Here is a 136116-nt window from a genome sequence, read left to right on the forward strand (position 1 = left end):
TGATTACAGTTTCAAATTCATTACTTGTGATTGGTCTGTTTATATTTTCTAATTCTTCCTGGGTCAGTCTTGGAAAGTTGTACCTTTCCAAGAATTTGTCCATTTCTTCCAGGTTGTCTGTTTTATTGGCATATAGTTGCTTGCAGTAATCTCTCATGATCCTTTGTAGTTCTGCAGTGTCAGTTGTTACTTCTCCTTTTTCATTTCTAATTCTGTTGGTTTGAGTCTTCTCCCTTTTTTTCTTAATGAGTCTGGCTAAAGGTTTATAAATTTTGTTTATCTTTTCAAAGAAACAACTTTTAGTTTTATTGATCTTTGCTATTGTTTTCTTCATTTCTATTTCATTTAGTTCTGCTCTGATCTTTATGATTTCTTTCCTTCTACTAACTTTGGGGGGTTTTTTTTTGTTCTTCTTCTTTCTCTAGTTGCTTTAGGTGTAAGGTTAGATTGTTTATTTGTGATTTTTCTTGTTTCTTGAGGTGAGATTGAATAGCTGTAAACTTCCCTCTTAGAACTGCTTTTGCTGCATCCCATAGGTTTTGGGTTGTTGTGTTTTCATTGTCATTTGTTTCTATGTATTTTTTTATTTCCTCTTTGATTTCTTCAGTGATCTCTTGGTTATTCAGCAATGCACTGTTTAGCCTCCATGTGTTTGTGTTTTTTACAGTTTTTTTTTTCCTGTAATTGATTTCTAATCTCATAGCATTGTGGTTGGAAAAGATGCTTGATATGATTTCAATTTTCCTAAATTTTCTGAGGCTTGATTTATGACCCAAGATGTAACCTATCCTGGAGAATGTTCTGTGTGCACTTGAGAAGAAAGTGTATTCTGCCACTTTTGGGTGGAATGTCCCATAAATATCAATTAAATCTATCTGGTCTATTGTGTCATTTAAAGCTTGTGTTTCCTTATTTATTTTCTGTCTGGATGATCTGTCCATTGGTTTAAGTAGGGTGTTAATTCCCCCACTATTATTGTGTTACTGTCGATTTCCCCTTTTATGGCTGTTAGCATTTGCCTTATGTATTGAGGTGCTCCTATGTTGGGTGCATAAATATTTATAATTATTATATCTTCTTCTGGGATTAATCCCTTGATCATTATGTAGTATCCTTCCTTATCTCTTGTAACAGTCTTTATTTTAAAATCTAGTTTATCTGATATGAGTATTGCTACTCCAGCTTTCTTTTGATTTCCATTTGCATGGAATATCTTTTTCCACCCCCTCACTTTCAGTCTGTATGTGTCCCTAGGTCTGAAGTGAGTCTCTTGTAGACAGCATATATACGGGTCTTGTTTTTGTATCCTTTCAGCCAGTCTCTGTCTTTTCATTGGAGCATTTCAATCATTTACATTAAAGGTAAGTATCAATATGTATGTTCCTATTACTATTTTCTTAATTGTTTTGGGTTTGTTTTTGTGGGTCTTTTTCTTCTCTTGTGTTTCCCACCTAGAGAAGTTCCTTTAGCGTTTGTTTTAAAGCTGGTTGGTGGTGCTGAATTCTCTTAGCTTTTGCTTGTCTGTAAAGCTTTTTGATTTCTCCATCGAATCTGAATGAGATCCTTGTTGGGTAGAGTAATCTTGGTTGTAGGTTTTTCCCTTTCATCACTTTAAGTATGTTCTGTCACTCCCTTCTGGCCTGTAGAGTTTCTGCTGAAAGATCAGCTGCTAACCGGGGATTCCCTTGTATGTTATTTGTTGCTTTTCCCTTGCTGCTTTTAATATTTTTTCTCTGAATTTAATTTTTGTTAGTTTGATTAATATGTGTCTGGGTGTGTTTCTCCTTGGGTTTATCCTGCCTGGGACTGTCTGTGCTTCCTGGACTTGGGTGGCTATTTCCTTTCCCATGTTAGGGAAGTTTTCGACTATAATCTCTTCAAATATTTTTTCAGACCCTTTCTCTTTCTCTTCTTCTTCTGGGACCCCTATAATTCAAATGTTGGTGTGTTTAGTGTTGTCCCAGAAGTCTCTGAGACTGTCCTCAATTCTTTTCATTCTTTTTTTCTTTAGTCTGCTCCTTGGCAGTTATTTCCACCATTCTAACTTCCAGCTCACTGATTCATTCTTCTGCCTCAGTTATTCTGCTTCTGATTCCGTCTAGTGTATTTTTCATTTCAGTTATTGTGTTGTTCATCTCTGTTTGTTTGTTCTTTAATTCTTCTAGGTCTTTGTTAAACATTTCTGGTATTTTCTCAGTCCGTGCCTCCATTCTATTTCCAAGATTTTGGATCATCTTTACTATCATTACTCTGAATTCTTTTTCAGGTAGGTTGTCTTTTTCCTCTTCATGTATTTGGTCTTGTAGGTTTTTACCTTGCTCCTTCATCTGTAAGATATTTTTTTGTCATCTCAGTTTTTTTGATGGGTGGGATTATGTTCCTGTCTTACTGGTTGTTTGACCTGAGGTGTCCAGCACTGGAGTTTCCAGGCGGTTGGGTAGAGATGGGTCTTGGTGCTGAGATGAGGACCTCTGGGAGACCTCACTCCGATTAATATTCCCTGGGGTCTGAGGTTCTCTGTTAGTCCAGCGGTTTGGACTCAACACTCCCACCACAGAACCTCAGGCCTGACTCCCAGCCTTAGGTTTTCAGACAAATCCACACGAAAATGTGTACAGCCTAAGTTCCAGTTTAGGCAGAAACCGTAGAGTAAAGTGAGCAGGCAAAGAGCCATTGTGTTTCACCCTGACACTGCTGACCAGGCTGCACCAGGTCCTCCTGGGTTTGGAGGTTGATGTCCATGCAGACTTAGCAGGAGCGACAAGAGTTCTTCCTGCCCTAGCCTCACCACGTCCAGCTCCTCCAGGCTTCACTTTCTCCAGCAGCCTTCCAGCCACACCTCGCCACCAGGTCCCAAGTCTCCCTCCTCTGGGTTGGGGGGGCACCAAGCTACCGGGGCTGCACTGCTGCAGCCACCGAGGGAGGGGGTAGGACCAGGGGCAGCAGGGGGCGGGAGGGGGAGCACTGTGCCAGCAGGCTCCAGAGGCAGCAGGGTGCGGGGGTGGCCATGGCTGGAGAGCCCATACTGGGCCGGATGCACCATAAATGTAATTTTTGAGTACTTGAGATGAAATTCATAGGCTTCCCTAGGAAAAAATCCATTATGGTTCTAGAACATGATCTGCCTATTGTTAGAATACAAGTTTGGGAAAATGTTGAGTGTGTCCTGAGCAGTTCTAAAATAATTAGTAAATTGACAACAAGGAAATGTTGACATAATTATCATTCCAATATTACCAACACTAAAATGAACATAGCTGCCTAACAGTTGTTTATAATTACTTATAATTTATAAATCCTGCCTACTTTCAAAAAGGCTTTGAGACTCTTTATGGCTACACACACACACACACACACACACACACACACACACATACATACAGCTGAGCAATTCAAAATTATACTAAAAAATTTTTTGATCAGAAACCAGCTAGAGAAAGAGCAGAAATGGAATTGAGGTCAAACTGAGTAACGCAGTTTAACACTAAATGTAAATTGAAATCACTGTTGGGGAAGTAAGATAGAAAACATCATGAAACCATGGTCCTTCTTGCCTTCCAAAAGAAGACTTGGCAATTTGTCATTAAAGGCAAAATTAATACGTTCTAAGCAGAATTTATCATAGGATTCTTCTAAATTACTGAGGAACCAAAAAACTTAACAACAGCAAAATTGTGGTTGGTCAGTATTTTCTTATTTTAAAAAGTGTTAAATAAGTTATCATTAATAGAATTTCTTCATTCTTCCTTCATCCTATCACCTTTCCCTTGTGCTGACTTTACTTCTTCCCCTGTAAGTTTTTATTGTATTTTAATATTTTATTGTATGTTTTTATTGGGTTTGAAGAATTTTTAGAGGCACTGAAGCTACCTTCAGGGTAGAAGAATGGTTTGAAAATAAGGAGATGCTTTGCCAATGCATTACCTTCCTTCACTTCTTCATATAGAGCAGGGTTAGCAAACTTTTTCTGTAAAGCCCCAGAGAATAAATATTTTAGGCTTTGAGGGACTTCCCTGGTGGTCCAGTGGGTAAGACTCCGTGCTCCCAATGCAGGGGCCCCGGGTTTGATCCCTGGTTGGGGAACTAGATCCAGCATGCATGCCACAACTAAGAAGTCTGCATGCTGCAACTAAGACCCAGTGTAGCCTAAATAAATAAATAAATAAATATTTTTTAAACAAATATTTTAGGCTTTGAAAATCATATATGTCTGTTGCAACTACTCAGTTGTGCTCTTGTAGCGTGAAAGTGAATGGGCGTGGCTGTGTACCAATAAAACTTTATTTATGACAGTGAGTCTCTCACAGCAGGGCTTAACACCCTTTCCTTTGGAACACAGCTGGTCTTTTAACTTCAGACATTCCCACTACTGCCTTACTTATGTGACAGATTTTAAAAATATATCTATTACTCTCAAGTTTGATGTTCTGTCTCTCCTTTGAAAAACATGAAGTACAAATCAAGGTTATTTTAAAGACTTTTCATGCATGTATCATGCTTAGAATCTAGGCTCAACTGTATCCACTCCACATAATCTGTGGCCTTATCTTTTCTTTTTTTTAATTGAAGATTCTCCATCTTTACAGCTGTACCATCACTTCTCACCTGTGTAAAATAAAAGAAGCTTATGGAAGAATCAAAGTATTTCATGATATGTCTGCCCTTACCTGCTAACGTTTTTCAGGAAAACAGAATTTCTAGCAGCAAAGACTTTGAAAACACACATAGTTAAATATGCCCAGAAATTTTCCCAGTTAAAATAACATATAAATTATTTTTTAATCTAGATGGAGATAGATAATCAAGGGGTAATTGCACATGAAATTTTGGCATCTTATACAAAAATAATACATTCTTGTATGCCAAACATCTCTGCCCTCTCCACCACCCTAAATAATGATAAAGTTAAAAAGTACAAGATTTTAAATATTTGTATTTTCTTGCTTGTTTGTATTATTTGTTTGTAATGCATTTAAACTTTTACCCGAGTAAAAGTTTTACTAATTGATACACTGCAGTCTACTTTCCTTCAGTCACTCAATGTATTATTAGAGAAGAATAAGTTGGATAACTCTGGAAGGAATATTCTCTCTTTTATGACTCACAAATATTTAATTGTATACACCCTGGTTTTATATGTACCACAGCAGTGTCAGATATGTTGATTTCTGCAGGACATGTGTCAGGACATTGCAGTGGCTTCTAGGTAGCTCATGTACTCCACAGGGTCCTTTCACAAACTACAGACAATGCCACACCCTTAGACTTGAGTCTCTGTAGAGAATATTTCATGCCAAGGAAGTAGTTGTGCAATGCCTTTGGCTGGGCTACCCAGACACTGAGATGAGGATTCATGTGGATGCGGAAGGTTAGGGGAGCAGGGAAGGCAGAATTGGGAAGGGAAGGAGGATAAGCTACAGTGCAACACTGACCTCACTCAACATCACCCAGAGGGTGACTGTCTCAGTCCCATTGCTGAAGATCATGCAGGTCAACTCAGAGTTGTTCTACATAGAGGTCAAGAGAACTTGAACACCATTCAGTGTTCAAGGTCTGCTTCCAGAGGAGATACAAATTACCTGGTACCTATGACTCTCTGGACACACAGACAAAGCAAACTCTAGCAGCCTGAAGGCAGTTCTCCAACAAGTGACACAGGGGCCAACTGTTGGATGGAAATGCACAGAGGATTTGAGGGGATGGGCAGAGCAAGACAGCATTTGATACATGCACCATGGATGGAAACATGCAGCAAACTTGAATCAGGTGATCTGAGTTTGAATCCTAGTTCTACTAGATGTGTGATTTTAGTCATATCACTCAATCTGAGATTTAGTTTTCTTGTCTCTAAAATTTGGAAACCTACCTCATGAAGGATGTTTAAAGGATTAAATATGATTGCATGGTGGCAAAATAGGGAAAGGATCCTGGGCAGAGGGAACAGCATAGAGGAAGTATGGAGTCTTAACACGAGTGCTTAAAGTTTGGGAGACAGTATAGCTGGAGGTAGGGCACATGTGCAGCAGGTATAGGGATAGAAATGGGCTCCTATGGAGACACTTAAGAGGGAGGCCTAATCTCTTTTTGGAAGGTCAAGGAAATGATATCTAAGCTGAGGTCTAAAGCAGAGGGGGAGGATATCTGGTCAATATTGTAGACTGAGCTGAAATGACAAATATCCCATCCCACTTCAAACATACAGTGATGTAGAAAAAAAATACAAGAAGGGTGTAATATGAAGCCAAACTCAAAGCAAGGAAGCTATGGTAGATTAAAGATGGTGACAAATTCTTTACTACTACCCATCTTGTTGAGAGGTGGTGACTATTTACTCTCCCCTTGAGCTGGGTTGCCTTGGTGACTAGCTTGACCAGTAGAAGGTGGCTGAACTAACAGTCTGGGACTTCTGAGGCTAGGTTGTAAGAAGTCTTGTAGCTTTGGCCCAAGACTCTTTGAAGACTTGTTCTTGGAGTCCTGAGGCACCATGTAAGAAGCCCAACTATCTTGAGGGAGAGACCATGTGAAGAAGCCCTGAGACTACATGGAAAGTGACAGTTGGATTAAAATTTGAAAATTCATCAATATAATTTACCATATTAACAGAATAAGGGAGGGGGGAAAAGCCATGATCATCTAAATAAATGCTGGAAGCATCTAACAAAATGCAAAATCCACCCATGATAAATATTCTCAGCAATGTAGGAATAGAAGAGAACTTCCTAAACCAAATAAAAGACTTCTATAAAAAAAACCTATAGTTAGCATCACAGTTAATGGTGAAAGACTGAATGATTTCCCTCTGTGATTAGGAACAAAGCAGGCAATCTGTTCTTATCACTGTAATTCTATATTGTACTAGAAGTCCAAACCAGTGCAATAAAGCAAGAAAAAGAAGTAAAAGACATACAGATTAGAGATGAAGAAGTAAAACTATCCTTTTTTTCCCCACAGATGACATGACTGTGTATGAGAAACTCCTAAGAATTACACCAAACAGTCACTAGACCTAACAAGTGAGTTTAGCAAGGTCTCAGGATATAAGTTCATCATAATACCAAAACCAATTGAATTTTTATATGTTGGCAACAAATAAACAAGAGATATATCATGTTCACTGATAGGTAGACTTAATATTAAGATAACAATTCTGCCAAAATTGATCTATAAGATTCAACACAATCATAGTGCCAGGATATATTTTTGTATAAATTGAAAAACTGATCCTAAAATTTATATGGAAATACCTAGGACCAGGAATATCCAAAACAATTTTGAAAAAGAGTAACAAAGTTGGAGGATTTATACTACAGTACTTGATTTTGAGACTTATTTTCAAGCAATGTAATCAAGACCATATGGTGTTGGTAAAAGGATAGATATACAAATCAACAGGACAGAATAGAGAGTCCAGAAATAGACCCACACATATATGGTCATTTGATTTCTGACAAAGGCCATTCAATGGGAGAGGACAGTTTTTTTTAAAGTAGTGCTAGAAGAACTGGCTATCCATATAGAACAAAATAAACTTCAACTTTTAATTCACCCAATACACAAAATTCACTCAAAATGGATTACAGATGCAACAGTAAATGATAAATCTATATTTCTAAACCACATAAAGAATATCTTTGCAACTCTGGGTAGATGAAGATTTTTTAGGTGGTCACAAAAGTATAAACCATAAAATAAAACACTGATAAGTTGAATTTCATCAAAACTAAAACCATCTGCTCTTCAAAAGACACCATTAAGAAATTGTAGAGGCAAAGGAGAGAATGGGAGAAAAATTTCAAAGTACATATACATGACAGAGGACTTGTTTCCAGAATAGATGAAGAATGCATACAACTTAATTAGATGGCAACCCAATAAATTATGGGCACATGATTTGAATAGACATTTCCTTAAAGAAGATACAAGAATGGCTGATAAGCATATGAAAAGTTGTACAATGTCATTAGTCATCAGAGAAATGCAAATTAAAACCACAATGGGATATGAGTACATATCCATTAGAATTGCTAAAATTAAAAAGACTGATACTACCAAGGGTTGGCAAAAATATGGAGCAACTAAGTAACTAGAACTCTCTTACATTGCTGATAGGAATGTAAAACCAATCACCTTGAAAAGCACTTAGTCAGTTGCTTGTAGAGCTAAACATATACCTACCATGTGATCCAACAATCTCACTACTAGGAATTTACCCAAGAGAAATGGACATGTGTTCCTTCACACAGACTTGTACAAGAATAGTTATAGCAGCGTTATTCACAGTAGCCAAAGTCTGGACATACCCCAAAAGCCAATCAACAAAGTGATGGATAAACACACTGTGGTATATGTATATATAATGTACTCCTATTCATTACTAGAAAGGAATGAATTACTGAGATATACAACAATATAAATTAATCTAAAAATTATTATGCTGAGCAAAAGAAGCCATGCATGTTAGAGTACATGCTGTATGATTCTATTTACATGAAACTCTAGAAAAGACACAATTAATCACAGTAAATCTAACCCCTCAGGTCCTAGCCATAGGGCCCTCTCACAATATGGCAGCTACTACTTCTTCAAGACCAGCAGAAGAATCATCACTCCAGGCTGCTCAGAGTCTTACATAACATAATGTAATCACAGGAATGATTCTCCCATCCAATTCACAAGGCTTGGTCACTTTGAAAAGGTGGGGATTATTCAGAGCATGTACACCAAGAAGTGGGAATATGGGGGATATTGAAGAATTCTGCTTACCACAGTTGGCCTTGTTCTACTGTCCAAAAGTTGAGATGGATATGTTTGCACTGGGCTCAATTTCTCTATTTCCTGCATATATAATATGAAATGCAAACTTTTGTCTCAACTGAGAGGTGCAAGATGTATAAGATACGTGGTTTACCAATGTGGGGAAATGACATATGAGCTTTGCTTGGTCATCACATAATGGGATCAGAAGTTTGAAATTCAACACTTCTCACTCAGTTCTAGTACTGGAGGCTGACTCTGCTCTGGTCTGTAAAATGGTGTTTGATACTGTTTGGAGCATTATAGAGACACTTAATTTTTTACAGTGAAAGATTTACCAAAGTCTGACTGCCAGCACATACATACATATAACAATGCTATCTATTGATTACAGAAACGATAGGCAATCAAAGAGTAAGTTCAACTGGGTCCATAATTCTTTATTTTCTAAAAAATATATATATATATCTGATGTGAATATGATAAAATGTTCCTATTTGTACTTTCTGGGTTCGTGGATGTTATTCTTTTTCCGTATTTACATAAAGAGTAAGTAAATCACTATGATGTAAACTTGCTGACATATTCTTCTTTGTAAAATATTCAAAATTTTCCTATAACTTCCTTAGGAATAGTAAGCCTTGAGTAGATACTCATGAGAAAACTAAGACACAAGCTCTTGCAGGGCTGTGTTTGTTTGAGAGAGTTCCTGAACCTACTAATTGGTTCCTCAGTGGTATACCATTACTTGGATATCTAGTTCCATCTTAACAGGCTTATCAGATCTTTCTGGGTCAGAGTAACTTCAGTGTTAAGTAAGGCTCTGAGGAAGGCTCTTGTACCTGTAGGGACTCCTATAGGGTAGATTACAATAGGCTTCTGTTAAAAGCCTCTCCCATTTACTGGGTGAAGAGGAGGTTAAGGGGTGGTGCTCATTCCCAGCTATAGAAAGTTGGATCAATTTATGATGTAGTGGCAAAGGATAATTTCTCATGACTCATCATCCTAGTCATTGTCTATCACAAGATTTCCCAAAGTATGTTCTCAAGAGCACAAACTCTGTGGAAAGCCCTCAGAAACTGAAAGAAAAACCAAAAACCCCAAACTAAAAGCTTCCATGGTCAAATACATTTAGGAAATATTAGATTAAACAAGTATAAACAGCTTTCTTTATCTCATCCAAGAAGAGATACAGTAGGAGTCTTTTCAAAATGTATTTATGTTTTAGAAATGTATTTGATCACAGTAGTGTCTTTTCACTCTTTTGAGAAACATGCTCTAACAAGATTATCTCTGATTTTTAAAATCCTTGAGCAGCCACAAAGCAAGCTGATCTTTCTAAAAAGTCATGCTGATAACTACAAGCAAGCTCTCCTTACCTTCCAATTCACTGGCTCTCAAAGGCTGCTCTGTTATCTCCAATTCCTCACTAGCTGTTTCTGGATGCTAAAACAGAAAAGAAATGCCTCCTATTTCTTTCTTCTCCTCTCTTTCCTCTTAATTCTTCAAAAAATTAGAGACAGATTATATAACCTTGGCCTTCCCCTGAGTATATTGCTGGAAATATTCAAAAGCACTCCTTAGTACCTTGTGAGGTACTTTAAACACTTAAAAATACAAAAGGCAACTCAAGAGGACTCCTTTAGGAATCTTTTTATAAGCTCAAGATGTGAATGATTCCTCAATAGAACAGGCTAGAAAGTCCAGAAATAAGCTCCAATACGTACAGGAATTTAGTATATGCTAAAGGTGGTATTTAAATCCATGGAGAAGAGATTCTTGAATAAACGGTGTTGAGACAACTCGGTAGAAAGCCAGAAAAAAATAAAGTTGAATCTACAACTCACACCTGACCCAAAATAAATTCCAGATGAATCAGAGTTTTAACATAAAAAATAAAACCGTGAAAAAGACTAAAAAAGAAAAACATTCCTATGGCCTGAGCTGACATAATACACGCTCACCACTGTCCTTGTGACAGGCCACAATGAAATTGAAACTTTGATAGGAAAAGCAGGATCCAACTCTTCACCTGAGGCTGGGAAATGGTTTGATTAGGCAGAAGAGAAAACAGCTAAAAGATGTTTGTCGTCATGACAATGAGAAGCTATTCAGTTAATCATGTAATCAAGTGTGGCATATCTGGGGGACAGTAGGAGCCCTGATGGAGATTAAAGGGAGAGATGTTTGGATATATAAGATGGGACCAGACTGTAGAGGATTTTGGATGCCCAGATGAAGAGTTTACCCTTGATTCTCTGGGGGTTGATGAGCTAGGGTGCAGGATTTCTCAATCTCAGGACTAGTGACATTTTTGACCAGATAATTTTTTGTTATAGGTGGCTGGGCCTGTGCATCACAGGATGTTTAGTAGCATCCTTGGCCCCTACCTACTAGATACTACTAGCATCTGCCCCTTTTCGAATTGTGACAACCAAAACTGTCTCCAGATATTGCCAGATGTTTCCTGGGGAACAAAATTACCACTGATTCAGAACGACTGAGTTCCAGAATGACAGAATAATTGATGTTTAAGAAGGACTGTCCAGCTGTGGTTGTAGAATGAACAGGAGACCGTTAAGGACAGGAGCCCAAGAGAATGTATTAGAGGCTAGGTATGGTATATTGTTATAGTAAGGGCCCCCGATAAAGTACATCTCCCTGTATCCATGACCTTGTATAATCCCCTCCCCCATTGACTTAGGGCTTGGCCATGTGACTTGCTTTGATCAATGGAATATCAACAAACATGACACAAGCTGAGGCTAGAGAAGCATTTGTGCATTGGGAGTTACACTCATGAGACACTGCCACCATATGACAAAGCCGGTGCTAGCCTCCTAAAGACATATCCAGCTATCAGCCAGCACCAAATTCAGACATATGAGTTAGACACTTAAGACCATGCAGCCACAATAAAGGTATCATGACTACATGATCCTAGGCAGGCCAGCAGAAAAACCACCTACTGGAGCCCTGCCCAAGCTGATGGCAATGAAATTATGAACAAATAAGATGGTTGATGTTTTAAATCACTAGGTGTTTGTTGTGTTGTTATGTAGTGATAGATAACTGTTACAGTAGGTCTGGAGCAGATTCACATCGGTGGAAATGAGATGTGTACACAAGACATGTGGAATAATCCATGTTTCTTGACGACTCTTCAATGAAGGGGCTTACAGAAAGGACAAAGCAGGTGAAAGAATATAAGAATTTACAATTGAATGCAAAGGTCAGAGTGAGTTAATGAAGGAAGTTGCATGAGCAGTCTTCAAAAAAAGCACTTCTGCCTAAGCAGTTAAAAATATTATTAACTGGGCTTCCCTGGTGGCGCAGTGGTTGAGAATCCGCCTGCCAATGCAGGGGACACGGGTTCGAGCCCTGGTCTGGGAAGATCCCACATGCCGCGGAGCAACTAGGCCCGTGAGCCACAATTACTGAGCCTGCGCGTCTGGAGCCTGTGCTCCGCAACAAGAGAGGCCACGGCAGTGAGAGGCCCGCGCACCGCAATGAGGAGTGACCCCCGCCCGCCGTAACTAGAGAAAGCCCTCGCACAGAAACGAAGACCCAACACAGCCATAAATAAATAAATAAATAAATAAATTTTAAAAAAAATTATTAACTCATCTATTTTGAAAAATACAGCTATTTATTAATCGCTAACAGAATAATGATAATATTTCAGAGATTCAGTTTAATAAGTAGATTTGTAAAGCTTTAAAGGCATTACCAAGCTAGCCATTTCTTCTTTTTTTTTAATAAATTATTTTATTTATTTATTTTTGGCTGCATTGGGTCTTTGTTGCGGTGCGCAGGCTTCTCATTGTGGTGGCTTCTCGTTGCGGAGCACAGGCTCTACGCACGCGGGCTTCAGTAGCTGTGGCTCACGGGCTCTAGAGCGCAGGCTCAGTAGTTGTGGCCCACGGGCTTTGTTGCTCCGTGGCATGTGGGATCTTCCAGGACCAGGGCTTGAACCCGTGTCCCCAGCGTTGGCAGGCAGATTCTTAACCACTGCGCCACCAGGGAAGCCCCATTTATTCTTTATATGGAAAAAAATCAACCTTTAGAATAAACAGGAAAGCACATAAACTCAAAAATCAGTAACAATTTATATTGCACTGATAATAAAATTCATTTCAATGTATTAGCTATCTACTTGTATAGTACTGTATTCACTTAGCCATTAGATTGCTAAGTCCAGGGCTTCTAATAGAACGCCTCTCATAATTTACCAGTTAAATTTACAGATGGCAATTATCAGTGGTATTTACAGCTTGACAAATGCTGTGAGTGTTGACTTTATTTATTGTACTATAAGAAGAAACAGTTCCTCAGTTGTTTAGCACTTAGCTTTCTGTTTAAGAACACGAGCTTGAGGAACTGTGTCAGTCAAATCCTCTATTTTTATTATATCGAAAACAAAGTAGTAAGCAATAAAGAGAATCCAGAATGAGAATAAGTGAAATACAGTCATAACTAAAAGAAATGGAAATAAATAAAATAAAATCTAAAAAGTGGAGGAAATTGACGTGAATAAAGTAAAAATAACCCAAATGCACTTTCACAGGCTATGAGAATCACCAAAGGGAACATATACATAAATCATATGACAGAGTGAGGGTCTCTTGGAAATAAGACAAGATTTTTTTAAAAGGATAAAAATGGATGAATTTTAAAGATCTTATACCCATGAAGCAGCCAATATTAAAGAAATAATAGCATTGTTGAAATAAATGTTTAAGATCAAAGGGTAACATACATCTGCATAATTTCCATAAGATTTGTTTAAAGGGAAAAAAAAGCTGCCTCAGTCCTTGTTTAAATATTGCTGCCTGCCAAGGATTTTGGTTATTAATTTTCTCTCAGGTTGAGGAGACAAGGACTGAGAAAAATTATTTGGATTTGAGGATCTGGAAGATCTATGTGATTCCTACTGTGCATTAACTAGTTGGACCTTAACGTTGGAGGGGCATGCATTAAAGAAAGCCAGTAAACTCAGAGAATGGGGTCTTCTGGTAAATCTCATACTTTGGTTTGTAAGAAAACTTGTATGCACGGAAGTTTACCAATTTTCCGGAATGAGAAAATAATAAAATACACATAACGTTAACCAATTTGGAATCCTACCCCTACCTTCCTTTCCCCTTTCTATCCAGTTAGTTAGCTTCTCATACCAGCTCTCGATTTACCCGAGCAAACACTGTTTATGCCGAAGGGCCTGGCAACGCTTCTGCCTCACCCCCAGTTCCGGCCGGGCTCCCCAACTCCAGGAGCCCCAAACACAGGTTCCAGAGGCCCGCACGAAAAGCACAGCCGGACTCTCGAAGGCGTGGGAACCGGAGCGGGGCGCTCCTCCTCCCAGGCTGGGCGGAGCCGGGCCTCGCTGGGCAAGTGCGTGAGGCCGCGCCGGGCGCTCAATCGCGGCGGGCGCTGCTGAGTGGTGCGCGGGGCTAGGGGTGCGCTCGCACCGCTCCGGGGTTGAGCCCGGCCAGGGTCCGCGCGCGGAGCCACGTCGGAGCGCGCCGTCCCGACCCACCCAGGCGCTTCGCCCCGCCCGGACGTTCCCGCCAGTGGCCTAACCTGCTTGACTCGCCGAACTTGCCGCAGCTCCCGGCGGCAGCAGGTGGCCTCGGACTCGCCGCCGTCACCGCTGCCCGAGCGGGCCGCGCGCCCCGGAGCCCTTTCGGTCGCCCCCGACCGGCGGGATGGAGCCGGACGGGGACCTGGAGGAGCTGGCCCGGCTGCGCTCTGTCTTCGCCGCCTGCGACGCGAACCGCTCGGGGCGCCTGGAGCGCGAGGAGTTCAGCGCGCTGTGCGCTGAGCTGCGCGTGCGGCCGGCCGACGCCGAGGCCGTGTTCCAGCGGCTCGACGCCGACCACGACGGCGCCATCACCTTCCAGGAGTTCGCGCGCGGCTTCCGCGGGGCCCACCGCGGGAGACGGCGCTGGGGCCGGGGGCCGCGGGAACCCGCGTTCACTGCGGCCCTGGTGGGGTCCGACCCCGGGGACAACCAGGAGGACGAGGGCGACGAGGACGCGGCGGCGGCGGCACTGGCCGCCCACTGGGACTCGGCGAGCCCGGGCCAGGCTTGGCAGGACTTCCAGGCGCGACTCGGGGACGAGGTCAAGTTCATCCCCAGGTGCGTGTGTGGTTTGCAGAGGGGAAGGTGGTGGTGGTGTTTCTGTCCTCCCTGGGACGCTGCCATCTCTCCCTCTTACACTCGGAGTGTGCAGACCCAGTGGACACTCTCTCTCTCTGTCTCTCTCTCTCGCTTTCCTCCATTCACCGACGCACTTTTAACTCTTCCAAGACGGGATACCCTAGAGTTAAGGAAAAGGAAAGCATTCCGAGTCACAGTTCGGGGAGAAAGTTTCACTTGCTTGTTTCTGAGTTTCATAAGCCAGAGTGAAATCCACAGCGTCCGGAGATTCTTCCGGGACGCTGGTTTAGGAGCGCTCCCCGAACCTCAGAGACTTGATTACATCACCTCCTACTCCTGGCCTCCAGGCTGCACCCGGAGCAGCAACGCTTGGTGACCCGGGCCGCTAGCCAATTTGCCATTCTCTATGGTAGTTTTTGTGTTTGTTGTTTTCCTGCTACTACGTAGAAAACAAGACATTGTTGCACATTTATATTGCTGCACACAAAGATTCACCGATGCCTACTATGTGCTAGGCATTTTACAGGTTAATTCGTTTAATACTCAGAATAACCTTGGGGGTGGACGTTCTTATCTGTGATTAATGGAGAAATTTAGACCTAAGGACGTTAAGGGACTTGCCCAGTTACTAAAAGAGCAGCATTTGATCCCAGATGTTGTGAATTTTAAAACTCTCACTTTTTATACCATAGAATAAAATCATACAGTAAACTCTCTACTCTTGTGTCTGTGACAGAAATAACATAGTATCAAGTTACTTAATTCTCAGGGGGAAAGGGGATGCCTGCAGGTTCGGGGCATGGTGGGAAAGATATTCAGGTTTTATTGAGATTAATTTGCATCTATCTCTGCCTAGAGTCATGGTATGTCTTGAGCTATTTTTACTTCTTCCTCAGGCGCTACAAACATCTTAATAGTATAAAATGTTTTTCTGCTCTCTGGATTTTCATTGAAATTTTATGTATCTCTGGTTGTCATTATTAGGAAGATCTGAACATTTTGGTCGGCAGTTCACATATCTGAGACATAAGACTCAGAAAAGGAAATAGCCCTGGAAGGCAGCAGCGGCCTGGCTCACCGATTCACCGCTTAGACCTGCAGGGCTGGAAGTCCTCACTTCCTCCTCCGCCCAACTTCTCCCTCCTGTTTGGAAAGTTCAGGGAATACTGGGCATGGAAGGTTACTCACTGCAGTATAAGAGGGATTGTGTAGAGAAAGTGGGCACGATACCCATCTTTTCTGTTATTTACAGATGAGTGAAAATGCAGTGTCTCCACCAGGGAAGTAGAAAAATTTAAACCTTGCTATAACCATATACTTTGAATCATCTTTCATCTGTAACTTGGTTTGGGTCCAGCTAGTTTTAAAAGGTAACAATATTAAGAATAAGAAAAGGTGAGACCACACCATATTTTATACACACACACATACACATACACACACACACACAGACACCGAACTACTTTTCAGAGTTGCTAAGTCTCAGCAGCCAATATTTGACACTTAACCTTTAAATGATGAAAATGACCTTCTTAGGATCAGCATACAACCAGGTCTTAATATTATTGGTGACATTATTATTATCACGATGCCTTTCCGACTCTTGAGATGTTATTAAATATAATGGCACCACTGTCACCTGGTAGTCTTGTGTCCTAAGCCCCACCCCGTCTTCTGCGAGATTAACAAGTACAATATTTGCCTTCCTGTACTCGTTCCAGTGGAAAAGAACTAAACTGAATTGCTTCACCTGATTGTTACTATGGCAGCCATTAGCTGTTTTGGTAAATTGGGTTGCTTCTATTCTACTTCCTCATACATGTTCATCTTCCCTTCCTCCCATTCAAATGTGATAAAAATCTTTCGTTATTGACAATGTCATTGCCATTATTTCAGCCAAATTAATTCTGCAAACATTGTTGAGTGCCTGTTTTGTGCCACTGTCTTAGGTACTGTCCTAGGTACTTGGAGACAAAGAGAAGGAGGAGATGTGGTTCATGCCCTCAAGAAGTTCATAGTGTGGGTGAAATATTTCTCAAAAATTTCCTCAGAGAACATGTAAAGGCAGGAGAGTTATTTGCAGGTAACCCCATGTATTGTGGACATAACCCAACAGACTGCCTGCAAGCAGGAACTTTCTTTGAATTCTTGAGTTTTTACCTTAAAAAAAAGAAGTCATGTTCACTTTATAATATACTGGGGCTTGGTTTAGCATAAAATATTATATATTCTTCCAGGGGGAAAATTGTCTCTCTGGGAAGGTGTGCCGTTTCATCTGGTGCCTTAGTTTCCCACCTGGCACTCCATCTTCCCCCAGGTGGCACCCTGTCCCATCCCTATCCTAGGGGGGTATTTGTGTACAGTTTAAGCAGAACAGATATCAGATATAGGAATGTTTCGTTCCTGCAAAGGCAAAACGTGGTAGTGATTTCCATTTCAAAGATCATTCAAACTCTTAGATCAAAATATTAAACAAATTTGGGTTAAAGTCCTCAGTCATCGATAATTGTGATATTAGAGAGAAAATAATATTGCACTGTGAAAGAATAAAACTGGTCTCTGGGTGATGTGTTAAATTCTCAAGTTGGTCTTCTCTTAGAAACTGAGGGACTTCTTTCCTTAAAGGTTGGGGAGGGGAGTGTCCCGCCATGTGACACTGTTAACCTGAGCTGGGCAGGTGTAAATGGTCCAGAGGGTCAGGATGGGCCGTTACCACTAGTTCCAGTAAGCTGGAACTAGGTCAGCCAGCAGGTGAAACCAGAATGGGCAAGGCAATGTAGTTACGTAAGAGAATTCCGGAAGGAGGATTGTATCAGGCCAAGAAAAATCCATGAAGTGGGAAGAGAATGTCTGGGGAGAAACAGAGAGCAGAGTTGTAATTACCTAGTGGAGCCAGTTTCTGGTGTCAGGGGCATTATCTTGGTGAAAGGGAGGTTTGTATCCAGTAGGTACTCAATAAATGTACTCAATAAATATTTGCTGAATGTTCTTTGATTCCCTGCTTCATATACTGAGAATGCAGTTAGTTCATGCTGCATGCATTCTCTTCATTTCTTTTGTTGGTTCCCTCCCTATATTTTCACATTCTGGTGAGAGCTGGTGTCTTCCAAGATTGGCAAGGAGAGAAGGATATAGGGTGTGTGTGTCTGTGTGTGTGTGCATTGAGCATTCGACTGAGGCGGGGTCATGACTGGAATTCACCTCTCTCCTCTAGTCAGAGCTGAAGCTTTTCAGTGTTCTCAATTCCATTTGTAGCGATTTTGAGTGTCATTTGTGGACTGATTCACTTTAACTTAGAACCCCACGTTCTCACAAACAGAAACGCGAGGGTCCAGCTGGCACCAGAACCACAATGGACTTGTGAATGGGCACCAGTTTTGCCACAATAGCCAGATTAGACCCAGGGTGGGTGGGTGCCTCTGGTGTAACAGGGGTTAGCATGATTGGTGACCTGCCAGACAGGGCTGGGGCGGGATTTGTTCAGGCACCAAAATCAGACCTGTGTGGTCAAGCTGTTTCACATGGTTTGTGCCCTTTCTACACACACAACGTTGAAGAAGAGTCTTCTGTTGAATAACTTAGAAACAAGAAATTTAATTGAGAAGAACCAAAACTACCCACGTGTGAACTGTTATATGGATTGTCAAAAAGGTTTACTTTGGCATGTCCGTGTAACTATGAAGATGATGACTAAAATGGAGAGGAAAAGCAACAGGTGACACCAATCCCACTTAACTAGGACGTTTTAAAAAACATGAAGCTACAAGTAGGCAGAGGCATAGTTTCATGGTCAGGGACTCCTTTACATTTCCCTTTCTTGGGGTCCACTTTAGGGCTTTTGCCTCTGATCGTCTTCTTTTGTAATAGTGCAGTTGCTTCATAAGCCCGCTTCACCTTCATGATATGGTGCTTGGCAGGATGGGAAAGGGAGAGGAGAGATGGACGCAAAGAGAGAGGTAAACACAGAGAGGGCTGGAGACACGGAGTGAGAGGGGGACAGGGTGAGAGGAGGCAGAAGACAAGCAGACAGAGAGACACTGATTGATTAGATAGTGCCTCAGTTTCCCCTCTCTTCCCACTCAGTGAGGGTATGGCCCTGAGACAGCTTGGGATGCGAGAGTTAAATAAGCTCTTCTCTGTTTGATCTCAGCTCTTGAGTATCTTCCACATGTGAGCATCTGGGTGCTTTGGACTGTGTTTTTAGTGTTTGAAGATAAGTATATTTTTTTCACCCATATTGCCAGTAATATCTGCTGCTCATCCAAGGAGATAAAGATTGGTTCCAGCCTTGAGGCACCATAGTGGGTTGGACTTCAGTCCTGGAAGAGGTTCAAAGATGCTTTTGACTGTGTGTGATGCTTACCTTTGGCACTGGCTTTGAGGCCTATCAGTGTGCTAGCCACAAGCTTTCCAGAGATTTCCTGCCTTTTCTGCATTCAGAACTGGGGATATATATATGTGTGTGTGTGTGCGTGTGTGTGTGTATATATATATATATATATATATATATATATATATATCTTTATATGTCTCTATCTCTCTATATAGATTATATATATCTTTGTTTTCTGTTTCTGGTCTGTTGCTTTTTGTTTTTCCTCTTCAGTATATCCTCTATCACAATTATGTGTCATTACACTACTGCTGAGGGGGAGAAACCTGTCCATTTGAAGCACAGCTCTTCCTTGAACCATCCAAACCTTGCTCCTGGGCCCAGCAGGAGTCTCTGTATGGCTTACTTTTTATGAGCTCTGCTTGCTGGTGGTGGCCCCTTCTGGTTCTGATATTTGAATTTCATCTCGAGGTAGTAATTTCTTTTTGGCCTCCTGGCCCCAGAAAGGTATTCTGGCCTCGCATCCTTAGAGGACTGCCAGTTTTGGCCATACAGACAGTGGCCTGCTCTGACCCTCAGATCTTGCTGATTGTTCAGAGCTCTGCTGGCAGGTTTTGGTGAGAGATTGTTTACTCAGCCCTTATGGTATGGGTAAAAAGAAAAAGGCTTAAGATGGGGTGTCATTGGAAGACTACCCTCCAAGGACCACAGACTCTTCTCTAGCTTGTCTTTTAGCCTGAAGTTTTCATTTACTTCTCTCCGGAATCACTGTTCAAATACACGGTCACTTGGAGCTTGTAAAACCTGTTTCTTGATTTCTTCCCAGGTTACATGATTTTATTTCATTTGTAAAATGGAAGTAGCTGAATCGGGCTAATCTGCCTTGAATGGAAGCTTAGAGGCTGATGACGGAGAAGAGAGCCTTTGATGATGGGGGAGGTTAGGATGCTGAGGTGATTCAAATGTCTGCTTTCTTCTCCTAAGAGGATATACAGTATACTTTCTTGCTTCATGTGTAGCTTGTGAAAGCTTAGTTGCACCTGACTGCAGTATATCGTTGGAGGGAAGAAATGGGAAGAGAGTATTTATCGTGGGTATTTGGGCTGCTCCTATCTGACTCTGTTAGTCTCATATCAGGTTGTAAAATGGAAAGTAAACACTGTTTCCCAGAGGAAAGCTGTAATGATGGAATGACACGTATGATTTCTTTGATATTAATTCCTCAAAAAAACAGTTTCACTGCTTCAACTGGTAAATATTTGGGGTCTTCCAAAGTATAATTGCTTTTGTCAGAGTAATTATAAAAAGAGAAAAGTGAATTTTAACCCTTAAGGCCTTAGTCTATATGTCTTATAAAAACAAGACATATAGATGCAGTAGCTCAGACATGTTTCTTTCATTCTTTCTCTAATTCCCTCGGTATTCATGTGCCTGCCAGTGTCCCAGGCACTAGAGAGACTCCTTCGTAGACCTGACCTTCAAGGAGCTCATTGTCTCACACTTTTAAATACCTAGGAGTTTCTGACATCTGAAGGACCTGAGATGCAGTATAATAAATGCAGAAAAATACCTCAGGACACATCTCCAGACTATGGACATTTCATGTCAAGAGTGTTTCTCAAATTGGGTGCCCTTTGGGTCTTTATGTGTATGCTTGGCAATCTTAGAAGACTAAACATTTATGTTTTCATTTTATGTTATCATTATATGATAATATAAAACAAATTAATCTGAGCACGTTTGGAATCACCTGGATGACTCTTACATGACAGATTTGGCTACACTGTTTCAAAACCTGCCTCTGTGTTTAAGATTGTATGGCATCCGTTCCTTGTCACGGGCTGATGAGGAAGGCACAACAGTGGACTTGGTGCAAATGATGTGTCCACGTAAATTGAAAGTGACCAACAACACACAGTGTTGGGTTGTCTGTGTCCTCAATGGAAAAGTGATCAGGGAGTGGGGTTTTGATCCTGTAAGTGTGGCTGGAAAGCGCAGCACACAAGCTGCCAGGACCATACTGACATTGGCTATGGGGGTGTAGTTTCAGTAGAAGTGCATCCCTTTCAGTTTAAATGAATGTTGCTAATTCTCATTCCACTGATTTTGCAAATGCGTGTTGGTCACATAAATGTTTGGGAGCTATAAGTATAAGGAGTTTATATCTGGTTTATGTTTGTTTATAGTTAAGTGACATGATATAAACAATATTTACATCAACTCTGGAATCCATAGGAGATATTTTCTTTTATAAGGTCTACATGTTTATCAAGTGTGAGAAATACTGTTCTAATAGGACTTGAAATCCTCAAGAACTGTATAAGATTGAAAACATTAGTTTCTCTAGTTTTCATTGTTTATCGATCTCGTCCGTCATTTAAATCGAGGGCATGATATTGTGGAAGAAGTTCATCTTAAATTGTTCCCAGTCTTAAGGATCATTTTTGTTATTTGCCCACAGAGGAAACTCTTCTTGCCTTTTTCCTATGTCATTCGTTCACTCCTTCATTTAAAAAACTTGGTTTTTAATCCATGTGCGCCTGGGACTGCACCAGGAATGGGGTGCTTTAAAATGATATCCAGTCAAAAATCAGAAGTTTCTTAGACAGTTTCTGTCTCTCCAGAGGTGATGGCACCAGTGAGCGTAATGAACAGGAAGAATCACAAGGTGGGTGGTCTGGGTCCAGCTCTCACCGGGGGTCAGAAATCAAGCAGACCAAATCGACAGATGAATGGATAAAGAAGATGTGGCACATATATACAATGGAATATTACTCAGCCATAAAAAGGAACGAAAGTGAGTTATTTGTAGTGAGGTGGGTGGACCTCGAGTCTATCATACAGAGTGAAGTAAATCAGAAAGAAAAACAAATACCGTATGCTAACACATATATACGGAATCTAAAAAAAAAAAATGGTTCTGATGAACCTAGGGGCAGGACAGGAATAAAGACGCAGACATAGGGAGTGGACTTAAGGACACGGGGGCGGGAAGGGTAAGCTGGGACGAAGTGAGAGAGTGGCATGGACATATATACACTACCAAATGTAAAATAGGTAGCTAGTGGGAAGCAGCCGCATAGCACAGGGAGATCAGCTCGGTGCTTTGTGACCACCTAGAGGGGTGGGATAGGGAGGGTGGGAGGGAGACACAAGAGGAAGGGGATATGGGGATATAAGTATACGTATAGCTGATTCACTTTGTTATACAGCAGAAACTAACACAACAATGTAAAGCAATTATACTCCAATAAAGATGTTTTAAAAATAATAATAAAGGCATTAATTTAAAGAAAAAGAAAAATCAAGTGACAAACTAAATTCAGGGAGTTTCTTCCTCTCTTCAGTAGAGCAGTTATCTCCATTTATCTTGTGTGGTGGTGTCACAGTTCCAGCAAGAGAGACTCTAGGCCCTGTCAAATTATCTCCACGTTCCCTCCTCTTACCACCCCGTGGGCTGTGACTAATGTAATGGAGCGGGGCTCACAAACTCTGAAGCCTCCGGGGCCAGGCAGGTAACATAGACCTGGTGGAGTGGAGTTGGGGCCCAGTAGCAGCCTCTGCTTCATATGCTGGGGGGACGGACAGATGCTGCCATGCAGAACATCGACCCAGTGTTGCCAGCGATGCCAACTTATAAAGGATGGTGAAAAATCCAGATTTTAAGTAGGAATCTCCAGTTTTGCATATTCCATGAAGGACAAAGCACAGAGGTGGGAAAGATACTTTTTCCAGTTTGCAACCCCTGTTTCCCACCTGAGAATGTGCCCTAGTAAATTGAAGTGTCAGGCGTGATCTTGCTTTGAAGATTCGTGTTGATGTGAACATGTGGTTCCCTGGTACCCTAACTTAGAGTTTTAATCATGCTACTTCTTCCCCTTCCAAGTTTGTGGGGTAGTATTTTGACCCAAAGGTAGTCTGTCTTTACTCTCTTTTTTGCTCTTGGGTGTTCTTGTAGTTTCCTGAGTTACCTTGTTCAGGCTTAACAGATGTTGCTGTACAGTATTTTCTGCCTCCAGGTTTGCTGCCCTGATGGTGTGTCCTTGGAGGAGGAGGGCTGAGCTCTGAAAGCATTGAGATGTCCAGAACACCTTTTACCCTGATGTCTTTCTTTCTCTTCATTTGAAGCTGAAAGTATTTGTCACAGTTTTAAGATATGTTAAAAAAAAAAAAAAAAAAAGAGGGACTTCCCTGGTGGCGCAGTGGTTAAGAATCCGCCTGCCAATGCAGGGGACACGGGTTCGAGCCCTGGTCCGGGAAGATCCCACATGCCGTGGAGCAATTAAAAAAAAAAAAAAGAAAAGAAAAAGGAATGAAATAAAAATAAGGGAATTTAGTGATGAGAGGTTATATTTTCTGGTACCACAGTGGTATTTCCTTTCATTATTGGAATATTTTGTCCTTCAGTCAAAAAACTTTTTATGGGGATGAAAATATGCTCATCACTAATCATCAGAGAAATGCAGATCAAAACCATAATGGAATATTGCCTCATACCTGTTAGGATGGCTGTTATCAAAAACACAGAAAGTAGCAAGTGCTAGTTAGAATGTGGAGAAATTGGGACCCTTGTACATTGTTAGTGGGAATGTAAATTGGTGCAGCCACTATGGAAAACGGTATGGAGGCTCCTCAAAAAATTAAAAATAGAATTATCATAGATCCAGCAATCCCACTTCTGCATGTATATCCAAACAAATGAAATCAGGATCTGGAAGAGATATCTGCACTCCTGTGATCATTGCAGCACTAGTCACAATAGCCAAGACGTGGAAACAGCTCAAGTGTCCATTGATAGATGAATGAATAAAGAAAATGTGGTATATACATACAATGGAATATTACTCAACTATACAAAAAGAAGGAATTTCTGTAGTATGTGACAACACAGATGGACCTGAGGACATTATGCTAAGTGAAATAAGCCAGTCACAGAAGGAAAAATAATGTATAATTCCACGTATATGGGGTAGCTAAAGTAGTCAACTCTTAGAAAGTTGAATGGTGGTTGCCAGGGGCTTGGGGATTGGGAAATGAAGAGTTGCAGTTCAGTGGGTTATAGAGCTTCAGTCGTTCAACATGAAAAAGCTCTAGAGATCTGCACAATAAGATGCATGTAAGCAACAATACCGTACACTTAAGAGTTTGTTAAGAATAGAGATTTCACGTTATATGCTTCTTAACCACAAGAAAAGCAAACATATGGAATACAAAATTTCTTTTTTACAGAGATAAGAAATTGGGATAGCTACAAAAGCTCTGTATCTCATATCTTTTTGGATCAGTCCCAAATACAGGTTCCGTCAAGGTTTGCCCCTTAAATGTACTCACACCTGTCGTTTTCAGGTGACCAAGCAGAAACACTCGAAATAATGACACATTCTGAGAGCTCCCTCCCACCACACACACACTGAGGGCAACCGCTCTCTTCAATTTCAGTTTTTGGGGGTCATTTTACGGGCATGTTCAGCCATGGTACCCCCTCGCGATCATTACAATTATGGAGCATGCTCAAGTGACCATTTTGTTATAATGGTATCTCTGACCTAGAGTGTTTTTTTTTTTAATGTCTGGATAGAAAACAAACAAGTGCAGATGAGTTATTCATTCTGAAATCTGGGTGCAGCGGTGGAAGTTTCACCTGCTGTGAGCCTCTTGTGGCTGCCTGGTCCAGAGGTGGAGGGGTGGTGGGAGGTTGAGGCAGCAGGCGCTGGCTTGTTGCCCATCTCCTTAGGCGTGGGGGTTGCACAGTGCATCCCCTGGCATGACCCAGTCACCTCGTAATTCTTGCTCCTGTAGAACAGTTACAGCCTGCTCTGGCTGAGGTGGACGAATTCCTGAGGAGTCAACCAACGTTTGCTTAGAAAATCCGTGTTTTAGGACGTTCATATGTCATGTTTTCTAATGGACATGCCATAAACTAGTGTTCATGTTTGTGATGCAAGTATGTTTTCTTTTCCTCCTTGGGGATCTGTTGGCAGAGCATGTACTTCAGTCTGGCAGAGATGGTTAGCCTGGGGATGTCAGTGAATGAATTACAGTGCATACATTTCTACTCTAACACAGCATGTGTATTCCAGACAAACCTAATGTTCTGCAAACACACAAAGGACATATGGGGAAAAAAAGTAGGGATGGGGCTGATCTCTCCATATCTGTATAGCTTTGCAACCAGCATACTCAAAAAACCAGTAACAATCTGAATAAGATATTAGCACAATAAAAAAGTCACATTAGATGCTTAATAGAAACATACGACAGTCCAGGGTACCAGTACAGAAAAACTGTAAATGTTTTAATGCAAGTATAGGATTTCGCACTTTGTTTTTTAAGGCGAAGGTAACTTGGTGGATGGAGGTGCATGGGTTGTGGCTGCTGAGTTACAGGAACAAGGACAGAATGCACAAAGACAACGCACGTGTACCGTCTGTGCTGGGAGGAAGCCCCCGGGGAATGGGCATTGTGTCCAGACTGTGTTCACCTGCAGCCGGCTGCCTTCAGCTGGGGTAATGGGCTTGCACTTGGTGGCTGTTACTTGGGCGCAGAGCATCGACATGCTGGGAAATGCAACTTCCACTTCTGCGTCATTCACCTGTTGACCTAAGGGATGGGCTAATTGATGCTATAGGAACATGCACTGTGTCCGAGCAGTCCTAGTCTTGAGTGAAAATGCATGGGAGGCTAAAGCAAGGCACAAAGCCAGAAATGAGGGTTAGATTGATTCTGTGTGTACAGGTGCGGAGGTTTTATATTGGTCTAAAAGGGATAGTGCATTGCCTGTCTCCTAAAAGATGACAGTGAATAAGCCGTCTTCAGGCTAATATCTGTCCACAAAAGTCCACAGATCTGTTGGATAGGCTGTTACAATCCTAATGAACCCTAGTGAGAATTATAATGTTACGTTGTAGGTGAGCATTTGGGCCATTAAAAAGTGACCTATTCTGTTGAATAATATTTTAAAGTTCTTATTTAGCAACTTAATAAGAATTCAGTTCTTACTGAATTCAGTTTATTCAACCAAGTAAGCTGAATAATCTTATTCAACTGTTTTAAGCAGTGCTAGCATATATTCATGGTGAAGCTGGTACATTTGTTCATGTGATTAACCCCAGGGAAAATACAATGATATAAGCCACTGTGTTAGTTAGTTAGAGAAATAGAGCCAATAAGATGTGAGCGTGTGTGTGTGTGTGTGTGTGTGTGTGTGTGTGTGTGTGTAGGCGAGGGGGCGTGGATTTATTTTAAGGAATAGGCTCACACGATTGTGGAGGCTGGCAAGTCTGTAATCTGCAGGGTGGGCCAGCAGGCTGGAGACCCAGGGAAATGCTGATACAGCAGTTTGAGCCCCAAGGCAGTGGGCTGGTAGAATTCCCTCTTCCTTAGGGGTGCTCAGTCTTCATTTAAAGGTCTTCAACTCACTGGATGAGGCCTGCCCACGTCCTGGAGGGTAATCTGCTTTACTCAAAGTCTAACCGATGGAAACGTTAATCTCATGTACAAAAGACCTTCACAGCAACATCCAGACACGTATGACCAAATATTTGAGCACTGCAGCCTAGCCAAGCTGACACATGACATTAACCATCGCAGCTACTAAAAAAAGTTTTCCAGATACTCTGTTTTTGAGATTCCCTATGTTATGCAAATCGGTTCTGGCGAGATCAGAGAGCATTTTTTATTGCTTCCAGCTTATAAAATATGCACCAGAAATTTTTCAAATATTTATTTGAATCTGGAAAAATCCTTATACATATATTATATTCCCCTTGTACCCCTTCCAAATGCCTAAACACTTCAAAACCACATATCAAATTTCAGGGGTGGTTTAAAGTTATTAACATTTTTCTGTCTGCCAAGAAGAGGCTTACCCTCCCTGTGTTCATGGCTCTGAGATGCCCCCTGGGAGAAGAGGGCTTCTTCACCCTGGTGTCCACCCCTCCATTCTCACCCTACAACCTCACTCATCCTCAGAATATCCATAACTCCACGCTGAGCCCCTCATGGAAGAGACATCTTGGATCTAAGCAGCCTCAGCCATCTGGCAAGTCACGCCGGCACTTTACATTGCTGCACTTTCCCAGGCAATCTAACTGCTTGCTTGCTCACTTCCTTTCTTCCTTTACCTCCTCTCCCTCCCTCCCTCCCTTCTGCAAATGCTGTGGAAAAAGCACTATGCTAAGAAGTCCAAAGGTGAAGGTTTAATGAGAAATTGTACAAAAATCCCTAGAGTAGGAACAGGTTCTTACTTTACTGTCCCCAACTGCTAGTTTTTTGTCCCTGAGTCGGTAGAGCTAACAGGGATGCAAATTAAGAGGCACAGGGAAGCCCAAAATGTTCCACCAGATACAGGTCCTAAAACTCAGCCATAAGGAAGCCGTGAGTTCCATGCTCAGTTTCCCAGGACGGGCATTATTCAGCTCCCAGGAGCTCAGCAGACACTGGTTTTAAATCACGTCTTTTCTCAGGCTCTGCAGCTCAGGGCCTTGGACCAGCAACACTGGCCACACCCGGGAGCTCTTCCAGCAGCGCAGACTGTAGGCCCCACCACAGACCTACTGAAGCATCTGCGTTTTAACAAGATCCCTGGGAGACTCGTGCATGTCTTCAGCTCGGCTGAGGAAATGAGAATTGAGGATGTGGAATGCAGCCACGTTTGGTTGGGAGCTGCTATTCAAAAGGTAGAAAAGCCCCAGAAAGAGAATATGGAACTGAGGTAGAAAAGATAAACATCACGTGCTTCAAATTTTGCCATGGGTTGCCTCTGAAATGAAATCCAAATTGTGAAGTGTTCATGATTGAATTTCCCGTGAAGATAAAAAATATATACTTCCTCGAGTATATTGTGTAATATTTTGTGAATGTGTTCTTCAGAGACAAATACACCTACAGAAGAGTGCAAGGAGCTTGGTGTACAGCCTGCTGACTCTTCACAGATAGGACACTCTCATATTCGGCATCCAGATCTAGAAACAGCATGCACCTAGAAGCCCCGTGCTCCCTTGCAATCACCGTAGCCCCTCCCTGACCCCCAGGCATGATTTCTTGGGTGTTTTTTCCCTTACTACATAGGTTTGGCTTCTTGCACTCACCGTTATGCTTGTGAGCCTGTAGTTGTAGATCTGTCATTTTCTCTACTGTATTCATTGTGTGAAGATATCACAATTTATCCATTTTACCTTTCATGGCCATTTGGGTCATTTCTACTTTGTGGCTATTACACAGTGTGCCACGATGGGCAGTCCATCTTTTGGTAAGCATATGGACTCACACAGTGCCTTGCTTTTAATAACTGTTTTCAAAATAACTTCAGCTTTCCTTGCTAACTCAGGGTCATCATTATGAAGCTGAGTTTCATCCTGGGCTGTGGTGTAGCATATCCCCAGGATTTGTGGGGATGGTAGTTCAGCTTGGCTTTTTGAGTTCCTGTGTGCATTTTCTGTTCTGGCTGTCAGGCTGCCAGGTGACGGTTTACTATTGTCAGTTCTTCCTTCCTTCCTGGGTACCTTCGTTTACTGAAGACGCAGAAAGCAAACTGGTCAGATGTATTAGAACTGTGTTCAGAACCCCTTTGAATGCATTAGTTATTCCTGTGCCAGGGAGGGAGCTCACAGGCTGCTCTTCATTCTCTCCTGACTTTGTCTGCTTTTGTATTCTTCTCAGGGCCAGATGCCTGAGCTTCAAAGGGCTGGAGTGCTGCCGTCATTTTGAAATTAATTTTTTGGGGGGCAGTTTTATTCCTTTTCCATTTTTATTTATATTTTAACTCCTTGCCCCCTTTCGTTCATCTTGAAAGTTCCCCAAGGTAGACACTGTAGTTCTAATTGTCTTTGTAGAAATTATCCCATGCAGAAGAGGTCCAAGAAGGAGGGGATATATGTGTACATATAGCTGATTCACTTCATTGTACAGCAGAAACTAACACAACATTGTAAAGCAATTATACTCCAATAAAAAAAAAAGAAAAGCACAAAACATGGATTTATATTATTATGAATACATGTGAGAAGTACGCACCTAGCCAAGAGTAGGCATGGTGTTATGCTGAGATAAATCCACAGAAGTCTGGCAAGTCTTGCACCTGGGTCTTGGGCCCCAGACCAATAGTTGGTTATTGAAATTATTTTTAATGCTCTTTTCTTTGAGTCTTGGGGAAATGCTACAAAAACTGTACATGGAGGTAAACAGATACTGCTGCTTTGTGAGGGTCTCCTTGTCCACTCAGGCCGATTATTGTAATAACCTATTACAGCTCCTTCTTTAGTACCACTTGTATTTAAAGCAACCATTCAGCTTTTATTTCCATTTTGTTTAGTAGCTTTTAGGCCAACTGTACACTCCAGAAGGGATGTTATCCACACAGGTGAGAGAGGGCAGCTCATACCTCAGGGAAGCAGAACTGGAAACGAGGGCAAAATAAAGGTTTCGGATGAAGAATGTAAACTGAAATCAATGTAAACGCACAGTTGACTGAAATTGCTTTTTCATTATCTGATGAACCAGAGAATTAAGATGATGACCCGAGAGAAGACCGGTTTCTCTTTTCTTGGCTCTCCAGAGGGGCTGAGATCAGATTCCTTCAGGAGATGGTGTTTGCAAATCTGCAGGTTGGCTGCTCTTCCAGTGGACTGTGGCTCTGGGAGCACAGAAGGGGACTAGTTTTCCGGGCAGCTGATCCTGGTATAATGTGGAAAAGTCAGATTTTAATAGCTTTTTTCGGCTACCTTCTTTTTTAAATCACATTCCAGAAAATCACCCTTTGGTTCTTCAGAAAATCACCCTTTGGTTCTTCAGAAAATCAAATGAAAAAGTAATTAAACTTCCCTGCAGGTTGCTAGGGAAGCAATGAAGTGCAAAGTTGATGAGCAGTGGAGTGTTATCTCAGGAAACTTCTGTCTTGTGGAAAATATACCCTAAGCATCGTTGAATGAGACCAAGAACCTCTCAAAGGGTTTTAACTGTTGAAATGTCAAAATTAAAGATGTCAACATTTTATTTTAGAGGGGAAGTGTGTTCAAGAAAATTTGTAAGAAAATCTCTACAACTAATTTTGCTTTATTTTGATATTTTTTCGTCCATCTCTGCATAAACAGAGAGACTGGAAAACCATTATTGGTTTTTGATGGTTAGGTAGCAAGGTAGGTAGGTAAAAGTCAATGATTCTTAAAAGTAGATTAAAATTTTTTCTGTAATATTTTTGTACAGTAACTAAACAAACACTACATGCATACAAATAGTTTTAAGATAGTTCAAAGATGTCATAGAAAAGAAATTCTCATTTAACTACATGATTATCAGGGCTAACTCTTATAACCTTTCAGAAAGATTTTTAAGAAGGCCAGAGCAGGTTGTGTACAATCTCCAACAGATTTCCTTGCCAGTATCATGTATACTCAAGCATAAGGTCGAGATTTAACTGTTGAAGACAATGTGACTGTAGCTTATGCACCTAACAGTTATCCTTTCGTGATATCAATAATAATTTAGAGTTAAATGCCAGTCATTCAATAGTAGCGGTTATTCAATATATATTAAATACGAATTCAAGAAGTAAGTTTACTTTAAAAACTAAAAATAGAACTACCATATGACCCAGCAATCCCACTACTGGGCATATACCCTGAGAAAACCGTAATTCAAAAAGAGTCATGTACCACAATGTTCACTGCAGCACTATATACAATAGCCAGGACACGGAAGCAACCTAAATGTCCATCAACAGATGAATGGATAAAGAAGATGTGGCACATATGTACAATGGAATATTACTCAGCCACAAAAAGAAACGAAATTGAGTTATTTGTAGTGAGGTGGATGGACCTAGAGTCTGTCATACAGAGTGAAGTAAGTCAGAAAGAGAAAAACAAATACCGTATGCTAACACATATATATGGAATCTAAAAAAAAAATGGTTCTGATGAACCTAGGGGCAGGACAGGAATAAAGACGCAGACGTAGAGAATGGACTTCAGGACACGGGGAGGGGGAAGGGTAAGCTGGGATGAAGTGAGAGAGTAGCATGGACATATATACACTACCAAATGTAAAATAGATAGCCAGTAGGAAGCAGCCGCATAGCACAGGGAGATCAGCTCGGTGCTTTGTGACCACCTAGAGGGGTGGGATAGGGAGGGTGGGAGGGAGACACAAAGGGGAGGAGATATGGGGATATATGTATACGTATAGCTGATTCACTTTGTTATACAGCAGAAACTAACACAACATTGTAAAGCAATTATACTCCAATAAAGAAGTTAAATTTAAAAAAAGTTTACTGCTGAGTGAACAGATAGAATGCACTTATATCCCAGAATATGCTAATTTTAGGAGAGAAAATGAGTTCTTTGCTGGTATTCATGTTTCCGTGGTATATAGTAAGAAGTCTTTGGGAGATTTTAGAAAGACAAGCAAATCTTTATCTTCTATAGAAGCTGGTGATGGGTTATCTATGTAATGCAATATTTTAATAAGTCCATGTTGATCTTCATAAAATCATGTGATTTAATTTGTTTTTGGAACTCACATATATAATAATATTTATAAACTTAAACATTATTTTGTTTAAAATGCATCCTAATTTATTATTGAAATATATTTAGGATTCACCATACTGTTTTAGCCATTTAGCTTGGATGGAGTTCTGATTTCAGCATCCTCAACCCACAAACACACAAATCTGAAGTGGAAGAAAATGAAGGGGTCTCTGTGTATCAGAAATATTAGTTAGAAATCCCCACAGGACATTTTCTCCAGTTGACGATTTTTGACTCTCTTCAGCTTTCTTAGTGTATGTTATATAGCAAATATTGGCTGCCTCCCTGTTGGAAACAATGTGAAAGGAGAAAGGGGAAAATTAAATCAAGGCAAAAGGCAGCCAGCAGGTTGAAGAGGAGTGTATGCCCTTGCATGTAGATTTTAGAGCAAATTCTGTGATAAGCTTAGGGCAGATTCTACTAAACAGAGGATATTCTCAATTTTTTTTTTTGGTACTGACATGTATGAATATCGACTTTTGTAAATATTTCAGCCCTTGATTGTCACAAGTTCTGTTTTTGCCTCCCTTCAAGTACTTTCTTTGACAAATACTTTGACAAGTTTCTTAGCTTTTATAAGACAAGACTTGTAAAATAAATTGTCTCCATTTATGACTCTTTTGAATGTTTTCCCATACTTAGATGCTTCAGAATTGTAGGCCTTTTCAACTCCATTTTATTTTGGTACAGAATATAAATTTAAAAGATGTAGATGCTGATGCTTCTTCAGGAGATTTGTATCTTCTGGTTCATGTGGTTAGTGATATCACTCTAATTCACTATAGTGGAGGATAAATGCTGACAAACTTTTTTTTAATAAGCCTATTTTTAAAGAATGTTTTCAGGTTTACAGAAAAATTGTGAAGATAGTACAGAGAGTTCCTATATAACCTGCACCCACTTTCCCTCATTTTTAACATCTTGCGCTGGTGTAGTAATTTGTTAAAATTAATGAAATGATATTGATACATTATTAGTAATTAAATTCCATACTTTATTCAGATTTCCTCAGTTTTTCCCTAATATCCTTTTTTTGGTTCCATCATTCCATCCAGGACACCACATTATACTTAGTTGTCATGTCTCCTGAGACTCCTCTTGGCTGTGACAGTTAAATATTTCAAGCAAGTTACACGGTTATCACCATCGTTCTTGAGGAAAGGAAATTTGGTACTGAACTTTTTATTAAGCATGCATCTTTGTTTGTCTTGCGGGGTCATTGCTGCTAAAAGGATTTACTGCAAAATGTAAAAGCATTACCATCCAGTAAAATAACTGGTTGTACATTTAAACCACACTAAAAATGGTTAAATCACAGGAGCGAAAACATTCTAGTTACTTTCTATTGCTCTGTGGCAGGACTCTCCAACTTGTGTTTTCTGTACCTATCTCCTGTACACTGTGCCTGTAATTTCCTAATTTCCCATTGATGTGGCCAAACGGCTGCCCGGCAGCACTGTGCATCTATCTGCGGGTAGCGGCACAACTGGCTGCTTTTCCAGGTGGCCCGCAGGTCAGACCCCTCCATCTTTCTCCATCACCATCGAGACCCATAGGAGTTATCTGTCTCCAGCTTCTCTTGTTCAAGCTTAATTTGTTTTATCAGTGAGTATTCCTGTTTCCGGCTCCTGAAAGGAAAGTCTTAGTTACATTGTGTCTAGAGAGAGTCAGGAAAGGAGAGATGGGTTTATCACTGATTGTCTTCTGATTTAGCAGCACATTAGTGAGAAGTCTTTTCACTGCACAAATGTCTCACGCTACCAGGTGAACGCTGAAGGTAAAAAGCGCACATCCACTAACTCACCCTGGCTTATTTTAATGCAGCTGTTAATAACTTTAATGCTTAAAAAAACCTTTAAAGTATAGTTAGTACACGGTTTAATAACAGTTACTACCTGTTAATGCAACTTTTTGATTACAGAAAAGGGGAAATTCTGGATAAATGCTAAAGGACAACAGGCTTAAATTGGAATTGTTCCTGGCAAACCTGGGAAGGTGACAGATGTTGTCTGAAGGGAAAATTTAGCATAGAAACTGATATGGCACTCTTTATTTTCTCCCCAACCCCTCTTTCCTGCCAAAATAGAAATTTTCAGTGAAAAATAACTATAATACACATAGTTGCACTAACATTACTAGATTATGCCTACATTTAACTTGACTCAAGGTAAATTGATAAAAGAGAAATATTGAGAGAGTGAATGTGCATTATAAGGTAAGAACTCTGAAATAAAGACACATATTCCCACATATACCTGCCCACTGTCTACATATATAAGCACATTGATAATGTGATGCCCATAAATGAAAATTTGATATGGACCTAGGGACAGGGTGAGAGCAAAGGCCTGTGTTCCTGGGTACAGAAGGGTTAGGTCTGCATTGCCCCATCCCCATTCCTGTGCTCAGGGCCTTATGCTAATGAACTATAACAGGGATCAAAGTAGGGCCCATTTGGCCCTCTGCCTGTTTGTGTAAATAGTTTTATTGGAGCACAACCAAGCTTATTCGTTGATTGTTGTCTATGGCTGCTTTCATGCTACAATGGCAGAGTTAAGTAGTTACAACAGAGGTGGTAAATATTTTATATCTGGTGCTTTAAAGAAAAGGTTTACTGACCCCTGGACTATATAAGCTTTGCACACTGACCTCGAGCGTGACCCAGCTCTCACTTTTCAGTTTCCCCTGCACTGGCCCCATAAGACAACATTTCAGTCCAAGGGGCTTCCACACCACACGGCTTTCTTCCTTTCAGCCCTTTTCCAATACACAACATAGAAGCAGACAGGAGATAACCACCTACTTCTCTTCTCTCCAACTCATTTGGGTAGAGGAGTCAAGAGGAAGCGTGACAATGGCTAATGTTTATCAATTACCTACAGCATGCCTTGCACTGTTGTCTGTGCTCCAGTTGGGTTAATCCTCACGTTTCGTGGTAGGTTCAAGTACTATACCCACTTTATAACTGAGGAAACTGGAGCTCAAGAGGTTAAGTGTTACGCCGTGGGTCACAAGGCCAGGATGTGCTGAGGAAGCATGTGAATTTAGCCAGGCCATTACACTTACCCCGTGCGCTCCTCCTTCCTGACTTCAGGAGCCCTCAGCTGTTTCGAGTGTGCCGTCCTTAAACCTTCAGCACGGTGCCTCTTGCTGGCTCTGTCTTCCTCCCTCCATTGGCAAACTCCCAGTAACTAAATTTCAGTGATTTTAAATAGGAAGCAATTTGCAATTTGAAATGTTTCTAGACTTTGCATAAATCTAGTTAACATGCTCACCTGCCAGGAAGTTTCCATTTTAAAACCTTTTGGGAAATGTTTCCCAAATAAGTACTTAGGCAAGTAAAATATTTTTTCAGGGTGACGTGAATCCAGGAGGAATTTTACCCACAGGAGATGTATTCGGGCTGGGGGTCCTGGAGTAGGCAACAGTGGTTGAATACCTGAACCAGATCATCCTCTGACTCAGCAGCAGCAAAACAGCTGAGAAAAGCCCAGGCCACTGGACTGGTTGTGTTTCCCAGTCTGTGGGGTAGTGGGACCAGGTTGAGTAAACCATCGTTTGTTTTCTCTAGAAGGGAGAGCCAGATCACCATTCTGTGACTGAGTTAATGAAGAGCAAAACCTGTTGTGAGAAAACAGACTGGAATCACTTCCAGTTACAGGCGGCCAGTGTGAGGCTGTTAGTGGGCAGAGGTACATCCTGTCTGGAAAGCAAGACTTGAATCTCCGAAAGAGAACTGATGCTGCCCTGTTCTAGCAGCACAGCTGGATTCTGGCTGTTAGAATTTATTTTCCAGTCAGTTGGGGTTTATTCTGAAAGTATGTGTACTATGGAATAAGAGCACATTTTGAAATCATTCATTTTCACTTAACTTGTAAGGGAGAAAGAGGCTAAGCCTTTCCCCTTCAACTGACTAAATGACAGTATGGTTTGTTCAGGGCAGCCAAAAAGATCAGTTGGTGTCACCTGAATAGGAATATACTCATTATCCTTATTCCCAAAGAGAAATGAACTATCAGATTTTAAAAAGACTTTATTATTTTTGGAGCAGTTTTAAGTTCACAGCAAAATTAAGAGGAAGGTACAGAGATTTCCCATACACCCCTGCTCCCACACATGCACAGCCTCCCCATTATCAACAGCTCCCACCAGAGTGGTACATTTGTTGCAATTGATGGACCTACATTTTCACATCATCACCCCAATTCCTTACTTTACGTTAGAGTTCACTCTTGCTGTTGTACATTCTGTGGATTTGGAGAAACGTACAGTGATATGTAGCCATCATTATAGTATCATACGAAGTATTTCACTGCCTTAAAAATCCTCTGTGCTCCGCCTCTTCATCCCTCCCCTCCAACCACCGGCAACCAATGATATTTTTACTGTCTCCAAGTGTTTCCTTTTCCAGAATGTCATGTAGTTGGAATCATAAAGTATGTAGTCTTTTCAGATTGGCTTCTTTTTCTTAGTAATATGCATTTAAAGTTCCTCCATGCCTTTTCATGGCTTGATAGCGTATTTCTTTCTAGTGCTGAAAAATACTCCATTGTCTGGATGCTGAATAATATTCCATTGTCTGGATGTACCACAGTTTATTAAAATCCATTCACCTACTAAGGGACATCTTGGTCACTTCCAAGTTTTGGTAATTATGAATAAATCTGTTATAAACATCTGTGTGGACGTAAGTTTTCATCTCCTTTGGGCAAATACCAAGGAACACAATTGCTGGATCATATGGTAAAAGAATGCTTAGTTTTATTAAAATTTGCCAAACTGTCTTCAAAGTGGCTTTACTATTTTGCATGCCCAGTAGCAATGAATGAGAGTTCCTGTCACTCCACATCCTCAGTAGCATTTAGTGTTGTCAGTGATCTGGATTTTCGCCATTGTAATAGGTGTGTAGTGATAGTTTGTTGTTGTTTTAATTTGTATTTCCCTGATGACATATGATGTAGAGTATCTTTTTTCATTAATTTTTACTGGAGTATAGTTGCTTTTTTAAATTAATTTTTATAGAGTATCTTTTTTTATGCTTACTTGCCATCTATATATCTTCTTTGGTGAGGTGTCAGTTAAGGTCTTCGACCAATTTTGTAATCAGGTTGTTTTTCTTATTGTTAAGTTTTAAGAGTTCTTTTTATATTTTGGATAACAGTCCTTTATCAGATGTGTCTTTTGCAAATATTTTCTCCCGGTCTATGGCTTATCCTCTCATTCTCTTGACATTGTCTTTTGCAGAGCAGTTTTTAATTTTAATGAAGACTAGGTTATCGATTATGTCTTTCATGGATCACGCCTTTGGTGTTGTATCTAATATGGCATCGCCCTATCTGAGGCCATCTAGGTTTTCTCCTAGGCTTATCTTCTAGGAGTATGATAACTTTGCATTTTACATTCAGATCTGTGATCCACTTTGAGTTAGTTTTTATGAAGGGTGTAAGATCTGTGTCTAGGTTCATTATTTTGCATGTGGATGTCCAGTTGTACCAGCACCATTTGTTGAAAGACTGTCTTTGCTTCATTGTGTTGTCCTTGCTCCTTTGTCAAAGTTCAGCTTACCATATTTATGTAGGTCTATTTCTGGGCTCTCTATTCTGTTTCATTGATCTGTCTGTATGATAAGATTTTAGTTGTCTATAATTTTATACATTCTATACTAAAGGAAAGTAGAACCTAGTGAAAACTCCTGAAGTCCCATATTTCTGGATTAAATTACAGTAGACTTAGATTTACCTTCCTATCTGCAAACCTGTTTCAAAATCCTTCGCTTAATTCTCTGCTTCAGCCAAAACTTTGAGAAGTTGAGAATGGTTAAGATGTACACTTGATCATGTTGTCTCTTCCTTTAAACCTTCCAGCGCCTTACCACCCTCTCAGAATAACTGCCCCTCTCCCATGTCTCTACCGTGCTTTCAGGCTCTGTGCAGTCACCTGGCTCTTGCTAACTTCTCCCCCAATCTGATGCTGCTGGTCCCTCCCCCACTCTAAGCTCTTCAGCCTCACCAGCTTCTTCCATTTGCAGGAACTGCTGCCGGCCCCTCCCCTGCCCCCAAACCCCTCAACCTATGGTTATTGGTTCCTGGAACAGGCCACCCCCACCCCACTTCTGCCTAGTTGGCATCTACTCATCTTTCAGGTCATCATACCGCAAGGCTTGGTCATGTTCACCTGCTCTATGCTATCAGAGCATCTTGTACTTAATCTTCATGGTGAGCCTAATGAGGGAAGGTACTCAGTATGTTTCTTAGCATTTTATTTCCAGGATCTAACATAGTGCCCTTTGGATTGCCTGGATATTTAATTTCCCGTGCTCAGATGTTAGGGTCATAGCGTCAGTTTTCTTCCAGCCATCCCTAGTGTAGGATGACGGTAGACATTGGCATTGAATACTGTTTGTTTTTGTCCACAGAGAACCATTTAGGGTTTTAGATCTATGTAACTTACAGTTTGAATAAATTGGTTAGCTCTCTATTTCAGTGCTTAAAGCAGCAAGCCTTTGAATCTAAGGGCCAATTTTCCTACCAACCTTACTGGGTCACTGTGTTCTTTAGCCTGGAATGATGTTGTCTGCACTTGACTATTTCCCAGGGGTGTCCTGAGACCAGAGGTGTCCAGGCATTCTAAATACTGGCCTTACTACATTACAAATGCATAAACATAGATAAATATGTGCTCTTCTAAGTAAAATGTAAATCCTTTGGAAGTGTGTGACATTTAAAATTTTTACCAATCTTAATTATACCTATTTTTTTCCTCCTAAATTCAGACAATTTATCTCTCAGCTTCAGTGGGAATATTTGCAATTTACAATGCTTATTTCCCAGGGATCATTTTAAAATTTTAAGTTGTGAATTTTTCATCAGCAGTTTGCCATTATCACTGTCTTTCATACAAACCGTCTTGTAATTTATTGAACAAAAAGATGAAAAGGCTCAGATCTTAAACATCTAAAACCAGTTGGTAATCCAGGCTGTGTCTTTCTCATTTCATTTGATCTCTTTCCTTAAGATATAAATTAGATTATTCTTAGCGTGAGTGGCTCTCTCCGAACAGAAGCAGAGACTGTTTTTCATCTTGGCTGACTAACGTGCATGACCTGACCCTTAATCTTTACCCAGTATTTGTCTAGTACACCTGTAAACAGGTTTGCATGGTATTTGTGAATCCAAGCATAGTTGTCTTATATGAGGCCGTGGACTTAATTAAGTCTTGTCACTACCGGGCACCCTTTTCAGCACCCAGAGGCACCACCCTGGGTGAGGGTCAGGAGAAAACAGAGCTGTGTATGCAGCATTGTGTGGTTTGCTTGTTTAACCTTTGACGTCAGGAGCAAGGACACTGGGAGAGACCGGTGACTCCTGTAGTCTCGGGAGCAGAACAAAAAGACTGTCTTGGTACCAAGTAATGGTACCCAGTCTGTTGAGCTGAAGAATCCATAGGTGTTTAGCTGCCTGTACAGGGCACAGCATTTAAATCTTACATAGAGGGACCACGTATTATCTTGTTAAGATAAAGTATTTTTTGTTTTTGTTTTGTTTTTTGCATCAGGTGTGAAAATCACCAAGTGCACTGCATTGCAGTCTCTAGGCATAATCCAGATGGTTCTCTAGTTTCACAGAATGAACCAAGCAGACAAAAGGAGGGGGAGAAGGGAGTGTGCCTCACTGTGTATGGTAGTGCTTTCCCCAAATAGCTTTAGGTAAATAAGAATTGATCAGATTATCTCATCTTAATCTTAGTTGTGCCTTCATTCGTTAAAGGAGTCCCTTTGTAACGTAGATGGTGCTTTAGCAATAATACCTATCCTCTAAAATAATTTTCAAAAAATCTTGGTACATCAAAGTTTTTTAAATGGAGACATGCACTTGGGACCCCTGAAAAGCAGATTAGCACTTACTTTTGGTATGAAGAGCTAGTTCCTCTGGAGCTAGATGGGCTGAATTGGAATCCTAGCTCCGATACCAGAATGATACTTACCTCTCTTGACCTCAGTTTCCTCTGTGGTAAAGAGGATACTAGTGATAACTTCTTCATAAGGCTGTTGTCAGGATTAAGTGAATAGTACATTTAAAAGCTGAGATCACTGCTGGGACTGCATATGTAAGGTGCTTAATAAATGTCTGCTTCACTATATGAATGCTTCAGAATAGTCTTTTATTCCCTTGAAAGAGAATGGATGGTGGCAGTAAAGACTCACCCTGGTCATAGAAGTTTTATTATTTATTTAATATGAAGCTATCAAGGAAGGAGGTAAGAAAGTAATTTAATCTGGAAGGTGATGATTTAAAAAAACAAATTAGGAAAGTATGACGCCAGCTTTCTAAGTTCAAGTTGACTTTTACAAAGAACTTCCAAGCCTTAGGCTCTACAAAATACAAACATTTCTTTCTCTCATATTGGGAAGATTGACGCGGTCAGGCATCCTTCCCGAGCAGTTTCCCTCCGTGTGGTGATCCAAACATATTTCATCACATGGTTTCGCCATATTGGAGTTTTTCACTTCAGCCATGAGGATGAGGAAATGAGGAGGGAGGCAGAGAAGGAGAGGGCTGGGGGGAGAGGGGAGAAAGAGAGAGAGGAAATAGATATGAGAGAGGGATAATGAGAATGCATAAGAGCTGAGGATCTTACAAAGGATTTTAGGGGCCAAACATGGAAGTGACAAACACATCATTTCTGCTCCCATTCCATTGGTCACACTAGTCACATGGCTCCAGCCTACCTGCCCAGGGTTCTGAGGAGTCATTTCTCCCCTGTGTGCCCTATAAAAAGAAGCAGCGTAGATGAGTATCCAGCTAGTCTCTGACACAACAGTTAACCATGTAACTTATTTCCTGCCAGTGGCAGACATTTTCTATAATTAATCCATTTGTACACTTCACTGTAAACTATTCCTGAAATTCTGTGTAATACCAGGACCAGCAAAGGACTCAAGAGAATTTGCAATCATTGTGTTCCTTTCTTATTTTAGAAATTTTCAGAAATTCAGGGAATTTTCGGAGACATCTACTTCTGAACATTTTATTGCTGTGCAGGTAGCCAAGAAACAAGGACTCTTGGTGACAGTATCTTAATGGCCATCCTTGACAGGCAGGTCCCTATTAACGAGAAAGTTTTTATGCTTCGTATACCGCTGATGGTCAGTAAATGACAAAAGGCAAGGAAGTTAATGATCCTGTTGTACGTTGAAATTACGTGGGACAATGTAAGAGTAGAGTTTTTTGTTTTGTTTTTTTTTGCTCCTCTTTAATAAATATGGCTCACTACCGTAGCCAATATTTGTACTCAGCTCTGACAGGAAGGATGATGGCAACTTTCTGTGTCTTATATCACCAAATAAAGTGACTTATTCCTGCAGGTTTATTAATAATATTTCAGTTGAGCAGTTCTTTTCAATCATAATTGGCCTCTGCACACATCGAGCAGTTTATTTTTAAGAGAAAAGCTGGGAGAGTTTATAGCTACGTGGACACACCTCAGGGCCATGCCTAAATAAGCTTTGGGTTAATATATACCTTACATTTTGAAGTGTTTCATAGTTCTGTGTAATGATTTTGAATCCCATTTCTTCTGCCAAGGTTCAGATATTTAACACCCCTGGGAAGCAATATAATGTAATGGTTGACCGTGTGATCTGCAGTATCAGACTGAGTTTGAATCCCAATTCTGCCACTCAGTCACTCTGTGACCTTGGAAATTTTCACTGTTTGCTATGGTTGCCTAGGTATTTCTGATAACAAATATCAGACTGGGTGGCTTAAACAACAGAGATTTATTTTCTCACAATTCTGGAGGCTGGAAGTTTGAGATCAAGGTATTGGCAGGGTTGGAGGTGAGAGCCTCTCTTCCTGGCTTGTCAACGGCGGTCTGACTGTGTCTTCACATGGCCTTGTCTCTGTATCACTCAGAACATCAGCTCCCAAACTTGAGTCAAGGACACCACCAGCCTCACTGACTTACTCCTTTATCCCCTAGCAGAACAGCTGCCCAGTCTTACCAGGTTTTCTTTTGAAATGACTCTGAAATATTTGTCTTTTATAAATGTTAATAATAACAAGTATGAGGATTCTCACATATAAATATAATATATATGAAATAATTTTTAACTGACTATAAAACAGTAGGTATATGTACTTTTATGATCATAAAGCCTGAAGTATGTCTTATAGGGATTGGTGGAACATATTATAAGTAATTAGTTTGCTACCTAACTTTTTTTCTGTAAATCTATTTAACTTTCTATGAAAGAAAAAAACCCAGCAGTGACAAAAAAATCCTTCCCTGTGCATGTCCACTGCCCTCACTGGCCTCCATCTTCTAATATTAAGTCATCACATTGTACACCTTAAAAAATCACGCTGTACAACCTAAATATGCACAATTTTTATTTGTCAGTCATATCTCAATAAAGCTGGGGGAAAAAATGAAGTTGCTGTTCCACTGTTAAAAATATAATAATAATATGAAGAATATAGTGCGATAGCATCTCTGACTGCTATCTTCCCTCCATTCTCGTCATTCTACTGTTACATTTTTCTTCCTTGGTTCTTATGTGTCTCTTTCCTAAAAAATATTCTGAAATTTTGACTTTTTTTACTCGGTTTTATTTAATTTTTAATCTAATTTTTTTGGCAGAAAAGAGCAAGTTAGTACCTTGTATCAAAACATCAACCTCGTGGAGCCAAGACTAATTCAGCCATATGAACATGTTATAAAGAACTTTATCCGTGAGATCAAACTTCAAAGCACAGAAATGGAAAACCTGGCCATTGCAGTGAAGAGGTATTGTAGTCTTTCCTGTCTAAGTGGCAGAAGGGGTCCTTTAACTGGCTCTCTGACCAAGTGGCACAAAGACGGAACTGCATTATCATATGGTATGGGGGGACGACCCGAACCTGAGGAATCTGGAGCTTTCTAAACTAAGCCAGCATGAGGGAAGCTGAGTCAGACAGTACTTTGTAGGGTCAGCCAGCAATCCATCAGCAGGTCCCCATGATCCTACCATATAAACCCTTCAAGCCCTGGGATTCCATATAGAACAGTTAGTTCAAAGAGATTCGTTATCTTATATCCAGCCACTTGAAACATACAGGATACTTTTCATCCAGAGAGGCAGGCAGACTCCATTTGAAGCCTGGCCTTGTCACTGACAAAAGAGTGACTTTGGGCAGGTTACTTAATCTCCCTGAGTCTCAGCTTCTGCATCTGCAAAATGAGGCTGTAAATATTCACATCCTCGGGGTGTGGAGACCTCATGGTGAGGCTTGGGTGAAGCCCTTAGCACTGGGCCTACCACATGGTGGGTGCTCAGCAGTGTTTCTTTCCCTCTCTCTAACCCTCCTCACCAGCTTGACCTGAAAGCCTAAAAACCGTTGAACCCTTACTCTCGTACAGTTTATATAAGCCACAGCTGACTTACATAGGATATCTTATTGGTTTTAACAGCAACCCAGTGCCAAAAAAGAATTTATATGTGTTGCAATCCAAACATCAGCCTCTTTGTTCCCTGGAAGACCACACTCCTTTGGCATATATTGGGAGAGAGGGCATTTTGTTTGTCACAATTCCTGGGCGTTCTGCCCCACAGATGCTCCTCACCTCCATGTGCTCTGCCACCAGCAGCTCCCAGTGTGCTGCACACCACACTGGTCTCTGCCCAGAACTTGTAAATGGCCCCTTTCATAGGATGCCCCCCATTTGCATGGGGGCAGGTGAAGGCTGTTCCTCTCTCTTTATTCTTTCCCTCCACATGATGATAAAACTATCTAGCTGACCCTGTGAAGTAATTAAAATATAGAAGAGAAAATGTTTTAAAACACTGATGCTAAATAGGACTGTTTTTATAGTCCTAGAATCATACAAGAGTTGAACTATTTACAGGGGGTTTTTAAGTGAACATTTTCAGTTCCTGACTCCGATGTTTTCCCTCAAGTTTGCCTGCTAGAGGCTTTCAGTGGGATCACAGGGCGGTCCTCAGATCATCAATTTCTGTAGAGCATTCTGGGGTGTGGATCAGAGCCCCAGATTTGGCCTCCTTTGAGGGGTGACCAGCAGACACACATACTGAGTTTGTAAAGAGTCCAGTGAATATCTGTGAAAACACACTAACTCCCCTGTACACACACAGGTGCGTATACACAGACCCACACACAGATACATGGGACACACACACACACACACATTCACACATAACCTCTAAGTATAGTCCTGTGTAAGCCCATGAGGGAAAAAAGAATGGCATTCTCTTCCCTCTGCTCTCATTCCCAGCGGGGCTGCTCTCTGCTGTGGACGGAGTGCGTCACGTGATGTGGAGCTGGTGGTGCTTCTCTCCTCCCAGCTTCTGTGCTCTGTGGGTGACAGCCAAAGTTGGGCTCCATCCTAAGCCCAAGGCCTCCTAAAGGCCGCTCTCTGAGCTGGCAGAGACTTTGCCGAGGTGTTTAAGTGACTACTGTAAATATTCCCTTACATCCTTAACTAAGGACCATGCGTCCCCACCTCTGTTTTTGGTTAGGGGAGGGCCTCAGTCTTTTTGCTCAGCACTTGCACCTGAAGAAGGGGTTCCCAGTGTCCTGGTAGGAGCCCTGGACTAAGGTTAAAGTGGACATTCCCAACATGGTAGACGCTTTACTGGGAATTGGGAATTGGCTGGGGCAAACAGTGTGTCATCATAGACTACCCTGATTTACCCCCCCAAAAAATAAAAAAGAAAGAAAAAAGAGTTGTTCAGAAGTGAAAAAGGCAGAAGGAACACATTCGGGAGAAGTCCCAGATGCCCAGATGTTTGGGACTGGATGTCTAGAAGGAATGGCTGGAAAAAAATGGTCATAACAAAAGGAGAAATGGATGTGTGGCTTAGCTATTCCCAGCCCCAGAGTTGACCACAAAACCCCAAAAGTTGCTGTGGAGATATATAATGCCTAGATTTCAAACATCAAGTGTTTGTAAACAAACTAGAACTAGCTGACTGTCCAAACTTGGTTAACATAACCTCGGGCAGGCTGTAAGGTGAAGAGGAAGTACACAGGAGCAGAAAATAGTGATAAATCACTCAGAATTTTACTGCCACGTCTTCCCTCCACCCATCAATGCTTGTTTGGAAGCTCATGTAGAAATTAAATTAATGCATGAACAAATTGTGTTGGGAGGGAGTAAATAAGTTGAAAACAGGTAGGATGGTATAGCAGAAGCTATCAGACTGGGAGACAGAGGCTTTCTACTGAGGTCCTGTTTCTGCTTTTATTAACACCATGTCATTGGGCCAAGTAAACTGACTCTAAATCTCACGGTGGCTGCTTTCAAGTCACTTACAATCTAGCTGAGTAGGCAAGACATATGCATGTGAAAACTTAGATAATTGGACACAGAGCTGAGAGAGAACAAAAAATAAATTTTTTAGGGCTTAATCTGAAGCTTCAGTCATTGTAAAGTGACAGTTGTCTCTATACTAGACAACTGCTAAATAAAACTATCTGGGTATCTTCTCAACGAAATTTTCTCATTTCTAACTTTTTGGCAGATCAGTATTCTCTGCCTCCACAGAAGTATGATTTATTGATTGTATTAATAAAAGAAACAGGAATTTTCTAAAGGGCAACTATATCTACATTCTAGAACTTTAGGGAACCAATCAGAAATAATTTTTGTGGGACTTCCCTGGTGGTCCAGTGGTTGAGAATCCGCCTTGCAATGCAGGGGATGAGGGTTCGATCCCTGGTCAGGGAACTAAGATCCCACATGCCGTGGGGCAACTAAGCCCACGTGCCACAACGAAAGATCCCGCGTGCCGCAATGAAGATCCCGCATACCTCAACTAAGACCCGATGCAGCCAAATAAATAAATAGATAAGACTTTACTTTAAATAAATAAATAAAGCTTAGAAATAATTTTTGAGAGCTCTTCTTTTTTTCCTTTCTAACTATGGCATTTAGCATTGTGTGTTTCATATGATAAAATTTCAGAATTGTATCTAACCATCTCTTTGCCATGGAGTTCTTTTCTTGTCTGGGATTGTAGCTCAGTCATCGCAGCAAAAAAGGTTTTCAGAAATTATTGAGAGCCTCCCAGCAATATGGTATCTTTCTCTGTTCTTTGCTACAATCTAGTTTAAGACCATTTAATCTACTCTATTCCACTTATTTAATATCTAGTTTTAATGTCCCTTTACACCCAACTGATCGAATTGCCAACATCATTTTATTATGTGGAAGGAACAGGGAATATTATTTTAAATGGTATGTTTCTCCTCATCTGTAAAATAGAGAGCTTGAAATAGATGAGGTCAGAGTTTTCTCTTCATGTTACAAGGCCAAGGGTATAACGAAAAGGTGTGCATCCTCTTAAATTTCAGAGCCCAGGACAAGGCAGCCATGCAGCTGAGTGAATTGGAAGAGGAAATGGATCAGAGGATTCAGGCTGCAGAACACAAGACGCGGAAAGACGTGAGTCTGTGGGATGGCCCCTTCATGCGACGAATCCTCAGAGCACCTTTTATGGACAGGGCACCGGGCATCCTCTGGGTGCAGCAAGTCCAGACTGCCACAGGCGCTCTCAACAAGGGCATTGTTAGTGCTGGTGGTTTTGTGGGGGGGTTGGGGGGGTAGAGTAAGGAGAGAGGGAGAGAGAGAGAGAGAGAGAGACAGTAAGTAAGTAATCAAATAAAGTGGCCAATTTCAGATGGCAGCGAGCACAGTAAAGAAACGGCATGTGTGATAGACAGGCTGCTTCGGGTTGGGAGGTCAGAGGCCTCTTTGAAGAGGGGACAGGAGAGCTGAGGCCTGAAGGAGAAGGCAGAGCCCGCCTTCGTAAAGGATGGTGGCTTCACCCTTAATACCACTGTCTTGCTGCCCACGTCCACCGTTACTTTAAATCTAGATTACAATGAAGTTAAAATGCTCTCTGCAAATTTTGGTGTTGTTTTACAATGGGACATACTTTTACTCATCAATATAGGAACTCTCATAGTTGAAAGTTGGGTGCTACCTTCAGTGATTTCCATAGGAGAAATAATTATCTTTTTCCCTTATGAAATATATTTGGGTGATTGATGTTTACTGAAAACAGAAAATAGACATATTTCTTTGAGTAGCTAACATCAGGTTGAACATTCCCTTTTTTTCTATTCATTTTCCCCATTAACTCTGAGAGGCAGAAAATTGAGTGAGAAGGGCCTGGGTGTTGGCATCCAATAGACCTTAGTTTGCCTCCTGGCTCTGCCCCATCTCAGTTAAGTGGCACTGGAAAAATAACATAACCTCTGAGCCTTTGTTGTTCCAACTTTAGATGGGATAATGCCACCTACCTGCTTTAAGGAGGGTCGAGCCTGGTGATCTGTATGCGTGCCTAGCGCAGTGCCTGAGGTATGGTAGGGGCACCGTGGCCATTGCTGTTCTGCTCTTTTCCGGTGCTCTGCGTACCTTGAGTCCTTTCAGATTCTTCACCTTCAATTGCTTTGCCACATGTGTGCCTTCAGGTCTCTTGGTTGTCTTATCTCTTAATAACACACTTAATAACTGTTTGGAAGTCATGTTCACAGAGTGAATGGCTCCAAGTCCATGGTCCAGCTTTATTGCAATGATTATCCCATTCTTTTTTTTTAATTATTATTAATGATACTCCATTTTTTTTTAATATTAATTAATTAATTTATTTAGGCTGTGTTGGGTCTTCGTTTCTGTGCGAGGGCCTTCTCCAGTTGCGGCAAGTGGGGGCCACTCTTCATCACGGTGCACGGGCCTCCCACCATCGCGGCCTCTCCTGTTGCGGAGCACAGGCTCCAGACGCGCAGGCTCAGTAATTGTGGCTCACGGGCCCAGCCACTCGGCGGCATGTGGGATCTTCCCAGACCAGGGCCCGAACCGGTGTCCCCCGCATCGGCAGGCAGATTCCCAACCACTGCGCCACTAGGGAAGCCCGATTATCCCATTCTTTTGTTAGCGCTTTATTTCTTCTAGTCTAGAAACAGTAACATCCTATTTTTTTCTGCCTTTTTCCCTCTCCATCCATTTAATCTGTGCATTCATTCATTCATCACACACTTATCAAGCATATGTGTTATTCTGTCATCAAATCTCTGCCTCTTCCAGCTAAGCACTTCCCAAACTGGTTGTTGGTGATGGACACCTGATGATGGCCCTACCCCTTATCACTTCATGTTTTGTTAATTATACCATCTTCCTCAGTTTCCTTGGCTCTGGTACAGGGGTGGTGAACACATGGCATCTTTCTCTGTTCCACAGCGATGGCATAAGTGGCTGGTGAGTCACTGCACAGATGTGGTCTCTGAAACCTCAGCACACTGCTGCCAATGGAGCAGCTTTGGCCCTGGGATGACACCTATGTGCCAGTCTGCCCCAGTCTCCTGGTCTCTCTGGAATAACACATCCACGCTGACTGAAGATTTTCCCTAACCCACCTCCACTAAGCGTGGCTCACCTTGGCTCCCCACACACAGTTCTTCACCCCGCAGCTCTGGCCTGGCTCATTGCTCTGCTCTCACTCCAGCTGTTTTTTTTTGCCTTGATAACTCCTCTCCACTTTCCTAAATTTTGCAAAGATCAGAGAAAGTCTCCCCTTCTCCCCAGTGCCCTCCACTAGTCCTCTAGCCACGTTCACCTCTTCCTGACCTTGACTCCTCTTGCACATATAGTGTTTATCCCATTGTTTCAGTTAGGGTTTTAAAACTATATTGTAACAGCTTTATTGAGGTATAATGGGCATGCAATAAACTGTACCTACTCAAAGTGTAGAATATGATAAGATTGGAAATGTGTATATACCGAGAAACCGTCACCACAATCAAGATAAAGGTACGTTCACATACTGTTGGTTTCCATGCCCCTGTGTCATGCCATCCTTCTTTGCCCCTCCTTGTCAGGCAACCATTTTACGTCTTCTTTGGTGAAGCGTCTGTTAAAATCTTTTGCTCACTTTTAAAACTAGGTTGTTTGTTTTCTTATTATTGAGTTTTGGGAGTCCTTTATATATTCTGATCTATAAATATTTCCTCCCAGGCTGTGACTTATCTTTTCATTCTCCTAACAGTGTCTTTTAAAGAGTAGAAATTTTTTATTTTTATGAAGTCCAATGCATCAGTTTTTTCTTTCATGGATATGTTTTTGATATTTAAGAAATCTTTGCGTAACCCAAGGTTGCAAAGATTTTCTCCTGTGTTTTTTCTATAAGTTTTATTGTTTTAGATTTCACATTTAGGATCTATTTTGTAAGGTATGGATCAAAGTTCATATTTTTTGCATATGCATATCTAATTGTTCCAGCCCATTTGTTGAAAATACTATCTGTTCTCTGCTGAATTGCCTTTGCACTTTGTCCAAAATCAGTCTTCTGTATTTGTGTTGGGTTTATTTCTGGGCTCTCCGTTCTGTTCCATTGATTGATTTGCCTATCTTTATGCTGGTATTACATTGTCTTGATGATTATTGCTTTATAATGTCTTGAATTAGTTCCATAATGAGTCTAGTATTAGTTCTTCAACTTTGTTCTTTTTCAAAGTTGTGTTGGTTATTTTAGGTCCTCAATTTCCATAGAATCAGCTTGTCAATTTTGAAAAAACAACAACAACAAAAACCCAAAACCTGCTGGGGGTTTGACTGGACTTCATTGCATCTATAGATCAACTGGGGGAGATTTGGCATCTTATTAATAATGAATAATCCACAAACCTGATACATTCTCCATTTATTTAGGTCTTATTACACTCAACTCCACTGGTTATAAACTTAAAACTTTATTTGAATACAGAACATAGGATATGAAATTCCATAATGTGTTAAGAGAAAAAGGAAACTGAAAGATATTTGGGCTCATGGGAGCTGCAGCCCCTGACCTCCTGGAGTGCCCTTTTGCCATTCTCTGCACCAGGGGTGACACACATGAGAAGTACCAGCCTATGGGGCAGCACTTTGCGTAGAAATTTGCAGGTGATGTGGTTTGAGTTTAGATAAGGTGTAAGCTCTTGGAAAAACAGTAAACCCATCAGGCCTTCCTGAGCCCTGATGACATGATAGGATTCAGGCAAGCACTGGGGCCCTTGATTGTGCCATAGCTTTTAATTAAACACAGCAGTATTTAATTAGCTAGTTAATTGATATGCTGCAGCCCTCTATCACAGTTGAGTAGTGGTCTTAGAGGTGTCACCCCAGGTTACGTGTGTATGTAGGTTGTGGGATTCCGCAGTTCTTTCAGTCTTGTAAGTTTCCATTCCGGAAGTGCTGGGCATCTAAAGTTTGGTTACTTCTGTTTTACCTTCTCACTGTCTCTGTGTAGGAGACTTGGGGTCAGCCTTAGTTTGACACAAAATGTTTCTCACCTACAGGATTTTGAAGAACCTATTTAAATCAATAAAATCTTTTTTTTTTATCTTTCAGGAAAAACGCAAAGCTGAAGAAGCCCTCAGTGACCTCAGGCGTCAGTATGAAACAGAAGTGGGAGATCTACAGGTGACAATAAAGAAACTCAAAAAGGTAGGTATGTGGCAGCTGGACTTTGAGGGATACTTTCAGTATCTCAATGCGTCTACATTTTTAGCAACTAAAAACACGCAGAATCATATTGAAGCAGTGGATAGATCAGATTTCAGAATCAAATTGGACTCCTTTGCAAGAATTCTTTTTAAAGGCCCGTAATTTCTGTTTCTAAGGGCAGCCTATCTTCTGCATAGATCTAATAAATATTTCTGGTCCCTTGAACAGTTGTCCATCAAACCTCAGTTTTCTTTCCTTGGTCTTTACCAAGTGCGCTCACGTCCCACGTGTCCAGTGGACTGTCTGCTTATGACAGCAGGGACACTGTCTTTCCTGGTCATGTAGCCCTACACTCAGCTTACTGCAAGGTATGTGTATTCAGTGAATATTTATTAAATGAAATGAATATTTCTCTTCTCTGTGGAAAGTTCCAGATCTAGAGGACCGCTGATCAGCAAGAAGTGGAAGAGAACCTGTTGACATGAAAGCAGAGGTGTGATTGGTTTTGGCCTCTGCTCTATTTGGTTTCTAATGATTAGGGTCCATTTCACTCAATGGTATGCTGGTAGATGTTTAACAACAGGCTCTGGAGAGGGAAGGAAGGGAGGAGGCATTTGTATCATTTGCCGATCTTCATGGTATAAATATTCCCACCATTACTGATTTCAAGCTACCAAGTTGACATCACTGAATGCAGAGTTTGGGAAGAAATGCTTAAAATAAATAGGCTCTCGCCTGCTGGTACACATTGGCTCCAGCATAATACTGGATTCACTTCCTGCATGTGGATGGTCTCCATAACTAATGGAAATAACCTTAGCTAAAATGAAAATGGGTACTTAAAAAATAATCGTCCCCGAAAGTGGCATTGTGAACTTAGGCACATCACTTTGCTTCTCTGGTTGTTCATATGATAACCTTTAATGCTCCTTCCAGTGTTTATACTGAATGAGATTAGGTGACAATTAACTGCATTTGTGGGTTACTGCAACTTACACCTCTGGAATTATTAAGAATTCTCCCCAGTATCCTTCTTGGAAAAGTATTATCAATGTCAACCTTATATCTGATTTCCAAAGGTCATTAGACCATAATACTATTCTTGTATTACAGAATTTGAATGGACCAATCCTTTGCTTAATGCTACAGTCACAGATTCTCCTAGTCACTTTCCTCAGTTATTTCTGTGTCATCCAAATCTTTAAACTAAGAGAATGTTTGCAAGAGGAGACACAGAGTTGTTTTTTCATATAGCATATGATGAAGACCAAATAGGCATTGAACAGTAAGAGTCAGGAGTGACGAGACCTGAGTCCTTATCAAGACTGTGCCAATTTCAGACTTCCCTGGTGGTGCAGTGGTTAAGAATCCACCTGACAATGCAGGGGACACAGGTTTGAGCCCTGGTCCGGGAAGATCCCACATGCCGCGGAGCTAACAACTAAACCCATGCGCCACAACTGCTGAGCCTGCGCTCTAGAGCCAGTGAGCCACAACTACTGAGCCCGCGTGCCACAACTACTGAAGCCCACGCACCTAGAGCCTGTGCTCCGCAACAAGAGAAGCCAGCAGTGAGAAGCCCGCACACCGCAATGGAGAGTAGCCCCCGCTCGCTGCAACTAGAGAGAAAGCCCGTGCATAGCAACAAAGACCCAACGCAGCCAAAAATAAAAAAAATTTTTAAATTTAGAGAAGACTGTGCCAATTTCTTCTGTAATACCCAGGACAATTGGCTTCATCGTTCTTTTTTTTTTTTTTAATATATTTATTTATTTATTTATTCATTTATTTATTTTTGGCTGCGTTGGGTCTTCGTTGTTGCACGCGGGGGGCTTTCTCTGGTTGTGGCAAGCGGGGGCTCTTCATTGCGGTGCACAGGCTTCTCACTGCGGTGGCTTCTCTTATTGCAGAACATGGGCTCTAGGTGCACGGGCTTCAGTAGTTGTGGCACACGGGCTCAGTAGTTGTGGCTCACGGGCTCTAGAGCGCAGGCTCAGTAGTTGTGGCTTACGGGCTTGGTTGCTCCGTGGCATGTGGTATCCTCCCGGAGCAGGGATTGAACCCATGTCCCCCGCATTGGCAGGCAGACTCTTAACCACTGCTCCACCAGGGAAGTCCGGCTTCATCATTCTGATCATTAGCTTCTCATCTGTAAGATGGGATTAATAATAAACTGTCCTGTCTAACCATAGTGACTGACATTTTATTGACTTTGTAGCTTATTAAGCTGTTCTTCATAATTTAAAAAAATCGAATTCTTAAACTGTCTCTGAGGAAAGTGCAAATTTCCCACTTTTACAGATGAGAACACTGAGTTCCAGGTTAAATAACTTGCACAAAGTCACTCAGCTAATAAGCAATGGGTTGTCTTTCTGTCTTTACACAGTTGGTGCTTTCTCACTTATACCAGACTTCCTGCCTGCCTGATAAGGTTGTTCTGCGAGAGAGTAAGAGATGATTTATGGGAGAGCATGTTAAAAGCTGTAAAGGAATATACAGAAGCTTACAGATTTAGTATAATTGCCAGCCATTTCCTTATGTCAGTGGTTCTGAGAAACTCATTTTTTTCCCCACAATTTTTCTTCTCTGAAATTGGCATGATCTTAAAATCAGTGGCTCTTTCGGCTTCAGCCACTTGAAAACCTTCCACTGATGCCATCTGGCAAGATGAAGAAAGTCTATCATCAAAGTACTTAGATTTTGATGAAATATCACATTCATTTTGATCAATGCATGCATATTCTATTAATGGACACCCACAAATCCCGACATTTCCCAAGGGTTGTAAGCTATGTGTAAGAAAGACATTTTTGTTGTCCATGTTAGGGATGCTTCTGAGCCAATCTAGTCTGGTAATACTCAGTAATCAACCAGGAAGTAAAGCTCATTTGTGTATTTATATAATTTTGTGTGTGTGTCTCTAACTTCATATCATACTTAAATTTTATTGACTTAAATCATTAAATAAGCATTTTTTGACATCACCATGAAGAAAACATAGTTGATTTTTGACACCAATTCTGCTCTTAAAAATCTTGGACTCTAGTAAGAGAGTTAAAACACTCATTAGTAATTATGATATAGAATAGAAAGTGTTAAATGCAGATAAAGTTTAAGAGAATATAAAGGTCCAGACTCATACGCAACATAACTGAAAAAGGGAGGACTGAGTTGCTTGATAGTTGAATGGTTTCCCCAAAACGGCTTTTCCATTGTTTCAAAGAAAAATATACACACTACTATGTATAAAATAGATAACCAACACGGACCTACTGTATAGCACAGGAAACTATACTCAGTATCTTATAATAACCTATAATGGAAGAGAATGTAAAAAAAGAATATATATATGTGTGTAATTGTACATAAGTACATATATATAATATGTACTTTACACCTGAAACTAACACACTGTAAATCAACTATGTTTCAATTTAAAAAAAAAGAAAAAAAAATGTACCTTGGCCAAAAAAAAGAAAATTCATGAAATAAGAAAACCCCTTTTTAAAATGTTTAAATTATTTAAAGCAAATTTTCAAGTCCTTCTGGATTCTATGTAGTTTAATGATTTATAAGGTTGTATAATGTTGAAAATTGGAGACTTCTAGAATTCCCATATCTATATGCAAATATATTCCTAAACTTAACCAAATCAATTCAAAATGAGTTTGTAAACGTCCAACTTTTATTTGCTTTTTCAGCTAGAAGAACACTCAAAACACATAAGTCAAAAGGAAGACGTGGCTGCATTAAAAAAACAAATTTATGATTTATCAATGGTAAGAATTAACTTTTCACTTACAGTAATATATTTCCTGTTAGACTACTGTTTCCTAAATAAAATCATGCTATGATTTCAATGTTCCAGGACTAAAAGCTTAAAGAGAAATTAACACTACAGTTAAAGTCTTTGAAATACCTCTGACTAAAGGTATTATATTTATGCAGGCTTTTTCCCTCAATGATACCTATTGTAAATGCTTTTTTTTTTTATTCAAAGCAATAATGGCATGGCCTTTAAATTTTAAATAGTTAACCCCTGCATTCTTATAACATCAACTTTTATCTGTTTCCCTGGCTTTTTAAGATGAGGTATTATTGCCCTGCCCTTCCTCCAACTTTTGTCTGTCCCTTTTCCATCTTCTGCTGACCATATCTTTAGTATTTCTGTTGCCAAAACTGATAACCTCTACATCTGTTATATTATCGTCATTTTCTTTATTTTGTTTTCAGGTTGACTCTAAAAGTTGAAAACCAATAATGAACATTTCCTTTATCGTGACTCTAAATATTCTCCCTGCAGAGCCAAGAAGTGAGCTAGAATTGCAGTTCTTTCTCTCCAGTCATTATCCTTGTGCCACTCAAAAGAGAAGGTCCCCCAGCTTTGTGGTCAGATAAATCCCCTTTATGCATTACCAGTTTCAGATTTTGCAACCTCTTAGTTGGTTTTATGCTTGGATCACAATGTTCTCGTGAGTTGCTTACTTCTCTTGGATTCTCTGGTGGAGTTTTTGGTTTCTTGTAAAAAGAACCTGCCATCTTCATGATATTACTGATACCTTGCAACTTCTTATTTATTCTTTCCAGTACATGGAATTTATTTTTTTCTCCTTGAAAATATTAATTTTGGAGTCCAGGAAATTTCAATTCTTATTGGACTGGCTGCTTTTTAAACTTGCTACCCAGATGTCATCTTGGAATTTCTGATCATTTTAGGTAGCTGTGGTAGGATTCCTGTACAACTAGGCAAACATCAGTTTAGCTCAAGGCCTCTCCCCTGAAAGATGGCCTTCCTCAGAGCTCTGTGTGTGCAGCTGGCTGTCAGACATAGGACCCCAATTACCAGATGCATGGGGCCTGGATGTTCAGAGAGAAGCCTTAGCTTTCCTTTTGGGAATCATTCAGTTATTTTTAAAAAGACGAGCCCCATCTTGTTGCCTTTGGAATCAACTCTGGCTTATCTGCTCTTCTTTCCTAGGGTAAGAGCAGGTAAAGGCTTGAGAGGCAGCATGTCTTAATGTACAGTTTTAATCTCTATTTCCAGTCCCCCTTCTCACTCTCTGGGGTTCTGCCTGACCAGTTGTCTCTTCTTTGTTCTACAGCAGAACCTTCAACACACATCTTCTGGACCTCCTTTTCCCCTACTCTCTTCCCTTTGTCAGCACATTGCCATCCAGTTTCCTTTTTCCAGCAATATGTTTAAATCACTTGACTGCTGATGGGCCCCTCTTCTATTTTAATTTTTATTGGTTTATTTCCTTTGGTATTTCATGTTAATGGGGTCTCAAAAGGGATAGAAGACAAATTCATGTGCCTAGTCCACCATATTGAACTGGAAGCCTCCAATGATTTATTTTCTTCTTTCTCTTTTTTTTTTGTTTTTGTGTTTGTTTTTTTGTTTTTAAGAAAAATATAGAAATTTCCTAACCACACTGGCTTATTTTCAAGTGCAAAATTTAAAATGTTAGGTGATAGGATTTATTGTGAAAAGCAGCCAGTCTACCTGGTAACAGGTATTGTTAATTCCACAGAATATCTATCAGTAGTTTCACAGCTCTCATTAAGTAAAACAGATGTTTAAGTGTTTGGTCTCCGTTAATTTGCCAATAACATGTTAAAGTACATCATGATAAACTCTTGACTGTTGTAGTTTCACACCAAAATGTCAAGTATTTTAAAAAAAGAGCTTTGAGGATTTAATTTTTGACACTTTAATACTTTATGAAAATTTCAAATTACCTTGAATTGATAATTAGTTCTTTGGACACCAAGATTTGAAGACTTGTGGAGGGGTGAGAGTGATGTGTGGAAGGTTACACTACACTTGACTTCACTTCACCCGGGTAAAAGAAACTCTGAGTCTAATGACCTGCACTGTGCCTTTCCTCTAGGAAAATCAGAAAGTTAAGAAAGATCTTTTAGAAGCACAGACAAACACAGCCTTTCTTCAGAGTGAATTAGATTCTTTGAAAAGTGATTATGCTGATCAGAGTCTGAATTCTGAAAGGTATGAAACTTCGCATTTTACTTTTCAGTTTGAGTGGAATGTTTATTTAGGTAACCATCCATGTGAATGAAGCTCAGCTATGTAGTAATAAAGGGTTATTTATTAACTTTACTAATATGTTCTTTGCTTTCCAAAGATTTTACTTTTAGTGTCAGATTTCCTAGTGATTTTTATGTTTTTAATTTTTTTAATTATTGGCTGCTCAGGAAAGTGCAGGGCTTAGTAATGTTTGAATTAACTGGCAGCAGAAGAATATACCTAAAGTGTCAGGAGGCAGTGCTAATTGAAGTGCTTTGACGGTAGGAATCCTGGCCCTACAACATAAAAAAAAATGGAAAACGAGACATCTTAGGCAAGTCATTTTATTTTGCTGTGCTTTAGTTTTGCAGTATGGTGTTAATAACATATGACCTAACACACATGTACACACAGAGGCATGTAATTATATATAAGGAAGATACAGATGTATATTTATATAAGGGTATTTAAATATAAAATGCATCTATATGCATTAGTATATGTGTGTATCCCCTAGTACATGTATACTTGAGAAAAACACCTTGTGTTTTATTTCTTGGTTTACAGACTTTAATCAGAATTAAGGTCCTGTAATGGAAAGCAGTGAAACATTTATTAAGTGCTTACTATATACAGGTCCCTGAGCTAGATAAGGAGTTATGAGTGTGGAATATATAAAAAAAGAAAAGACGTGGCCTCTGCTCTTTAAGAACTTCAAATTTAGTTGGGAAAAATTAAAAGTTAAAAGGGTTACGGAGTTAAACAGCATAAGAACTCAGCAATGTCAGAAACAATACCACTGCAATGTCACAGGTTGGGTTCATTGCCATGAGATGGTAGACAGAGTGTTCCTTTAATTCAGAAAGGTGGAGACTTTATTAAAGAAGAGACACTTGAGATAAGTTTGTCAGCAAGCAACACAGGCCACACTGACAATTGCCCGGCACTGTCTTTAGTACTTTACTAGCATTAACGCATTCATGGTTTCCTATGAGATAGGGACTTTCCTTATCCCCATTTCACAGATGGGAGAAGAGTCTCAGAGATGTTCCAGGTGAGGCAGAACCCAAAGCAGGGGCAAGGACATGGGGAAGGATAAGACTGCTTTGGGGAACAGTGGTCAGCCTGGTGGACAGAAAAAGATATTTGGAATGGAAAGGCAAACGTTTAAAAAAAGATTAAAAAGTTTAAAAGCTAGTTTAAGGCTATAATGTAAGGCCCCAGAATTTTTGGCTAAGGAACTTAAATTCCTACAGACAATTGGGAAACTTTTAGCCGTATCAAGAGAGCAAATGAACAGCTTATTACAGACAAAATTTGACAGCCTGAGGGTTTTTGGAAGCTAGTGATGGGGTTCTATCTGCTTAGAAATGGGGCAGGTGTGGGGTAGGGGCTGGAGGTAAGTGGCTGATGTTCTGAGTGGACCTTTTAAGGAGGAGGCCAGGGCTTCTCCATAATAAAGCAACGGAGGAATCGCTGAGCGTGAGTTTACAGTGAACAGGGAAAGCCTGGTCCTGTGGGTTCCTCTGTGGCTTAGGGTAAGGAAGGGAGGGCAAGCAGGACTGGGAGCACAGAGGCGAGAAGGACTCACAAGAAAGGAGAATACAGCTGGGGCTGAAGTTGCATACGGCTTGGAATGAGCAGAGAAGAGAGGTGAGAGAGTGGATTGGGCGGAAGGGACTGGTAATGCAAGTAGCTGGGGAGAGGGGACTTCGCAGAACGTCAGGGGGTTCAGTCCCAGTGAAGAACAGAGCCAGGTCAGTGGGCTGGGGTGGAGGAGCTGGTGGGTGCTGGGAGGGGGGTTGGGGGAGCAGAGCCTTGCGAGAGGAAGCAGGGGCGTGGGTGTGCTTGTGGGTCACAGGAGGAAAGGAGGCTGCTGATGTCTCAGAGGAACCGAGCAGCAGCAGAGAGAGAGAAGACCACGGTCAAGGACACAGGCCTTCGGAAAAGGCAGAAAGAGGTCTGGGAGGGTAGGTATCGGTAAGGCAGGACTGAACACCTAATCCGCATTCAAACGTAAAATATAATTTTACAGGGATCTGGAAATAATCCGAGAGTACACAGAAGATCGAAATAGTCTTGAGAGGCAAATTGAAATACTCCAGTAAGTTCTCATATAAAGTCCTCATCACATTTACATTTAACTTATATTTTGTTAGTAAAACAGGTGCCACATGTAACACGGCTTGCCATATATCAAAAGCTGGGTTCGCAGCTCCACGCGTGTCCCTTCTCGACACGGTGTGTTCAGCATGTCAGCTTAGCTTTCTGATGCTTCTAATCCTACATAAACTATTCAAATCCAGGGACTAGAGTATAATTCTCTAAAAGTCCTCGCAAGTCAGGTGATATGTCCGGCACGTCTTTATAATACCTTTATTTTACTGTAAAGGACAATGGCCCTGACCTCATCAGCTTTCTGTGCAGCTCAGCCCACTGAGAGGTTTCAGGCGTCTCACATAGCGCATGTCACATGACCAGGCATACACGATCATTCTTTGGCAATTTATTGTGTCTGGTTAGCAGTATATTTTTCTTTTCTTTTTTTTTTAACCTCTTGGAAATATTACACCTGCTCTGTCAAATTTGCAACTAAGTTTTAGGAATTCCATCCTCTGAGACCTTCCCCACAAAACCTCCCCCTTTCCCACTGCCTCTTTCTCTCTTTTTCACCCAGGCAGTATTTTCTTCTGGTTTTAGTTCCCCCAAATGATGTCAGGTCAGATTTGACAATTTTTTTTCACCATTATGAATGCTTATTACATCTCACCTGTGGCAATGATAGAGTTGATATATTACAAGAATCCTGTTAATTCATTTATTCATTCATTCAGCAGGTTTTCACTCAGCACCTTTTATGGTTCAGGTATGCCAGGAGCTGAGGATACAGTAGCAAGTAGGAGAAAAAGGTCTCTCTCCTTATGGGGCTAGTCTAGGGGAAGAGGATGGAACCTGATCAATACTTACAGATGTTAGATGCCAAAGGAGAGGCGGGGGCCAAGGGGAGCCGAGTGTCTCGTAAGGGCATCCTCCTAACCAGGAAGGTCCAGGAAGCTTCTGACTTCTGAAGGATGAATAAGCCTGAAGCAGGGAGATAGTAGCCAGTCTCTACGGCAGAGACTTCATTTGATAGAAGAGGTTGCTCAGTCTCTGATAGCTTAAATGGCTCCTGTAAGGCATATAGAAAGTAAGTGCCTGAGTTGGGGTTTGAACCCTGAGTCAACATTGGAGCCTTTAACTGGTATATAACGGTGCCTGGCGGTACAGCACCATGCCACAAGAAGGATGCAGGAGTAGCCAGGAGAAAGAAGTGTGACATAACACAGCAGATCTGTGCAGGGGGGATAGAGAGTAGGTGGGGCCGGCTGGCTTCAGGCCCTTAGGGAACAGAGACCTGCACCAAACCTATCCAAACAGTGGAGCTACCTGAAGGAGGAGTGGGTTCCACAGCATAGCTGACTCGCTCCTAAAATGCCTTGAGACCTCTAAAGAGAGGCGACACATTGTTAAGTTGCACTTCTAGTAATGAATTATGATCTCAGTTTATGAGGTTTGAAGGGAAGTGGTAGAAAGATACAAGCGGTGGTAATGCCACGTTCTGAATATCACAGCCTGAAAAGAAGTGGTGACTTTCACCCCGACTAATACTTTCCTTATCTGTTTATTTACTTCGTAGAACAGCTAACAGGAAACTGCATGACAGTAACGATGGCCTAAGGAGTGCCCTTGAAAACAGTTACAGCAAGTTCAACAGATCCTTGGTATGTGATAGAATTTTATAATGCATTTCATTCTTTCTCGTGGTAGAGTATTTTGATAAAAATCATGTATTTTCTTAGAAGAGAATTTATAATAATGAGAAACTATTTCATATAATAAAAGGAGACAACATTTTCCCAACTTAAAAAATATGCCACTCCTCTGCATAAATAAAGGTCTAGATGTTAGCCAACTCTTTGTTCAATGTTCCAGAAAACCAGAGAAAGATGTATAAGGTGTGACCTGGGTCCTGGAAGAGTTTATAGTATAGTAGGGAGTTAAGGTGTGCACAGATAGCAATAATAGAAGAAAAAGTGAGATGTCTCATGGAGGTTAAAATATGTATTGTCCAGTTGAGAGGAGAGAGAGGGTGCTTCTGGCTGAGGAGTTTATTTAGACCCATCGGTTTGTTCTTTCTGGGAGTGAGATCATCAGAGTGGAGGCCTTGGGCTTTAAACCCTCCTACAGAAACAAGCTAAGGCCCATTTGGAATTTTGAGGAACTTTCCCCAGACTACATGTGCCAGAAAGCCTCTTCCCCCACTTTTGGGGGTCACCTTCAAGGTTGGGGTTCCAGTGCCGCAGCTTTGGGTATGGATGAGTCAGTCACTAAGCCAAATGATGGTTTGAGAAGAGAGAAATCCACAGTCGGTATTGCAGGGTCCTGGCAAATCTGGGGAACCAGGATTCCCCTTTATGGCTTATATGGTAGGGTTTGGACTTAGGACATGATGAGGAGAGAGTACTATGGGCAGTTGTTGCAGTTTTTCCCTTGATTTCTGTGCTTTCGTTTTCTCATGTAGGATACCAAACTTTTAATTACATTAGTAAACTAGTGTGCTACAGTTTTTAAAAATGTACATAAAATTTTTACATGGAATAACAAAATATTATGTATTTTATGTATTACAGCGCATAAATAATATATCACCAGGGAATACAATTTCCAGAAGCAGTCCTAAATTTAATGCTCATTCTCCTCAACCTCTGGGCTATGACAGGTATGTTAACACATACTTACTTTTTGTTTAAATTCTGGAACAGAGTTAAAAGGAAAGTACATTTCCTTACAGGTGAATTAGAATAACAGAATATATTTGGGGCACTAATATCTGTTTTCTACTATCTTACTTTAAATTTCTGAAACATGAAACATGTAAAGATTAAAGTAAAAATGTTTTAGAGAGAGTAAAGTGATTTCTTTAAGATGTTATCGTGACTTGGTTTTATGTATGCTTACCCTTACCTCATGCCTATTAAGTCTTGTTTCTTAGAAGTGCCCTCAGTAAGAGGTGTTTCAGGGAAGCCAGTGGAACTACCATATGTGATGTTGTGATACACGCAGTATATGATGTTGAGACTCTTGGCACAATCTGTAAATGTTTAATAGCTCAGTATAATATTATGCAAGCTATGTTCAAGGAAAGGCAAACTTTCAAAACAAATAGAAATGTGGCAAGTAGATGTTTATGCGCTGATGTATTAAAGGAGTCACAGAGGCTTCCCAGAAGTGAAGATTTTGCTCTATTTTTAATCAAATGAAGTGAAATATTAGCCCTGCTATAACTTGAGATCTAGCAATAAAAACTGAAAGATTACATTTGTGTACACATGTGTATACATATATATGTCCAGTGTTGCTACTTAAAAGGCTAACTTGGAGTATGTCAAAGTTTGATGGTAGACGTGAGTGCATAAACTGCAGGTCTCTGGCTCTCCATTTCTGATGCCACTTTCATAATTTATGTTCCTTCCCTTTTCATTTGAGGACTTTTGGTCTAAAGAATAATGTACTTAGTATCTTGGCATTAGCAAAGTGGCCATATCCCCTTTCAGGAAGGTCTGTTTCCAAGGCTTAGTGGTAATCACTTTTAATAAAAATCTATCCAAGTATCAGATGTTTTTATTATTCACTGATTTGTTTAATAAAAAATTTGAATGGTTTATTTGTAGGCAATTGGCTTCTCTGTTTTTGAGAAATAGATATTACTTTTTATTTCTTTGAGTTTAAAAAGGTATTATTCTTTATTTTAAAAAATAGTGATAAAATATACATAATGTAAAACTTACCATCTTCACTATATTTAAGTGTACAGTTCAGTGGCATTAAGTACATTCACATTGTTTGTGCAACCATCACCACCACCCACCTCCAGAACGTTTTTCATTTTTCTTTCTTTTTTTTTTCCACACACATACACTGTATTTTGTTTTTACAAGAGATAAACTGACACCAAGCATTGTAAATGGATGACCACAACAAAAGCAACAATGATTGCAATTACCAAATACGAAACACACTCATACTATGTCATAATATTGACATTCAGTCCAGTAATCCTCCACTGTAACAGCTCCATTACTTTGCAGTGAAAATTGGTTTGTATATTTTTTGCCTCTGAGTCCTTGTGGGATTTTTTTTTTATTCAAACAGAAAGTCACAAAAATTATAATCATCCTCATCAGTTCACTCAGTCCCATGTAATTAATTTTTTTTTTATCTTGATCTTTTGTTAGCACTTTTATGAATTCATCAGTTTTCCATTAGAGTTCTGAAAATGCTTCTTCATTCAGTTCAGCAGTATAGTCAGTTACCAGAAACCTGTACTTGTCAGAGTCTTTTCCATGAATTTCTTGAAGATGAAACCCTTTTATAGAAACATTTTTGCAAAAGCATCAGAGTACACCCAGAACTGACGAAAGACTTAAAAATGACCACAGTTAAAGATTTGATGAAAGTTCATAATAATGCAATTGACAAGGAAATTTAGTTATTTCTGAGATATACATTTTAAAGTAATAACTAGGATTATGACTTATAACATTATACCAGAACATATAAGATTTTTAGAAATTTCATGTAATGCCTGAAACATTTATATTAACATATTTCCATACAAATAACCCAAAGAAAGTTTAGTATTAGTTGTTTTTTTTTTGTTTGTTGGTCTTTTTGTTTTTTTATACTGCAGGTTCTCATTAGTCATCAATTTATACACATCAGTGTATACATGTCAATCCCAATCGCCCAATTCAGCACACCACCATCCCCACCCCACCGCGGTTTTCCCCCCATGGTGTCCATACGTTTGTTCTCTACATCTGTGTCTCAACTTCTGCCCTGCAAACCAGTTCATCTGTACCATTTTTCTTCACTCCACATACATGCGTTAATAAACGATATTTGTTTTTCTCTTTCTGACTTACTTCACTCTGTATGACAGTCTTTAGATCCATCCACGTCTCAACAAATGACTCAATTTCGTTCCTTTTTATGGCTGAGTAATATTACATTGTACATATGTACCACAACTTCTTTATCCATTCGTCTGTCGATCAGCATTTAGGTTGCTTCCATGACCTGGCTGTTGTAAATAGTGCTGCAATGAACATTGGGGTGCATGTGTCTTTTTGAATTATGGTTTTCTCAGGGTATATGCCCAGTAGTGGGATTGCTGGATCATATGGTAATTCTGTTTTTAGTTTTTTAAGGAACCTCCATACTGTTCTCCATAGTGGCTGTTATCAATTTACATTCCCACCAACAGTGCAACAGGGTTCCCTTTTCTCCACACCCTCTCCAGCATTTGTTGTTTGTAGATTTTCTGATGATGCCCATTCTAACTGGTGTGAGGTGATACCTCATTGTAGTTTTGATTTGCATTTCTCTAATAATTAGTGATGTTGAGCAGCTTTTCATGTGCTTCTTGGCCATCTGTATGTCTTCTTTGGAGAAATGTCTGTTTAGGTCTTATGCCCATTTTTGGATTGGGTTGTTTGTTTCTTTAATATTGAGCTGAATGAGCTGTTTATATATTTTGGAGATTAATCCTTTGTCCGTTGATTTGTTTGCAAATATTTTCTCCCATTCTGAGGGTCGTCTTTTCGTCTTGTTTATGGTTTCCTTTGCTGTGCAAAAGCTTTTAAGTTTCATTAGGTCCCATTTGTTTATTTTTGTTTTTATTCCATTACTCTAGGAGGTGGGTCAAAAAAGATCTTGCTGTGATTTATGTCAAAGAGTGTTCTTCCTATGTTTTCCTCTAAGAGTTCCATAGTGTCCAGTCTTACATTTAGGTCTCGAGTCCATTTTGAGTTTATTTTTGTGTATGGTATTAGAGAGTGTTCTAATTTCATTCTTTTACATGTAGCTGTCCAGTTTTCCCAGCACCACTTATGGAAGAGACTGTCTTTTCTCCATTGTATATCTTTGCCTCCTTTGTCATAGATTAGTTGACCATAGGTGCGTGGGTTTATCTCTGGGCTTTCTATCTTGTTCCATTGATCTATATTTCTGTTTTTGTGCCAGTACCATATTGTCTTGATTACTGTAGCTTTGTAGTATAGTCCGAAGTCAGGGAGTCTGATTCCTCCAGCTCCGTTTTTTTCCTTCAAGACTGCTTTGGCTATTCAGGGTCTTTTGTGTCTCCATACAAATTTTTAAAATATGTGGGTGTGATGCCATTTTCCTGGACTGTTACTTAAGGTCAGTTCTAATCAAATAAGGGAAAAGATAGATAACTGAAAATTATTTCTTAAGGTCAGTTTTAATCAAATAAGGGAAAAGATAGATAACTGAAAATTATTTCAGAAAATTCACCATGATTCGTTTTTGAAAAGAGTGGACACCATGAATAAGGCTGGTAGTACTGGACAAAGAGCTCCTTGACAGTAGGACCAAGGGACAAAGTCATCATATCCCAGTGCTTCAGAGTGACAGGAACGTAGCTCTTGTGTGCTCATAACCTTGAACAGTCACTAGAGGGCCACTGTGGTCCAGACTGATGTTCCTTTTGGGGGGGACTCATTAGTCTGATATAAGAAGTTAATATTTTCTTTTCTTTTTGATGCTAATGTAAAAACTTAATAGTCTTCAGATCACAAGAGAAAAGAACAAAAGAAGGGGGAAAAAAAGACTACAAAAACAAGCCCAAAACATTTTTTTAAAATGGCAATAAGAACATACACATTGATAATTACCTTAAGTGTAAATGGACTGAATACTTCAACTAAAAGACATAGAGTGACTAAATGGATATAAAAACAAGACCCGTATATATGCTGCCTACAAGAGACTCACTTCAGATCTAGAGACACACACAGATTGAAAGTGAGGGGATGGAAAAAGGTATTCCATGCAAATGAAAATCAAAAGAAAGCTGGAATAGCAATACTTATATCAGACAAAATAGACTTTAAAATAAAGACTGTTTCGGGCTTCCCTGGTGGCGCAGTGGTTAAGAATCTGCCTGCCAATGCAGGGGACACGGGTTAGAGCCCTGGTCTGGGAAGATCCCACATGCCGCGGAGCAACTAGGCCCGCGAGCCACAGCTACTGAGCCTGCGCGTCTGGAGCCTGTGCTCCCAACAAGAGAGGCCGCGATAGTGAGAGAGGCCCGCGCACCGCGATGAAGAGTGGCCCATGAAGAGTGGCCCCCGCTTGACGCAACTAGAGAAAGCCCTCGCACAGAAACGAAGACCCAACACAGCCTAAATAAATAAATTTAAAAAAAAAAAAAAAAAAAAAAAAGACTGTTTCAAGAGACAAAAAAGGACACTACATAATGATCAAAGGATCAATCCAAGAAGAAGATATAACAATTGTAAATATATATAAACCCAACATAGGAGCACCTAAATATATAAGGCAAATATTAATGGACATAAAAGGAGAACTCAACAGTAAAGCAATAATAGTGGGGGACTTTAACTCACATCAATGGACAGATCATCCAGGTAGAAAATCAATAAGGAAACATAGGCCTTAAATGACACATTGGGCCAGATGGACTTAATTGATATAGCGAGAGCATTCCATCCAAAAGTAGCAGGATACACATTCTTTTCAAGTGTACATGGAATGTTTGCCAGGATAGATCACATGCTAGGCCACAAAACAAGCCTCAGTAAATTTAAGAAAACTGAAATCATATCAAGCATCTTTCCCAACCACAACACTATGAGACTAGAAATTAACTACAAGAAAAAAACTGCAAAACACACAAACACAGGGGAGACTAAACAATATGCTATGAAACAACCAACGGATCACTAAGGAAATCAAAGAGGAAATCAAAAAATACCTAGAGGCAAAAGAAAACTAAAACACAATGATCCAAAACCTGTGGGACACAGCAAAAGCAGTTCTAAGAGGGACGTTTATAGCAATACAAGCTTACCTCAGGAAACAAGAAAAATCGCAAGTAAACAACCCAACCTTACACCTAAAGCAATGAGAAATAAGAACAGACAAAACCCAAAGTTAGTAGAAGGAAAGAAATCATAAAGATCAGAGCAGAAATAAATGAAATAGAGTCTAAAAAAAATATAGAAAAGGTCAATGATACTAAGAGCTGGTTCTTTGAAAAGATAAACAAAATTGATAAACCTTTAGCCAGACTCATCAAGAAAAAAAGGGAGAGGGCCCAAATCAATAAAATCAGAAAAGAGAAAGGAAAAGTTACAGCCAACATGACAGAAATACAAAGGATTATTAGAGACTACTACAAACAACTATATGCCAATAAAATGGACAACCTAGAAGAAATGGACAAATTCTTAGAAAGGTACAATCTCCCAAGAATGAACCAGGAAGAAATAGAAAATATGAACAGACCAATTACCAGTAATGAAATTGAATCAGTAATTTTAAAACTCCCAACAAACAAAAGTCCAGGTCCAGATGGTTTCACAGGTGAATTCTACCAAACATTTAGAGAAGAGTTAACACCCATCCTTCTCAAACTAGTCCAAAAAATTGCAGAGGAAGGAACACTCCTGAACTCATTCTATGAGGTACCCATCACCCTGATACCAAAACCAGACAAAGATATCACAAAAGAAGAAAATTATAGGCCAGTACCACTTATGAATATAGATGCAAAAATCCTCAACAAAATATTAGCAAACCAAATCCAACAATACATTAAAAGGATCATACATCATGATCAAGTGGGATTTATCCCAGGGATGCAAGGATTTTTCAATATCAGTGTGATGCACCACATTAACAAACTGAAGAATAAAAACCATATGATCATCTCAGGAGATGCAGAAAAAGCCTTTGACAAAATTCAACATCCACTTATGATTTTAAAAACTCTCCAGAAAGTGGGCATAGAGGGAACATACCTCAACATAATAAAGGCCATATATGACAAACCCACAGCTAACATCATTTACTCAAAGGTGAAAAACTGAAAGCATTTCCTCTAAGATCAGGAACGAGACAAGGATGCCCACTCTTGCCACTTTTATTCAGCATAGTTTTGGAAGTCCTAGCCACATCAATCAGAGAAGAGAAAGAAACAGAAAGAATCCAAATTGGAAAGGAAAAAGTTAAACGGTCACTATTTGCAGATGGCATGATACTATACGTAGAAAATCCTAAAGATGCCACCAGAAGACTACTAGAGCTCATCAATGAATTTGGTAAAGTTGCAGGATACAAGATTAATATACAGAAATCTGTTGCATTTTTATACACTAACAGTGAACTACCAGAAAGAGAAATTAAGGAAACAGTCCCATTTACCACCTCATCAAAAAGAATAAAATACCTAGAAATAAACCTACCTAAGGAGGTAAAATACCTGTTCTTGGAAAACTATAAGACACTGAAGAAAGAAACTGAAGATGACACAAACATATGGAAAGATATACTGTGTTCTTGGATTGGAAGAATCAATATTGTTAAAATGACCATACTGCCCAAGGCAATCTACAGAGTCAATGCAATCCCTAACAATGTAATTGCTAACAAAATACCAAAGGCAGTTTTCTAGAACAAATAATTTTAAAATTTGTATGGAAACACACAAAGGACCCTGAATAGCCAAAATCATGTTGAGAAAGAAGAACAGAGCTGGAGGAATCAAGCTCCCTGACTTCGGACTATGTTACAAAGCTACAGTCATCAAAACAGTGTGGTGCTGACACAAAAACAGACACATAGATCATTGGAACAGGATAGAGAGTCCAGAAATAAACCCACACACTTATGGTCAATAAATCTATTACAAGGAGGCAAGAATATACAATGGAGAAAAGACAGTCTCTTCAGTAGCCAGTCCTGGGAAAACTAGACAGCTACATGTAAAAGAATGAAATTAGAACATTCTCTAACACTATATGCAAAAGTAAACTCAAAATGGATTAAAGACCTAAGTGTAAGATCGGATACCATAAAACACGTAGAGGAAAATGTAGGCAGAACACTCTTTAATATAAATCATAGGAATATTTTTTGGATCCATCTCCTAAAACAAAGGAAATAAAAGCAAAAATTAACAAATGGGGCCTAATTAAACTTATGAGCTTTTGCACAGCAAAGGAAATTATCAACAGATCAAAAAGACAACCCACTGAATGGCAGAAAATATTTGGAAATGTATGACCAACAAGGGGTTAATATCCAACATATATAAACAGCTTATATAACCCAACATCAAAAAAACAAACAGCCGAATTAAAAAATGGGCAGAAGAACTGAATAGACATTTCTCTAAAGAGGCTGCTGATGGCCAACAGGCACTTGAGAAGATGCTCAACATCGCTAATCATCAGGGAAATGCCAATCAAAACCACAATAAGATATCACCTCACACCTGTCAGGTGCTATCATCAAAAAGATGATATCAAAAAGAACACAAATAACAAATGTTGGCGAGGATGTGGAAAAAAGGGAACCCTCGTACACCGTTAGTGGGAATGTAAATTGGTGCAGCCACTGTGGAAAACAGTATGGAGGTTTCTCAAAAAACTAAAAATGGAACTACCATATGACCCAGCAATTCCACCTCTGGATATATATCTGAAAAAAACAAAAACACTAATTCTAAAAGATGCATGCAGCCCAGTGTTCATAGCAGCATTACAATAGCCAAGATATGGAAGCAACCTAAGTGTCCATCAACAGATGAATGGATAAAGAAGATGTAGTATATAAATACAATGAAATACAACTCAGCCATAAAAAAGAATGAAATTTTGCCATTTGCAGCAACATGGATGGACTTGGAGGGCATTATGCTAAATGAAATAAGTGAGACAGAGAAAGACAAATACTGTATGATATCTCTTATATGTGGACTCTAAAAAATACAACAAACTAGTGAATATAACAAAAAAGAAGCAGACTCACAGATACAGAGAACAAACTAGTAGTTACTAGTGGGGAGGGGAGGAAGGGTCAATATAGGGGTAGGGCAGTAAGAGGTGCAAACTATTAGGTATAAAATAAGCTACAAGGATATATTGTACAATGTGGGGAATATAACCAATATTTTATAATAACTGTAAATGGAGTATAACCTTTAAAAATTGTGAATCACTATATTGTATACCTATAATTTATATAATAGTGTACATCAACTATACTTCAATTAAAAATTTTTTTTAATTAAAAGCATCTTGTAAATTTAATTTTATTGCTTTTGTGGCCTTATTGGATTTTAAGTTGTATATTTGTTTTAGTTTTGAGTTTTTTCTAAGAACTCTAACAAAAACATAACTTGTTTTGTATTTTTACTTATTTAATTGTAATGAAAATATTCTTCAGGCAGATAAGAATAGTTTACTTTTAAAAAGGTATGTATATAAGTTGAGTTTGAGAAAGTCCGATCTATACCTATATTTTTTATTTAGATTCTGTATTTTCATGGAGGTGATTTTTCAATCAGGATTTTTTTCTCCTTCATTCCTTATCAAAAATATGAATAGGTTAAAAAAATAAAGTTCTGACTAATCATGACATGGAGCTGAATTTGTACTATATTATAATGAGAATGGTTTCTTTAGGTTCCTTACAGATTGACCTAAAATCAGTGTCAGAAGGAGAGTTTTATAAATGATGAGACAAACAGAAAAATGTACACAAAAATTCACACACAGCCAGCTAGGTAGATTGAGATGTGGTATGAAATTCCTGTCCCAGGAGACTTGATAATTGAGCAACATATTTAGAGAGAGTTAGGTGATTAAATTACCTTTTTAGTTAATTTTAAACATTTGATAATGGCAACAAAATATTTTTGACTTCTTAGATTTATATGGCTTATATTTGTATTTATATTAAGATTACCCTCTCTTTTCTAAGAACATTCATCTCATTATTTCTCACATCTGGAGACCTATATACCCTGCCCATTTCCTCTTTCTGATGACATCATGTATGCCAAGTGGCTAGGATGATGCCCAATGTGTAGTAGGAGCTAAGTAAGTTGTAACCCTTGTTTTATTTCAATATAAACTTAGATACTTATGGGAATCAAACGGAAAAGCAAAAGTAAATGAGGTAATTAACATTTATAAAATGTTGGAGTTTCCCAAGTGGAAAGATCCATAGAAGTCGGGCGTTCTAGCCTTTGTATGGGGCATCTCCCTATGAAACCTCTCCCATAGGAGTCTTTCCAGACATGTCCACACTTAGTGGCAGAAAATTCATCTCATATGCCAAACCATTCCAGGGCCACACATTTCTGATTGCCTGTCATTTTTCATCATGTTGATTAGAGATGTGACTCCCAGAAAAGTTTATCAGTTGGCCCTGAGAGAATATAATCTTCCTGTGTCAGCTCTTCAAATACTTGAGGAGAGAAACCATTACAACTTAAGCTGAGTGCACTGAAACATTTCTCAGACTGGAGGGTTTAAAGTCTCAGGTCATAACAGAGGTATTATCCAGAAATGGACATGCTGTTCAAAATATGGTCTGACCACATTAGAATAAAAAGGTTCACATGTTCTGTGTACATTTTTCTTAACACAACTTGAGATTGCATTTACATCCTGGGCATTCTAATTCTTTTTGTATCAGGAAATAAAGAAGGTGATTTTTTTTAAAAAAATAGCTTCCTTTATTAAATGTTTGATTTAAATGTCTTTATCTTAATTGATTGTTGCATAGAATGAACTATTGCTCTGAGCATTTTATTTCCCCTGTTGCTTAATCATGGAATACACTGCGGCTCTTGGCAAGAATGAGAGTATCGGTCTTCTTGATTCTGTTGCTGTCTGATTCCACTGCTGTGTCGTCTTGAGCATCGCCAGCCCTCAGGTACAGCGGTCCTCTCCTTTGTCACCAGGTCATCCCGCTCTTCCTACATGGATGAGGACTGTGACTCTCTGGCCCTCTGTGATCCCGTGCAGAGGATAAACTGTGACATTGACAGCCTGCCTGAGAGCTGCTTCGACAGCGGCTTGTCTACCCTGAGAGATTCCAATGAGTATGACTCGGAGGTGGAGTACAAGCACCAGAGGGGATTCCAGAGGTCACACGGCACGCAGGAGAGCTCTGGGGGTGATGCTTCAGACACAGACGTAAGCCCCAAAGTCATTTCTCTCCTAGGCCTGGTCTTCCATAGAAATACATATCTCACCCCGTTTGACCTTTATCTGTCATGGGCATTGTTTTAAAGGTTATACATGTGAAACATAGTTGGGAGAATGTTTCTCCCTATCAAGTTAGGGAAAACTCTCACAGATTTCCTTTTGCAGCCACTCTGTTCCATAATAGCATTGACTGTTGATTCAGCAGCATATTTTTCTTCTTTTTATTTCATGATGTATATGTGTAATGAGAGACTTTGTTTTTTAACGGCTGACTTTAAAAAAAAAAAAAACAGGTTCCTGATATAAGGGATGAAGAGACGTATGGCTCAGAAGGCGTGGCTTCCATCCTAGACTGGAAGCCGCAGGGGTCTGCTAGTGAAGGCAGCGGCATTAGCTCCTTGAGAAAGCCCATCTCAGCACTTGCACCACAGGTAGGTGGTTTCAGAGACACTTTTATTCATGAACACTGTTCATCTTCATGCCATATAACTTACTAGGCAGAAAGCCGGCACTACCTTTGTCACTCACTGTGGCTTCCTTCCCCTAGACAGACATGGTGGATGAAAACCATAAATCTTCCAGCTCACAGAAGGCTTACAAGATTGTGCTGGCTGGGGACGCTGCAGTAGGAAAGTCAAGTTTGCTCATGAGACTTTGCAAGAATGAATTTCGAGGAAACACAAGTGCCACCCTGGGTACAGTTCCTTTTTCAGTGGATAATGGGAAAATGACCTTCTTTAGGTTGATTCTATTTTCTTTAGGGATTATATACAGACACACAGATCTCTTTCTCTCTTTCTCTCTCTTTGTATAATAAATATGTATATAGGTAGAGGTGTGTGTTTGTGTGTGCACGCACACTTGCACACACACATGTCCTTCTCTATAGAATAGCCCTCTGTTTTGGCTAAGGCCTAAATTTGGGAGAGGAAGACTAGCAAAGGACTGAGGTATCTGCTTACCCAGTGAGATCAACCAAACAAAGTTTAGAGCCAGAGATGACAGATTCATTTATTCAGCAAGCATATCCCGAGTCCTGCTGTGAGCCACATACTGTTGTAGGCACTATGGATACACAATAAACAAAGGCGACTAAATCCCAGCCCACAATGAGGTAAATGGATGAAAAACACATTTTAAAAGATGAGGTTTGGGAGAGGTGCACTTTTACACAGGGTGCCCAGGGAAAGCCTTTCTGATCAGGTGTCATTTGATGTTGATAAAGTGAGTTTACCGATAGCCAGTTTGTCATTAAGGTCAAAATCATAGCTGGGTGTATGTTCCCTCCCCTCCTTCACAACGGAATACATGAGTAATACCTCTCAGAACAAGGAAAAAATAGTGTCCTCATTTCCCAAATTTGCATAGTAATCAGTAAAAGGAATTGAAGGAAGATATGCAAATTATCATTTACTTTTCTTCCTTATCTAAAGAGTTCTTACTTTGATAACCAGAAACCTTAGAACAGATTACCTTCTTCACAATGGATGTCTTTCTAAATTTATGGTTCTCTGTTATACCCTTCAAGATAACAAAGCTGAAGGTTCACTTCAATTTGATTCATAAAAAGCCTACAATATTTGGTTCGGTTCCTAGAGAGCCTGGCATATATACACATCATATACATGTACTTATATACATATACATACACACATGTATATACCTGTATATATACATATACATAGGCACATTTATGTGCATGCACACACACAGATATAACTGAGTCCATCTAATTATGTGGACACATAAAACAGAGATTTTCCTTTTGTCCATAGATTAAATCCTTCCCCAAGTCAGCCAACCTGCAATAAGCATCTGCACACACATGTGTGGTCTGACTTATAATTAGTATGTGAAGGTCACTTTCCTTGAAGGCCAGGTTCATTCCTCTCTGTCTTGCCGAACTTTGGCTTATTGGCTTTTGTCTCATCCTAAAGAGGGCTTGAAAGTAAAAACCAATGGAATTATTTACATCGTGTTCTCCATGTTCTCTTATATTCCTTTTCAGGAGTTGATTTTCAAATGAAAACTCTCATTGTAGATGGAGAGCGAACAGTACTGCAACTCTGGGATACCGCTGGCCAGGAGAGGCAAGTGCTTTCCATAATGCTTTGGATTCTGCTGAGTTGCACAGACAAGCCTTGTAGGATACTTGGTGGTTTTTGTACTCATATAATTCTGATAGAGTATGTTAGAATTTCAAGAATGCTTGTTTTTTCCCACATCCTTTCCTCCTTCGCTGATCCATCAGTCGTGTGAAGAGGATCTTTAAGCTTCCTTTGAATTGGTGAGCCACTGAGAAAAAGAGAATGCCCTATCCTAAGGAGAAAATTTCAGTGAGGCGGCATTCCTGGACATGGCAACAGTGTGAGGAGCTGCATAGCTGGGGCACCACAGAAGATGGAGAGGAGGACCTGTCTGTTCCCCGGTTCAAGGGCAGGGACACAGACCATTGATAAATAGCAGACTCGCATCTGACCACAGACAGTACCCTGTCTTTCTTTCACTGCTGATGGCCAGAGCATCAAGCATAGGTTTTAATCTTATCTAACTCTTAGGGAACAGACTGTATCCGATTGTGCAGCAAACAAGTATGGGGGGTACCTGCCGACCTCTGTAACCAGGCACCATTCAGGGTGTTCAGATTCAACAGTGAACAAGTGGACACAGACACCTGCCCACATGGAGCTCATATTTTCTAGCAGCATTTGAAAAATATGTGTGGTTAACATAGCTATTTAAGATCCTGTAAAATACTGCACTTGGTTTAGGACAGATAGGGTGAGGTGTGCTCTTCCCCTGGTGAGCCCCCGACACCCTGTGTGTGTGCCCTGTGGTGGTCCACATGGTTAGTTCTTCTACCAGCCACCCACAATACTCCCTACCCACCAGCCAAAAAATAATTTTTCTCTGATGTGCCTCTCCTTCCATCCTTCTGTGTGTCCCACAGCTGGGTTCTGGTAGCGTGTTGCTGAGGCTGAAATTTTTAGAAATTATGATCTCAACCTTGTCCTGGCTATGCTCTGGGGTTTGTAGACTTTCTTGGGATTATTTGGTGGAGAAAATGATTGGCTTTTCTAAATCACTAGCCCAGATTCTTATCCTGTTACCTTTCACCAGGTCATTCTAGGCCTCGGGGATGACTATTTCACAGTATTAGGTTGCCATTAGATTCTTCTCAATTGGGGCTTGTTTTAAAAGATGAGGGAAAAAAGTGAGCATAAAGGAGATGAAGAATGAGGCAGCACCAAACTGACTGACTGATTAGAACCATTACGTGCTATTCTCTTTTCCAGATTCAGAAGTATTGCCAAGTCTTACTTCAGAAGAGCAGATGGTGTTTTGCTGCTGTATGATGTTACGTGTGAGAAAAGCTTTCTTAATGTACGAGAATGGGTAGATATGATTGAGGTAAGAATTCAAAACAGAGAACCAAAAAATTACACAGGAGAGCTACAGCCTGTCTCGGGAAATGCTGTTTGTCTTCTTTGTCAAAACGAACTCAATTACAAGCCACTGATCCAGGCTCTCAGGAAGAACTGGATGTGAGAAGCGGGGTTCCCAATGGCACTTGGCAGTACTGGTCTCCTCCTCAGTAGCTGGGCAAGTTCCCACAGAGCTAAGGACACTACTAAAGTGAGCTTCTGGGGTGGGGAAGGGGGGGAAACTCCTGGGTTTTCTTATAGATATAATCAGAACCTGACTGGCAGCAAGTGAAAATTCAGGCAACCCAAAAAGGAGAAGTTAAAAAAAAAGGAGAAGTACCTTTCACAAACAAGGGGGTGATGGGGCTGGGTGTGTAGTGTGACTAGAGGTGTAACAGGGGCTTCCACATGTGCTAGAAGTATAGGTGAAACACCACCTGGCTGTGAGCTTGTGCCAGGTCCAATTTCTATAGGAACTGTGTTCTCAACCTTATTCTGGCAGTGATTTGGGTCTTTACACACCCCCAAGGTACTATCGAAATACCAACTGGTATTTTAAATGTGTGGTAACTATCTGTGCTTTCTTTTGGTCAAATGAGATGGTGTCTTTCATCTGAGCCGCTTTCATATCCTTTGTTTCATGGTAAATAATTTTTTAAAGTAGGAAGTGATTTTGCCCACACTTAGTGTGCTACCAACAGTCATTAATCACCATAAAACTACAGTTCGAGCCATGGTTCAGCATACTCTTGGAAAAACAAAACAAAACAAATCTAGTGGCTAATACAATTTTTCACGTACGTCTATGATCTATAATTTTTAACAGGCATTAAGTGCAGAGGTGGCTGAACAGAGAACATTGCTGTCTGATCTCAGGTTAGCCTCTAGTTTCTTGAGTTGGGCCTATTTCATACCCTATAAAACCCCAGAATGAATGTTCTCTTTCTGACTAAAGAAGTGATGCAAGAAATGACTGATTGAAATTGGCAATAAGACTCAATGATAAATATAAATGAGCATTTTGTTCAACTGAAATATCATGACTTCAAATTATTATAAATACATCAAAAGTGTGTTGACATTTATGTAGTATTTTTATTTCACAAAGTTTTCCACATGTTGTTTTCATTTCTGTAACATATCTGAGAAAGGAAGAAATGTAATGTTATTCTCACTTTTTATGAGAAACCTGAGGCAGAGAAAGTGTATGACACTGGCTTTTAGTTATTTAGAGGTTAGGAGTGGAAGAGGAATTGGACGTCCTGATTCAACACTGGTTGCTCCTTTGATTAAGCTCCAGAGTGAGCAGCAGGTTAAGAAAAAATCCTTTGATGTCAAGAAAGAATCTCCGAGGTAGTTAGTGCATAGAGGAGAGGGATCTACTCAAGGGAACAGATGAACCTCTCTGGGATAAGCTGGTGAGTTCAGAGAAGAACAAATAATCCCAACTAACTCATACCCACAGATATTTAAGATCTATAGCAAAACCTTTTATTGTTGAAACTGTTGGACTTGGTCTTCATTTTAAGACTTTGGATTATACTCAAGAAAAGGAGGCACAAAAGGCAGGGTCATCCATAGAGTTGAAATAGCCCTTAGTGACCAGCTGTGGCCTGTGCCAGGGGCCCTACTGCCATAATTTGCTAAATGATTAAGCACCTACATGTGGTAAGTGACCTTCTTAGCTACTCATGTTACCTTTCATAGGGTCTAAAAAGGAAGAAAACTGTATTCAAGATGAATTCTTGAATTTGTTATTGGAGAAAAAATTAGATACCACTGGGCATTTGACTTTCACTTATCACAATGAACCTTCACCATGGCTCACCTTTTCTAATTTGCGGAAATTCCATGGGGGCAATTTATATGGCCACTATAATATAGGTCGAAACTAACTGTGAGATTGTTGGGATAGGCAAGAGGATTGAGAAGCAGTAGAGTGTCAGGGGTGAATGAACGCTCTGAATTAATAATACACTTCAACTGAAAACCACTGGGTTGACTGGTTCAAGATGGTGGAGTAGAAGAACGTGCACTTACTCCCTCTTGTGAGAGCACCGGAAGCACAGGAAGACACTGGAACTCACCAAAAAAGATACCCACATCGAAAGACAAAGGAGAAGCTGCAACAAGACGATAGGAGGAGCACAATCACAATAAAATCAAATCCCATAACTGCTGGGTGGGTGACTCACAAACTGGAGAACAGTTATACCACAGAAGTCCACCCACTGGAGTGAAGGTTCTGAGCCCCACGTCAGGCTTCCCAACCTGGGGGTCCAGCAACGAGAGGAGGAATTCCCAGAGAATCATACTTTGAAGGCTAGCGGGATTTGATTGCAGGACTTCGACAGGACTGGGGGAAAGAGAGACTCCACTCTTGGAGGGCACACACAAAGTAGTGTGCGCATCGGGACCCAGGGGAAGGAGCAGTGACCCCAGGGGAGACTGAACCAGACCTACCTGCTAGTGTTGGAGGGTCTCCTGCAGAGGCAGGGGGTGGCTGTGGCTCACTGCAGGGACAAGGACACTGGCAGCAGAAGTTCTGGGAAATACTCCTTGGCATGAGCCCTCACGGAGTCCACCATTAGCCCCACCAAAGAGCCTCTAGGCTCCAGTGCTGGGTTGCCTCAGGCCAAACAACCAACAGGGAGGTAACCCAGCCCCACCCATCAGCAGACAAGCAGATTAAAGTTTTACTGAGCTCTGCCCTCCAGAGCAACACCCAGCTCTGCCCACCACCAGTCCCTCCCATCAGGAAACTTGCACAGGCCTCTTAGATAGCCTCATGCACCAGACGGCAGGCAGCAGAAGCAAGAAGAACTACAATCCTGCAGCCTGTGGAACGAAAACCACATTCAAAGAAAGGTGGACAAAATGAAAAGGCAGAGGACTATGTACCAGATGAAGGAACAAGATAAAACCCCAGAAAAACAACTAAATGAAGTGGAGATAGGCAACCTTCCAGAAAAAGAATTCAGAATAATGATAGTGAAGATGATCCAGGACCTCAGAAAAAGAATGGAGGCAAAGATAGAGAAGATGCAAGAAATGTTTAACAAAGACCTAGAAGAATTAAAGAATAAACACCTAGAAGAATTAAAGAACAAAGAAACAGAGATGAACAATACAATAACTGAAATGAAGAATACACTAGAAGGAATCAATAGCAGAATAACTGAGGCAGAAGAACGGATAAGTGACCTGGAAGACAGAATGGTGGAATTCACTGCTGCAGAACAGAATAAAGAAAACAGAATGGGGCTTCCCTGGTGGCGCAGTGGTTGAGAGTCTGCCTGCCAATGCAGGGGACACGGGTTTGAGCCTTGGTCTGGGAGGATCCCACATGCCGCAGAGCAGCTAAGCCCGTGAGCCACAACTACTGAGCCTGCACGTCTGGAGCCTGTGCCTCGCATCAAGAGAGGCCGCGACAGTGAGAGGCCCGCGCACAGCGATGAAGAGTGGCCCCCGCTCGCCGCAACTAGGGAAAGCCCTCGCACAGAAACGAAGACCCAACACACCCAAAAATAAATAAATTAATTAAAAAAAAAAAGACTACCTTCTTAAAAAAAAAAAAGAAAAGAAAACAGAATGAAAAGAAATGGAGACAGCCTAAGAGACCTCTGGGACAACATTAAATGCAACAACATTCGCATTATAGGGGTCCCAGAAGGAGAAGAGAGAGAGAAAGGACCCGAGAAATTATTTGAGGAGATTATAGTCAAAAAGTTCCCTAGGGCTTCCCTGGTGGCGCAGTGGTTGAGAATCTGCCTGCTAATGCAGGAGACACGGGTTCGAGCCCTGGTCTGGGAAGATCCCGCATGCCGCGGAGCAGCTGGGCCCGTGAGCCACAGCTGCTGAGCCTGCGCGTCTGGAGCCTGTGCCCCGCAACGGGAGGGGCCGCGATAGTGAAAGGCCCGCGCACCGCGATGAAGAGCGGTCCCCGCACCGCGATGAAGAGTGGCCCCCACTTGCCGCAACTGGAGAAAGCCCTCGCACGAACCGAAGACCCAGCACAGCCAAAAATAAATAAATAAATAAATAAATAAAATTAAAAAAAAAAAAGTGAAAAAAAAAAAAAAAAAAAAAAGTGAAAAAAAAAAAGTTCCCTAACATTGGAAAGGAAATAGCCACCAAAGTCCAGTAAGCGCAGACAGTCCCAGGCAGGATAAACCCAAGGAGAAACACGCCGAGACACACAGTAATCAAATTGACAAAAATTAAGGACAAAGAAAAATTATTGAAACCAACAAGGGAAAAACGACAAATAACATAAAAGGGAACCCCCATAAGGTTAGCAGCTGATTTCTCAGCAGAAACTCTACAAGCCAGAAGGGAGTGACACAATATATTTAAGGTGATGAAAGGGAAGAACCTACAACCAAGATTACGCTACCTGGCAAGGATCTCATTCAGATTTGATGGAGAAATCAAAAGCTTTACAAACAAGCAAAAGCTAAGCAAATTCAGCACCACCAAACCAGCTCTACAACAAATGCTAAAGGAACTTCTCTAGGCAGGAAACACAAGAGAAAGAAAAGGCCTACAATAACAAACCCAAAACAATTAAGAAAATGGTCATAGGAACATACATATCAATAATTACCTTAAATGTAAATGGATTAAATGCTCCAATCAAAAGACACAGGCTCACTGAATGGATACAAAAACAAGACCCATATATATCCTGTCTACAAATGACCCACTTCAGACCTAGGGACACATACAGACTGAAAGTGAGGGGATGGAAAAAGATATTCCATGCAAATGGAAATCAAAAAAAAGCTGGAGTAGCAATACTCATATCACATAAAATAGACTTTAAAATAAAGAATGTTACAAGAGACAAGGAAGGACACTACATAATGATCAAGGGATCAATCCAAGAAGAAGATATAACAATTATAAATATATATGCACCCAACCTAGGAGCACCTCAATACATAAGGCAAATGCTAACAGCTATAAAAGAGGAAATCGACAGTAACACAGTAATAGTGGGGGACTTTAACACCTTACTTACACCAATGGACATATCATCCAGACATAAAATTAATAAGGAAACACAAGCTTTAAGTGACACGATAGATCAGATAGATTTAATTAATATTTATAGGACATTCCATCTGAAAAGAGCAGATTACAATTTCTTCTCAAGTGCACACGGAACATTCTCCAGGATAGATCACAGCTTGGGTCACAGATCAAGCCTCAGTAAATTTAAGAAAACTGAAATCATATCAAGCATCTTTTCTGACCACAACGCTATGAGATTAGAAATAAATTACAGGGAAAAAAACGTAAAAAACACAAACACATGGAGGCTAAACAATACGTTACTAAATAACCAAGAGATCACTGAAGAAATCAAAGAGGATATCAAAAAATACCTGGAGACAAATGACAACGAAAACACGACGATCCAAAACCTATGGGATGCAGCAAAAGCAGTTCTAAGAGGGAAGTTTATAGCACTACAAGCCTACCTCAAGAAGCAAGAAAAATCTCAATCTAACCTTACATCTAAAGGAACTAGAGAAAGAAGAACAAACAAAACCCAAAGTTAGTAGCAGGAAACAAATCATAAGGATCGGAGCAGAAATAAATGAAATAGAAACAAAGAAAACAATAGCAAAGATCAATAAAACCAAAACCTGGTTCTTTGAGAGAATAAACAAAATTGATAAACCTTTAGCCAGACTTACCAAGAAAAAGAGGGAGCGGACTCAAATCAATAAAATTAGAAATGAAAAAGGAGAAGTTACAACAGACACTGCAGAAATACAAAGCATAATAAGAGACTACTATAAGCAACCCTATGCCAATAAAATGGAAAACCTGGAAGAAATGGACAAATTCTTAGAAAGGTATAACCTTCCAAGACTGAACCAGGAAGAAATAGAAAATATGAACAGACCAATCACAAGTAATGAAATTGAAACTGTGATTTAAAATTTCTAACAAACAAAAGTCCAGGACCAGATGGCTTCACAGGTGAATTCTATCAAACATTTAGAGAAGAGCTAACACCCATCCTTCTCAAACTCTTCCAAAAAATTGCAGAGGAAGGAACACTCCCAAACTCATTCTATGAGGCCACCATCACCCTGATACCAAAACCAGACAAAGATACTACAAAAAAAGAAAATAACAGACCAATATCACTGATGAATATAGATGCAAAATTCCTCAACAAAATACTAGCAAACAGAATCCAACAACAAATTAAAACGATCATATACCATAATCAAGTGGGATTTATCCCAGGGATGCAAGCATTCTTCAATATACTCAAATCAATCAGTGTGATACACCATATTAACAGATTGAAGAATTAAAACCATATGATCATCTCAATAGATGCAGAAAAAGCTTTTGAGAATATTCAACACCCATTTATGATAAAAACTCTCCAGATAATGGGCACAGAGGGAACCTACCTCAACATAATAAAGGCCATATATGACAAACCCACAGCAAACATCATTCTCAATGGTGAAAAACTGAAAGCATTTCCTCTAAGATCAGGATCAAGACAAGGATGTTCACTCTCACCACTATTATTCAACATAGTTTTGGAAGTCCTAGCCACAGCAACCAGAGAAGAAAAGGAAATAAAAGGAATACAAATTGGAAAAGAAGTAAAACTGTCACTGTTTGCAGATGACATAACACTTTACATAGATAATCCTAAAGATGCCACCACAAAACTACTAGAGCTAATCAGTGAATTTGGTAAAGTTTCAAGATACAAAATCAATGCACAGAAATCTCTTGCATTCCTATACACTAACAACGAAAGATCAGAAAGAGAAATTAAGGAAACAATCCCATTCACCATTGCAACAAAAAGAATAAAATACCTAGGAATAAACCTACCTAAGGAGGTAAAAGACCTGTACTCAGAAAACTATAAGACACTGATGAAAGAAATCAAAGATGACACAAACAGATGGAGAGATATACCATGTTCTTGGATGGCAAGAATCAACATTGTGAAAATGACTATACTACCCAAAGCAATCTACAGATTCAATACAATCCCTATCAAATTACCAATGGCATTTTTTACAGGACTAACTAGAACAAAAAAATCTTAAAATTTGTATGGAGACACAAAAGACCCCGAATAGTCAAAGCAGTCTTGAGGGAAAAAAACAGAGCTGGAGGAATCAGAGTCCCTGACTTCAGACTATACTACAAAGCTATAGTAATCAAGAAAATATGGTACTGGCACAAAAACAGAAATATAGCTCAATGGAAGAGGATAGAAAGCCCAGATAAACTCACCCACCTTTGGTCAACTAACATATGACAAAGGAGGCAAGGATATACAATGGAGAAAAGACGGTCTCTTCAGTAAGTGGTGCTGGGAAAACTGGACAGCTACGTGTAAAAGAATGAAATTAGAACACTCCCTAACACCATACACAAAAATAAACTTTATCAAAATGGATTAAAGACCTAAATGTAAGACCAGACAATATAAAACTCTTAAGAGGAAAACATAGGAAGAACACTCTGACATAAATCACAGCAAGATCTTTTTTGACCCACCTCTTAGAGTAATGGAAATAAAAACAAAAATAAACAAATGGGACCTAATGAAACTTAAAAGGTTTTGCACAGCAAAGGAAACTATATACAAGACAAAAAGACAACCCTCAGAATGGGAGAAAATATTTGCAAACGAGTCAATGGACAAAGGATTAATCTCCAAAATATATAAACAGCTCATGCAGCTCAGTATTTTTTTTAACTGACAGTTAAAAGGTATGACTTTTTTTTTTTAACATCTTTATTGGAGTATAATTGCTTTACATTGGTTTGTTAATTTCTGCTTTATACCAACAAAGTGAATCAGTTATACATATACGTATGTTCCCATATCTCTTCCCTCTTGCATCTCCCTCCATCCCACCCTCCCTATCCCACCCCTCTAGGTGGTCACAAAGCACCGAGCTGATCTCCCTGTGCTATGCGGCTGCTTCCCACTAGCTATCTATTTTACGTTTGGTAGTGTATATATGTCCATGCCACTTTCTCACTTTGTCCCAGCTTACCCTTCCCCCTCCCCATATCCTCAAGTCCATTCTCTACTAGGTCTGTGTCTTTATTCCTGTCTTGCCCCTAGGTTCTTCATGATCCTTTTTTTTTTTTTTTAGATTCCATATATATGTGTTAGCATACGGTATTTGTTTTTCTCTTTCTGACTTACATCACTCTGTATGACAGACTCTAGGTCCATCCACCTCACTACAAATAACTCAATTTCGTTTCCTTTTATGGCTGAGTAATATTCCTTTGTATATATGTGCCACATATTCTTTATCCATTCATCTGTCAGTGGACATTTAGGTTCCTTCCATGTCCTGGCTATTGTAAATAGAGCTGCAATGAACATTTTGGTACATGACTCCTTTTGAATTATGGTTTTCTCAGGGTATATGCCCAGTAGTGGGACTGCTGGGTCATATGGTAGTTGTATTTTTAGCTTTTTAAGGAACCTCCATACTGTTCTCTATAGTGGCTGTATCAATTTACATTCCCACCAACAGTGCAAGAGGGTTCCCTTTTCTCCACACCCTCTCCAGCATTTATTATTTGTAGATTTTTTGATGATGGCCATTCTGACCAGTGTGAGATGATATCTCCTTGTAGTTTTGATTTGCATTTCTCTAATGATTGATGTTGAGCATTCTTTCATGTGTTTATTGGCAATCAGTATATCTTCTTTGGAGAAATGTCTATTTAGGTCTTCTGGCCATTTTTGGATTGGGTTGTTTGTTTTTTTGATATTGAGCTGCACGAGCTGCTTGTAAATTTTGGAGATTAATCCTTTGTCAGTTGCTTCATTTGCAAATATTTTCTCCCATTCTGAGGGTTGTCTTTTCGTCTTGTTTATGGTTTCCTTTGCTGTGCAAAAGCTTTTAAGTTTCATTAGGTCCCATTTGTTTATTTTTGTTTTTATTTCCATTTCTCTAGGAGATGGGTCAAAAAGGATCTTGCTGTGATTTATGTCATAGAATGTTCTGCCTACATTTTCCTCTAAGAGTTTGATAGTGTCTGGCCTTACATTTAGGTCCTTAATCCATTTTGAGTTTATTTTTGTGTATGGTGTTAGGGAGTGTTCTAATTTCTTACTTTTACATGTACCTGTCCAGTTTTCCCAGCCCCACTTACTGAAGAGGCTGTCTTTTCTCCACTGTATATTCTTGCCTCCTTTATCAAAGATAAGGTGACCATATGTGCATGGGTTTATCTCTGGGCTTTCTATCCTGTTCCATTGATCTATATTTCTGTTTTTGTGCCAGTACCATACTGTCTTGATTAGTGTAGCTCTGTAGTATAGTCTGAAGTCAGGGAGTCTGAATTCTCCAGCTCCATTTTTCTTTCTCCAAGATTGCTTTGGCTATTCAGGGTCTTTTGTGTTTCCATACAAACTGTGAAATTCTCTGTTCTAGTTCTGTGAAAAATCTCAGTGGTAGTTTGATAGGGATTCCATTGAATCTGTAGATTGCTTTGGGTAGTACATTTTCACAATGTTGATTCTTCCAATCCAAGAACATGGTATATCTCTCCATCTGTTGGTATCATCTTTCATTTCTTTCATCAGCATCTTATAATTTTCTGCATACAGGTCTTTTGTCTCCTTAGGTAGGTTTATTCCTAGGTGTTTTATTCTTTTTGTTGCAATGATAAATGGGAGTGTTTCCTTAATTTCTCTTTCAGATTTTTCATCATTAGTGTATAGGAATGCAAGAGATTTCTGTGCATTAATTTTGTATCCTGCTACTTTACCAAATTCATTGATTAGCTCTAGTAGTTTTCTGGTAGCATCTTTAGGATTCTCTATGTATAGTATCATGTCATCTGCAAACAGTGGCAGCTTTACTTCTTCTTTTCCGATTTGGATTCCTTTTATTTCTTCTTCTTCTCTGATTGCTGTGGCTAACACTTCCAAAACTATGTTGAATAATAGTGGTGAGAGTGGGCAACCTTGTCTTGTTCCTGATCTTAGTGGAAATGGTTTCAGTTTTTCACCATTAAGGACAATGTTGGCTGTGGGTTTGTCATATATGGCCTTTATTATGTTGAGGTAAGTTCCCTCTGTGCCTGCTTTCTGGAGGGTTTTTATCATAAATGGGTGTTGAATTTTGTCGAAAGCTTTCTCTGCATCTATTGAGATGATCATATGATTTTTCTCCTTCAATTTGTTAATATGGTGTATCACAGTGATTGATTTGCATATATTGAAGAATCCTTGCATTCCTGGGGTAAACCCCACTTGATCATGGTGTATGACCCTTTTAATGTGCTGTTGGATTCTGTTTGCTAGTATTTTGTTGAGGATTTTTGCATCTATGTTCATCAGTGATATTGGCCTGTAGTTTTCTTTCTTTGTGACATCTTTGTCTGGTTTTGGTATCAGGGTGATGGTGGCCTCGTAGAATGAGTTTGGGAGTGTTCCTTCCTCTGCTATATTTTGGAAGAGTTTGAGAAGGATAGGTGTTAGCTCTTCTCTAAATGTTTGATAGAATTCGCCTGTGAAGCCATCTGGTCCTGGGCTTTTGTTTGCTGGAAGATTTTTAATCACAGTTTCAATTTCAGATGCAGTTCAATATTAAAAAAACAAACAACCCAATCAAAAAATGGGCAGAAGACCTAAATAGACATTTCTCCAAAGAAGACATACAGATGGCCAAGAGGCACATGAAAAGCTGCTCAACATCACTATTAGAGAAATGAAAATCAAAACTACAATGAGGTATCACTTCACACCAGTTAGAATGGGCATCATCAGAAAATCTACAAACAACAAATGCTGGAGAGGGTGTGGAGAAAAGGGAGCCCTCTTGCACTGTTGGTGGGAATGTAAATTGATAACAGCCACTATGGAAAACAGTATGGCGGTTCCTTAAAAAACTAAAAACAGAATTACCGTATGACCCAGCAATCGCACTACTGGGCATATACCCAGCAAAAAGCATAATTCAAAAAGACACATGCACCCCAATGTTCATTGCAGCACTATTTACAATAGCCAGCTCATGGAAGCAACCTAAATGCCCATCAACAGATGAATGGGTAAAGAAGATGTGGTACATATATACAATGGAATATTACTCAGCCATAAAAGGGAACGAAACTGGGTCATTTGTAGAGACGTGGATAGACCCAGAGACTGTCATACAGAGTGAAGTAAGTCAGAAAGAGAAAAACAAATATCGTATATTAACACATATATGTGGAATCTAGAAAATGGTACAGATGAACCAGTTTGCAAGGCAGAAATAGAGAAACAGATGTAGAGAACAAACTTATGGACACCAAGGGGGGAAAGCTGGGGTGGGGGGAGGGGGTTGAACTGGGAGATTGGGATTGGCATATATACACTAATATGTATAAAATAGATAAGTAATAAGAACCTGCTGTATAAAAAATAAAATTTTTTAAAAACCTTAAATAAAGAAAAGAAAACCACTGGGTTACAAAAGCTTATAAATAAAATTATGTCAATTTACCTGGCATGAATAATTTTTGATTGAATATTTTGGGTAAAAGTTTAATGGAGACACTTGAGACGTGAGATGTCTTTCCGACTTTTACACATTCAAAAATATTTTGGGCATCCCTGCTTTGTGCATGTACTGTGCTAGTGCTTGTAGTATATCCATTAATAAAACGAAGAGCCCTACCCTATGGAGCTTGTACTCTAGTGGGGAAGACATAACATGCCACAGACATAAATAAATACAATAAATAGAATGATAGGAAGTGCTAGATATAGGAACAAAACGAGGCCAGGGTAAAGGACCTTATGGTGAGGCAGTGCGCTACAGGTAGTGTAGTCAGGTTAGTCACACCAGAAGGTGATATTTGAGTCAAGACTTGAAGGAGGTGGCAGCATTTATCTGTATGACTTTAAGTCATTTAGATACTCAGATTCTTGGCTTACCTAAGTGAATATCTGATTAACGGCTTCCATATGACGCCCCCTTGAATACCGAGCAGTACCCCACCAAACTCAATTACTTAACACATTAATGGGTAGGGCATCTAGTTTTGAGGAGGGCCTTTCATTTCCTTCTCGCCTTCGCTTTTACTTCACTCTGATGCATTTGGTTGGAGGAAAGTGGTTTGAAGAGAAAGGAAGTCGAATATAATTTCATTGGTATTTTTTATGTACTCTTTTTAATTTGCCCATATATTTAACATTTTGGGGGCACTTCATTTTTCTTGTGGATTCAAGTTACCATCTGTGTCATTTCCTGTCCACCTGAAGGATTTCCTTTATTATTTCTTAAAAGGTAGGTCTGCTAGCAACAAATTCTCTCAGATTTTGTCTATTTGGAAACATCTTTCTTTTGTCTTCATTTTTAAAGGATGGTTTTGCTGACTCTATAATTATTTGTTGACTTTGTTATACAGCAGAAACTAACACAACATTGTAAAGCAATTATACTCCAATAAAAATGTTAAAAAAAAAAAAAAAAAGATTCCGTACCTAGACACATCATGGTTGAATTGCCAAAAGCCAAAACAAAGAGAAAATGTTGAAAGCAGCAAGAGAAAAATCACTCATCGTGTACAGAGGAACCACAATACAATTAATGACTCATCATCAGAAACGAGTCCAAAAGGCAGTGGTGTGGCATAATTTCATTGTTTTTGAGGCTCATTTCTTGATGCTGTATCAGGTGTGGTACCAAAGTGGATGAGCACCTGGATGCTTTTAGGCACCACAAAGAGTCACTTCTCAGTGAGGGCTGCTGCTTCACTTGTTTAGGAGCTATAAACCTGTTTTTCTAGTCAGGTTGTCTTCTGTTCTCATCATAGCCTGCTCAGGGGGATGTGTCCTTACTGACCCCTTCAGATAGGGAAATGGAGGCAGATAGGGAAATGGAGGCAGAAACAGGAAGAGACTTGCCTGATTTCATGCAGCCGGCGAGCAGCCAGGTGGTGGTGGGAGGGACAGAGTCTCAAACTTAACTCTGCCTCTCACATCTTACATTCTGCCAGCCAGCTCCTCTATGAATGCCGGGACAGACAGTGCAACAGTATGCATATGCTGATTTGGGAGCATTATCCTGAGAATCTGTTACTTTGAATGATTGCTCCTTGACTCTTCACAAGAAAAATGTTGACATTTAGGGCCTTCTTATTTTGCTTTTGTTGTAAGCCAGATAGCAGCGAGTGTGGAACTCTGACTCCATTTTTGTCCCATTATAGTTAAGGGAATATTTGTGTGTTTTGTACCTGGGATAATGAAGTTGACTTGTAATTACCACTGTTTGGAGTGAAAATTATAGAAAATTATGTGGGCACTACAGCCAAATGTAATTCTGGGGTCGCGCCTCTTGAGTTTGTATTGGTTTGTATAGTGGCAAGGGTGATGGAGTCAGTTTGGACCACCCCTGGCCCTTACAACGTCTTATTTAACCTCTCTGAATTTCAGTGTTCTGATCTGGAAATGGGAAAAGGTTTGGCTCCTTTTAGAGATATTTTGAGGTTTAAAGATATTGTCTGTACATCATGTGGCATATAAAGAGCATTCAGAAATGGTAGCTGTTGTCGTCATCAACCTCATGACTTGTCCAATGTTTCATGTATGCACAATTTTTTTCTTTTCTTCATGGTAGGATGCAGCCCATAATAGCATTCCTATCATGTTGGTAGGAAACAAGGCTGATCTTCGTAATGCTGCTGAAGCGGAAGGACAAAAATGTGTCCCAGGGTACTTTGGAGAAAAACTGGCCATGGTAAGAGTAAGAGTGGGTCCAAACTGGGAGGGATCTTTCACTTCTGTCTACATTTGCTGAAGAGGCTGTTTGACGAACTCCACTCTGTTTGATAAGTCTTCTGTCCCTATACAGGCAGAACTCCCAGTGCCCCCCATCCGTCCCATGAATGTAAATAATTACACCAAGAGTTAAATCCCTTGTGGAGGTAAAACAATCACATCATCATTTTCCCCCACTGAGTACCAATGACAAAGAGGATGCAAAATTATCCTGTCTTCCTCCTCACTCTTCCCTAGTTCCTGGAATCCTTCTCTAGTCCTGGAACCTAGGTAAAGGAAGAAGAATGGGTGTCCTGTTTTGAAAAGATGGGTTTGGTTCCAGAGGGTCACTGTGCCAAGGGGCAGCAGATGGTGCAGTGTGTCACCTGGGTAAAGTGGTGAAGAGAATTGGAAGACTCATTCTTTTCTCTAAGATTTGTAGTCATTTGGAATAGTATAAAATTATTTTTGGCTATGCATTTGTACAAAGGATGGACCTCATTTCTGTCCAGATTATTATTGTGGGCAGTGTTTATTCTCTCATTATTATCATTGTGTCAGAATGCTACGTGGCCCTCTTATGACTTGTCTTACCCAAACAAGGAACCAGATGCTCCTTAGGTCAAATATGAAGTTCTTATCATAACAGTCCGATCTGACACTGCTATCATTGTTGTCTGTCATCAGCATGAAAGGACTGCTCTGTAACATATACATGTGAACTTTAAAAATTTTCAATTTCATTATTCTAAGTTGGAATTGTTTCTTGTTTTAAATTTTAGAACTGTGAGCCAAATATGATAAACATCAAAACTAGGCAGTGAAATACAGAAGAGATCCATTCAACACATATTTAATCGTATCCACCATGTGAAAAAGCACTTCATTGTGAGCTGAGCAAAGGGTAGAGAACAAAGGAAACCATCCTTGTCCTCACATAGTTTACTGTCTGGGGGAGACAGATGTTAAACCCATGTAATCCACATATTCCCCTAGAGAGCTCATAATTCCTGGCCACATGCCAATTTTATTCCCTCCCCCACAATTTCTCTGATTTCCCAAGGTTTGCTTATTTATTATGCATCTCATGTCCTCCACCCTCCTGCATCCTCAAAGGCCATCTCTCTTTCACCCTATAACAGCCTGGCTATGAAATTCAGCAGCAGCACTACCCATTTCTACTAGAAATACATTCATTTGGGGTATTTTTTAGATTTTCTATGGATTTGGGGGCTCATGGGTAAAGGTTTCATGGTAGTCTTTCCCCATTGTTTGGTTCTTCCTTCTCTCCCTGCTCCGGAGCACCCATCATGTCCTCCCCATATCCCACACAGGACTGTGTCGCCCACACCCAGCCCCACAGCACACATAATTCTCCTTTCCTAAAGGAAACTGTCTCCAGCTGTTAGACAAAGACACACAAAAATAACCTCATCAATTACAATTGCGGCAAGTGCTATGCTGGAAAAATACATACATCAAGAGGTTTTACAGTAGGAAGACCTAATACCAACTTTTCAGAGTTAGAAAACACTTAATCTTAACTTCAAGGGAGGATTACCTAAAAATCTAGCAGGTAGGTAAAAGCCTGGGGAAAGGGGTTACTAGGGATATGGGATAACCTAGGTAGTGGTAACAGCAGGTGAAAAGGTCCTGAGGTGGGAGGGAATTTGGAGTGTTGGGGAAATAGAGGGATGGCCAGGGTAACTTGAGCACTGTGAGTGAGGGAGAGTGGTGGCAGGTAAAACTGGGAGGTTGGCTGGGGCCACGCACAAGCTAGGCCTTGTCGGCCAGGTAAGCATTTCAACATTGCTTGAGAGGGATGGGAAGCATCGAAAGGTCTGAAGCAGGAGAGTGATACGATTAGTGATTGTATGTATAACCACTGGGAGGTTAAATAATAGAATAGAAAATGTCCATTGGTTTTACCCACACAGAGGCTGCTGAATCTTGATAGGAAAAGATGATAGGGTGAAGGTGGGGGCGGGATGTGTGTTAGCTGCCAGCCAAAAGGAGACATATTTTTGATGGACATCTAATTCCTAAGTGGTTACCTTAAGCTATCATTTTTCTCTCTCTCAAATTATTTGATAGAGAACATTTGGTAGTATGTGTGACACTTGGATATAAGAGCCTTAAACCATGAAATTTTGTATTGTGGGATTTTTTTTATTCTGGATGCAAAATACAAATCCTCTTGACTAGGAACTGTTCCTGGAATTACTAGGCTCAAACCTGGTTTTTTTTTAAAGTCTTGAAACTCAATCCAATTTCTTAACTATTAGTTTTAGCATACTCAACAGGGCAATATTTTTATTTTATTTTATTGGTTTTAAAAGCGAACATTCCAGGAAACCTAATCAAAGCCTTCATTTAATGGTATATATATGTTTTTTACAGACCTATGGGGCATTATTTTGTGAAACAAGCGCCAAAGATGGTTCGAATATAGTGGAAGCTGTTCTCCACCTTACTCGGTAAAGTTTTGCCTTATATTTGGAAAACTGGATGTAGGATTGAATTTTCACTTAGCTGTTGTGTGTGTCAAATTTCTTGACCATAATGTGAATCTACATGGGAAAACACTGTCTTGTCTTTCAGTAGTGGTTGGAGAAACAAGCATAGTTTTTATAAAAAACTGGTATGCTGCTTGTTCACTGTGAACATTGGCAAAATACCTCTACTGCCAAACAAAGCAGGTGCATCTGAGGTGTCACTGACATTTCTGCAAAATGTCCCCACAAAGCTAATAGTTGACGTGTGTGAATCACTTCCAGGAACCAGATTTTAAACACAAGAGACTATTATGAATATAACTATCTATTATGTTATGACATTTTCCAAGGTAAAGGAAAAAGAACTCAACAAAACAAATTGTATGTCATGCCAGTTGGAAGCACTTTGTTTACATTATTACCCAGGTGATTATTAAGCTAAGGCAATGGTGTTAATAATAAATAACATTTTGGGATGTGGATTAGAATGAAAATTGCATCATTGAGGAACTTGGTTTTAACTGTATTTTAATCCTTGCAGTACTCTTAGGAAATAACAATGTTTTCTGCTGGATTTACTTCTTCTGCCTAGTTTTCTGCCACAGATGAAAAGATGATTCTTTGCTGATCTAAAGGGATTCAATACCCCCCAAAAAAATAAAGAAAAAATATAAAAATGCGCATTAACAAAATCCAGCCAATGATCCTTAATTGCTGACAAAGCAGAAACATAATTTAAGGCATGTAGAGATTTGTGAGATAATTTGTGAGATTCTGATTTTATAAGAATCTTAACTTTAGTACAGTAAGGGGCTCCGTGCTACCCTAGCTTCAGGCAGGGAGTGCTGAATTGCTGCCTGGGCTGAGCAGGAAAGGATGCTGCAGGCCAGGCCCTCCGCATGGCTGCTGGCTTCTGCCCAGCACGTTGGAGGACTGTAGTGTCAGGAGGCTCAAAGTCCAATCTTAAATCTACCCCGAACAGCTGTGGAGTCTTGACTAAGTCCCTGTCTTCCTTTAGGCATCTCTAATCTGTACAATGAGGGAAAGGGCTAAAGAAAATGATCCCTAAGGCCCCTTCTAGTTCTGACACTCTATGATTCCATATATAATAGCCTGGACTCTACTGAATAACATAATCACTATTTAACGCGGATTTGTCTTGTGGGGTCATGTTACAGTTAAATGACTCCAAATTGCCCCGGTCACACCCAGAGTGCAGAATCGATCCTCTTTATTATATCATAAAGATAGGAGAGCCAACGGCCTTTTCCCCTGGTGCTCCTGCTGGTGTGTTGGGTCAGCCCAGCAGCCACCCTGTCTACAGTGTAGCTTCTTTACTTAAAACACCTGTGTGCAGGAGCATTCTGATAACAAGGTCACTTCTTGTGAATCACTTATCAAGGAGCTTTTTAAATTGTTGCTATTGCATTATGGGCTGGTTTGAGGCCTCTAGGTTAGTTATGTTAACAATGTGTTAAATAGGACAATTATAAATAAACCAAACATATAAAGACTTTAATTTGCTTTATACTGTGTCATCAGATTGCTTGTCAAAGTACCCAAGTCTTAAATGAAAATGGTATCGTTTCCACAAGTAAAATTTCCACTTTAAAAAGTTTTACAGCTTTCAGAATGTTATGTATAATAGTAACTCCCCTTCATACCATGTCATGTCATGAAACTTGAACTAGAACAGTTTATGGGTTTGCCCTGTCTGAAATAGTATTCGTTTTTGAAGGAAGGCCATAAATGTTTGGTTAACAACCAGAACTCCTCTGCTTTTTCTTGGAAAAACCTCTCTATCCCAGGAAAAGTTTCTCCTAGAAATGCAGTTTCCCTGTAGGGCTGATAGACATTCATTCCAACCATTGTCCACTGGTAAGTAAATCTGCCATCACTAGAGCCACAGGCTTTAAACATTTTTCAATAGATTCAAGTACAACAGGCACTGAACTGGTCAATGGCCTAAAATTTGAGAAAAACACAAAAAGCTCGGGCTGATGTATCAGTTCAGCGCCATTGCTGAGCCCATTGGGGATAAATCTGTCCATAAGATTGAGTCATTTGAAATGCAGTTGTTAAGCATATGGCAGTTTGGGGTGAGGTAATTTAATTTTCCCAGCCTTAAACCTGTTTTAGATGTTTGGAATTATATCTTCCTGATTTCCTTAAAGTGGGAGGTGCCTGCATCTTTGGTAGATTAAAGAAACTGAAGGCCAGGTGAACAATGTGGGTACCTATTTTTTCTCCCTTAATATTTGCTTTCAATGTTCAGTAATGTCTGCATTATTATCATTTCTGCTCAGCATGAAAGCCCTGTAGAGACATCAGGGTATGTAAGATAGGCTGTGCAATTTAACATTAGAGAAAAAAAAGAAAACAAAATACATGACCAGGCAGCCATACGACATGTAACTTACAGAGGCCTTTTAGACCTTCCAGAAGGGAGAGATGTGAGTTGTCTTGTGAAGATGCTATGTTTACTAAACCCATTGTACAGATAAGAAAACTGAGAATTAGAATGCTTCATCAGCTTGCTCAAAGTGACACAGCTACTAAATGGCAAAATTGGGGCTTTTCACTACTCTGAATCTCTGGCTTGCCTTTTAAATGTTGGTAATCTCAGGATTCTATTCTGCACTCTCTTCCTCTTCCTCTTTCTCTCTCTGCCTAATGTCTTCCACCCCCATGGTTTCTAGAACTATGTCTAGAAGGTGACTTCTAATTTCTGTATTTTTAACTCCCATCTTTTTTTAAAATTCCACAACTATATTCCCACCCACCAACAAAAGAAAATTCCATAGGCATGACTGACCCAACATATCTAAACCCTAATGTGCTCATTTTTCTTTAAAATTGTTCCTTATTCTATACTCCCGTTCTCAGGAAACTACTAACATTATAATTCAAAAAGAGTAACCTAGAGTCAGTCTTGACTCCTTCCTCTTTCTTCATCATCTGCCTCTAGTGGGTTCTGGGGCCCTACTGATTCAGTGACCTCTCTGCAATCTTCCTTCAATCCCTCTCCCCCCACCCCCCATTCTGCTTCAGGCTTCAGAATTTCCTACCCCGTTTAGTGCAGGAGGGACCTAAGTTACTGCCTCAGAGTTTCTCCAACATCAGTTCATCCTCCACCCTGTAATCAGGGTAATCTCTGTAAATAAAAATCCAATTAAGACCTTCTTGCTTGCACCCCACATTGGTGCCCTACCTACAGCATAGAGTCCAGCCTCCTTAGCAAGTGGCTTATGGTCCCCCAGAGCCCAGTTCACCTACCTTTCTATTTGCATCTCTTATCTTGCTTCCCAAATGCATGATAATCTATAGACACAGCAAACTTTGCTTCCGGTCGTAGCCAAGTTCTTTTATGCCTCTTTGCCTCTATACGTGCTGTTCCCTGCACCTGGAATCTCTCTTCCTCATTAAATGAAAGTGAATTCCTATCCCACCAAGAGGTCGGCTTCACTGTGCTTGTGTGTTAGCGGCTCTCGGGGACCTGGTAACGATTTATTTAGAAGACATCTGGCTCTCTCTCAAAGCTCACTAGTTGAGAGGGACTTCCCTGGTAGTCCAGTGGTTAATATTCCATAGTCCCAATGCAGGGGGCCCAGGTTCGATCCCTGGTCAGGGAACTAGATCCCGCATGCCACAACTAAAGATCCTGCATGCTGCAACTAAAAACATCCCGCATGCTGCAACTAAAGATCCCCTACGCCGCAAGGAAGATCCCGTATGCCACAACTAAGACCCGGCACAGCCAAATTAAAAAAAAAAAAAATGTACAATTTAAAAAAAAAGCTCACTAGTTGAGGATCCCAGAGTTTGGCATAAATCGGACATTTGTTGAATGAGCAAATGGTCAAGATTTTGCATTTGGAAGTTGTATTAGTTTTCTGTTGTCACTGTAACAGATTCCTACTAGCCTAGTGCTTTAAGCAATAAAAATATAGTTCTGGAGGTCAGAAGTCTGAATCAAGTCGTACAGGGTGTTATGGGGTTGAACTGTGTATCCTCCTCCTTTTCCTGAGTCTTTGTTTCCTCATCTGTGAAGGGAAGACAGCTCACCTGTTACCTGTCAACATGTGTGTGTGTTGTGTGTATTAAATAAGGACTATGTGAAAACATGTAACATAGCATTTATTAACTGGTCTCCAGCAAGAACCAGTTTCCCTTTTGTTTCCTACTCACAGTGCAGTGGTTTTCAAAGGTTAGCACATATCGGCTCCTTCTGGGGCTGTGCTGACCAGTTTAGTAGCCACTAGCCACCTGAAATGTGGCTAATCCAAGCTGAGATGTGCTGGATGTATTAAATAAATACTGGGTTTTGAAGACAGTATAAAAATTGTAAAATACCTCATTAATATTTTTATTGGTAACGTGCTAAAATATTTTTGTAATACTGAGTTAAGTAATATATGTTAATAAAATTAATTTCACCTATTTCTCTTTACATTTTTTACTGTGGCTGCTAAAAAATTTTAAATTACATACGTGAATTACATTCTATTTCTATTGGACAGCGTTGCTGTGCTGGGAATATGCCAATTCTCAGGATCTACTGCTCTGTAACAAGCCACCCAAAATGTAGTCGCCTAGAACAACACCACTTTTTATTTCTTGAAATTACCAGAAATGACTGGATCTCACTGGAGGGTCCGTGACTGCTCTCCCTCGGGTGTCTCATGCATTTGCGGTCACGGACACTGCTGTGGCTCGGTCTGATGTCTGCGGCCAGGGTGCTCCTCCCTGTGGCATCTCAGCCCCCAGGACCTCTCTGCTGCCCTCTCTCCTGTGAGGAACACTGGGCTTCGTAAATGGCAGCTCAAAATGGTCAGGCCTTATTAATGCCTGGCTTGGAAGTTTTAGCACACCATTTCCTCGCCATTCTATTGGTCTGAGCAGTCACAGAGCCGGTGCTGACCACGGGGGAGTGGCACAAGCTTCACCACTTAATGGGGGGCACCAGACACTGACAGCGGAGGCAGAACTCTTTGGGGTTGTTTTGGGGACAAGCTGTCACACTCTCCTTACCCACAGAGTTTGCCATTCAGCTTGTCTAAGGTGGGACTTCGGGATGTGTGTATTTCACAAGCATCCCCAGGGATAGGAGACTTCCCTAGGGGGCTTTCATAAGATCATGGAGATCTTTGGTCCAGTGTTGCCTCTAGCAGTTATTTCTAAAAGAAATTTAGGAAGAGGCAAAAGGAAGACATTTTTTCTGGATTTTAACCATCTGTTGTTATCTCCACGATCATGTATAATTACAGAATGGTTATAAAGTCATCATTGCTTTTGTTAATGTTAAGCATTAGCTGGGGGTGGGAGCCAGGTTCCAGAGTCCTAAGGAGTGACCTGTGCGTGTGCAGACTGTAAGCCATGCAAAACCACAGGAGAGAGCAAGAGTAGTCTGTGTGTGTGCATGTGAGTGTGTGCACATGTGTATAGGCACCTGGTCGTGTGTGTGTGTGTGTGTGTGTGTGTGTGTGCATGCATGAGTGTGTGGCCTGGTACTCAGAATGTGAGCGCTGGAGCCCACCTGCGTGGCTGGAATCCCAGCTCTGCCACTTCTCCAGCTGTGTAACCTAAGGGAAATTTCTTAACTTTTTTTTGCCTTTGTTTCCTCACATATAAAATGGGGCACAACAAAATCATATCGTTGTTGTGAGGATTAAATAGGTCAACACCTACAAAGCACTTAGAACACTGTCTGGATGGCACACAGCAAGTGCTCAGCAGTGCTGTTTTATTTCTACAGAGTTGTTTATGGTTCAGTTTTATACCTCAGTAATCTCCTTTCTCTGTCTGTCTCTCTCTCTCCCTCCAGGGAAGTGAAAAAAAGAACTGATGAGGGTGACAGCAAATCCATTACCAATCTGAGTGGGACTTCCAAAAAGTCAACCCAGATGAAGAATTGTTGCAATGGTTAAATCCAAAAGATCCTTGGCCCACGAAGCCTTCATTTCCAGAGTACTGAATGTACATGACTTATTTGCTTCCTACATGGAGTGGTACATCCTACGGACACTGTCGTATGGAGAGTTACAGTGTGGGAAATCTGAACTGTGCTCTCAGGTCCCTCCAGAACCTCGGCTCTTTTTTGCTATGTTTCAATGAGTGATTTGGGCCCCCTGGTTAAATATACCTGTCTTATCCTTACAAAGTCTTAACAGATAATGTGTAAATGTTTTTAAAGTGGTTAAAAAAAAAAACAAAAAAAACACATGCTCAGATCAAAGCTATAGAAGAAATTCACTGACGTAATTAGGTTCATGTGGTAAATAACCTATGACATTTACTTCCAATATTCAATACTAGAAAACTAATAAAAGGGGGTTACCATCCTAGCTTTGCTGTAAACTAGCCTTGTGGTCTCAGACATGTCGCCAACCCACATTAGATTCATTTCCTCATCTGTAAACAAGCAGCTTGGCCTTTCAGGCCTCGGCCCTCTCAGCTCTGTAGCTCTTTAAGGAGTGAGAAGGAGAGCATGATGGCCCACAGTTAATAAGGACTCTGCGCGTCTGTACTTTTTAAATATTGGGGTATTAATTTTTCTCACTTCTTGTACAAGAACAGAATTTGAGAAAAAATGGTAATGTTTTAAGCTCCAGTGGAGACAGAAAAATCTATTTTTTATGTATGAAGAAAGAAAACATTTGGGGGACAAAAATAGTTTGTATATAAAAGAGGGTATTTTATAATCTCAGAATACTTATAAAGTCAATGGTTTGAATTCACTGTTAAAAATTCTAATGAATAAATAGAAAGCTACATGCAACTGAAAATACAAGGCCCAGGAAAGTTGTCACACTTCACTTAAAAAAAAAAAAACACCAGCAAGAGACTGCCTGGGGCTGGTGAACGGGAGGAATTGAGAGTGACTGCTAACGGGTCTGTGGTGTCTTTGCAGGGTGGTGAGAATGCTCTGGAATTATAGTGTGGTAATGTTGCACAACTTGGTGAATATACTAAACCCCACGAAACTGTATACTTTACATGGTGAATTTTATGGTATGTGAATTATATCTCTTTCAAAAAATACACTAGTATTGATTTAACATTTTGCCGAATGAAAATATGCATGCTCAAACCTCCCCATGGTTTACCCATGGTTTAAGAGCAGAATCTCCAGAATAACGCAAATCCCCTAACTCCCTGGTTGCCAGCATTCTCCTCCTTAAATAATGAACAGTGAAAGAAATGTTATGTGTAGTTTTGGAAAATCACCTCTTTTGAAGAGGAATTGTGGTTAGGGTACAGGTAACTCAGAGTCCTTTGTCTTAGGTGACTAGGGACTCATCCTCACCAACAGCCTGATAGGTCTTGCCCTCCTAGAAGCTGTGCTGCCTCCCAGACTTCCCCACTGAAATGTCTCCAAAAGCCAAAGGAGTCAATACCTGACCCCAGGGTGGGTCAGCAAGGCATGCTCTTTGGTTTTTGGTTTTGGTTTTCAGTGGCCTGAACCAGCTAAGTTATTCCCAACTAGAGTCTTGAATTTACCTTTGTTCATAGGTCCAGGCCCCAAGTAGCCTGCTGAAAAAACTTAAATAATAGCTCTTATTTATTGTAATACATAAGCTAAAAACATCCCTCTTGTAGAATTAAAACAATTCTATTTATGATTTTTATGATCAGACCTTAAATTCTCCAAGCTTTTTTTTTTTAACGAAAATTGGCCAGTATGTTAGCACACAGAGATTATAAATAGCCACAATGTCCGTTTAGCTTTTCAAAGCGTGCCTTCTCTCTACTGATGAGATCTACTTGGTTTTTTTTGTTTTTTTTTTTTTACTGGAAAGTTGGTTCTGTCCTCAACAACTCTACCATGGATTCCTGTTTTCTGTTTTTTGGTCCCAGGAGAAAAAAAAGTTTACATTTTTTACCAAAAAGAATGCCTTGCTGGTGGGGAATTGTCAGACTGAACCAGGGAGGGATGGTTATTTTTGTGCCATGGTGCGATGAAAGTTTTGCCACTGCTGTTTGCCTAGGTGGCACCTATGGAGCCTAGGTTAGAATAGACCTGACACCTATGTGTTGATATATGGTACTCAAGTTTAGGTGTTCGGTGCAATTGCACAAAACTGTTTTATAATACATGTTATTGTGTTGTCTTTATTTATTTTCCCACAAAGTGTCCATATTTGTCTTACAATCTGTATATAATAGTATACCTTTGATACAGAAGTATTATCTTGGTCTTTGCTTCCGGGTTGTACAGCCAGCACACCCAAATTGATTAGATTACATAGGTGCCTGTGATAAACAAAGCAATCATCTTTAACTAATTGAACCTGAATAGGTATTTTTGCAACAAAATCCAAATTAGAGACTTATAGCTCTGGTTAGCAATCTTGTTTAAAGAAAAGCTACTTATAGCTCTTTCAGTTGCCTTGCTAGGAAACCAAGATTATTAGTAACATTTGATTTCGTGAAGGTGTTCTCAAATTTAGAGTATATTTTTGGTAAGAACAAAAATAGCTAATGTTTTTAACTTGAACTTAATTTGCTACACTTGCATAGTTCTATGCAAGTAACTCACCTTGTCTCTCTCCTTGGAGAGCTTTTAAAATCACAATTATACTACACTCTTTTTTATGTATCCTGACACATTGGATAATATTTTAGTTTTGTCATGGAAAAGAACATTGGCTATGGAGACATTTTTCACTGTTAACTTTTAGCCTCATGCATTTTCATAATTTATTTTTTTCCACTTGCTGCTTTATATGACATATGTGACATTTGATTATTTAATACTAAATGTGATTTGCATGAAGCCAAACCGTACAACCCTCTTACTGAAGATAAAATTGAGTTTAAAGATATTTATTTTCATATTTGTACAGTGATCGGCTTCAGAGTCACAGTTTTTGTGGGCTTTTATTGTATATGTGTATGAGAAATTTCATATGTATGTATTAAGAAGGCCTCTGAGTACTGAATAATTATTTTATGATTTTGATTTACACGGTTTATGTTTTCATGGTATTGGCTATATTTCATTTATACTGTTTATTTCTCTTCAAACCATTAATAATTATCCCGTAAAGTGTAACTTTTATAGCAATGCAAATGTCTAAGGAACCACAAATATTTTCTACATCATAAATTCAATAAAGCATGCTTGCTTTGGCCTCCTGGTGTTTCCTTCAGCTTTGCTGCAGGCATCGCTGAAGTAATTTTAGTCCTACGATGTGCCTACGTGAAACCCTGCCTCTAAAACACTGGCCTGGGCAGCTGGCTGGGAGAGAAAAGAACGAACACATGGTGTGTGGCACGGTGGTACATCATGTCATCTCGGCCAACGGGGCTACAGATCGACCAGCTTGGGGTGTGACAGCCAGCAACAGTAAGGCTTTCATAGAAAAATTTCAGGACGTGCTCTGGCAGTTCTCATGACCTCAGGGGTTAAGCCCCTCCTCTGACACCCCTGCGTGGCTCCCCCCCCCCCACCCTGCCTAGCTAACTCCTGTTCATCCTTCTGCTTTAGTTTAAACATCACTTCCTTCAGGAAGTTTCCCTTCTCAACCCCAAACCAGGATGAGGCTGCCTGCTTTCACTTGTAGAGCACCCTTTCTAACTGGTCAGCATCCTTATTGCCCTCATACTTGTTTAACTAGACATAGCCTACCTTTCTCATGGAGTGGTTGTGAGGACTAAATGAGTGTATGTATGGAAAGGGCTTAGAATAGTACCTGGCACTTTGATCACCCTCAATGAAAAAAGCAAAACTTTTGAAGCACCACTGATCACATTGGTCTTGCTCAGGGCCCTGGGTACTACCATCAATACGTGACAGAACTCCCGAAATTTACCAGATTACTTGGGGGATGGGGCATTGTAGAGGATTCACTTGGAGGTAAGTTCATTTACCTCCCACGTATATGCTTAGTATTTCATTAGGCACAAAGTTGGGGTATCATATAGGATAGAATATTCTGTAAAGAGTAGATTAAAAGAGAAGGAAATCATTGAGAGAATGAGGGCCTGAAAGTTAGAATGGAAAGTTGTGAATGGAGTCCTTATAAGTGTAGGCTCTCCATTTATTAAGGGGAGACTGGATGAAGTAGTTGAAAGGACGAAGAATGTAACAGACCTCTGACTGGGCTTTCAAATCTAAATGACAGTAAAAATGGTGGTGGGTATTGGGGTTATTTAAATGGAAACTAACCTTTATGTTTATACTATGACCAATAGCCTGTTGACAAGGATTTCCAGTGTATATATCCAAAAGTCCACAGGATGGGAATGAATCTCCAACAAAGCATATTGTTTTGTAAGCCTTAAAATAAAAAATAACATCTTTAGGCTTCCCTGGTGGCGCAGTGGTTGAGAATCTGCCTGCCAATGCAGGGGACACGGGTTCGAGCCCTGGTCTGGGAAGATCCCACATGCCGCGGAGCAACTAAGCCCGTGAGGCACAACTACTGAGCCTGCGTGTCTAGAGCCTGTGCTCCGCAACAAGAGAAGCCACGACAATGAGAAGCCCGCGCACCACAATGAAGAGTAGCCCCTGCTCGCCGCAACTAGAGAAAGCCCGCGCACAGAAACGAAAACCCAACACAGCCAAAAATAAATAAATAAATAATAAATAAATGTATAAAGAAAATAAAAATAACATCTTTTCTTTCCAGATCTAGACATTACGATGCTTTCATGGCTGAAAATGGAAAAGAGGCACAAATGCTGCAACTTGAATTACAGGTTAAGGTAAATTTTCAAGTGCAAAATTCTAGGAATAATTACCCAGTTTTAAATTTCTTTCTGCATATCAGGTTTATTTGTGAATTTATATTTCTTAAATTTCCGTAGAGTGGGAATTTAGTTGTAATGCCCTTTAACTCGTGACCTCTCAGGCTGGCAGTTCAGGAACCATGTTTCGTGGTACATGACATACATTTTTACAGAGTCCCTCACTGTCCTTAGGATTTGGGCTTTCTGAAAATTTCTCAGTCCCAGTTTTCTGGCACACCTCCCATTGCTGTGCAGCACGGTAGAACTCAAGAGCTGGATAAAGAGCTCTTCAGAGGAAGTTTTATGAGTTCCGCTGTACTTTTAGGAGTAACACTAATGCTCTTTAATTCGCTACAAATACCTTCTCTTCTTGATCAGTCATTTCAGAAACAGATATATTTACTCTTAGATAATATCCAAAAATTTCTTAACATGACCTCTCAGGCCCTCTGTGATCTGGCTCCTAACTGTTCCTTCGCTAATTCAGTTACGTTTATTGAGCCTGACTGTGTCATGGGTGCAATGCTAGACCCAGGGGATGCAGAGTGAGTAAGACAGATCTGAAGCAGACTACGTTCTGGTGGAGGCTGACAACAAACTTGTAAACAAATAAAGAAGATCCACATTCTGCCTCCTCCCCCTCTTTCTCCACCCCAAAGTCCCCAGTCGGGCACAGGAAACTGTCCCTCCGTCAAGCCTTGCTCTCTCCCCTCCAGCCCTTTACTCAGCTCCACTTTCTGCCTGGAACACCACCCTGTCTGCTCTCGGCATCTGCCTGCCCAACTCCTGTCTGTCCTGCACATCTCATTTCAGAGACTGCTTCCTCCCAGCAGCTCTACCCAACCCTGGGGTCTGAGCTAGAGCCTCTCCCCCATGATTTCTACCCCCAGTGCCCATTGTAGACTTGGTGAGACTGCATGTGAAGAGCAGGTTGTGTGCCTGGCATGCTGGATGACTTCTGTCTCCTGCAGCCCTTTAGACTTTACTGAGTGGGGGTAACCCTTCCCCACTCTCAGTGCACACTTCAGCAGCCTCATGACTTAAGATTCCTCTAGATCAGGGTCTCAAGGTTTTTTTTAATGTCACAGACTCCTCTGAAGCTGAGGAGCCCCTTGGAATAATGTTTTTAAATGAATAAAATGAAATACATAGGATTATTAAGGAAACCAATGATACTGAAACACTGTTCCCAAGATATTTAAAATTTTGGGGGGAATTTCCTGGTGGTCCAGTGGTTAGGACTCTGCAGTCTCACTGCTGAGGGCCTGGGTTCAATCCCTGGTCGGGGAACTAAAATCCCACAAGCTGCATGGCGTGGCCAAAAAACAAAGAAAAGAAAGAAGTTCAAAGAAATAAACATTTTTTTAAAAATAAAATAAAATTTTGTGATATCTGACAGTATTGGTGCTGCTTTACTGGCATATTAAACTACAAGATCTGATGGTAGGTCTATTACTTACCTTAATTTTGACATCATGATGAAGGTAAATGGTATTTTGCGACATCTGCAAAGAATCTAATGTAGAGTATAAATATCTATGAGTTCTACTGGTGACACAGTCACAGATACCAATAATCCTATTGCGGTTTGTTGCTAGCATTTTATATTAAATGAAATGCTAAATTCCAATCAGAGTTTAGTAAAAAATAAACATGTAATTTTTTCCCATCCAAGGTAGAAATATCGATTTTTACCCATAGACCCAATGGGTCCATGGCCCTAAGTAGGAACCCCTGCCCTGGGTGAGAAGCTGCAAACATAGTATATTCAGAAGAGAATTCCCACATAGTAATCAAAACTCCAAGCTTGACTTAGTGGTATTAGTCCTCTCCCTGATCCAGCTCAGTTCTGCTTCAGCCTGGAAGCTTGCTGTGGGAAGCGGGGCTTGGTCCCCCTGCTCTGTCCTACATCCCTGACTACCACTTACTGGTGATACACTCCCCTCCAGGTGCCAAGCAAGGGGAGCATGCTGGCTAACATTATAGATGCTGTTTTATATGTTAGCAAGCCAAATCTCACAGAAGAAAAAGAATGCATGTGGCCAATTGTTCTTGACCATTAAGTGTGCTGAAGTTTAAGGATAAAATGTGGTCCTTGCAGGAATGTGTAGTAATCCACCTCCTGCCTTTATAACTGCAGCTCCGAAACTAGTCTGATTTAATCATCCCTCTTACAGCCATGTACATGGGCTGAGGAAGTAAGAAAGATTAAAGATTGAGGATAATTGGGTTAAGAAGCAGAAATATTGAATGTTTTCTGGGGTGAGATGGCATATCATTTTTCCTCTCTAAAACCCCACTGAAACTAGAATCAAATGGGTTTTTCTTTTAAAGATACAGAGCCACAAAGGCAGAAGACAATAGGAACAAAATAATGAAGCTGGAGAGTAGATGGAAAACTTGGAACCGAGTTGTTAACAACCTAAGAAAGCTGAATTCTAAGCCAGTGGGGGAAAGCTGAGAGCAATCTAGGTTTACATTGCAGATTTCCCAAAGGCAGAAGCACGTACCTCTGGAACTGGGAGTATAAGGGAAGGTGGGGTGAAAGTAGTTTGAGAAGCAGTTTTATCCTTAAGTATTGTTCTCTCATGCTACGCCACTCCTACTCTGACCAAAGTCTGGAGTTGTATTTTCTGGAGTAAAACAGAGGGATGCTAGATTGGGGGCTACATAAGGCACGGTTGAGTGTGTTGGTACTATTCAAAAAGCAGGGGAGTTAAATGACAATATGTAATCTGAGTGCTAAGTGCTAAAAGCTAATACTACCCACTCAGCTTTCAGGACACTGATGTTTTATCTTCCAGAGATTGAAAGACTTTTCCCTGGAGTACTGACCAGATAAGAGGAAAGACCTTTTCTAAGAAATGCACCCTGCCTCCATCACCCTACAGTAAAGTTCAAAGTTGGCAAGTCGCTCCCATCACTCAGAGCTTTCAATCAGGATGTTAGCTCCCCTGAACACCTGAAGGATCACTGGATTTTTGTGGAAAGGTTCTAACATGGAAAACGGAGACCAAATAAAACAGAAAAATATCAACTTAGGGAAACAGAGCTTATGCAGAGAAAAAAAATCTATCATTAATATATTTAGAGAGATAGACAAAACTACTGCAGCCATGAAACAAGAACAAGGTACTATCAAATAAGGAACATTCATAAATCAAAAATAAGATCTTAGAAATTAAAAACATGACAGCAGAAGTTTACAAAAAAGTAAACAATATAGGGCTTCCCTGGTGGCGCAGTGGTTGAGAATCTGCCTGCTAATGCAGGGGACACAGGTTCGAGCCCTGGTCTGGGAAGATCCCACATGCCGCGGAGCAACTAGGCCCGTGAGCCACAACTACTGAGCCTGCGCGTCTGGAGCCTGTGCTCCGCAACAAGAGAGGCCACAATAGTGAGAGAACTGCGCACCACGATTAAGAGTGGCCCCCGCTTGCCACAGCTAGAGGAAGCCCTCGCACAGAAACAAAGACCCAACACAGCCAAATAAATAAATAAATAATTAATTAAAGGTGCTAATAATTTTAAAAAAAAAAAGTAAACAATATAGAGTTTGGAAGACAGATTTGAGGAGTCTTCCAGAAAGAAAAGTTCAAAGAAAGAGAAACCAGGAGAGGAAGGAAGTCCAATATCCAAAAATAGCTGTTACAGAAGGGGACAACAGAGAAAGCAGGATAACACAATCAAATGTCAAAAGCAAATGATAGAATCTCCCCTCTCTGCTCCCTGTTGGTTATTGGTTAGATCTTTCTGGAGAACTCACCTAGGAGGCTGCTGTAGCTCTCCTGCCTATATCCCACTTCTACTGCCTATCAGCTGCAAAGAATGAATGACACCTGGAACAAAGATCACAGTAGGGCATAATGAGGGGCTGGACCCCACCCCCAAGGGTAGGCAGGGAGAGAAACAGAGAGGAAGACTATGTAGATGGGTGTCTGAGTACCTGGGACAGAAGCTGGGATATTCCTAACCAGGGCATGTAAGGGAGAAAAGCCAATCCGCTTTGCACTCAAAGGAGCTTAGAGCCAGGAAGCCAACTCAAGGTCCACTACTTTTGGAGGAAGGAGCTGAGTAAATCTCAGCTTCAATCTGTTTGCCCATAGTGTGATAAAGAGCAGTGGGTTTAGTATTGAAGCTTCTGGGAAAGAACCACAAACACAGGGGTTTTCTAAACATATTGGGTTGGCCAAAATGTTCATTCGGCTTTTTTCCATAAAATGCTATGGAAAATACCTGAGCTGGTCGAGTTCCTGCCAGCAGCCTGTACTCAGCCCTGCTGCTGTGTCTCATTTCTACACCACCTATACCTGGGATCCTTCACCACTTTCCTCCTTTCCACCAGCCTTGCCTCCCTGAATATTCATGTATACTTTTATATATACTTTTTATATATGTATATTTATATGTATTTCATGTATATTATATGGTGCTAAACTCAGTCGGCTGTATCCCCTCCCAGGATTTGCCTGGTGCCTTCCCCTTAGAGGATGACTCCTGTCCTTTCCCCAACCAAAGACTGCATGATATAAGCTTGCCAGCTCCAGCCCTTCATTCCTGTCATCCTTCCCCATTTCTTCATTATGTCCCACTGCATTTCAGAAAGCACCAGAACTACTCACCTTGACTGTCAAAAGAAAACTTTAAGGCTTTTGGAAACTGTCCTGTCCCATTAACCAGACCAGAAAGTGGCCAGAAATCTAGAATTTAATGCCACACGTAAGTCTTTAACAATCAGATAAAATGCTCAGAACTGAAGAGGGTCTGTGGCCCCTTCACCTGTCTCTGAAGATGTCCAATAATTGGCTATTTCAGAGAAATATCTGTTTATCATTCATGTAAATATGTGAAATTCTCTAAAACCCTTGGATTGAAATGGAGAAAGCTGGGGAGGGAGGTGGCTGAGAGGCAAGCTGAGATCCGTAAGCATCTACTAGAAATGTAAGCCCCTCCAAACTATATGTTGTCTCCACGCTCCCTCACTCACAGACTGAATGAAGCTCCTCCTACAGACTGTTTTAGGAGGTCATTCTGAGACATTCCTAGAGCTCCTTCCTGCTTCCTGTTCAGTCAGCCTGCATCCCACCCCCACCCCCAGCACCACCACCGGATGGGTGATCCACCACCACCGGCAGCCTGGCTGCAGAATGGATCTCTTAATGGTGGCAGTCATACTCATATTCCCTTGACCTCCTGAGAAGGCATAAGCGGACCCTGTCCTAGCTTCTTCTGTTAACTGGGTTGAAGCAGGAACTTGTCTCCCTGGAAGGAAGGCTGGAACCCCAGACCCTTCAGAAGGCCATGGCAGAACAGCATAGCTCAGAGCTGTGCTTGTTCCACTCGATGTAGGTTAAGTATAAGTAAAAGATTCAGATCACCCCTTTCCCTTTGGAAGGAAATTTGTGGCTGAAGTGGCCAGAGAATGATTTCAGAGAAAGATGATAAACATGAACAAAGAGCAGCAAAACTACAACACAAGCAAAACATTACAAAATCTTTGAGCATATGTTTTTACAATTTTCAGGCCAAATGTGTGACCCTTGGAGAGGATGCAAATTTTAAGGTCAAAGTCACAAGGATGGAATGTGGAAAAAATCATCAGAGTTAGAATCCTAACTCTGACATTTGACAAGTTACTTAACATTTCTGAGCCCCAGTTTCTTCATCTGAGAAAGGGAGAATAACTGTACATCTGTACCCAAAACATCATTCACTATTAATGTGCTGGTGATTCCCAAAGCCACTTCTCTGCACTATCCTTTCCTCTGAGCTCCAACTGTACTGCCAACAACCAGGGGAAGCTCCATCTTGCTCCAAAGACAATGCAAATTAATTCAAATTTTCCAAACATCCACCACCCCACTAAACTGTTTTCTAATGTCAGGGAATGGATGTCACTATACATCTACTCAGACCATACACCGAGTCAGTCACTGGGTTCTAATTTTGGTATCAAGTTGCCCCTTTTCCTCTATTTTTTACTGCCTCTGCTTATAGTTCAGTTTCTCACTCTTTCTTTCCTGAATAATTACAATAGAGTCTCATATCCCCAGGGCTTAGAATAGTGGCTAGTGTACAGCAATACCTTAATAGTACTTGAATCAATCCAAAGTCTGGACTGAGGGGGCAGATGAATTACTACATCAGTGTGATGAGTGCTATGGTATGTGAGGTCCTGCCACAGGAGGAAGTACTCAGCTGATGAGGAGGACTGTAGGGTCACATAAAGGGGTCACAATGAAAATGACCTTGAGAGGCATCTTGCATTTAACAATTAAAATATTTGAGTACTTACTATGTGCCAGGAACCATGCCAGACCTTAACAGTCACCAAGACACAGGCCTTGCCTCCATGGAGATCATTATCTCATGTAGTAGAAAGTCTCACATGCTCAAATTGTCTAATCAAAATATACACTTGGATGTCCAAAGTTTGTCTCAGAAGTGAACTCCTAATGCCCTGTGCCACCACTGCCACCACCCAATCACACACACCAAACCTGCTCCAATCACAGTATTGCCCACATCAGTTCATGGCACCTTTCTCTTGCCAGTTTTTCAGGCCAAAAATTTTGGTGTCATCCTTGATTTTTGTTTCTAACAATCTGCTTCTGATCCATCAGTAAATCCTATTATCCCTACCTTCAAAACGAATCCAGAATATGACCTCTTCTTGCCTCCTCTGCTACTACGATTACTGCAGTAGTTTCATAACTAATCACCCTGCTTCTTCCTGAGACCATGAGAATGTGGTCTATGTTGAGGATAGACCATGTCTATCCTCAACATAGAAGCCTTACAGTGCTCAGGGAGGGTACTGGCTACAGATGACAGACAGATGGATGGATAGACAGATAGAGGTATATAAAACCAAGAGACCAGGTAAGGTCACCAAAGGAATGGGTATAAATGAAGGAGAGATCTTTAAGGACTGGGCCCTGGGACATTCCAACATTAAGAAATTGAAAGGGAGGGACTTCCCTGGTGGTCCAGTGGTTAAGACTCCACGTTTCTACTGCAGGGAGCACAGGTTCTATCCCTGGTCGGGCAACTAAGATCCCACATGCCGTGAGGTGCAGCCAAAAAAAAAGAAAAGAAACTGGAAGGGAAAAGAGGAACCAGTAAGCAGAGGAGACTGAGAAGCAGTAGCAGGGAGGAAGGAGGAAATCCAGAAGAGTGTGGCATACTGGAAGCCAAGAGGGGAAAATATGGCCAGGAGAAAGTGATCAACTGCATGAAAAATTCTGAACTGGCCAAGATGAGGATCCAGAGTTGAACACTAGATTTAGCAACACAGAGATCACTCATGGCTTTGAGAACAGACTCATATGTGATGGAGGTGAAGGCATGACTGGGGCGGATTCAAGGGAGAATGAAAGAAGAGCAGTTGGTGATAGCAAGTGTAATCAATTCAAGGAGGTTTGTTCCACAGAGGTGCAGAAAAACAAGGATACAGCTGTAAGAGGAAGTGGGACACAGAGAGGGTTTTTTTTGAAGGTGAGAGACGTAAAGTATTTGATGTTGACATGAATGATGCAGTTGAGGAGTGATAAACTGATGATGCAGGAGAGCAAAGGGAGAATGCTGGAGCCCTGTGGTGGTTACAGGTGAGGGGATGAGAGCAAATGTCCAAGTCCAGGAGATGGCCTTGGAAAAAGCACAGAAACTTTGCTGGTGGTTAATAGAGAGAAGGAAGCATTAATGAGGTAAGAATTTGAATATTAGAAGAGAGGTTGCTCCCACATGTACGACAGTGTGGGCAAAGACTCAAAAGGGTAAGTGAGGAGCTGGGAAGGGACCACGGCTTGGGATGGATGGAGGGGTATGAAGAACCAAAGCTGAAAGCCACAGATGGAGATGGATTCTGGAAGCTACCAGGGCAAATTACTATTACAGCGTACGCAGTGGGTGTCCAAGGTGGTTGAGTTGCTGATCATGTGTGTGAAGAAGGTGCTCTTGGAAGACAAGCAGCAAGAAAGATTGCAGAGAGGTTCTAGATGCAGGCAGCCTTGGGCATAAGGCTAGAGGCACGGTGCAGGTGTGGCATCCTAGTGTCCATCCAGAGACTGGGGATGTCTGAGGGTAGGAGGAGAGAACTGGGAAGCAGAAAGACAAAGAGGCTGCCCTGCGTGGATGGAAGGGACCTCTGTTTTGGACACCTCATTTCTCTCAGAAGGTGGCACGTCTGCATTTCCACCTTCTGACCCACCACAGAGGAGCCAAAAGCTGCAGTAAGGGCAGGAAGTGCTGTGGCTTCCGCATGGTGTGGGATGGGGACTGTGGGATGCCCCCGCCTCACTGATCCCTCAGGAAATCCAGGATGCCTCAACATACCATCAAACCAGGCGGTGGGGGCAGGACTCTTCCCCTGATAGGACCCAGCACTTAGCACAATGTGTCCTGCTAGCAGGATGCAGAAAAGCCAGGATGGGAAGAAGCATGACTGTGTCGCTCCTCTGAAGGGTGATTCGGCGCCTAACAGATGGGAGCCAGGCCCTGCGGTGGCCCCCAAGGTGAGGGGGCACAAGGCCCAGGCCTGCTGAGCCACACCCTCCAGTGTTTTCCTACAGCATCCCCAAAGATCACAGGGGGTCTTGTGGCAGGCACATCCTCCGTGCCTGCTGGGAGCTGGGCAGAGAGCCACCGAGCAAGGAGAGGAGAGGGAGGCCCGGAATGAAGGGAATTGACTCAGAAGGGTCACAGCAGCGTCACGTGGGAAGCTGAGGTTAATGTGCACACATCCTGGCCTAGGTGGGGCGGGTCCTTCCCGTGTATCCTACCTGCCACGTGCCAGCATTGGCTTTTGCTGCTGACCAAGTTTTGCAACAAAGGGCTAGGGGCAGAGAGATGAGCTGGAACCAAGACCTTCAGGATTCTCAGTTCTCAGCAAAATCAAGAGCTGAGAGAAGACAGGGTCAGAGCCTATGATTCATGCAGGATGTTGTAGAGGGATGAAGCCTTGCTCATCCCATCCTATAACCCTAGCACAAGCCCCACCTTCCAGCTCCCCCTCGGCTCAAGAAGTAAAATCAGAATGAAAACTCTCACGGCAGGGCACAGAATCAAGTATTCACTACTCCAGAATTGCTGGTAGATGCTAGGGATATAGCAATGCTTGCTTGGGAACTTTGGAGTTCGCCTCTGCCCTCTGAGATACCATACTGGCGTGGCGAATGGCTCTGACCTTCTGGAGCCCTTCTTTGGTCTCTGCAGAGAGCATTTCAGAATCCTACAGAGAGCATTTCAGGCAACTGAGTACCTGCAGTGCGAGAGAATGGCTTCTCCACAAAATCACTTCTCTTGTTGAACACTAAGTCCCAGCAAATAGGGACCGTGGCTGCTTTGTTTTTGCACCTCCTCACTGCAGCCCAGGCAGGGAGTGCAACAAACACAGGATGGGCACAGGAATAAACCCCAAGGAGAAGCTGCTTCCTGCACCTGTGAGAGGGGACTGAGCCTCTGCTCTTCACCATTCATCCAAAGCCCGCTGCTCCAGCTGCCCCACGGCACAGGCCTCGGCTCTCACACAGTGAAGGACAAGAATGGCTCCTGTGTCTACGGCAGGGACAGGAAATAAGGGAGGACAGCCTTGAGTGCGGGTGGGGATGTGAGGAACGAGCACAAGGCAGGCATGTGAGGTGCTGGGGGACGCAGAGGACCAGATGCCTAACGGGGCTTGTAGAGGACTGTCCATTCCCATGCACAGAGACAGTGAGGCCAGGACCCTGAATACTTGATCTGGACGAGAGCATGGGGAGGAAAGAGGGGGCCTGAAGGAGATCTCTGTTTCCAGAAGGAGGGGTACATGCTGCCAACTGCCCCCCCTTTCCCGCCTTGTCCCCCTCCTCCACTGTAACTTCTCTGGGTCCACAGCCAGGCAAAGAGCATATTGGGGGCTTTCCAGAGTGTATCATTCCCAAGGTCAAGCCCCACACAGAGGCCTCAGGGGCAGGGCCCTGGGCAGGCAGCCGGACACATGGGAATCCAGACAGTGGGAAGGGAAAGGAAGCCAATCTCTTGCAGTAAATAGTGCTGGCAGCTGGGGCGCATCAGGGGAGAGGGTCAGGGGAAAGCGAGAGGCCAGAGCAGAGTCTCACACACACTCAAAGACACATGCGTACAGACACCTAGCCACACAGACACAGACACAGGAGGACATAAAGTCAACAGTGCCACTCAGAAGCTAACTCAGAGACGTTCAGGAAACACACCTACATAGACTCATGAACACCCTGAGTCAGACATGCCCCAGCAGACTCTGGCAACACACACATGCAGACAGACACAGCCCATCTCGCAGGCCCACAAACACAAATGCATTCCCAATCCATCCTTCCCAGCCTTTCTCCCCGATAAAACTCCAGGCCACCTCAGGCCAGGCCTGTTTATCCACCTCTAAACTCTGGTTTGTAATTTCTATCCCATTGCCTGTCCTTTAATAAGGACAGTCTTGGATCCACGTGCATACCCTGGTCTCAACAACTTGGCTGTGTGCTTTTAAAGGAATGCCACGGTCAGCAAGTGAGTCCCCTGCCCTCTTCAGCAGCCCCATCCTTCACCTACACTCCCATCCCTACCCCCGGGAGCGTCCCCAGTTTACCGAGACCCTCGGTCTCTCTGATGCAGCAGAAACAGGATCTAAAGGAAGAGTAAACCAGACAGACCTACTCTGTCAAAAACCCCCTCAGGAAACTGTGAAGAACCAGCTCCTGACTCCTCAGGAAGGAGCCCTTGATACAGGGCATGGCCACATGTATCGCTCTACCCCAAACTTGAACTGCAGTCCATGCCTTTCAACCCTAACCCTAACCTCAACTCCAACCCCATTCACAAACAGCTCTAAAACCAGTCCTTCAAGTGAGACCCTCAGAATAACTGTACCTCATAAAGGTAATGCTGGTGGGTATTACCCAAAAAATGTTTACATGGCCAGGTAAGTTCAGGATAGAAAACTGCGATGTTCCCTCTCCCCAGGAGCTAGATGCCTACTTCCCTCTAGTCGGATCGCAGCTTCAGGGATCATACAGCCGTTTATAACTCTCAAGTGCAGAGGGCCAGAAAATGTCCAAAACCTCTCATCTAAGCCAGATCAATAGCACACAATATGCATAAGGTTAAGTCCCTCTCCAGACTATCTTAGAAGATTAAAAGTGACCCCCAACACAAAATGTATCTCCTTGACCCATTTTGACCCCAATTTTAAACTCAAACAGTACCCTACTCCAACCCTAACACAATCCTAATCTAAGATGCACTAGCTCTTTTTTTTTTTTTTTAAAGATCGAGTTAGCTTTCTTGAACAGTTCATGAATTGGGCAGCATCCGTTTAGCAAGTAGAGGGGATCTCTAACAGGCTATCGAAAAGGAGAGGTTTTTAAAAGTAAGACAAGGAAGTCAAAAACAAAAAAAGATTATTTCAGGGTTAGGTAATCTATCTATAGGGGATGAAGGAGATCTACGTGCCAGGTTACCTCATCTTCCTTTGGGGGATGGAAAGGATTACGTCACTGGTGCGGACCAGAAATTTCCACACTGATCAGTTTGGATTACATTCTTGGAGAAGGTTGTAACTGCAATAAGGTCAGGTATTAAGTCTTCCTTTTAGCACAAGTGACTCCATTTTGGGCCTGTCATTTCTTTTTTAACAGGGAAATGGTGCCAGATCAACTCAGATAGGACACCCCTACTCCACCCACACTTCAGAGTGCTGGAGAAGAAAGCAGATTTTTATAGAACCTTTCAATTCTCACCATGTAGATAAGCAGATTCTCTAGCTACTGGTGAGATCTACAAGATGCACTAGCTCTTATCAACAGGAACCATAAACGCAATTCCAAATCCTACTTTAACATCACCGTGATTCCAGTCCTATGCTTACCACTACCTACCTCCAATCCGTAACCACTATGTCAGTGCTGTTCCAAGCATAGTCCTAACTCTAACCCTGTCCCTAGGTAGCCACACATTGAGTAATGTCTGCAACTACGCTGGGCACACAAATATCACACACTTATGAAGGTAACAGGTCATCTGCAGTCCAGGAAGCAGCAGCTCCCTCAGTAACAGCTGCACAGTCATCAGGGCAGCTTGTCCCTGGTGGGCTCAGTGCTCAGCTGGGAACCCAGGAGCGCTAAGGCACCCAGGCCCTTTGACCCTTGTTAGACATACAAGCGAACAGGGGCCCAGCTCACCCCAAGCCCTGTTCTAGCCCAGCTTCTGAGCGGAAATTCCTGCCATACCCCTCCCCGGCTCCTGCCTGCCAAGCTGGGAGCATCTGTTGCCCTGAAAGCCCCACCTGGCAGGAACAAATGGGCCTGGGGCCTGGAGCTGAAGGGCATGTGGCCTCTTCCCAATGTGGGCAATTCCAGACTCCTGCAACACCCGCACCTAGGACCTCTACCCCAGAGCCTGGCCCAGGTGCCTGTCCTAAAGAGGTAGTGGGTCTGCCGACACTGGGGGTGAGTAGGGGTGGATTAGCACACCTCCTCTCCCTGGCTCCAGGGTCTCAATCTGGCATTAGGGTGTGTTCACTCTGCGCTCATCAGCAGAGGTAAAGCTGAAGTGAGCCACGTGCACCTCCCTCACCTCTCACCCTCGGCACCAGGACCTCCGGTGTAGCATTCCTCTGTACCTCGGCCACCGCAGAGACTGTCAAACACTACCCAGGCTCTTTCGAGAGTTTACACCAAGCCAAAGCCTTCATCCAACAGACTGGAACGCTTAGGTGGATACTCACATGTCAGATGTGTAGCCATCTGAGTCTCTGCCTCCCCTTCCTTACCGTCTACATCCAGGCTGGCCTGAGGACCAAGAGAGGGGCTTGGTTCAGGGCTGCAAGCTCCAAGATACGCACATGAGGTGCTTAAGAAATTAACAAAATCAGCTTTAACTTCTAGTAAAACAAGTGATAAGGACTGTCAAGATCTGTGCAGGGTGTGAGATTTTACTCTATTTGTAAGTTAACTAGCTATCCTGTTACTGTTCCATGAATGCTGGCAGAAGACACAAGACTCCTGGATCAGATATAAAGGATTTTATTACTCATAGCACAGCCATAGCAAGAGCTTTAGCATGGTTTTTTGCATCAGTTTCCCATGTCTACCAAGTGCCATGGGGGTGGCACAGGATCTATGATAGATGCCTGCACATACAGTGGGCTGTGTTACAAGAGAGGAACATCTGTAAGGCAGTAAGGCATATGTGTGCAGCACTGAGGTTCGGTGATTCACAGCTTATTTTATAGTAAGAAACAAGCCTGATCTTTGTCCAGGGGGAGATGTTGCCTTATCTGTCAAGGTTGATTGTTGCAAATATAATCCTGAGAAATGGCATGGAAAACAGTCAGGCCCTTGTATTCTTGGCATACCCAGTAAGAAGAACATTCAGGAATACTAAAGGTCCATGCTGGTTTGCCTCTCTCAACAGTGATTAGCAATGGGTAAAAACAAATGGTTCATGAAAAAAAAAAAAAAACAAACCACTTTCCCTATGCTGGAAGAAGTCCCAGGAGAGACACTCTGGTTAAAAAAGAAGTCATTTAACAAACACCCTACAAATTATGCTTATTCATTACTTCTTTAGCTGATAGGTGGAACTGGGGTTTTCTTTGTCCTTATCAAGGAAGAAAAGAGAGAAGACATTATCATAGGGACAACGTGAATGTTGAAAAATTTGTGGTAACTTGAGAAAGGTTTGGAAAAAACTTCAAAGGTCAGGGGCAGGCGGTGGTAAATAGCAGTGAAACAAGAAAGTAGAATAGGCCCATGTGGCTGAGTGAAATGGAAGAAATGAGAGCAGATAACAACCTAAACCTTTCCTTTTTTGAGGAGACAGTCTCTAAGGTGGCTTCCCCTCATGATTCCCACCTCCTGGTGTTCATGCTTTGTGTAAACCCATCCTCGTGAGTGTGGGTGGACGTGTGATTTGATTCTAATCAACGGCACACAGCAAAGGTGAGGGGATGTCATACATATGATTATATTACATTACATAATATATGACTGTCTTCTAGCATACTCTAGAGACTACTTTCTGGCTTCATGAAGTGGCCATGTTGGGAAACCCCATGTGGCAAAGAACTGCAGGTGGCCTCTAGGAACTGTGGTGGCCTTTAGATGTTGAGAGTGGCCTCCAGCTGACATCCAGCAAGAAGCTAGGGCTCTCAGTCCCACAACTGCCAAGAAATGAATTCTGCCAACAACCAGAGTGAGCTTGGAAGACTCTTCCCCAGTCAAGCCTCCAGATGAGAACACAGCCCAGCTAACACCTTGATTGCAGACTTGTAAGACCATAAGCAGAGGACCAAGCTGGACAACTGACCCACAGAGACTATGAGATAATAAATTGTGGGTTGTTTTAAACCACATTTGTGGTAATTTGTTACACAGTAATAGAAAACTAATACACTGCTGTAACCATGAGAGTAAGAGAAGCATCTGTAAGGCAGTAAGGTATACATGGGCAGCATGGAATTTGCGTGTATGCAAGGCACACCCTAATTCCACAGTATGAGCTAGGGAAGAAATAGGGAAGGAGAAGGCATCTAGGGAACTCCTCTCCCTCAGCTCATTCTATAAAGACATGTAGCTATGGAGAGAATGCAGCCCTCCTAATAGGCTGTAACCATCTCATCCTGCATATTAAATGTAAATTATCCTTTTGTGCCTTCATTTGATTCTTGATATGGGACTGGCAGACATTTGTAAAAGGCTCAAAAATGTAACTAACAGTGATCTTTAGAACATGGGGAGGGGTAAACCCCAGGCAATAATAAAGCAAAAGAAACCTTTGAAAAGGGAAGTAGGGATTTCTCTGATCACAGGAGAAAGCTACTAAATTTTGGCATTTAGTCAGTTTCCATAACACATCACATTTCTTTTGGATATTTACCCCAGAGTAGAATTGCTAGGTTATATGGAAGTTCTTTTTAACATTTTGAGGAACCATGAAACATTTTCCACAGCAGCTGCACCACTTTACATTTCCACCAGCAGTGCAGCAGAATTCTAATTTTTCCACATCCTCGCAAACATGTTATTTTCCTTTTTTTTTTTTTTTGAGAACAGCCTGCTGTGGATGTGAAGTAATATCTCATTGCGGTTTTCATTTGCATTTCCCTAATGACTAATGATGTTGAGCATCTTTTCATGTGCTGGTTGGCCATTTGTATATCTTGTTTGAAGAAATGTCTATTCATGTCCTTTCCCCATTTTTGAATTGGGCTGGATTTTCTGCTGTTGTTGAGTTGTAGGAGTTCTATTTTTAACTGGATATTAATCCCTTATCAGCTATATGATTTGCAAATATTGCCTCCCATTCCATGGGTTGTCTTCTCACTATCAAACGATAGTGTCCTTTGAAACACAAAAGATTTAAATTTTGATGAAGTCCAATTTATCTATTTTTTGCTTTTGTTGTCTGTGCTTTTGATGTCATACTTAAGAAACCATTCCCAAATCCAAGGTCATGGAGATTTCCCCCTGCTTTCTTCTAAGAGTTTTATAGTTCTAGCTCTTAAATTTAGGCAAACATATACTCTTGCTTCTGTCTCTAATATTTCTTCCCAAATAAAATCTGAAATACAGATTTCATGATTCCAACCTTTATGACCTTTTTCAAGTTGCTGAATCTAAGTCTCAGTTTAATCATCCCTCAAGGGATAATTTCACAACGTTATTTTAAGAGTTATATGATTAAACATAGCTAGTATAGTGCCTAGCACACTGGTGCTCAATAATCCTATGTATCCTTTCTTCTTTCCTTCAAAGTACTTTCTTTACAGGACCTGCCAGAGTCAGTTATTCTACCTGATTTTACTGTTTTCTTCCTGAGAGTCAAGCCCAGGGGCTCAAATCTCCTTTCTTTGCTTCAGAGGTCTCTCTGGTCCTCTCCTCTCTTGCACCTTGTTCTCTTACATAAATTCCTGCCTCCACTAAAATCCATTTTGAAGCCAACTGGGCTACCACGGAGAATACACGTTCTAACGGGGTTCGGGGAGGAATGGACAAAGGCGCAGTCCCACAGGGCCCCTGCCTCTCGACCACGTTGGAGGGATCACAACTTAAGGCACACTGAACCCCCAAGGAGGTCAAGGCCAAAGACCTTTGGGCATAAGGGAAGTTACTCCTGAACCTCTCCTTCCAGTCAGAGATTCCTTCTAGGCAGTTGTGAGGAACAGTCTCAGGTCCTCCTGTATACAGCGGTCCTCTGTGGGGTCCGTCCCCACGGTGCGGGCTCCCGAGGCTCCCCATGTTCCCACATGCTCTTCCACTGAGACAACACCAGAGACCACCCTTGCCCTCCCTACGTACACAGCCGGTCTCTCTGGGGCTGGTGTCCTGCACACAGGGACTCCCCGTGGCAGCAAACGCAGAGAGCGCCCTGAGAGTCTCCATTCGCACGTGGGTCTTCCATGGGGGCGGCTCCGCACACCGCTTCCGGGACGCTCCCAAGGGGTAGAAGCAGGGACACTCGTGGTTCATCTGCACAGGGACCCCCTCGGGGGCGGCTCCCATACAACACCTCAGAGTCCGCAGAGGGTCGTCCGCTGCCCGCAGACTCGCCCCTCACGGTGCCTGCCAGGTCCCCGCCGACCCCGCCCCCGCTTACCGGGACGGCCAGGGTGCGGGACGCTGGTCCGGGGCTGGTTGACTCTGGCCTTCCCGGGTTACCCGAGCGCTGGCAGCAGGCGGCGCGGACGGAACAGCAGCGTGAGGCGGCATCAGCGCGCGCGGCCAGAGCAGACCCACCCTCCGCGTCCCACGCGGGGATGGCGCGTGCGCACGCGCGAGACGACATTCGCGGGCCGTGAGATGTGCGCCCCGCCCCGCCCCGCCCCATCCCGCCCCATCCCGCTTTCCTGCTCGTCCACGCTCCCCTCTCGCGGCTCAGCGGGCGACGGCAAGCGGGATGAGGCGCCAAGGGACGGCTGAGGAGCGGCGGCCCGCCCCGAAGAGCTGGGGTCCGGGTGCCAGTGGGCGCTCCCCACCAGCGCTGCGGCAGGTTTAGTGCCCTGGCCTGGAGGAGGCGGCCCGGGAGGGGGCTCCTCGGGGGCTGCGGCAGCTCCCAGTACCGCCCGCGCCGGGGCGAAGCGTCCGGCCGCCCGCTCCTGCCTGGGGAAGTGAGAATGACTCACCCAGCGGCCTCGGCTGAAGCCAGCCTCTCCTACCGAGGCCAGCTGCCCACTCAGGCCTCCGGGCCCACGACCCTGGCATCAGGGCATAGCCTTTAGCAGTACCGCACAGCGGAGGGTCCAAATGAGGCTCACAAAGTGCTTGGCTGGCCCATCTCTTTTCTGTGCGCCGCTTTCTGAGATGATTGGTCTTCTGTCTCCACCAGCAAAGCTGTACCCTGATGTGGCCCACTTTTTTCTGCAGCACCCTTATCCTTCAGACTATCCAGTTAGCCGTTCTGAGGGCTGTAATGTGCATTTATACCGAACTAGGTACTTTGAAGAAAGTGGGGGTAACAAAAAAAGTTAAAAATCATGAAGCCCCCCAACAACTAATTATAAAGCAATAACTAAAGAAATACAAACGATATGCTGAGGCTCTTTTTATTTAAATTATTTTTAAATAGTTTTAATATTTTATTTACATTTTAATATACCCCATGTTTCCAGATGAATTCAATTTCTATGTCACAAATACAATTCACTTCATTGTGTGGTGAATACAAAAAGGAACTCATTTTGTCCTTACCACCGTGAAACGTACCAGTAGGGAAGACAGTATAAGGTAAGTACAGTGCTATATATTGCTCTCACTTTTAAATGAAATGCCACACACTAAACAGTGTACATATTAAGTAATTCAAACTTCACAACATCACCATGAAGTACCATACTTTCATTGTTTACATTATACAGATGTAGAAAGTGAGGCACAGAGAGATTAAACAACCTGTCCAAGGTCACCTAGCTAATAAGTGGAATCTGGGTATTCTGACTCCAGAGCCCATACTCCTAACCGTTGGTTTTACTGTACAGCCTCCAGGACCATGTTTACAATACGCAGGATCACAAGTAAATGTTTTTGCAAGGACCCTGATTATGTAAACAATTTGATTAAAATATGTATTATGAAATTCATGACCCCGTGTGAAGTATAATGTTCTATTAATGAAGATTTGGGGTAATGGGTAAAGTAGTGGGACTTACATATTTGCTTGCTGTCATATCAGTGCACATAAAATTCTTGGTACTAAGAACCATCTCTTTTTGTCTTTATTTCAGATGCATCATTCCTAGCTAATTTCATATCTCACACATGAGAAAAAGGTAATGATGGTATTATTACTCACAAGGTCATGACTTCAGAACCTTTTTGTCTTGAAACAATATAGGTCTTCTTGCCTCTCTAGTTTCCTAATACCATTTATTTAATGCTAGTTACATCATTACTTATGCCACCACATCATCCATCTTGCCACCTGTGAATACAGGCTTCTAAAGACTCTTTCATTGGTTGCTACAGTGTTTCATTAATGATGAGCACAAATGCAAATCTTACCAAGAGTATATAGTCAAGTTTGAATGGTAATTTGTTTTCTAGATTGTTAAATTTACCCTTTGGAATTTTATAATGTGAATGTAGAACAGTGTACCTCCAACCATGTCTTTTCTTGAATTCTTTAGGTTATAAGCACAACATTCCTAGAATCATCTTTTAGTGTTGACTGAACCCCTAGCTTACTCACACTGCTACCAGCAGGGAGAATAGGTGAGAGGCCATTGGCTGATCAAGAAGAGCAATCCCATGGCACAGGATTATCCATCTGTCTTCCAGCATGACATAAGAGCAACCAGGGAACAACCCTTCGTGATAAACACACTCAAAAAACTAGGGAGTAAAAGGGAATTTCCCCAGCCTGATAAAGGGCATCTACAAAAAAACCACCACTCACATCACTTAATGGTAAAAGACTGAATACTTTCCCCCCTAAGATCTTGAAAAAGAAAAGAATGTTCATTCTCACTACTTATATTCACATTGTACTGGAGGTTCTAGCCAGGTCTATTAGGCAAGAAAAAGAAATAAAAGACATCCAGATTGGAAAGGAAAAAGTAAAACTATATCTATTCACAGAACACATGATCTTATACATAGAAAAGTCTAAGAAATGCACTTAGAACTACTAGAATTAATAAATGAGTTCAGCAAGGTTGCAGATTACAAGCTCAGTATACAAAAATCAGTTGTATTTTTATATACTTGCAATGAATAACCTGAAAATGAAATATTTTAAAACTTCCATTCTTAATAGCATCAGGAAGAATGACACTTAGGAATAAATTTACAAAAGGAGTGTGAAATGTACACTCTGAAAACTGAAAAATTATTGAAAGAAATTAAAGAAGATCTAAGTAAGGATTTTTTTATGAATCACTTCGCTATATACCAAAACTAACAGCACTGTAAATCAACTATACTTCCATTTTTCAAAAAAGAAATTTAAGGAAAAAAAAAATTTTTTTAAATCTCAAGTTCATGGATTGGAAGACAACATTATCAAGATGGCAATACTCCCTAGATTGATCTACAGATTCAACACAACACCTACCAGAATCTCAGCTGACTTCTTTGTAAAAATTGACAAGCTGATTCTAAAACACACATGGAACTTCAAGGGACCTTGAATAACCAAAACAATTCTAAAAAAGAATAAAGTAGGAGGACTCACATTTCCCAATTTCAAAACTTATTACAAAACAACAGTAATTAAGTCAATGTGTTACTGGCACAAGGAGAGACATATACATCAATGAAATAGAATTAAGAGTCCAGGAATAAACTATCTATGGCCAACTGATGGCAAACTGATTTTTGACAAGAGTGCCAAGACCATTCAATGAGGATGAACAGTCTCTTCAATAAATGGTGCTGGGACAACTGGATATCTACATACAAAAGAATGAAATTGAACCCTTACCTTACACCATATACAAAAATTAACTCAGTGGACAAAGACCTAAACGTAGGAGCTAAAACTATAAAACTCCTAGAAGAATATGTAGGGGAAAATCTTCATGACGTTGACTTGGCAATGATTTCTTAGATATGACACCAGAGGGACAGACAATAAAAGAAAGATAAATTGGATTTCACCAAAATTTAAAACTTTCGTGCATCAAAGGACACTATCAATATTGTGAAAATGTGGGACTTCACTGGTGGTCCAGCAGTTAAGACTCTGTGCTCCCAATGCAGGGGGCCCAGGCTCCATCCCTAGTTGGGGAACTAAGATCCCACATACCGCAACTAAGCCCGTGCACCACAATGAAGACCCAGCACAGCCAAAAATAAATAATTTTCTTTTAAAAGATTGTGAAATGCAATGCATGGAATGGGAGAAAACTATTTGCAAATCATGTATCTGATAAGGGACTTGCATCTAGAATATTTAAAGAACTCTTACAACTTAATAACAAAAAGACAACCAAATTCTAAAATGGGCAAAGGATCTGAATAGATGTTTCTTCAAAGATATGCAAATAGCCAATAAGTACATGAAAAGAGGCTCAACATCATTAAACATCAGAGAAATGCAAATCAAAACCACAGTGAGCTACCACTTCATAGAATGGCTCAAACCAAAAAGTCAGACAACAAGTGTTGACAAGGATTTGGAAAAATGGCACTCATACACTGCTGATGATAATGTAGAATGGTACAGCTACTTTGGAAAACAGTCTGGCAGTTCCTCAGATAATTAAACATAGAGTTACCATATGACCCAGCAAGTCTACTCTTAGGTATATTCCCAAGAGAAATGAAAACATGTCCACACAGAAACTTGTACACAAATATTTATAGCAGCATTATTCATAATAGCCAAAAGGCAGAAACAACCCACATGTTCATCAGATGAATGGGTAAGCAAAGTGTGATGTATCCATACAATGGAATATTTTTCAGTCATAAAAAAGAATGAAGTACTGATGCATGCTATGATGAACCTTGAAAACATAATGCTAAGTGAAAGAAGCCAATCACAAAAGATTACATACCATATGATTCCATTTACATGAAAGTACAGAATAGGGAAATCTATACAGACAGAAAGTAGATTAGTGTTTGGTTAGGGCAGGGGTGGGGAGGAAATAGCTAAAAGGTATGAAGTTTCTTTTTGAGGTGATGAAAATGCTCTAAAACTGTAGTGATGGTTAAACATATCTGTGAATATACAAAAAGCATTGAATTGTATACTTTAAATAGGTGAATTTGGTATGTGTGGTATGATATGTGAATTATATCTCAGTAGATCTGTTTTTTTTTAATTGCATGTGTTCTGGAGTAGAAAGATCTATGTTCATATCCCAAAACTGTAATTAGTAGATATCTGTCCTTGGGGGTAGTTTCTTAATACCTCTGAGTCTCAATCTCCTCATCCTGTGAAATAGGAATTAATTAAAATAAGGCATATAAAGCACTTAGCATAATGCCTGGAATAAAATATATTTAATAAGTGTCAGCCATTATGTTGCCCAAGATTACCAACTTGTTCGATGCTGGAATCCTAATTTCACAAACATTTCTCTGTTTAAGCCTGTAGACCTGAGGACATAGTAGGGATGGTATATGGGAAGTTTGTGTATTTTATGTGATCATGTGTTAGCTTGGAAATGTAGACTTTCTCATTTTGCCATTAACTCACTGCTTTAAATCTTCTTCCCATCACCTCAAACTTATTCATCAAATCAATTCCCTCTTCAGATTAATAAGCTGATTTGCAAATGACAGTCAACTCAAACAAATTTGAGGGAAGAAAATACATTTATTGGTTCATATAACAGGAAGTTGGGAAGTCCAGGGATGGAGCTGAGTTCAAGTACTCAAAAAATATAATTTCTCTCCAATCTCGGGTCTGATTTTCTCTCTGTGACCCCCTTCACAGAGAGAGAGAAAGAGTCACTCCTTAACTCTTTTTCTCAACTGAACTCTCTTCTCAACTAAGCCCAGACTTTTGGGCTTCCATGTTCATCCCTGCATTGTCCAATTTTAGCAAGAATTCTGCTAAGTCAGTTTAACCAGAATCTCCCATCCTTGATATCTGATCACCCTCAATATCTCATTAGGTTCCTCATCCTCCACCATCCCCCAAGAGATGTCTGCTGTCCCTGGCCTGCCTTCAGCAAGAATCCTGTTAAGTTGGTTTAGCCAGAACCCCCCTTTACACCTTATGTTTCCTCTTAGTAATTTTCTATCCCCTATCTACCCCTGACCTACTCCTTAGCTATAAATTCCCACTTTTTTGTGTTATGTTTGGAGTTGAGCCCAATCTCTCTCCCCTACTACAAAATCCCATTGTAGTGATGCCCAAACCTATTTGATAGTACCCCTGAATAAAGTCTGCCTTATCATTCTTTAACAAGTATCAGGAATAATTTTTTTCTTTAACATCACTCCTACTGAGCTTGGGTTTTGCCAAACTGGGACAGCAGGAACATTGCTACAGACAGTTTCAGGATTATGTCATCCCAGTTTACCAGCCCCAGAAGAAAGAGAAAACATCTCTCTCAGCATCTGTTAAAAAAAAAAAAAAAAAAAAAAAAAGATTTCTCACAGCAGCTATGTGAAAGATGCATTTTCAAAGAATGCTTAGGAAAATTTTATCAAGATAGTACATACTAATGCCATATACAATATTATTGCTTTGGACTATGTGTATTGTTCTTCCCCAGCACTAAAATATTTATCTTGTAGTACTTAAGAGTCTACTACAGCACTAAAATGTATATCTTGTTTTAGTACTTAAAAGGTCTACTACAAGGAGCCAACCCTTACCGACCAATGAAGAGTGTAAAAGGTGCCTATTTCAACTGCGAATCACATTCTGGCCATCTCTTCATCCTAAAGCATTTTCTTTGAGGAAGGCCCTTTTAATTTTAGACAGTCTGGTGAGATTCTTGACCCTGCTTGATACACCCAGTAGGATAATAGAACCACTCATGCTTCGTGCTGCCAGGCTGCTTAATTTCAAAAGAAACAGGTCCTGGCCCCCTCTTCAACTCCTGTCTTCACATTCCACACCTCACCCCTTTGCTTTTCTCTGACCTAACTCTGGCCTCTTAACTGATTCAGAATATGCTGAGTCCAGAATGTTAGTGGCCTGCTGGGTTGTGGTTTTGTTTTTTATTTTTTTTTAATACACTTTATTTTTTTACAGCAGTTTTAAGTTCACAACAAAATCGAGTGGAAGGTAGAGAGATTTCCCATATACCCCCTGTGTCCCCCCCACCAGCCTCACACATTATGAACATTACCCACCAGAGGGGTACATTTGTTACAACTCATGAACCTACATCAACTCATCATCCAGAGTCCATAGTTTACATAAGGATTCACTCTTGGTGTTGTACATTCTATGGGTTTGGGCAAATGTATATACATATATAATGACATGTATCCACCATTATAGTATCACACAGAGTATTTTCACTGCCCTAAAACTGCTCTGTGTTCCACCTGTTGATTGCTCCCTCCTCCCTAACCCCTGACAGCCACTAATCTTTCTACTGTCTCCACAGTTTTACCTTTTTTTTTTTTTAATTTTATTTTATTTTTATGGCTGTGTTGGGTCTTCGTTTCTGTGCGAGGGCTTTCTCTAGTTGCGGCAAGTGGGGGCCACTCTTAATCGCGGTGCGCGGGCCTCTCATTATTGCGGCCTCTCTTGTTGCGGAGCCCAGGCTCCAGACGCGCAGGCTCAGTAATTGTGGCCCACGGGCCCAGTCACTCCGCGGCATGTGGGATTTTCCCAGAGCAGGGCTCGAACCCGTGTCCCCTGCATTGGCAGGCAGATTCTCAACCACTGCGCCACCAGGGAAGCCCGGTTTTACCTTTTATAGAATGTCATATAGTTGGAATCATACAATATCTAGCCTTTTCAGATTGGCTTCTTTCACTTAGTAATATGCATTTAAGTTTCCATCATGTCTTTTCCTTTTAGAGTTCAGTAAGATATGACTTCCCCACTAAGAAATTACACTTTGACTCAATACCTCTTGGTATATCAAAAAAAAGTGTTTATCTGGAACATACCAAGTGTTCTAAAAGATCTGCTCTTTACTCCAGTTTCCCTAGGGTATTTTTGGCAAGGAGTCTTTAATACACATCCAGCTGAGTTGATGCTAGTATTTGTCACCACCTGGAATGTAGTTCTTGTCAACCTGAACATACTCCAGATTCCCCAGGGGCCTCTTTTGTACTTGTAAAGTAGATAATGTTTTTAGATGGCTCACTGCTAGGGCATGGGATATGCATGTCCCCTGGGATACACTACAAAGAAACACACTGAGAGAGTGGGACAGGTAGGTGAGAGAACAAAGTTTTGTTCCAGTTGAATCAGGGACCTATTAGAATTCTGATGGCAGGAAGTCTGCAGACAGGCCATTTGAGGAGAAGGATTTTTGGATGAAGCCAGTAAAGGTCAAAGTGAAACAGAAAAGCTCACCCTCAGGACTGTAAGTTTATATTTTGAGGCAAGGTTTGAAGTTTTATAGTGGGCAGCCAGATCAAACAGAGGGGCCACAGAGTCAGCCTTCTTATCATTTAAGATACTGTTACACAGTCCATTCACATTTAATGTTGTTATTGATATGGTTAGATTTATGTCTGCCATTTTGAATTTGTTTTCTCTATGTTTCATATCTTTTTTGTTCTTTTCCTCCTTACTGCCTACTTTCACATTAAGTGAATGTATTCTAGTGTATCCTTTAATGACTTCTTCTGATGATCATACTAGGTAATAAAGTTTTTATATACACTTAATTATTTCCTTAAGATAAATTCCTAGAAGTGGAATTATTGAGTCAAGAAGTTGGCACATTTATAAGCCTTTGATATCCATAGCCACATTTCTCTCCTAAGGAGTCATTGCAGTTTACATTCCCACTAGCAAGGCCTTTATGTGTTGTTGACTGATCCTAGGTATCAGTCTCATAGAGAGTTTAACTTAATTCATTATAACTGGCTCTTACATAAATGGTGAGATTTGAGCTGAAATCTAGTAAGTTAAGGATGATTTAATGTTCAGAATTAAGGATCAGCTATGAAATGAGCTTTCTTGGTATTTAGCACCTGTTGTTGTTTAATGGTAATTATCTTGATGAATTTCCATGATAAAGTATAGCTTTTTATCTCAGATCCTACCATGTCTCAGCCAATCTCAGAATGAGAATGAGGACAAGGACATATTATTGATCTATTTGACTAAACCTCAACCAACGTTAATGTTGGAGAGAGGTAGCACTTGCTTTCTTTAAAGCAAGTCGTTCTGAGTTTAAGGCCTAAATTCCTAACATCTTTCCCTCCATAATGTACAATCAAAATTTTTCTCCTAGTAGTAGTGATGGTTACACCAATTTACATATGTGATAAAGTGCTTAGGACCACACAAACACACACACACATTGTATCAGTGTCACTTTACTGCTTTTCATATGTTACCATAATTATGTAAAACATAACTATTGGGAGAAATTGGAGAAGGGTACAGGGGACCTCTGTGCTATCTTTGTGGTTTCCCATGAGTCTATAATAACTCCACAATAGAAAGTTAAAAAAAAAAAAATCTTTCTCGGGCTTCCCTGGTGGCGCAGTGGTTGAGAATCTGCCTGCTAATGCAGGGCACACGGGTTCGAGCCCTGGTCTGGGAAGATCCCACATGCCGCGGAGCAACTAGGCCTCTGAGCCACAACTACTGAGCCTGCGTGTCTGGAGCCTGTGCTCCGCAACAAGAGAGGCCACGATAGTGAGAGGCCCGTGCACCGCGATGAAGAGTGGCCCCCGCTTGCCGCAACTAGAGAAAGCCCCCGCACAGAAACGAAGACCCAACACAGCCAAAAATAAATTAATTAATTAATTTAAAAAAAAAAAAGAAAAACTCATAGCTAACATCTTAAAAAAAAAAAAATCTTTCTCTAAGAGTTACCAGAGGAGCATTTTAAATTTACTTTTTGCATATATAATGCCTTCACATGGTTTCAAAAGTCTTGCTTTCTCCCCACGACCCCACTTCTATTGCTTCTCTTAACTTATTTTCATCTATACTGTTCTAATATATTTTTATGTAATACAAGCAAATATGGATGTATATTCTTACTTTTTCCAGCTTTCCCAAACAAAGGATATGTGTTAGTCTGAGTCCTCTGAAAAGCTGTTGCCAAGACGGAATTAAATGTAAGAGTACTTCCCAGAGTTGTATTTGTTGGGTCAAAGGGAAAATGTATTTGAAATTTATAATATTTCTAAAATTGTTCTCCATAGGTACTGTAACATTTTGTACTCCCGCCAGAGAAGTAAGAGATGTTGGTTTCTCTTCAACTTGCCAAAAGCATGTGCTGTCAAACTTTTCGATTTTATGAGTCTGGATTTTGTAATGTGATTTTAATTTGCATTTGTGTTATGATGAGTAAGTTTGAGCATCTTTTCATGGTTTTAAAAGTCATTGGTATTTCTTTTTCTATGGACTGTCTGTTCTTTGCTATTATTTCTACTGGGTTAGTAGGTACTGTTTATGTGTAAAGGAGATTAGCCTTTGTCTGTAATAAGATTTGCAATGTTTTCCAAGTTGTAATTTGTCTTTTGGCTTTGTTTATTGTGTGTTATGCCATTCAGAAGTTATTCTATGTAGTAGAATAAATTAATCCTTTATTTTATGGTTTCATAGTCTTAATTAGACTTTTCTCTCTCCAAGGCTCTAAAAGAATTATTCCATGTAGTCTTCTAGTATTTTTATGTGTGAACTTTTTATGAATGATTTTTAAAATTAAATTTTCCATTGATTTGAAGTTTATCCAAGTGTATGGTACAAAGTATGAATTCACCTATTTTTTTGAGGTATAGTTGATTTACAATATTATATTAATTTTAGGTGTACAACATAGTGATTCAAAATTTTTATAGATTATAGTCCATTTAAAATTATTATAAAATATTGGCTATATTCCCTGTGCTGTACAATATATCCTTGTAGCTTATTTGTTTTATACATAGTAGTTTGTATCTCTTAATCCCATACCCCTATCTTGCCGCTCCCTGCTTCCCTCTCCCCACTGGTAACCACTTGTTTGTTCTCTATATCTGTGAGTCTGTTTCTGTTTTATTATATACATTCATTTGTTTTATTTTTTAGATTCCATATATAACTTATTTCACTAAGTTATAAGTCTTAGTTATGAGTTAGACTTATAAATAAGTCTGACTTATTTCACTAAGCATAATACCCTCCAGGTCCATCCATGTTGTTGCAAATGGCAAAATTTCATCCCTTTTTATGGCTAATATTCCATTATATATATATATAATAATGGAATAATATATATATATAGGCCCCACATCTTTTTTATCCATTCATCTGTTGATAGACACTTAGGTTGCTTCTCTATCTTGGCTATTGTGAATAATGCTGCTATGAACATTGGGGTTCATGTATATTTTTGAATTAGTGTTTTTGTTTTCTTTGGATATATACCCAGAAGTGGAATTGCTGGATCATATGGTAGTTCTATTTTTAGTTTTTTGAGGAACCTCCATACTGTTTTCCACAGCAGCTGCACCAATTTGCATTCCCACCAGCAGTGTATGAAAGTTCCCTTTTCTCCACATCCTCGCCAACATCTATTATTTGTGGGTTTTTGGTGATAGCCATTCTGTCAGGTGTGAAGTGATATCTCACTGTGGGGTTTTTTTTGTTTTGTTTTTGTTTTTTTGGCTGCATTGGGTCTTCGTTGCTGCGCACAGGCTTTCTCTAGTTGCAGCGGGCGGGGGCTACTCATTGTTGCGGTGTGCGGGCTTCTCATTGAGGTGGCTTCTCTTGTTGTGGAGCACGGGCTGTAGGCGCGCAGGCTTCAGTAGTTGTGGCACACAGGCTCAGTAGTTGTGGCTCGCGGGCTCTAGAGTGCAGGCTCAGTAGTTGTGGTGCACAGGCTTAGTTGCTCTGCGGCATGTGGGATCTTCCCGGACCAGGGATTGAACCCATGTCCCCTGCATTGGCAGGCAGATTCTTAACCACTGTGCCACCAGGGAAGTCCCTCTCACTATGGTTTTGATTTGCATTTCTCTCGATGATTAGTGATGTTGAGCATCTTTTCATGTGCCTGTTGGCCATCCATATGTCTTATTTGGAAAAATGTCTATTCAGGTCTTCTGCCCATTTTTTTAATCAGTAGGTTTGTTTGTTTTGATATTGAGTTGTATGGGCTATTTATATATTTTGGATGTTAACCCCTTATCAGTTATATCATTTGCAAATATTTTCTCCCACTCAGTAGGTTGTCTTTTCATTTTGTTAATCATTTCCTTTGAGAAATAGATGACCTTTTAAAGTTCCTGTAACTGAGTCCTGAGAACTCATTGAGTGGGCAGATGCTTCCCTCTAGTGCCTCAGGCTATCATTTATTGATGCCCGCTACGCTTCCGCATAGTGTAGTAACCTGCTGTGTGAGTGCTGCTGGTCTTGCTGCCTGACACTTCTCTGAGGCTTCCTGTCCAACTCCCTGGAAATCTTAGCTCTTGGGCACTCATAAAAATGCTCATGTATAAAGACGTTGCTTCTGAATGACAGCAACTATGCCTCTCTGTCCCCAGCACCTGGGACATCTAAGGTGTTCACTAGTATTTTCTGAGAATGAAGCATAGCAAAACTCCTTTGTAAGGCTTGTGTGGAGGGACAAAAATTACAGCAGTGGCCTCTCTGTTGGGATTTTTCTTATGGGGCTGTGATATGACCCATGGTACATATTAATCAGTAACCGTGAAGTTTCCTAAAGAAATTCTTCTATAGCAGTAATTGTGGTGCTGTAGCATTATCATGGAAGCAGGATCTGACTTTAGCAAGTTTTCTAGAAACAGATGAATCTGAATCCTTTACAGTTATGTAGCCCTCCAGAGTTCACTATAAATCATGAAGCAGGAAGGGCAAAGGTGAAGGTCCATGCCCACATCATTAAAAACGACAGTGTGTTCATTGCATGAGTCTGCCCTTGTTTAGAAAGACACTGATCCCACTGTCCTATCCACACAAGCACCCTCTGTCAGTGGGTACCAAATCAGTAAGTAAACCTGTACTAAAGGCCTACTCTACAAAAAGGCATAAGATTGGCTTTGGCTCTGACTCCTCAGCTCTGAGACAGAGGAGCAAGGGCTGGGTAAGTTGCCGTAGAGGAGTTTGCAGCAGGTGGTTTTAATGGCTTAGTGGGATGACAGTGATTGTGGGTTATCTGTAAGGTAAACAGTGCACCAGTTGGAGCTGGTGCCAAGTTTGCTGAATCTGATGATTTTGCCTGGGGCAAGAGGTCAGGCTAATGGGAGACTGAGAAATGTTGCAGCAGCAAAAAGGTGGCAGTAGCTGCAGGAAGCAGGAGCTGATTGGGTAGGAGATAAAGTATTCTGTTCACCTTCTCTTCATCCCACTGGTGTGGGAGAGAGTCCCAACCTAGGGTTCTGGGAATGGCCAAACACACAGCACCTGACACTGGACCTATGAGATTGACAGCAATTTATTAATCACATATCTTCACAGCCCAGGGGAGGAGGACACAAAACACTACGTAGTGCCACACTGGGCTGCTCTCAGAAATAGACTGAACAAAAGGGGCTACAAGAGGCAGGCTTTGTAGTAACAAGAGGGTGAGGTGACCCTTGGTTCCCATGGGAGGATGTGATTGGTTTATTTGAATAATCCACATGCTGTGGGGAGGTGAAGCCCATTAGGTTGAGGACGGGTCACGTTCAGCTGGTCCAGCTGACAGGGAAACTAGTGAGTAGGGGACTTTTCCCACTGGGCGAGGGGCATATCTGGCGAGAGTAGAACTCATGGTTAGGCCTCTGGGACCCTGTAAGGCTCAAAGATGTCAAGGCAGCACATGAAACTTTAGGCCTTACAATACATATAGGGAAGGAATAAAAGCTATTTTGTAGGTTTCCTGACCTGCTATTTAAAAGCTAATACAAGCTGCTTTTTACTTGTATATTCACCTTATTTGATTTTTATTAACCAATCATTCAGTGCTGTTTGGTAGAAAGTCTTCTTGTTCTTGTATTATGGAATTTTCAAGTTCAAGGAAGTTGTTGAAGGAGCTTAAATCCATCCCAGGTTCAGGTGGGACTATTCCTAAATTATCTTAAATGTAAGGATCTATTTTGGTTTTGAATAGATAATAAGAAGAGCTTTTTAAAATAACATGTAGTAATTGTTTCTTTGTATTAAATCATTTTCTAAATAGCCTTACTTAGGCCTAGGGGAAAAAAACCCTCATGCTAATGAGGTTTTTGGTAAAGGCTTTATTGAGATATAATTCACATACCATATAATTCACCCAATTAAAGAGTAAAATTCAATGGTTTTTAGTACATTCCCAGAGTTAGGCAACCATCACCACTCTCAATTTAAGAACATTTCATCACCCTAAAAGAAACTCCATATCCTTTAATCATCACCCCTCAACCTTCCCATCCCCCAACCCTAGGCATTCACTTAATCTACTTTCTCTATATATAGATTTGCCTATTTTGGACATTTAGTGTAAATGTATTTAATGTAAATAGAAATCATACAATTTGGTCTTTTGAGACAGGCTTCTTTCACTAAGCAGAATGTTTGAAAGGTTCACCCACGTTGTAGCACATATCAGTATTTCATTCTCTTTATGGCTGAATAATATTCCATATATGGACATATACCACATTTGTTTATCCATTCATCAGTTGATGGGCATTTGGGTAGTTTCTGCCTTTTGGCTTTTATGAGTAATGCTGCTATGAACACTGATGTACAGGTTTTTGTATGGACATGTTTTCATTTCTCTGTGTATATGCCTAGAGTAGAATATGGGTCATATCGTAACTCTATGACCTTTTGAGGAGCTGCCAGACTGTTTCCAAAGTGGCTGCACCATTTTACATTACCACAAGCAGTATATAAGGTTCCAATTTCTCCACATCCTCACCAACTCTAGTTATTATCTGTCTTTTTTATTATAACCATCCTAGTGGTTGCAAAGTGGTATCTGTGGTCTCGATTTGCATTTCCCTGATTACCAATGATGTTTTGAGCATCTTTTCATATATTTATTTCATATATTTATTCTTTCTGTTCCTGCATTTTAGGAATTCTTTATGTATTCTGGATACTAGACTCTTATCAGATATATGATTTGCAAATATTTCTCCCATTATTTGGGTTGTGTTTTCATTTTCCTGTTAGTGTCCTTGGATGCACAAAAGTTTTCCATTCTGATGAAGTCTAGTTTCTCTGTTTTTTCTTTATTTGCTTATGTTTTTGGTATCATATATAAAAACAATATTGCCAAATCCAAAGTCATAAAGATTTTCTCGTATGTTTTCTTCTAAGAGTTTTATAGTTTTAGCTCTTAAATTTAGGTCTTTGATCCATCTGGAGTTAATTTTGCATCTGGTATGAGATAGGGGTCCAAATTCACTCTTTTGTGGATATCCTGTACTGTGGATAGTACCATTTGTTGAAAAATTCTTTCCCGCATTGAATTGATTTGGCACTCTTGTCAAAAATCAATTGACCATATATTTGAGGGTCATTTCTAGATTCTCAAAACTATTCCACTGATATATGTGTCTATCCTTATGCTAATACCACACTGTCTTGATTACTGTAGATTTTTAGTAAGTTTTGAAAGCAGGTAGTGTAAGTCTTCTACACTACTCTACATTCTTTTTCAAGATTGTTTTGACTATTCTAGAACCCTTGAATTTCCTTATGGGTTTTAGGATCAGCTTGTGAATTTCTGCAAAGAGGCCAAGTGGGATTCTGATAGGGATTATATTGAATCTGTAAATCAATTTGGGGGAGTATTGCCTTTTTAGCAATATTAAATCTTCCGATCCATGTACAGGGAATATCTTTCCATTTATTTAGGTCTTTTTAAATTTTTCAATAATGTTCTGTAGTTTTCAGAGCATAAATTTTATACTTCATTTGCTAAACTTTTTCCTAAGTATTCTTTTTTATGCTAGTGCATATGGAATTGTTTTCTTAATTCCAATTTTGGATTATCATGTTTAACTTTTTAAAGTTCAGTTGAAGTATGACATACATATAGAAAAATATACAAATCTTAAGTGTACATCTCAATAAATTAGCACCAAGTGAACACACCTAAATATCCACCTCCATGATATCCAAGAAATAGAACATTACTAGCACCTCAAAACCCTATTGTAGGGCTTCCCTGGTGGCGCAGTGGTTGAGAGTCTGCCTGCCAGTGCAGGGGACACGGGTTCGAGCCCTGGTCTGGGAAGATCCCACATGCCACGGAGCAACTGGGCCCGTGAGCCATAATTACTGAGCCTGCGCGTCTGGAGCCTGTGCTCCGCAACAGGAGAGGCCGCGACAGTGAGAGGCCCGCGCACCGCGATGAAGAGTGGCCCCCGCTTGCCGCAACTAGAGAAAGCCCTCGCACAGAAACGAAGACCCAACACAGCCATAAATAAATAAAAAACAAAAAACAAAAAACCCTATTGTATCCCCTCCTAATCACCTCCCAACTTCTCTTCTCCCTAAAGGTAACTTCTATTCTGATTTCTAACATCTCTATTTTTGAACTTTATATAAATGGAATCATATAATATGTATTATTTTATTCAACATTATATTTGTGAGATTCATTCATATTGCTTTATGTGGGAGTAATTTATTCATTTTCATTGTATAGTATTCCACTGTACAAATATACCACAATTTATCCATTCTACTGTTGATGAACAAAATTTTTATTGCTTTTAGTTTGAGATTTTAAATAATGCTGCTTTGAACATTCAAATACATTTTGTCTTTTGGTGAACATGTATATGCATTTCTCTTGGGTATAAACTTAGGGGTGGAATTGCTGGGTCATAGGGAAATGCATGTGGTAAGCTTTAATAGATGCTGCCAAACAGTTTTCCATAGTGATTGTACCAGTTTACACTGCTACCAGGTCTCTGTGGGAGTTTCAGTTGCTCCAGAACCTTGTCACCTGTTGGCATTGTCAATATTTTTAATTTATCCCTTCTGTTGGCCTATAGTAGTATCTCATTCTGGTTTTAATTATTTATATTTCTGTGATTTCTAATGAGAAATTTCTAATTTCTCATTTGTTTACCGGCCATTTAGATATCTTTTTCTGTGAAGTGCCTATTCAGGTCTCTTGCCCATTTGTCTACTGGGTCGTCTGCCTTTTTTTTATTGATTTAGATATTTTTTCTTTAGATACTCTGGATATAATCCATTTATTGACTAAATGTTATATATATATTAAAAACATTAAATACATTATGGTATTAATATTATATATTAGTAATATATAATAATAATATATAATTATAAATTTGTATATTTATAATTATATATAATTATATATAAAAATTATACATAATTATATAATTATAAATATAGTTATATATATTTATATATTATATATTAATATATGTTATATAAATATATTATATATTATATATTATATATGTATGTATATGTGTGTATAATATAATATATATTGCATATTATTATATAATATATATTATTGTATAATATGTAATATATATAACATATAATATAATGTAACTTCCAGTAATATGCATTAGAGGTTCTTCCACATCTGTTTATGGCTTGAGAGCTCATTTCTTCTTAGTGCTGAATAATATTTCATTTTCTTAGATGTACCATAGTTTATTAATCCATTCACCTACTGAAGGATATCTGGGTTTCGTCCAAGTTTTGAAATTATGAATAAAGTTACTATGAACATCTGTGTGCAGGTTTTTGCATGGGCATAAGTTTTCAACTCCTTTGGACAAATACCAAAGAGTACAATTGCTGGATCATTTAGTAAGAGTATGTTTACTTTTGTAAGAAACTGCCAAACTGTCTTACAAAGTGGCTAGATCATTTTGCATTGCCACCAGCAATGTATCAGAGCTCCTTCCTGTTGCCCCACATCCTCAACCAGCATTTGGTTGTGTCAGTGTTCCATGTTTTGGCCATTCTAACAGGTGTGTACTGGTATCTTGTTATTTTAATTTGCATTTCCCTGATGACATATGATGTGGGGCATATGTTCATATGCTTATTTGCCATCTGTATTTCTTTGGTGAGGCATTTGTTAAGGTCTTTGGCCCAATTTTTAGTGGTGTTGTTTATGTTTATTGTTGAATTTTAAGAGGCTTTTTTACATATGTTAGATAAAATTTCTTTTGCAAATATTTTCTCCCAGTCTGTGGTTTGTCTTTTCATCCTCTTGACAGTGTCTTTCACAGAACAGAAAATTTTAATTTTAATGAAGTCCAGCTTATC

The 136116-nt window shown here is 40.7% G+C and overlaps 1 protein-coding gene and 1 long non-coding RNA gene across 3 annotated transcripts; one reads left to right on the forward strand and one right to left on the reverse strand.

The window, feature by feature from the left end:
- The first annotated feature begins 14194 nt into the window (after positions 1-14194).
- Positions 14195-97791, forward strand: RASEF (RAS and EF-hand domain containing). 2 transcript variants are annotated; one of them, XM_007177005.2, is made up of 17 exons: positions 14195-14893; positions 42419-42565; positions 46132-46222; positions 50168-50263; positions 53965-54042; positions 56155-56270; positions 58324-58392; positions 59965-60049; positions 60959-61047; positions 71128-71362; positions 71668-71805; positions 71922-72069; positions 73383-73464; positions 74671-74785; positions 88443-88562; positions 90983-91059; positions 96902-97791. In XM_007177005.2, exons 1-17 carry the CDS (start codon positions 14460-14462, stop codon positions 97002-97004), a joined length of 2223 nt encoding a protein of 740 aa, XP_007177067.2. In that variant the 5' UTR covers positions 14195-14459; the 3' UTR covers positions 97005-97791. The 2 variants fall into 2 exon arrangements, with proteins under 2 accessions (XP_007177067.2, XP_057404393.1); XM_057548410.1 differs by lacking the exon at positions 58324-58392.
- LOC130708416 (uncharacterized) lies at positions 40051-118549 on the reverse strand. Its single transcript, XR_009008608.1, has 4 exons — positions 118420-118549; positions 114548-114611; positions 59256-59457; positions 40051-40332 (listed from the first exon to the last, which is right to left on the reverse strand). It is a non-coding gene; the product is annotated as an uncharacterized LOC130708416 (long non-coding RNA).
- Between the last annotated feature and the right edge of the window lie 17567 nt (positions 118550-136116).

The sequence above is a fragment of the Balaenoptera acutorostrata genome, chromosome 6 (assembly GCF_949987535.1).
Source record: "Balaenoptera acutorostrata chromosome 6, mBalAcu1.1, whole genome shotgun sequence".
NCBI lineage: Eukaryota > Metazoa > Chordata > Mammalia > Artiodactyla > Balaenopteridae > Balaenoptera > Balaenoptera acutorostrata.

Bases quoted from the DNA above. Each gene is read 5' to 3' on its own strand.
- RASEF (XM_007177005.2), top strand. From the start codon at position 14,460: ATGGAGCCGGACGGGGACCTGGAGGAGCTGGCCCGGCTGCGCTCTGTC. The intron at 46,223-50,167 runs GTGAGTCTGTGG...TTTATCTTTCAG, and splicing joins AACACAAGACGCGGAAAGAC to GAAAAACGCAAAGCTGAAGA. The intron at 73,465-74,670 runs GCAAGTGCTTTC...TCTCTTTTCCAG, and splicing joins GATACCGCTGGCCAGGAGAG to ATTCAGAAGTATTGCCAAGT.